General features: G+C 42.4%; 2 protein-coding genes across 6 annotated transcripts; one reads left to right on the top strand and one right to left on the bottom strand.

The window, feature by feature from the left end:
• Positions 1-59,488: 59,488 nt before the first annotated feature.
• Positions 59,489-86,203, top strand: LPA19 (photosystem II 11 kDa protein-like protein). Of its 4 annotated transcripts, none has more exons than XM_086528459.1 (3): positions 59,489-59,640; positions 59,737-60,257; positions 61,326-61,775. In XM_086528459.1, the coding sequence occupies exons 1-3, from the start codon at positions 59,592-59,594 to the stop codon at positions 61,461-61,463; spliced, it is 708 nt and encodes a 235-aa protein (XP_086384585.1). In that variant the 5' UTR covers positions 59,489-59,591; the 3' UTR covers positions 61,464-61,775. The 4 variants fall into 4 exon arrangements, with proteins under 4 accessions (XP_086384585.1, XP_086384584.1, XP_086384583.1 ...); XM_086528458.1 differs by adding an exon at positions 85,873-86,203 and having other exon boundaries at positions 59,528-60,257; positions 61,326-61,442; XM_086528457.1 differs by adding an exon at positions 61,832-61,881 and having other exon boundaries at positions 59,528-60,257; positions 61,326-61,442.
• A 2,689-nt stretch (positions 86,204-88,892) lies between these two features.
• Positions 88,893-102,705, bottom strand: LOC147442190 (uncharacterized). 2 transcript variants are annotated; one of them, XM_086528454.1, is made up of 5 exons: positions 102,426-102,705; positions 102,220-102,349; positions 90,324-90,368; positions 90,177-90,244; positions 88,893-89,238 (listed from the first exon to the last, which is right to left on the bottom strand). In XM_086528454.1, the coding sequence occupies exons 1-4, from the start codon at positions 102,688-102,690 to the stop codon at positions 90,187-90,189; spliced, it is 498 nt and encodes a 165-aa protein (XP_086384580.1). In that variant the 5' UTR covers positions 102,691-102,705; the 3' UTR covers positions 88,893-89,238; positions 90,177-90,186. The 2 variants fall into 2 exon arrangements, with proteins under 2 accessions (XP_086384580.1, XP_086384581.1); XM_086528455.1 differs by having other exon boundaries at positions 88,893-89,191.
• Between the last annotated feature and the right edge of the window lie 41,474 nt (positions 102,706-144,179).

Below are 144,179 nucleotides of genomic sequence, written 5' to 3'. Positions count from 1 at the left end.
CCCAGTATGATATCATAGTTATTCTCCTTGCCAAAATCGACAATAGCAAAAGTATGTTTGTATTCAATGCCGCAAGAAGTCACTACGACTTTCTCTAATAACCCCATAGGTTTCTCCATGTGTCCATTTGCTAATTGCAGTTTCAACCTAGTCTTCCTTATTGCTGGTTTCCCCCATTTTTTCCAGATTTCTTTTGTAGCAATGGCTACCCCAGCTCCGCTGTCTAGTATTGCCATCGTGTTCACTCCTTGGAATTCAACTGGTAAGGTTGTATTCCCCTCTTCACCTTCGCAATACTCTCCGACCTTGTTTAAGGGTACAGGCTTAGCGTTCTTTTGTGGTTTGCTCAGCTCTTGTATGCCCTCTTGCAGTCTCGATGTTGGGTCTTTTATCCCAAATTTCTCCAAGGATTTTCCTACAGTGGTCCACATATGTGGTCTTAGCCTCAAAAGCTCAGCTAGAGTGATAGTGCATGTCACTGGTGTTGACAAGATCTCTATCAATCCTTGCGAGTCCATGACTTTTTTTGATGAGATTCTTCGTGAGGGAAGTGCTCTAATCTCGGATTTTTCTTCATACTCTCCTAAGTATGAAGGTAAGGTATTCAGTGAATGAGGTTTTCTCTCCATTGTTCTAACAGAGCTCCCATCTCCCCAGTAAGATTGCAGATCCAAGTCCACTTGAGATCTTGCCTCAAATTCCACTATGGGAGGATTCCTTATGTCCTTTTCCCATTTTGTCTGATTAGCTTGGCAACTTAGCTCATTTGCAAAGTTTGCCTCTCTCACTTGTTTCCAAAATTCATTGTAATCCTCATCTCTTCCGTAAGACCTCTGTATGACTGGATGAAAACTCTCTATCTCCTGATCGGTTGTGTTCAATACTATGCGGTCATCCTTGTGTGTATCTTCAGACTTTTGTACACTGTGAGTCTTTTCAGCTACCCGTGAAATGATAGTCTCTTGCTGAATTGGGTTTTCCGTTCCACAATTCATTGTTTCTCTTGGTGGTTCTAATAAGGCTTGTGCAGTCTCGATCATTCTATAGCACATTTCAAGTCTCTGCTTTTCCAATTCCGCGTTTGGGTATGTCATCCACCTCTGTTCTTGTGTTTGGTTGTTCTTTAACCTAGCTTCGTAAACTCTCATCAGTGCGTCCAATGGTTCGTGTACTTTGTCGACTAGCATTGATCCCCCTGAGCTTAAGCTCATTGTTTCTTTGATACTCTTTTGTTTCGTTCTTTCCGGGCTCATCTCTCGTTTCCCGTTTTGACTCTCAAGTTTTTCTAATCTATCTTTAGTTCGCTTTAGTTCCTCGGCTAGAATAGGGTCTTCACGTTCTTTTCTCAACTTCATGCGTGCTTTTCTAGCTTTCCATGTGTTTCTCTGACTCCGCGGTCCTTGACTAACCACTTCAGTCGCTAACTTTCCATTCTCAGGTTCTCTAGTGGTTTTCTTAGCTTGAGCTCTAGTAACAACTTGCGTTGGTATCAGAGTTTCATTTTCAGACCCACTGCTGGTAGGAATAGTTTCTAGCATATTCAATGTCGTCTTTTGCACTTTGTTTGGATTCTTTGAACAATCCTCAATGAAGTGAGTAACCCCACACTCAGTGCAATAAGCGTTAATTCTAATGATTTCCGTATGTGGACAAACATTCATCAGATGGTCACCTCCACACTTGTAACAGGGTCCTAGTGCTGGTCTTGGTCCCACTTGATTCGTCCTTTGTGGATAGGATGGTCTTTGTCCTGTTAACCCTCCATGAGCTATGAACATCAATGTTCTTGCGTCCAAATTGTATCTCTCTTCATCAGAAGCACTTGTAACTGTTGGTATTCCAACATTCCCAATCATGCCCCATGGTTCTGGTTGTTTGGGTCCTTCTGGTGGGTAATACACAGTTGGAGACATGTGTGCACCAGATTCTTCATAATAGGCTTGAACAGGCACTAAGGCTTGTTCTTCCTGATTCTCTAAGGCTGGTGCATATCTAATGCCCACTGGTCTTGCTCCTGGTAAAGGTGGTTGTTGTCCCAATACCAGTTGCAGTCTTTCTATCCCCATAGGTCCTGGTACATTTCCCGTTGGGTATCGAGGTACTGGATGTACCTGAGGTGGTGCTAGTTGAGCAGGAGGTGCATACTGACGCTCCCTTACATACCCTTTGTTGTAATAGCACTCCTCTGTTGGATGGTTTGTCCATTTTTGTTCAATAGCACACCATTTCAGTGGTTTTGGCAATGGTTTTTGGTATGGTGCCATCCTTTTTAGAGCATCTTCTATCATTTGCTCTACATTTGGCATGGTTGTTGTTTGAACATTCTTTTTAGTGGTAGTCTCGCTCGCTATGGAGGAAGAGCTACTGGATGCAAAATCTGTATCCGCTGACACCTCTCCATAAACCGTACAGTTATCCACTAAGTACAATGCTGCTCTCGTTACTTGCTCGAAACTTGTACAAGCTTTCAAGTGCAAGTCCTTCTTGAGAGTGTCGTTTCTCAATCCTTCAATAAAGAGAACAGATAGTCTGTCATCTTGTGGTCGTTCACGTACTGGACATCTCTCAATGTATTGTTTGAAGCGAAGTGAAGCTTCCTTCACTTTTTCGTGTTCTCTATGTTTAAAAGCATATATTTGTGAGACCGTATTGTGCTTAATCCCTCGTTTTGAGAATTCCTCAGCAAACTCTCTTAGCAAATGGTCAATGTCATGGAATCCTCCTATGTTCAGTGGTTGAAACCATGTCAATGCCGTACCTTCTAGAGTAAGACCAAATCCCTCGTATTGTGTATGGAAATCTGTTATCTGCTCAGCTCTTAAGACTTGCTTAAAGAGTGACACATGTGCATACGGATCTCTTGAACCACCATACTTCTTTGGCATACTCTTGGCTACTTGAGATGGTCTCATACGTCTATTGTCTACTACCAATCTCATTGCTCCTGTGTCCCGGCTAAAGCTTTCTCTAGCATCATGGACTTCATGGGTTACCCTTGTCGGTTCCCCTACCCTGAGTCTACTACTAGGAGGTAAATGTGATGGTTTCGCTTCGAACCTTGGACCTGGAGTGGTATACGTGGGGATTGGAAGTGCACTACCTCGATTCGTATCCATTGACTCTCTGGAATGTAATGATCCCATTGGTCCTGGCTCCGAGTACTAAGGTTGACTGAAAGAGTCAGCAGCCTGAGTTCTTTGTCCTCCTGTCGTCATTGGGTTTTGCACTCCATTTGTTGGTGCTGGTCTTTGTGAGCTAGAAGTAACATAATACTGATGTAGTGGTCCCCCAAAGTATGTATATCCTTCTAATTCTTTCTTGCCCATTGTTGAGTATTGCCTCCCATACTTGTCGTAAGCGGCAATTTTCACTTCCGATCCCTCTATGTAGATAAAGACATAAAGTCTTTTTTGGTCTGTCAACTCTCCGGTGTAGGGTTCTTCACATCTATAATAGAGATCTTGCTCCCCATTATTATATTTGTATAGCCCCACATAGATGTTATCAGTGTTGATCCTTGTAGTTTCATTCTCTCTTCTTAACCTCGCATCAGGGAAGTTCATTATTGGTGCTTTCTCCTCGAGTTCTTCATCTACTTTGGCTTTGGTGCCCATCAATCCCCACTTGTCCACAATGTTAGGGTTTAGGACTACCAAGTACATGTACCCTCGTCATCTAGATATCTATCTCCGCTATAGCTCACAGGCACTAAGTCCTTGAACTCACTAGGTCTATCTTCTATCTTTACACAATAGCGGTCCATTCCATCTTTGTAGATCTTGGCACCTTGCTCATTGTCGTAATGATATTTTATGAACAATAGCTTCATTGTGGCGGAAGGGTTTGATGGTCCTGCTGCCATATTTTCTCTGTTGTTCAGGTTCAAGTGTTCCAAGTGTTCGGTGAAAATCTCGTAAGATCTCTCCGAAGAAGTATCAGAAACACTTCCTTCAAAGATCGGCTCTAATGGTTGCACCCAACTTTGGTTTACACTTCCCTCGGTTAATATGACACTTGCTTGTTCCCCTTGTTTTGGTTGGTTATTTTGGAGATTCCTGCCCGATCTCAAATTCATCAATTCCCCTAAAGGACTTTAACTTTTCCGTCTCGGCAATTTGTTTTCCAAAGTTTTTGTGGTCAGAATTGATCCAAACTGATTGATACTTGGTCAATTGTTTAATCTTGTCAGTTGGAAAACTTCTGTTTCATCAAGTGAGAATTTTGTTGCACTTATGCTGAAAAAGACATTATACGCGTATGATGTCTTTTTTCACAGATTTGACTATTCTTGGTTTTAAGCCTTCTCCAATGTTTATAATTGAGTTTCAAGTGTTTTTTTCAAGTTTGAATGTAAAAACAAGATCTGAATCCAAAATTTCCTATTCTTTGCGTTTCTTGGACTCCGACTTGTCTTTTTGGGTTTCTTTGAGTGTTAATGCTCTTGTTTTAAGTTGAAATTAGGGTATAATCCCCCTTTTGAACACTCTGGTAAAGTCAAAATTTCTGTTTTGGTCTCTGTTTGGTCATTTAGACATCATACGCGTATGATGTCTAAAGTTGCAGATTTCTAGTCTTTTGGCACAGAATCCTTCCTAAAGCTTTCTCAAGTGCTCAGCAGCTCCCAGATACACAGAAAATTTCTCTGACTTTTGTTTATTGCAAGTTTCACTACTAACTCGACGGTTTAGTGATCTATCATGCAATCAACCATACCAAGCAAATACTCCAATGATTACTAGCTCCAGATCAGGATCAAATGAAGTCCTACCTAAGCTATTCCTAATCATAAAATGGGTTTGGTAATTGTGATTTTAAAGAGATCCACTGTCACTCACGGACTAGCAAATTCTTCTTCTATCAACAACTACTCAACACCAACAAAACAACAAACAAATCTAAGCTAAACTAAAAATACTGCCAACACGGAAGACCCAGGAATACCCCACTTCCTAGTATCTCTCGAGATCTTCGGAGTCCACCACTCCTAGATCTTTTCTAACTAAAGTATACAAAGTAGTTTATATGACTCACCTCGTAGGATTAGTCTAAGGTCACATACTTAGGGCTCTCGTCCCCGGCAGCGGCGCCAAATGTTAAGGCGGTTACACCGCTAGCAGAAGCTAAATAGCGAGAACTCAACCAACAACAGAATTTGTCAGACGAGGACGGAGCTTGACCCGCAGGCGCATGGAAACAACTAGGTGGGTGTCAAATCACCTACTCGACCTTCTAATGACAATCACTACTAAGGAAATCAAATCTAAGTTCTAAAATACGCAAGTGACTGAAATCCGTACTACGAACGAATGCTATACGAAACAAGATCTAGAATCATTGAATCGATCTCAAACTCAAGGGGAAGTCTATACACTGGGTAAGAACAACACCCTAAAGACTTGAACTGCAAAATCAACCTATAACCACTCTGTGCGGTAAACGCTTATGAAGACAGGCCGAAAAATACAGGTGATCGAAACTTGACCCCGATGGTACTAATGTGTAGCTCTACTCGTTGTGGTTCTATAGATATGCTGCACGCTCCATTCCGACACACGAGTTGGAAGAAAACTCACACTGAAGCTCATAGGAACTTACCACACATAGAAGCCGATAGCGCACACTCTTGGTATCTGTGCGTAGCTCTCGCCGTTGCTAACACAATGGCGGTGTCGCTTCTCCAATGGCGGCTCCGTAGCTCACGTAGCAAGTAGATAAGACTCTCTCTCTCTCTCTCTCTCTCTCTCTCTCTCTCTCTCTCTCTCTCTCTCTCTCTCTCTCTCTCTCAGACACAGTCACGGAGCTCAAAAACTCACTTTGATTAATAAATCCCCCCTTAGGTTACAAAAACTTTGGCTTATATACCTCAGCCTTGGAGGTGAGAACATCTCTAACTAATTACATCAGCAAGTGAAATTACTTCGGGATTACAAGCTGGAAACTCAATTGAGTCCCGTTACTTAATGAATGGCTCAAATCAAAATTAATGTCGGAAAGACATTTATTACAATCAATGGTTACAAAATGATGAGTGTGAGCAAAAATGTGGGTGTGATCCTCTGCTGGCTCAACAGCTCTTGCTGTGGGAATCAACTTGAAATTGGACCCGCTCGCTCATATTTGCACTCTGGCATGCTTTACTTCATAGTGCTTGTTGCCACATTAATTGTTTTCCATGTTGATCAAGGTTTACAGTTATAGGCACATAATGGCTTCTACCTGGCCCATCTTGGAGTGCTTAGACACTCGAGCCCACTCCCCCCTTGGCATGCATCTACATGATTATGGACATCGAGGCCACAGGTCCAAAGGGCTGTTGGACGGAGCATGGTAACTTTGATAGATGAAGCATTCGAGCTATCGTCTCCTTAAGTATTTGAGGGGCTGGGGAAGGTGATGGAAGGAAGGCCAACGAAGGTCGTCTTTTAAGGCATTGCAAACTAGGAGGGCGATGGAAGGGAGGCAGAGGTGGGCAAGCAAAGGAGGAGGTACAAGAGGGGTAGTGTAGGTAGAGCCGTAGAGGGTGAAGGAATCTTAGGAAGTAATAGACACCTGCAATGTTTTTAGAGCCAGTAGTAGTTAGTATGGATTGTCGTATTCAAAATATAGGACTTGCTTTTTGTGTAGTTGTGTAGGTACTTAATTGACCTTTACAATGGGAGAGGTCTTCCTTGGGTACCAATGAGAGTGCACACTCAAACACAATAGAATCCTTCTTGTTTTTATGGATTAGATGAGTAGTGCAAAATCAAAACTCTAATACCAAAGTGAGATGAGTGGAAACTTCAAGCCTGATCCTGCTGTCCCTCAGCTTCCCCTTTAATTTACTCCAAGCTCGGTCACGTTGGTATCTCTCTCTCTCTCTCTCTCTCTCTCTCTCTCTCTCTCTCTCTCTCTCTCTCTCTCTCTCTCTCTCTCTCTCTCTCTCTCTCTCTCTCTCTCTCTCTCTCTCTCTCACACACACACACACACACACACACACACACACAACTAGTCCTTGAGCGCAAAACCTGGATAAAATCTCTAATTTCTCTAGGGGATCTCTAATTATAGGTCTTGAGTACAAAACTCAAATAGATCTCTAACTTCTCTAGGGATCTCTGTTTACTTACAGGTCTTGAGTTCAAAACTCGGATGATTGTTCCTATGATTGTTCCTATGGCTTTCGACCGTGCTCTATCAAGTGCTGCTCATGGCCTCCTCACTAACATGTGAATAGAATTTAGAATAATGAATGATGTTGGCATTTGCTATGACTTGATTTTGCAAGCAATTTGTAAAGAGGGAGAGAGAGAAGGAGAGAAGGAAGTCTAGCACTCACCATACATGTCCTGCATGAGTTAGATAGAGGGAAAGCAGGAGAGACAGAGTGAGTGAAGGGAGTATGTGTGGATTTGATCTTTGACTTGCAGAATTTCCTATAAATAGGGGATGACCATAAGGCTTTTAAGAGCTAAAAAAGAAGGTAAAACAAGATTGTTGCATACTAAGGTAATGATCTTGGGAAAATTTTTTAAAGTTTCCCTTCCTCCCTCTCTCTCTCTCTCTCTCTCTCTCTCTCTCTCTCTCTCTCTCTCTCTCTCTCTCTCAAAATAGTGAATCACGAAATCATTGATAACAATTTAGTTTAACAGTAGCCATGCTAGGAAGGCCCTAATTGTAGAGAATGGCTCTACATTAAGGCTGGGCTTGAGGAAGGAAGAGAGTGAGAGAGCCCAGCATATACTAGAGATAATCAAGGTCTTCTTTTTTGGTTGAAATTGCAGAGTTGTCTATCTTTGCATTGTTTTTTAGTATATATGATGGCCAAGAAAAGTGATGCTGGTGCTACTATCAAATGGATTAGTAGTTGTCCAACCGATCACATGACCGTTACCCTAACAAGACTCCTCTTCCTCAACTTGTCTTTGTGTCCTCATGGGACTCTTTCTTGGGGTCGATGGATCCTTCTTCTCTTCCTTAGTCTACCCATCTGCCTCTCCCTTTTCTTCTTGCCTTGATTATCAACTTCTAAGCAAAGATACAAAGGTTTTATAACTTTTAATGTGCTTCCTTGGTGGAATAACTTTGTAGAAGAGGAAAATCTTAAAGATGCAAGAATAAATAAAAGGTGATAGATTGGCTTGAAATTTGGTGATTTTGATGCCACCATTGCGTCTGGAGCATCCAAAAATTCTAGGAAGGACTCCTATCTTGCCTCCTTTGGACAGTCGAGGTGTTTCTCCCTCTCAAGGTGTTTCTTCCTCTCAAGATATCTCTCTTTCCTCCCTCTCAAGGTGTCTAGCACCCAAAAACCCTAGGAAGGAGTCCTCTCTTGCCTCCTTTGGACACCTAGGGTGTTCCTCCCTCTCCGGCTGTTTCTTTCTCTTAGGCTCCTTTCCTCCCTCTCAGGGTGTCTGAGAGGGAGGAAAGGAAGATACTAAGAGGATTCTCTCATCTCTAGTACAATAAATTCTCTAGCAATATTCAAAGTCTCTTATAATTTCTTGGCTTCTTGTGATCTTACCCTATACCATAATTATTCGCAAAACCTCTAGAATACATCAAGCAAACTATGAGCTTTCTATGCTTCTTCTCCATGTTTAGTGTGCATGTAAAACTTGATTCTTCCTTGGTAGTGGAAATTGTCCACACCTTAGACTGGCCAAATTGACAAGCTCCCATATTTCTTTATAAACCAGGAGTGTGATTGTAGAGAATTAAAAAAAGTGAATTCATGGAGCCTTTGATGCAAAATGATTGGAGTAAACTAGAAATCCAATATGTATATAAACTAAGATCAATAATTTTCATGGTGGCCTCCCTAGATGATAAAGGGTGCAATTTCCATTTAAAACATATATAAAGATGCACAATCTTCTCAATAATTCTACACAATGCATACACAGTGCACATGTGGACATTTGAGAGGGGAATATCCAAACTTTCTTAAAAGTTTGAATCTTTGGAGTGTCTGTCAAAGGCTTTATTTTAGCTAGCAAAATTCAACTCCTTCATTGTACCCATGTAACATATTGTTTGATGGATACAGGTGTATGCACACCAAACCCTATAAACACTTACTCTATTCTTTAAAGAAAGCCGTGTAATTCAACCTATGATGATTTGTAATTGTGATGTAATTTGACAATACCCTCTTAACCTCTCTGAGTCTACACACTTGTAAGTCGTTGGATGCCCGTGGGAAAGCTCTCTAAACTTTTAAGTCAAAACCCTTAGTTTGGACTAAAAGGGTTTTGACTAAAGAGATATCATTAGCTTGGAAGATTTGAAAACGTGCACTGTGGGAGCCTGTTGTTGCTACAAATTGTAATCCTCTTTTCTCCTGGATTGGTAATCAGAATTCATTTCCGAATAGCACAATGTGTTTCTTGTCTCTTGCTCTACAATCTAAGTGTAAATCATTTTCAATTCTGCCATGGTTCACGACGCTTTGCTTGTGAGCTAAATGCATTGATTTGGAGGTTAAAATGGTTGTCTTTTTATCTTTTGACCATGGATAAGTGTTTCTATGCTTAAGGAGGACCTTTCCGAGTACTTATGTTTGTTTTCTACGCATTTTTTGTGATGGATCGTGATTTATGTATCTTTCCAGATGGTGACAAAACTTGGTAGGATTGTGCCCTTAGGTGTTGTGATACCTCTCCTTAAGTTTCGTTGCATTCTGAATTCGTTTGGATGTCAAAAAGGCATGATGACCTAGAGCGGTGAGATTGGATGCATACTGATTGTCTAACTAGGGAGTGGTTGATTTGCTTTTGTCATAGGATGAGTAGCCCTCTGAGTTCCTTTTGGTGAGATTGACACTCTCCTTAAGTCTTCGTGCCCCGTCCCGAGTCGTTTCCTTGCATATTGACATTATGTTAGTACAAAAGAGCTATGCTGCAGACCTCCATCGCGGCGACCCGCTAACATTGGCACCACTGCCGAGGAAATGGATCCTTAGGTGTGAGTGACTCTGTGTACAAAAAAATCTCCCTTCAAAGCTTTTAACACCCATTCTACTTACACATAGACAGTGAAGCAGCTAGACATAGGGTTTAGTGCTTGGTAGAGACTCGAGTTCGAGACTATCCAGTGCTACTCCTTAAGAGCAAAGAAAGTTGTGAGTGAAGTACAAGATAGTATTTCATTCTTTGATTTTTCCATGCTTGGAAAGGACTGTTCCACCACACACTTTGTTGTTATTTTTGAAATTGTTAAGTTCATTTATGTTTGCAGATTTATTTCAGTTTATAGGAGTAGGTTAGGAAAAAAATTACACCACCATTTGGGGCCAAAAGGATCGAGGAAAAATTTGTCAAAACCCTAATTTTGGTGTTGAAGACCATAACTCTGAAAAGTTGAAGAATTGATGATTAGAGCTTCAAAACTGAACCAAACCCAGCAAAACCTTCAAAAAGGGGATAAAAACACTGGCTAAAAACAGAATGTGCAGGAAACTTCCAAATTGCCAGTCCAACACAGATAGCGATCATGTACCTTTTTGGCAAAATGTGCTAAAATTGTTTCCTTTGCTTAGAACGGGCTCTAATGCATCAGAACCTTGAGTTTGGTCAGAAATAGAGTGCTAGAAGATCACTAAAATCAAAGATTGGGGTGAGCAGAGCAAAAACTTCGAAATTGAAGAAAACAGGGAAAAACTAAACTTTTCCTTGTCCAAATTCAAAAAGGGATGAGAATTGGGATCAACTAGAAGCAGGGAACCAACAGAACCAAAGCTCATGTCCAGATGCTTCCAAACATGGATCGCGACTCATGTTCCTTATAGACATCTGACAATAAGATATGCCCAGTGTACTCCTGATTACTAGTTGGACAACTTTTCCAAAAGAAGCCATACACAAAAAGTGAAAAAACCTGACCAAAATACCAAAAAAGGAGTTGTTTGCAAAAAACCTCAAAACAAACACAAAATCTTTCTTTTGACTTGGAAAAGATTGATCAAATCCAAAAAGATTTGGGGAATAGCATCACCATACCTTGTGTCACCAGCTCACAAATGTATCAATCCAAAATCTTGCCAAACATGGATCGCGATCCATGTACCTTTTTGGAATTTTGAGCTGATAATGCGCAAGTAGAAAAGTGATAACAATTGAAGCACTTTCTCCCAAAGGACCCTTATCAGAAAAGTTCAAAAAGAGGGCAAAAGGGAGCAAAAATCAAATCAAGGGGGAAACCACTGAAACAAACCTTAAAACTGACTTTTGGCTGACCTAAAAAACTCTAAAACATTCAAAAACCATATAGCCAGCATCACTAGGCCACAGAAGCTCATGCAAAGTGACAAAAGTAATCTATCTTCCAATTCAGAGGTTCATTTCTAAAGACCTCTTAATACCATAAGACCTCTTTATCATGCTGAACCTGATGGTATCAACAAAAGTTCATTTGGCTTCCCAACATGGATCACGATCCATGTACCTCTGAGTCAAAACAAAAACAGAATTTTACCACACAAAGAGCTAGTCCACAGTATCCTGGTGGTTCTTTCAAAATTGAAACTGGACCTAAATTGTTGAGGTTGTGTGAGAAATTGTGTGCTACTAAAAAACCTAGCTAAATTTTGTCGATTAAAAGCAAGAACTAACAAGAACGTCTGTAAGCTCACAGCTATCAAGCAAATTTTTGACAGGTTACAGGTACTAGAGGATACTACCTAGCAAGCAAGATCAAACGGGAGATTCAAACTATTTAATGAGGTAACTCGGTTTGCATTTTGTATTACCAATTCTTCATGAATTTGTGATCAGGAAGATTGTACCAGAATAGGAATCACAGCATCTTTGACCAAGGGAGCAATCACTCGACGAAGAAAAGTGTGAATCAGAGACCATTGCCGCCTTTAGAACCCATTTTAGAGGAGATCTTCTTTGACACTTTGTCAGAGAAATCATACAGCCTCATGACTGAAGATTCTAACAAGTCAAACCCTAAGGGAATAGTTTCGATGGGGGCAGGTCCTTCTCAACCTGCATCTAATGTAAAATTGTTGTATTTGAAGTTTTAATTTGAAAATGTGCTTAAGGACAAAATCTATAAGGATGGATGGACCCCTGTGTTAAGTTGGAAAATACGCCGAGCGAGTTCAGAGACTTTGTAGATGTTGACCGACCGAGAGGGAATGATGTACCTAGTGGTTCATAACCCTTTTATTGTGGATAAATGGGGAATGACTGGCACCAAGGACAAGGTAGATAATGAGCTGGCCGATGAACCACCCAAAATGGAGAACCAAAACGCGGTACTTAGACGCACCAATGAGACAGAGTGCCTTAATATAGACAACATGTATGTGGGGCTTTATAAGTTCAATAATGGAGAACAAACACTCTATTACATATGTGACTAGTCCGCATCAAGGAATTGAATGATCAAAAAAACTTGTATGTTTACACGTACACGGAGGGGAGAAGTATTCAGCTGGTCATGATAGACAAGTATGGCCAAAAGTACTCTGCAATGGATCGTAAGGAATTAGAGAGATATACACATTTTGGAGGACCACTCCACCAATACTATGTAAATCCGAAAGAGGTAAAAACCATGACTACTCACACAAGACCTGAGACTGTACATGTGAGCCCCTTGAGAACCAGGTTGGAGGAGTCTTTTGGACATGAACGAGTCCCAAACACGGGGCCTTTAGGATCAACGATGTCTAGGGCTTCCATGAACACACATAGGGATAGTATTGTTCCTGATGTCACTTACACCACTAGAATCCCTCCGATTATTACACGAGATCGACTTGATGAACGTATAGCAGATAGGATATCACTGGTAGTACCAAGAGGAGATTATGAACCTAGAGAAGCCACACCAGGCAGACCAGGTGTTGTTAGAATGGTTGTAGAGGTTAGACGTATGCGACCATCTCAGGTGGAAAAATGTGTACCCAAAAAGTATAATGGATCCGGAGATCTGTATGCCCATGTTTTGATCTTCAAACAAGTGTTGAGAGCGGAACATGTAACTGATTTCCATACTCAATATGAAGGTTTGGGGGTTGACATTAGAAGGTACTGCTTTGACTTGGTTCCAACCATTAAACAGCTTGGAGTTCCCAAGTATTGAGCAACTTCTCTGAGAATTCGCTGGGGAATTCTCAAAGAGGGGGATCAAGCATAACATTGTCTCCCAAATCTATGCATTAAGACAAAAGGAGAAAGAGAAAGTGAAGGAAGCATCGCTTTGTTTCAAGCAGTACATAGAAAGATTCCCTGCTCGAGAACTACCTCAGGATGAAAGACTATCAATCCTTTTCATAGAAGGATTGAGAAATGACACGCTCAAAAAGGACTTGCACTTGAAGGCATGTGTAACTTTTGAGCAAGTCAAAAAAGAGACGTTGTATCTGGTAGATAACTGCAAGGCATATGGGGAGGTGACTGTAGACACAGATTAGGGGACGAGTAGCACCTCTTCAACCACTAGTGAGTCCATGACAAAATTGGGAGGGAAAAACCCAACTGTGCTGGACGTTGATCAAATGATCGAGAAAGTGATCAGAAGGATAAACCAAGGAAACAGGACGAACCCAAACACACAACACCCGCACACCCAAAAATGTGACACATGTAGAGAGATCATCCAACCCAGTGGTACAACCTTTAACAAAGGCCAGGAGTAAATGCACAACAAGTATTGAAGTGGTGTGCTACCAAACAAAAATGGACAAACCATGAAACTCACGAATGTTTCTATAGTCAAAACTATGTTAGAGAGAGACAATACGAACCACATGGAGGGCAGCAATTTCCACCCCCTCCAAGGTACCAAGTAGGGCCAAATAACGCAATCCTAGGACAGGAGAAAGCTCAACCTGTGTTGGGACATCAACCTCCCTTACCCCAAGAAAATAGGGCTATGGTAAGGATTTCTTAACCCATAGAACCACCTTCTTATCAGAGTATGGTCCAAGTAGTTTGAGGCGGTCCGGGGCGGGCAACAAGAAGAGCAGCCTCTAAATACCCTTCGAGGCTCCCGTGCTGCTCAATTGGGGCTGGGGCAAGCACAATCAGAGACAACAACAACCCACAGCCAGAAACCAAACAAGAAAAGGGGCACCACCTAGTTGTAGATGCGAACTAAGACACACGTGATATCTCCTTGTACTCAAACGCACAAAGAGAGGGGAATGCAAGATAGCCACACACACCAAACACAAACATTCACCACGCCAGAGAGAGGTAAAGAGCTCAAATCAACTTGAGCAACTCAGTCTTAGCCTTAAATACTAGATACACACAAAGCTTGATGAGAAATAGAGAGACAACACAAAACTTGACCTTGTTGCCAATACACAAATTGTCTTAGGGTCACGGGAGCCCTCTCACCGAGCACCCTCTTACAATTCACCTTTTAGGCAAACAATTCAACAAGCCCTCAAACCACCAAGCATGAAATGGCACAACAAACTTCAAGGACAATATACCTTCAACCACCTGATGAGCCAACTTATCAAGTCAATTTGGAGAGAAGAGTCGTAGTTGCATCTTATTTATGCACAAGAGTAGGCTACAAGTGTGGTGAAGAGTATGGCATACACTCCACTCCTCTAGATGTCATAACTAACTTCAAGCTTCTCCATGCACCTATGTGTAATGATGGAATAGAGCACTCACGATGCACACACTCTACACAACTAGGCTTGAAGAGTGGTGTGTTATGTGTTGAGAATGGTGTGGTGTAGTGTGATCATGTGATGATTTACAAGGGAGAGAAGGACTCTATTTATAGGTTTTAGAAGCCCCGATTAGGATTAGGCCTAATCAAGTTTATTTGAAGGAATAAAAGATTATGCATTTTTTATTTATTTTTTAATGAGGGTGGGTCTCTCTTGTCCTTTGAGTCACATGGATGTGGGCTCAAGGGAAGAGAATTATTGAGGATAATAAGAGAGAGGATTGAGTGAATAATTTGGGAGTGCCTACTCTAGTAAAGGGTGCATTTTACAATAAGGTTAGTGGTTAGTAGTTACTAATTATCACTACAAAATATTTACAAAATCATTCACCAAATGGTGAGATATATGATGAGAAAAGTTAGAGAAGGGATGAGCTTGTAAAGAGAGGTTGAAGTTTTGGAGAAGTTGACATTCACCTCTTTACAGGACCGGAAGAAGAAGCAGTCAGCATGGCGAAGTAGCGCGTGTCGATGAAGCTATGTTATCTTCAAACCTTGGAAAATTCATGATAAAAGCCTTCATTTGCAGAGGTTATCCTTGGATTTTTGCTGATTTTTGAAGTTCTTTACAAAGCTTAAGAGAGTATGGTAATATGGACATATATGTAGAGAGAAAGGGGGACACATAGGGTGTAGAAATGGAGGATGAAGGCTATGGAGGTGTGAGAGATGTGAAAATGGTGAAGAGGGTGAATTAGGACATGGGAGTTGCAGGTTTGGGAGTGGGAAGGAGAGGGAGGAGTGTGTGTGAAAGAGAAAAATGATAAAGTGGAAGAGGGAGTGTGGCTGCATAGCATGGGCAAACTGGGGTCCACCAATAAAATCATAGCTCACAGCTCGTAGCTCAAAAAAATATGAAAAAATTTGAGGTGAAAGTTCAGCTCACAAGCTACAACTTTTGTTTGTATCGCCTTTTCAAATTCGGGGAGCATGTGATCTTTAAAAATTCAGCAAAACCGACTGTTTTTTCCACTGCACAAGGTCCTTGTGAGGTCCTTCTTTGGATAATTCTTTTGAATACCTCCAAGAGTGAGCTCCCCATGGTGCATGCATGCATTCCACATACCCTTGACCTTATTTGGTAGGTCTATAATTGAAGATATTGTTGAGATCATGATGTAAGTGAATAGTACAACTAAAAAAATCAAATATTGAGGGGTCTAAAAAAAATATGTACATGTCAAATATAAATAATATAGGTGGAAAAAATATAAAGGGGTCAAAATAAATATCTCTCATTATAAGTCTACCATAAAAAGATGAATATTTTTTGTGGTCTAATTTATGAGAGTAATAGAGAATAGATGTAGGAAGGAAAAAATCACAATAGTGAAAAAATATACACATAAATAAAACTAGTTTTTTCTTTTTTTTTTTGGGATGGAGTTACATCAAAAATAAGAGAAGCTTGCATGAAATTATTTTTATATGGAATAAAGAGTATGCAAAATGGTAAGAAAAAATATGGTAATGGTGAGTCAATGTACATAGCATAAATAGCACACCATAGGTAGAAATATTTAAATAAATATCAAAATAATTATGAAAAATCCTTTTATTTAGGCCCTATATACAATGAAATATTTACACACAAATGGGCCATAATATATTTTATTTTTTTTATTTTATTTAGTTTTTTGGCTCAACTAGCCTAGTGACTAGCTAATTGAGGGTTTTTAAGAAAATATGGAGAAAGTCCCCTAACTCACACACGCCTATGTACAGTGAAATGGTAGGGATAACCAAAATGTTTGAGTGATTTGATAGGGTGAGGTAGCTTACTATGGCAATTATGGAAAGCCGAAAAACGGCTATCAGTAGTATCGGAAAGAATCAGACAATACTTACGAAAGGGGATTTGATGGAAATGCATATGCTCTAGAGGGACACAATCCATGGATAATTCTTGAAGAGATGCTCGAGCCCTCATACATAGCACAGCCAACTAAAAATCATTACTTGGTCGATGAGAATATGCTTATGTTCATGGAAAATCAGGGCTATAAACCTAGGGGATATCCTCCTAGAGTAAGACAGTCGATGGGGGCTCCACAAGCTTCTCCACCACCTGTAGGACCATGCTATGAATGTGGCGGTGATCATTGGGTGAGAATTTGTCCAAACAAAGGAGAACGAGTAAAACTTTTTGGATTCTGTGATGGATGTACGACCGACCATCTCATTCCACACTGTCAAAAAACCCTAACAACAAAGGGAAAGCAACCATGAACAAAATGGGAATTGTGCCAAGCTCAAGTGGATCAAAAATAGAACCGAACATTTTGATAAATGCGGTCACTAGAGCCCAAGCACATGAGGCAGCAAGGAACGTCCCAGCCAGCCAAACAGAGATAGAAAATTTGTCTGTCCGAACCCCTAGGAAATCCTGGAAGGCAAAACAAGACAAGATGAAAGCCAAAAGAGAAAAGAAAAAAATGGAATTGGAAACCAAATTACTGAAAATAGAGGAATAACTGCAAAGGGAAAGAGACCTTAACGGAAACAACGAGATAAAAAAACCATCGGATATACCATCGAGAGGATCTATCTTGATAGACAAGGTGTTCAAACCTTTGGATGCAATTCTAAAAGCTTACGAGGCAAGGCTAGAGCATAACCAAAACCAAGAGGATAGGTGGTTAACGTACCCTCATCCGGGCTATGAGAAAGAGAGGCTAAAGATGTGCAATGAGCTCATCTAAGCCGCTCAAGCTCTTATGGAACCATCAATTCCTACTGCTCCAAAAACTAAGGTATCAATCCAAGAAAAGATTCAAGAGTTAGAGGGGCATGGAATTGAAAAGAAAGACCGACCAGATTTTGTAGATGAAACATCATTAAATACAAGGGTGGCAGCCAATACAACAGATGGAATGTATTCTCAAGCACCACTGCCAATTCCGGAAGTAGAAGAACAATGGCCTTAGGAGCTATGGGAACAGATCAAGAATAGAAAATATGGAAGTGCTACACTTCTGTCAGCTCCCATCCCAGAGATTCACTTAGAGCATGAGCTCTACCCAAATGACATCAGATCACTGTATGGCAATGCAAGGACAGCGATATCGGAGGACAATAAACCTCATTCGTTGAAGACTTTACCTTTATTTATTGGGACCCATGAAAGTCGATCGAAGGTGAAGAAAGTACCATCTCAATGGAAAGCCAATCCTAAGATGATGGATACTAAAACTCTTCATGAGGTGATGTCATCCCCTATCCATTGTACACTAACTCTGTCAGAGTTACTGCACATTAGACCGCTTCTTTGGGATGAGCTCGGGAGAAATTTGGAAAAAATAGGGCTGGTAATTCGCCACCCAAGGCTTCTCCAAACACACTAAAGACACAACCCTCAAAACAAACTAAATTGAGCCAGTACCAGTGAACAAGGTAGGGGATTATTTTGAAGGTGAAGGAAATACTACCCTGTCGATGGAGTACAAAGAGGTTAAGTCAATAGCAATATTGGATAGCGAGGCTAGAATAGCCATAGCTACCAAAGCAATGTGGAAAAACCTGCTCTTTGAAAGACTAGAATGAAACTTCAATTGGCAGATGGGTATCTGGAAAGACCCATTGGCATCTTAGAGCAGATTGTTGATAACCTCTTGCCGAATTGCATATGAACACACTTTTGCTATTATGAATTTCGATGAGAGCAGCAATTTTGATATCATATTGGGTAGACCATTCATGCGTCAGCTCAAAATGGTGCAAGATTGGGGTTACGAGTATATCTATCTAAGGAACAAGGATGTCACTACAAAAACTAGTGTCGCAGATCATAGCTATAGAGATGTAGAACAAATCCTAGGAGAAGACTTGAACTCCACAACTGACCCAGAGGGGGAATACCGGCTTGGCTACAGAACAAAAGTCACCAGTGGACAGGAGAAGCTTTCAAAGATGGAAGTTTAAAAAGGGGAAATTGCATTCTTGATAGGACTGCACAAGACGAGGCATATATACCAGAGCCTCCTCTACGACAACACAGATATCGAGATAAACACAAAAACAACCGAGACAAGCACAACGAGGACTCAGCACCTCTATTAACTGACAAAACGGAGTACTTAAGGTCAGTAGAAGCGACGGACTGCCTCAAGGACGAGATATCAAAGAGATGCATGAAACATGACTCAACCAAAACAGAATCGAAAAAGACGAACACACAAAAACCAAAAAAGGAGAGCAATTCCAAGAAATCGATAAAGTTGTCCAAAATGGAGCTCAAAATCAAATACAATGAACTAAAATGAGCCTTGAAGGAAGTTTGGACAACAGAAATGGAAACTAACAAGAAATCGAATGATGATAAATTTGATGCACCTTCCCACTATAAAAAGTATACCATATAGGATAGGAAAATCGTGGTGCAGAAACCCAAACGAGATCCCAAAGAACCAGGAACTTCATATGATGGGCTTGAAAAATCCAAAGCGTCAACTTAGCAGAACAAGGCGAGGAGCCTAAACCAGCATACATTGCCACGGACCTTACTACAAAGAAGAGCAACTTCTAGTCGATACGCTCAGAAGATACAAATATGTCTTTGCATGGTCAAACAAAGATCTAAAGGGGATAGATCTTGATATCTGTCAGCACACGATACCCCTTAAGAGTGATGACAGACCACGCAGACAACGTCCTTACACGTACAATGAGACTTTTGCCAAGAAAATTAAGGAAGAGATAGACAAACTGAAGGATGTCGAGTTTATCTATGAGATTGAACACATTGATTGGGTGTCCCCTATTGTGGTGGTACCCAAAAAGAATGGCAAACTACGTGTCTGTGAACCTCAAACAGGTAAATGCAGCCACCATCAGGGATAACTATCCACTGCCAATAATAGATCACGTTATTGAGAGGGTAACAGGGAAAGAGGGTAACAGGGAAAGAGGCCTATAGTTTCTTGGATGGGTTCTTAGGATACAACCAGTTGACGATTAAAGTGGAAGATCAGCATAAGACAGCTTTTGTGGCAGAGTGGGGTGTATTTGCCTACAGGGTAATGCCTTTTGTCCTGACCAATGCCCCTGCTACATTTCAAAAACTAATGAGCCAAGCATTCAAAGAATATCTCAGACAATTTCTGGAGATTTACATGGATGATCTTTGTGTTTATTCTAATTGAAGAAGTGACCACATCACTCATCTAGGAAAAGTCTTTGAAAAGTGCAAAATGTATCGTATTTGCTTAAGCCCAAAAAAAACTTTCTTCATGGTAAGACAAGGTAAAAATTTGGGCCACATTGTGTCCAAAAACGGAATTTCAATTGATCAAGAGAAGGTACAAATAATTGTTGCACTACGAGACCAACGAAGATGAAAGAAGTGCAAGTATTTATGGGGCATTGCGGGTACTATAGGTGTTTCATATATATGTATGTTGTAATAGCTAAGTTGTTGTACGCCCTCATTGCTAAGTTTGAATAGACGGAGGGATGTGAGCAGGCTTTCCAAAAATTGAACCAGCAATTAATTTCTGCTCCAATTTTGCAAGCCCCTGACTGGAGCAAAATCTTTCATGTTCATGTGGATGCATCAGCCTATGCCATCGGGTGCATATTAGCCCACAGCCAGGAGAGAAGAAAATGGATTTTCCCATTTGCTACTCTAGTCGGCAGCTAAACAACGCAGAGAAAAATTATACCACTATGAAAAGAGAAGGTATGGGGATGATATATGCTGTCAAAAAATTTAGACACTACCTTCTAGCAAACAAATTTTTTTTCTTCGTGGATCACCTAGCATTGCTATATCTAGTAAACAAACCTTGCAAAACTGGAAGAATTGTTCGTAAAAAAGAGGATCACACACACAAGAGCAGGTCATCTTTCACGACTATTTCATGGGAAAAAGCACATGAGGGTGTCGATGATGATCTTCCCGATTCGTATCTGTTTAACATCGAAATGGTACCGAGATGAAGTGAAGAGGTCATTCCTCTACTCACAATTGGCTCATTACAGATGGAAAGACAACCATCAATTATACATCAAACACAAAATCTCCAGCTTTTAGCAGGATGATTGTACACATGGTACGGATGGGATATTGAGACTATGTGTACAACCGAAGAATCCACCTACTACCTCAAACAAGCTCATGTACATAATACGGGATTTCATAATGGAGAAACACAAACAGGCCAACGGCTAAAGAGACTGGGAGTCTACTGGCCAAACCTAGAACACAGTGTCCATACATATGTAAAATCCTCCAATAGCTGTACAAAACAACCTCCAATGGAACATGCCACCCTGTTTCGAGTAGTACAAGCACCCAAATGGAGTGCTCACATAGTTGAGTACTTAAAAAACAAGACCTTCCCAGAGGAATGGGGCAAAGCAAGAATAAAACTGTAGAAGAAGAGGCCAAACACTATTTACTCATTGCCAACCAACTGTATAGGCGGGGAAAGGACAAACAACGGTTGTGTGCTACAGAAAGCGAATATTACGTTATCTTAGATCAAGCACACTCAGGACATCCAATGGGACATTTCTCTGCTAATAAAATGGCAAAGCTCGTGCTACATTCACGCATATGGTGGCCAAACCTGTTTATGGATGCAGAGACATACGTCAAACGATGTGATGAATGTCAACGCACAAAACCACCCCTACGGAGAGATGAAACGCCACTAAGGCCAATGATGGGGGTACGTGCTTTTGCCAAATGGGGCATTGACTTCATTGGTCCCATCATATATCCAGGATACAGGATGCACACACAATACATCATAGTAGCAACAGACTACATGACAAAATGGGCGGAAGCAAAAGCTACCCAAAAAAATGATGCAAGAACTACAGCTCAGTTCCTTTTCGAACACGTCATTACGAGATATGGACTACCTATCGAAATAGTGAGAGATAGGGGAACACACTTTTTATACGACGTCATTTAAAGCCTTCTTGATGAATTCATGGTGGTCCATCGCAAATCAGCACCTTATCATCCGCAAGCTAATGGGCAAGCAGAGAGTACCAACAAAATCTTATGCACCGTACTCACCAAAATAGTTAGTGACTCAAGAAATGATTGGGATCAAAAGCTACACACAGCCTTATGGGCTTACAGACTAGCTTTTAAAACTTCCATCGGCACGACTCCCTTTAACCTGGTATTCGGGATTAATGCGATCCTACCATTGGAATTCCTAATCAAAACCTAAAAGTGGCAACACAATTAGGATGGATGGGCCATGAGCTATCGGAGAGACTAAACACCCTGGAGCAATTAGATGAAACCCGACTTAGAACGATAGCTGGGATATATGCTCAAAAAAACAAACGAAGGCTTTCCATGATCAACATGTGATCGGCAAGGAGTTCCAAAAAGGGGATTATGTTTTAATGTATACCCTCAAACAACACTCCAAAAAACTCAAAAAGCAAGGGATGAGGCCTTTTGTAATACATGATATATCACAAAGTGGTGCCATCAAGCTTGCAACATTAGCAGGAGAGGAGATGCCTAATTGGACGAGTGGCTGTAGATTAAAGAAATATCTTCTTCCGCTAACACCAGAAGAACTCTCAACACTACATACAACAGCTCAGTGCAATACATTCGGGAACAAGCACTGCAGGAAGCCAAATGATATTAAAGCGCAAGGAGCAAGCAAACTTTCGAAGTAAAGAGCAACAGAACAATGCTATCAATACTGCTTCGATAGCATCCATACAAACAGCAGTTACATGGTTAGGAGGAATGGATCTACGCATTAATTTACAACTTGTCAATGGCACCACCGAGCGAGCATTACTGGACATTGGGGCCAGAGCTAATGTTGGTTAACTACTCCACTTTTAGAAAAATCACACGGGGACCTCTAATGCCAAACACTTTGGGATTCAAGGTAGCAAACAAAGGCACTATGGACAATCTGGGCCACATAAATTTACCAATCACCATTGATGAAACAATTTATCCGCATCAGTTTCATGTGGTCGATGATCATCTTAACGAAGCAGTTATTTTGGGAGTGTCGTGGATGCGCACTTATCAAGCCACGCCAAACTGACAGGACAATACCTTACTACTCAAACAAGAAAACTAGTCTTTTGCCACGCCCTTCGTACAAACAGACCATGTCTGGGAACCTCTACCATCACCACATGCACCAGCTCAGCGATATTCCACAACAGTGGTCAAGAAAATATGGGCTAAAAAATCCATCATGCAAACCAATCCTAAGCAATTGTGGATACCAAAATGACAAAACAATACAAGTCCGCTTACATTGCCTACACAGAAATTAGACCTCACCAAATTGCCTACGGCTTTTGTCGGACAAATTAGGCCAATGGACCACCACCCTCGGGCACCCAACAAAGTCAAGTGGGTATGGAAACCAACACAAACTCACACCCATGCAACCTCTTCTCAGAAATCCACCAGCGAGCAAGTTCAGCGGCAACCAAAACATAAACCCCAAACAAAACAACCAGCAACATCACAACTCTTGCAGGTCATCGTCAAACACAGGGCGCTTCTTTTACAATTACTACTGTTCGGACCACCAGCTTCAATGTGACCTCGCCACCAGCAGCCATTGAACATATTGTTCAGCACCTCTCTCTTGCACAGCATTTTGTTCCCCATGCATATCCTCCATCAGCATCATAGAGCCGCATTATACGGCTATGCATAGACACATGCGTTGTTCCCATGCACTCTACCACATGTTCGTCTGGGACGACTCACTCTAGGAAGGGGGAAAACGCGACAGGATTATCATTTGTATATATTATTATTATCAACTTATTTCTTTTCTTTTTTCTTTCCTTTCTTCTTCTTTAAAACAATTTTTTCAGAGCCTTATAAACTCTTAGCCGGCATAATCATAAGCCATATCATCATCATCTAATACCAGGATAAAAATATGTATATAAGGGAGGTTACACTAATTTTGGCTAATTTATGGCCAATTAATAATGATTGTAAATAATTTTCTTTTACAAAAAAGCAAAAAACGATAGATAATCAACAAAAATTGATAAGTCAAGACAGGAAAGTCAGAATTGACTTTTGAAAGCAAACGCCAAAACTTCAAAGCAAGGACTTCGAACATGGAAAATATGAAAAGATTCGAGACAAGATGGATTTTGAGCCACCTTCTAAAGGATCAAAAATGCACATTGAACGCCATTTGTCAACCGAGCGTCAGAATGATGAACGGTTCGAACCGCAGGTGATATGAACAACAAGATAAGACCAATGGAGGTAAGTATAAATGGGGCATTTCGAGTAGACTAGGAACATATAGTCAAATGGGGCAACATAAGCTCATTTGCATTCAGAGAGAGAGAGAGAGAGAGAGAGAGAGAGAGAGAGAGAGAGAGAGAGAGAGAGAGAGAGAGAGAGAGAGAGAGAGAGAGAGAGAGACAGAAGCATATAGTTTCAGATTTGTTTTTCCCACTACGACCACCTCGGTGGATCTTACTACACTAGATTTGACAGGTATGATCATTAACCTTGCAAGAGCATGTTTGTATGCCCCATACTGCATCAACATTGTCAAAACAACAGATCAAAGCAGTACAAAGTCACAAAATCGGCAAACTAACAGGGCCAATGGGGAAGTCCAAAACCCATCAAAAATCAAAAATATTTCACCAGTAGGTCCCAAATAGCTGACAGAATCAGGCATGATAAAAACAGCAACAAAAGGTGGTGAAATATGGATCGCGATCGATGTTTCTCAAACCCTAAAATTAGAGAAAATTGTACAGGAGCACCCATAGATGGCCAGGAACAAACCCTAAAATTAGAGAAAATTGTACAGGAGCACCCATAGATGGCCAGGAACAAACTCCTATAACTGTATTTTCAAAATGCATCCCAACATGGATCGCGATCCATGTTCTTTGTTGCCAAAATTAGGGCAGAAGTGGCTCACTAGTTGGGCAATGCAAAAATAGTACTAGTGTTGCAAAAATGATCACAAAAAGTGCTCTTTAGATCATCAAATCCTCCTGGTTTGCTACCTTCAATCTGCAAATGGTCCTTTGGTCATTTTCAAAAGGAAAAAAGGTGGGATCCCAGAAAAAAACTCATGAGAGGTCAAATGTTGGGATGCCAGCAAGACTTATGAAGAAGGGCTAAAGACAGAGTTCTTGACAAGTTTTCAAATTGCTGCTAAAGCCAATTGGGAGACTTCACACTCTCCTCGGAGCCTATCAACAAGCAAATGTAACTTAAGGATGGTAGTAGGATCAAAAGTAAGCAAAGGATTACTTGCAAAATTGTGAAAATTGTAGGAATCAATTTGTCTTCTCAAATGGATTCAATTTCTGATGTAATTTGACAGGGAGCTAGGCAAAGCTATGAACTACAGACCTAAATTGTCGGGAATCAAGACAATGATAGATCTCAGGCAAAACATGTGTCCAAAAATGGTTGCAAGAAAGATATGGTCAAAACGGAAAAAACATGGCCATAAACTAGAAAATGGAGCAAATTGAGGAAAAACATGTCCAAATTTGAAAATATTTCACCACTGTACTAGGAAAACCTGTAGGAACATATGTTCAAAGGAGCTGTATCAAAATTCTTCCCAACATGAATCTCGATCCATGTACCTTTTTTGTCTAATCAAAGCAAAAACCATGCCATCTGACCGAGTATGTTCAAGAAAGCCAAGCCATGGAGTTTCAAGCCATTTGAATCCCAAAATCCACTTCAAAATGCTAAAAATCCAAAAATCTCTAAGTCTGTAAAAGATTTCCAAAATTAGCCCAAGTGTCAAACCCTTGATCCAAATCCCAAAATTTTTGGACCAAGGCATCATCTAGATGAACCCTACCAGATGGTATCATCAGATTTCCAGAATGTTGCCCAACATGGATCGCGATCCATGTTCCTCAAACCCTAAATCCAGAACAAATTGAACAGTAGCATCTCCATATGCCCAGGAACAATTTCTCCTAGTTGGAATTTCAAAATTCTTCCCAACATGGATCGCGATCCATGTTCCTTTTTGCCAAAATTCATATGTTACATTACATCCTTGTGCCTATAGTAATCCTAGATAAAGTGGTGAAATTTGGTCAAATTTGGGGTAGTTTTGACAAAGTTATGCTCATTTTTCATTTTATGATCAAGTTTACACTTTTCGACAGTTCTGATCAATGGCTAAACCTATTTTCAATGCTAAAATTGATTGTAGGATGCCTCGAAGGAAAGCAAAAAGGAGTGGAATGCGGCACCCTATGAGAACCGATATCTCCTCAAATGAGAAAGCTCACATCACCGAACAAGCACTTGAAGCAATTCCGGCTAACATCTTCATCGGAAGGTTTCAAGCAGAGACAGAGAAATAGTAAAGGCCACAATCTTTCCACGAGAAATGTGGACACTGCACCAAAAGCCAGAAGTGCAAGCAGGGGGCAGGTGCCTACAGTTAGACAGCTTCTTACGATTGCCTCCTTGGGGAATGGACTTCAGACGAGCTCACGAGCTCATAAGTTCAATTCAGTACAATGGGGAAGCACTCTGACCGACAAGGATGCGGCAATAGTCAAGGTAAAGATCATAGAAGAAATTATCAATGAAGCCCTCCACCTCCCGCAAGGGACGCACAATCTCTTGCAAAAGACAAAGATAATAGATAATGATAAATCCTTCCTGAAGCAACGAAGCCACAAGCTGACATATCAAAATTTGATATACTCAGGAACTGAATTGCCATTGCGCCTTATATCATAGCACTTCAAAGTGCAAAATCCGCCCAGATATACAGGACCATTGTTGCACATGGCCGTGGTACTGGCAATGGGCTTGGCAGAAGGAAGAGCGGTCAGTTGCGACTTCAGCAATTATCTTCTTGACAACATTGTCAAAGCAAACCTAAAGGGGAGCCAAAGAAGCAAAGCCTACATGAACGGGGGACCAATGCTTACGCATATTGCCTATCAGGCACTAGGGATGATCGATGATCTACCACCAGCCGAAGCGCAGATAGATTTGATCCACATATCTAAAAGAGAAGTAAGACCTGTGGGGCAGGACCTTGCACTAGGCCAAAACCAGAAGTTAAGTAGACGAGGCAAAGTGCACCTTTAAAAGATTTTGAAAGCAAAAAGACGGAGTCAGATGCTTGGAGTAGCCAGGAAGCGGGGTCCCAACAGAGAGACACTCCTTCGGAGTACCAGTCTTCGCAAAAGGAGCATGATAGCCAATATACTCTTGGATATACACGATTGAGAAAGAAAGTTGTGCACGTGGCAGAGGCTATTCCCATTACTCATGCCAGGAGGACAATGGAAGAAGCTCAGGCATTGAGGGAAAGGCTCCACCAACAAAAGCATGATGAGAAACAAACCCAAGGAACCGAAGCTAATGATGAGAAAGAGGAGAAAGAAACATTCCATTGCTATGTAGGCAAACAACTGCTTTAGAAAGGATCAAGCAGCAGAAGAGGCAGGAAGCTAAAGAAAAACGTGAGATTGCCAGCACCATGCGGCAGCGAATCCATAATGAACTCAAGTGAAAAATGGAGCAAAGGGAAAAAGAATCAAAAAACCCACGCGTCAATGATCTCTAATCATATGACGAATCTAATCGAAGCAAAAAAGAGGAAAGTAACTCGCAAGGGGAGCAACAACAAGATACACAAGATCAACAAGGTCAAGAGTTTGGTTCTCCCAAGGACATCGGGGCACCTCCAGAGACTGCGGTAAAAGGGAAAGAAAAAATTGAAGACTTGCCAGAGCAAGGAGTGGAGAAAAGGCAATTGGAACTAAAATCAGATCAAGAAATGGAGGCCACACAAACAAAGCCCACCACAACCTCTGCTGCTCTAGAAGATCCGAGACGGAGAGAAAATAAAACTGATGAGGCTGAACAATCGGATCACGGCCAAAAAAGCCAGCAAAGGCCAAGATCGCCTCGATCACAAGGTGCAATGGAGGAAGGAGCAAAAATAGTCAAGTCCTTTGACATTGATGCTCACTTAGAGCAGATCAAGCTGCACTTTCAATGTCAAAGGGCACTTTACAATCTATGCAAGCTGGAGTTGGAAGATACAAAGAAAGAAGCATCTAAGATGACAGCAGATTCCTTGCAGCTAAAGCAAAGAATAAAGGCATTAGAGAAGGCACAACTCCAGGCACAATTGGAGCTGCAAAGGAAACAAGAAAATGCAACCTACTATTACAAAGAGGTGCAACAATTTAACGAGGCGAACTCCGCACTGCAAGTCGAGCAGCAACGTCTCGAGGAGAAGCTAACCAAAGAAAGAGAACAAAATGAGAAGCTGCAAGGCTCGTATGTTGTGGTTAGCAGATCTCTAACTCAGCTCCTTGCCATACAAGAGACCCCCTCCTCCTCAACGACGACTGCAAGATCTGCCTCCTTGAATCAAGAGATTAAAGATTTGAAAGAAGCCCTGGCTCAAGAAAAATATGATAGACAGATCATGACAGCAGGACATAGGGCCCTACAACGGCCAAGGATAAATAAATCAAAGAATTAAGGAAGCAATTGGCTGAGGCAAGAGGGGACTTAGCGACTCTAAGAGCCAATCAGACAAAGCATCAGCAAGAAGGAGGATTTGAATTGTCCACGTCTGAGGCTCATCAAACAGACGTGCCCACTACCAGCACAAGAAAAGGAACTCGAGAATCTACAATCCAGCCACGACATCCACTTTGGAGTCGGCCAAGGACGAAATTCAGCGATGGATCTCAGAAGTAAACGATGCCTCGTACAAAGCTTATATGCAGTATGAACTGAAAGTGCTGGAATCGACTGCCCTCCTCATGATTACTCTAGATGAGGTGTTAAAGAATCTCGGGCATGAGATGATCACCCTACCACTGATGCGGCAAGAGGTTAGGTTATGGCAGCAAAAAATGCTCCCCGAACTTGAACCAAACAGCAGAGGGGATTATAGGGAGGTTCTTGTCACGGCACTTCAGATTCAAACAATCATTGATAATCAACCCCTCTGGCGAAAGAAATGGTTTGATCAAAGGCCAACAGATGAAACCTATTACAGGAACGCTCCCCAGCATCTTAGGATTGACCCAACTTACTGTCCCATCAACAGACGGCAATTTTGGGACAGCTTTTACACTTGGCAAAGCAAAAGGTCGGTGGTGCTAAACGACCCGGTAATCACAAAGCCACTCAATAACAACCCACCATATGAGCAGTTAATGGTTCAAACTCTCAAAGGGGTGATCAACATGATGAAGGAGATCTCGGATCTCGCCTATCAGATGCTTGTAAAGATTGCCAAGATGCTCATCACCTGCATTACAGCTTTCAATGATATAGAAGTAGCAGAGCATCCCTGGCAAATCTTTGTCGAAGGCACGAGAGGCATTTGCTGGAATATGAGACCAAAATCCCAAGCAGGAATGTCATCATGGGATTATATGCAAGTGTCATGTTCTTGCCCTCTCATTACATGCAGACCTTCAAAGAGGCGTTCATGATAGGCTTCTTTGAAGTAGACTCCTCCATATTCAATCCCATGACAAGAGATCTTCCAGCCCGTCACATCGCCTATCAAAGTACCCTCAGCAACAATCCTTTCCGAGAGCTGGCCACCAAAGTAGAGATTGAAGCAAGAGCTCAGAAGTTTAGAACCTCGCTGCAACGCTCGAGAGAAGACAATAGCCTACACTCAAAGACGGCTTGTACGAGGACGTGCAATGAATAGGAAGGGGGGAATGTTTGATGGATACAGGCGTATGCACACCAAACCTTGTAAACACTTACTAGATTTTTCAAAGAAAGCCGTGTAATTTAGCCTATGATGATTTGTAATTGTGATGTAATTTGACAATACCCTATCAACCTCTCTAAGTCTACACCCTTGTAAGTGGCCAGATGGTCGTGGGAAAGCTCCCTTAACTTTTAAGTCAAAACCCTTAGTTTGGACTAAAGAGATATCATTAGCTTGGAAGATTTGAAAACGTGCACTATGGGAGCCTCTTGCTGCTACAAATGTAATCCTCTTTTCTCCTGGACTGATAATTAAAATTCATTCCGAATAGCACATTGCATTCCTTGTCTCTTGCTCTACAATCTAAGTGTAATCATTTTCAATTCGGTTGTGGTTCGCAATGCTTTGCTTGTGAGCTGAATGCATTGATTTGGAGGTTAAAATGGTTGTTTTTTTATGTTTTGACCATGGATAAGTGTTTCTATGCTTAAGGAGGACCTTTCCAAGTACTTCTGTTTCAGTTTTCTGCACATTTTTTGTGATGATCGTGATTTATGCACCTTCCCAGATGGTGATAGAACTTGGTAGGATTGTGCCCTTAGGTGGTGTGATACCTCTCCTTAAGTTTCGTTGCATTCCGAATTTGTTTGGATGCCGAAAAGACATGATGACCTAGAGCGTTGAGATTGGACGCATACTCATTTCTAACTAGGAAGTGGTTGATTTGCTTTTGTTGTATAATGAGTAGCCCTTTGAGTTCACTTTGGTGAGATTTACACTCTCATTAAGTCTCCGTGCCCCATCCTGAGTCGCTTCCTTGCATATTGACATTATGTTAGTAAAAAAGAGTTATGTTGTAGACGTCCGTCGCGGCAACCAGCTAACACATATACAAGATTGGTTGCATTGGACACATTATACATACACTTTAGCTTCTTTGGATCTCCCTATGTCCCAGCTTGTTCCTATCAAATTCTCAATATCTAGCTCCTCCCCTGCCTGTTGGTTGGGCCTTGATTATTTTGGCTATATCAAATAAACATGTTTTTTCAAGTATGCAAGTGTGGGTGGAATGCCCATTTCAAAACATTAAAATCCTCACAGTCAACCCTCACATAACCCAACCACAAAATGGTTCTTTTTTTCCTGAACATTAAAATTCAAGTATAGAAGTGTTGGTGGAATGCCTGTTGGGCATCGATTATTTTAGATATATTAGGTATACCTATTATTCCAAGTATACATGTGTGGGTGGAATGCACAATACAAAACATTAAAATCGTCACAATCAACGCTAACATCACCCAACCATGAAATGGTTATTTTTTGATTGAGCATTAAAATTTTCAGGATCTTTTTAGCCTTGTTATACCTCTCGAGTATCAACAACTCTATTCATGAGGCTTGACATTCTATTCATGAGGGTAACTGAAACTCTATCAAGTTTCCTATCCTTTAGAGTTTTACTTTTCCTCTAACTTAATTACGAAAATTGCCTACCCATTCACCTCAGAATGTTGAGCATCACAGAATTTCATGATTGCTCTTTGAAAAATTTCTTATGTGAAAATACAGGTTATTGATAAAGTTAAATTCAAGCTCTTTCTTCTTACTAGGATATATGTCATTTGATGTGAAAAGGCTTCACAAGCATTGCCATGACCCTAGAATTAGTTATATGCCTTGCTTGCTTAACAAGAGATGGCTTTGGTAGCAAGGAGCCTTCCTCTTTTAAGTGATTCAAGTTTCTATTCATGACCTTGAATAGAGGTCTGCAACCTGTCCTACTGATTCCAACTTTGTCTGTAGTCCTTCGAATACCCTCCCTCCCCATAGGTAGAACTGCACAAGAATCGTTCAACAAGTTTTGCCTAGCCTTCTATGTTTCTTTTTTGAATAGTCTGGTTGATTTAGAAATTTGGTTTGAACGAAAACAAATAGTATAGCACTAGATTTTTTACTAGTCTAGTTTATTTAGGAGTCTAATTTGAACATAAACAAATAGTATAGCACCAGGATTTTTAACTAAATAGTATAGCCTCGACCTCTTTGCTTGAGAGTCAATAATTTTCAATTTTCTTTCTCTTTGTCCCCAGGCATGTTTTATTTCTCCTGGTCGTATTTAGTAGTGATTGCGAATTATTTATCTTCCCCTTGCTTTCTTCGAGCTGGTGGTTGAGAGAATCCTTTTAAGTGTTGCAGCCAATGATTTCCTAGCCTCTCTCCTACAAGATTTTTTGTATAGCCTAATAGCCCTTTAAATCCATCTCCTACACACACTCATCAATGATGAAGAACAATTGAAGAATGACATGGAGCTATTGATGATGGGTTCTATGGATACACTCCACCATTTGTCCATAAATCAATGTGCTTCATTCTCTTTGAGCTCATTGCTTGAATCACATAAGAAGAGGTTTCAACCACCCAATTTCTTTTTGAAAGGGGTGCATATTCATCTTCCAAATCAACATGAAGATGATAGATACCTCTCCTATTAGGATTATCTCTACAATAGCAAGGTCAAGGCTTGGATATGAAAAATAAGATGATGGGATTGGATATGGTAAAAAGGAAGGTGCGTGCCTGACAAGATTGGTGCAAGGTTGAGCCAAGAAGGAAAACCAATCCATTGGGAGGGAGAAATTTTTGTCCTTACTTGAAAGAGAGCCATTTTCAAGAGTTTTGAGAGTAACATCGTGTGTGAATGATAAAAAGGTAGATGTTTTTACTAAATTTTGGGATTTGAAATTTTCTATACATTCTTTAAAATGAAAAGCATTTTTCTCTCTACCATTTCTTATAAGGTGAAAAAATGACTCAAACTTTTCCTAATGTCTCTATTTGATATATAATAGTCGTGGTTTATTGGCATGCCTGTTGATGCTTTTTTACAACATTTTGGAGATTGATATTGGTTTTGTTACCCTTTGGGTTTGCTGCTTAACTCCTTATCATTGAAAGTGTAAGTACCTAGGTTGTGAATGAAAGTTTTTGAAACCTATGTGCCAAAGAAAATTTATCCCCCAAGAGTCAAAGAAAGATGTGACAATATTAAGGTACCTACTTGTTGGCAGCAAGCCATAGATATGATAATATTGAAGATAACTACTTGACAATAAGCCATTTGGGCTGGCATTCACTAGCACTTTTAGAATAGTATGTTGAAAATATTTAGAGGTAAGGCTATATATAGCAATTAGATATGCACTCGATCCATATGACATGAAGTAGCAAGAGTGAACCAAACTAATGAGAAAGAAGGACGTGATGCTATGCATAGCAAGTGAATACATGCGCCACAAAGCAACAAGAATGACCCAACAAGCAAGCATACAAAGAGTAGCCACCATTAAAGAACCTTTGGATTTTGATTCAGACATAGCAAGGAAGAAATTCAAGAGCATACTACAATTCACTATTGCAAGAAATCCACATGTGCACATGCATGCACATAACCAATCAAGAAGTGCACCTATGATTCTTGGTATCATTGTGAAGTTGTACTCTCTCTCTCTCTCTCTCTCTCTCTCTCTCTCTCTCTCTCTCTCTCTCTATATATATATATATATATATATATATATATATATATATATCATTGTATTCAATTACCATGCTCCACTAAAAAGTACATGAATTTATAAGAACTTATAACCCAATTTTATCGACCATGACTAGAATTATCTTACTATGGGATTAATGCATACAGAACAGAATTTTGAAATCTAAAGTGTCAAGTAGAGGGGTTTGATAGAAAGAGGTTTAGTTTTTCTCTACTTGGTTGTGATGACAAATTGCCATGAATGCATTTGAGTGAAGCGCGCATGTTTTGTATGATTTGTATCTCTTATTTTTAGGACACATAAAAACTTGAAACGTAGGAGGGCTAGATAGCAAAAGTTGAAACACTAATGACTTCAATACATAACCGGCAATGGAGTATATTTAGAAAATATAAATAAAGGCATAGTTGTAGACTTGGACCATGTCATAGATACTCAAGCTCTCTTAAGGCTCTCATGTAGATTTGTTATAAAAGTACCAATTAAAAAATTCCATGTTAGAGGAGATACAATCCACCTTGGTGTTAGGTTTTATGGCCATGTGACCGATTGCCCATCACTGACTGCTACTAACCCTAAGTGTACAGCTATACACTTGTGTGAGCCACTAACACCAAGTACAATGTGTATTGTGCCTTAGTGCATAAGATAGAGAAGAAAGAAAGGGGGCACACAATGTGTGTTGGCTCTCCCCCCTCCAACTTGTGTGTGTGGCTATGGTGTGTGTGTGTGTGTGAGTGTGTGCGCATATTCCTCTTCCTCTTCCGATGTGCTCCCAGCTCCTCTCCTTCATATGGTATTAGAGTAGTTTCATTCCCAAAATCACTTTCGCACGCGCGCACTTTCAAGAGTGCAAACAGGGTTCCAACAACGGCATTGGCAAATTCAGCATTTCGAGAGCGTTTCTAGAAATTTTCCTAAAGTTTACCCCCCTTTTGGAGCCATTCATGCCATCAGAATACTCATTCGAGCTAGTGTTCAGGAGCTGCATTTTTCAACCCTTTTGGTAGTTTGTGATATAGAGCTTCTATAGCCATTCCAAGTACCATTTTTGCAGTCTCTTCCATCTACGAGAGCCCACGGTTCATTCGGGAGTGTGTAGCCTCTTTCAGAGTGCCTCAAACACACACATAGAGTGGGAGTTTGACGGCATTGTCTTCTTCGACTACAGGTACAGGTACATGTACATAGAGCACCTTGGTTAGCCTCCTCTGTGCTTCTTGGCCTCAATCTCGGCTTCGGCTACGGCATCGACACCGACTCACAGGCTACAAGTTTCAGTGCTTCCGATATTGTGGTTCCAGTGGGAGCAGTTTTTATATGCATACATGCATATGTTGGCACTTTTGACAGTGTTTAAGCTCTCTTGAGAGCAGTTTGACTCCCCGTAGGGGTATTTCTTTGCATGCACATGCTTTTGGTGCTTGTTTGAGCATCGTGACAGACTTGTACATCTTTGTGGATACTGCCATTGTACGCTTTTGTGGAGCCATCTTTTGGCTAGTACGGCAGTCCCGACCATTTTTGAGACTTGGTCCGGATGATAGCCATTTCTAAGACTTGGCTATACGTTTTGCTGCATAACCTACGTTGTTGAGGGTCGATAGCGAGAGGTTTTCATTGAGATGGGGTATTCTCAAAATGTGGAGATACCTTCGGTGATACAGGTAGTTGGAGCATCCCTTACGAGGTCTCGTCATAGGACATGTATAGAGTGGTATAGGTGCTTTTGACGCAGAGTTGGCGGTCTATGGTCAATTTGACAGTATATGCACCTCAGTTGGTCTCTATACATTGTACTTTTGAGAGACATTTCCCTCTTTTATGCTTTGTGAGTGACATACTTGGTCATTTTGTCTCGTATTTTGGTTGACATAGTCCCAAATACAAAGGAGACTTTTGGTAGTTTTGTCACCATGTCTACTAGCAAAGACCATGACATTTATGACATAAAGAAGTTTGATGGCACTAATTTTCAGCTTTGGAAGAATCAAATGCATGATGTGCTCGTCGAAAAGAAGCAAAAGTTGCCTATTGCCTATGCGACTAGAACTAAAGATATGCACATGACTCACTTTCAATGGGAGGAGCTTGATGAGCTATGTAGGTCTACGATTAGACTGCACCTTGGTGAGTCGGTGTACTTTTCAGTGTTCGAATGCGAGACTGTTCATGCTTTATGAAAGAAATTTATGCGACACTTATGAAAAGGATACGTCTAGCAGTAAGGTTTTCCTGATGCAAAAACTTATCAACGTTTGTATGAAGGAGTTAGCTAGTGTTGCCAGCCATATCAATGATTTTGATCCTCTTTTTGCCCAGATTTGTGCACAGCGCATGACCATTGATGATGAGATGAAAGCAATCTTTTTGCTTTTTTCATTGCCACCCTCTTGGGATATCTTTTTCACAGCTATTAGTAACTCTACTCCTAATGGTATGCTAAAATACGATGATGTTACTAGTGTACTTTTGTCAAAGGAGATGCATCGGATGACCATGACTAGCTTGCATTATGGCGAAGCTCATTATGTGCAAAGGGATGATAAGCAACATAAGGGCCATTCTTCGCAACGTGAGTCCAAGAAAGAGTGCAATAGAGATGCATCAAAGGGTAGATCAAAGTCTCGTGGTCGCCGCAATGTTCAATGCCATTATTGTGATAATTTTGGTCACATAAAGAAGGATTGTTATGCTTAGAAGCGTGACAAAGAGAAGGGCAAAGGGAAAGGCAAAGATCATGATGATAAAGAGGAGAAACCAAAGAGTTCTGTTAAGATTGAAGAATTGAACATATGACAATGATGGGCAAAACATTAATATGTTGACTGAAAATAATGATGTCTTTTATGATGCACATGAAACTCTATCTTTGCAAAGTTCTATGCCATATGAACTCCTTGTTAGTGGTGAAGTATCCCATACATGGATTCTTCATTCGGGTGCTTCGTTGCATGTCACACCTCATAGGCATTGGTTTACTACATACGAGGAAACCATTGGATCTGTTACACTTGGTGACAATTACTCTTGTGACATTGTTGGCGTAGGTGATATTGCCATGGTTATGGAAAATGGGGTGAAGTTTATCATCCATAATGTGTGTCATGCTCCAACCTTGACATGCAATCTGATTTTGGTTGGAAGTCTTGATGACTTGGGTTACAAAGTCACTTTTCATCCAGCAATCTTGGCGTGTTGCAAAGGGTCATCTTATTATAGCCCATGGTTTTAAAGTTGGTTCACTTTATCCTCTCTATGTATCTGATAAAAATAGTGTTCTTTTCGTAACCGAACTGCCAACCATTGCTTTGTGGCATAGCCGGTTAGGACATATGCCAAAGAAGGGAATGGAGACACTCTCTCATTTGGGCTACTTACTGTCTTTGTCATTTTTGTTGGAATTAGGGTTGCAGAGAAACCCACACAGCTTGGAGAAGACGAAGGAAGCTCAAGGCAGACAATACAGAGTGTGTTACTTGGTATGCAATGGAAAGATTGATAGCCCTAGAGTGATGGGCGTTTATACAATGCTCGGGGGGAAAAACCTCCTAAAGAGGGAAAAAATGCCCTGGCGGTCCTAGTGTGTTCACACACATCACTACCACATGTATATGGTAACAAATCCCCCCTGGAGTGATGCGGTGAACAAGAGCTAGCACATGAGTAAAGGGAAGTTCCATGCCTTGAGGACATGATCAATCCACAAAGGGGAGTAAGCCCAAAGCTTTGCCGAAAGCTTCAAGCTTCTCATGAGACAATGCCTTTGTGAAAAGATCTGCAAGGTTGTCCTGTGTTGGCACATAAGCCAAGCTGATCTCTCCTGCTGAGAGTCTCTCCCTAACATAGTGGTAATGCACCTCAATGTGCTTTGTGCGAGCATGAAAAACTGGGTTCCTTGCAACTGCCAATGCACTCTGACTATCAGCTTAGATAGTGTTGGTAGTGTCTTGTCCAACACCCAAATCAGCCATAAGGCGTCTGAGCCATTACACTCAACCGTAGCTGTGAAGACTGCTCTATACTCAGCCCCACAACTTGAAGTGGCCACAGTAGGTTGCTTCTTGCTCAACCCTGATATACATGAACTACCAAGCATGAAACAAAAACCACTTGTGGACACTCGCGTGTTAAAACAACCAGCTCAATCTAAGTCCGAAAAAGCATGTAAGTTTGGCAGCAATGATCCCCCCTTGGGATAAAACAAGCGAAGATGTAAAGTGCCACTAAGGTAGCGAAAAATCCTCTTGACAGCCTGCCAATGCTTAGACGCTGGGCTATGCATAAATCTGTAGACCTGTGACACTGCAAATTGAATATCTGGCCTCGTGTTGCATACATAAATGAGGCAGCCAATAGCAGTTTGGTAAAGAGTGACATCAGCAGGATCGCCAGCATCATGTAGACTCAACTTCAAACCTGTTTCCATGGGAGTGGCAATAGGTTTGCAATCCTCAAGTCCAAACTTACATAGCAATGTCTCTATGTAACTTTTTCTGACACAGGGCAATACCACCATCACACTGCTTAAACTGTATACCCAAATAATGATGCAACAGCCCCAAATCTTTCATCTTGAAAGTAGCATTCAAATCAGCCTTAAATTTAGCAATATGTCTCTCATTTGGTCCAGTGATCAACAAATCATCGACATAAAGAACCACCATGAGAAGTACATCACCCTCACACTTTACATACAATGTGCTTTCTGTTGGACTGTTATGAAAGCCTCGTTTCACCAAATGAGTGTCAGCTTTCTCATACCAAGCACGAGGACATTGCTTCAACCCATACAAAGCCTTCTTACATCTGCACACTTTGTCCTCTTGTCCTTTTATGACAAAACCGCGAGGCTGCGTTACATAAACTTCCTCAAATATGTCACCATTCAAGAAAGCAGTAAAAATGTCTGATTGATGTACATCCCAACCAAAATGAGCTGCCAATGCACATAGAAAACGCACAGTAGTCATACGACAAGTGGGAGCAAAAGTCTCTTCATAATCTATGCCTTTTTGTTGTGCATAACCCTTTGCAATAAGTCGAGCCTTATGGCGATCGATCTCACCATCCAGCTTGCGTTTCAACTTGTAAACCCACTTCCTACCAATGGCCTTTTTGCTAGGAGGCAAATCACATAAAGTCCATGTGTCATTTTCTATAAGTGCATCATATTCTGATTGCATGGCATGCATCCAATCTTCTGAATTCTGTGCTTCATCAAAAGACAAAGACTCCTCAACATCATGTAAGCTAGACGCACAGCCAAAGCATAACAATTTGATGCATAAGATGCATGGCGAGAGCCTGAACGAGTACGACTAGACAAAGGTGCATCCAATTTACTATCACGCAAAGTGTGCACCAGCCATTTTGACATACCTCTAGCCTGCTCATTTTCAGTCCTTTCCTCATCAAGTACATCATGTACATCTGCATCTGTAATAGGCTGATTTGTAACATTTTCAGAAACCCCCATAGGTTGTACATTTGCCTCATTGGAAATTACATTCGTATTTCCACCACTGAAAAGAGGCAACAAAGTGTCATAAATGTCTAGTGAGCTTACATTACTGTCTCTAGTACATGACAACAACCTTTTCTTTCAGCACTATAACCAACAAAAATACATTTGACAGCCTTATCATCCAATTTTCTCTGCCGTGTTTGTGGCACCAGAGCATATGTCAAACAGCCAAAAACACGCATGTGCTCAATAGAAGGCTTTCTATCATGCCATGCTTCATATGGAGTAATAGACTGCAAAGCTGTCGTAGGACACCTGTTAAGTACATAAGTGCCACACATGATGGCCTCAAGCCAAAAAGAATGCGGAAAAGCTTGACTTTTGACCATACATCGTGCCATTTTCGTCAGTGACCTGTTTTTCCTCTCAGCAACACCATTTTGCTGAGGTGTATAAGGCACTGTACATTGGTGTTTTATCCCACGAGTAGCCAGAAATGCATTAAATTCATGAGACATATACTCCCCACCTGGATCGGAATGGAGGGTGCCCATAGTACATTTTGATACATTTTCAGCCATAGCCAGAAATTGTTTAAAGCACATAAAAACTTCGGACTTCGCTTTAAGCGGAAATACCCATGCATGCCTGGAGTAATCATCAACGAAAGTCACGAAGTAAAGGTAATTGCCCAAGGACGGAGTTTGCATGGGACCACAAATATCACTATGCACAAGCTGCAACCTGCATGTGGCCCAAACTGAACCATCCTTTGGAAACCTAGAACGTTGCATCTTACCCTAAATACAGCCTTCACAAACATGTTTGACAGGTGCTTCAAGAGGCGGCAAAGAAGCAACCATATCAGATTTCTGCAAACGTAGCAAACTAGCAAAATTCAGATGACCAAAATGTGCATGCCAAAGTTTTTCATCTGAAATAGCCCTTGAATCTGCAATAGCATTTGCAAAATTTTGTCCACACTTGTCATATAAATTGAGCTTATACATCCCACGGCACAAAAGCCCAGATGCAACAATTTCATCACCAAAACTGAGATCATGAATAGTACATCTGTCATCCGCAAATTTGACTACAAGTCCAAGTCTAGCAAGTGAGGATATAGACAAGTGATTCTTTTTTATCCCAGGTACATAAAGTGCATCAACAAGTGTGAAGGAACTGCCATTTGCAGCAGTAAGCAAAATCTTTCCAACTCCCTGAACCGGATAAGAGGCATTGTTGGCACAAGTGACTGAATTCCCATGAGGGACAGACTCGAGAGAGGTAAGCAATTCACGATGTGAGGTAATGTGCTTTGTAGCACCACTGTCAAAGTACCACACATGTGAATCTGCAGCAACTAACAAGCATGCATCATGGGCAGCAGGATTGTAAGTGCACTCTACACTAAAAGCCCATTCTGCATCAACATCAGCAACACAGTCTCCTTTCACAGAAGACTCAACAATGGCTGCATTTGTAGTGGAACCAGCATTTGCAGTGGAACCACCCTCTTTCTTCTTAGCCTCTTTGGCCTTCAACTTAGGACACGCCTTGATCAAGTGATCATTAGCTTTACAATAATGGCAACGCATCTTCTTTTTTCCCTTATCACCGGAATTTCCAAACGAATTGCTGCCAGCAGAAGCATTAGGACAGAATTTTTGCCACTCGCAGCAGAACCATAAGAAGTGGCCGCATTGTTGTTACCACCCTTTCTTTGAGAAGCAATAAAAGCCTATTCAATTGCACGTTGTCTAGTTCTGTTTTTTCTGGAAAGTGACTCTTGCAACAGCAATATGCATAATGCATCAAACTTGACAACTTCAGGATTTCCTTGGGTCATCAGTCTCCAAGTACTAGCAAAAGTCTGGTAAGGCATCAAGAACAGTCTACACAAGGGAGCTATCTGAAATGACTTCACTGCAGAAATAAGTTGCTCACTGATATCCTTGGCACCAGCAAGGAAAGTGTCCATATCATCTTCCTCATGCATAATCTTCGACTCCAGCTCTTTACGCAGGAAAGCAATTTTAGCCTCATTGCGGCTTGCATAAAGACCTACTAGAATATCCCAAGCTTGTTTTGCAAATTTTGTTGAACGAATGTGAGGAACAATGGTGCACTTCACAGATAACGCAATCAATGCATGAGCGTGCGCATCCTTTACATCCCAACGAGCTTGTTCTGTCGTAGACAAAACAACTCTAATAGCAGCAATCCTTGCAGCAAGACCTGCAACATCCTCAACATCGCCTACATCCTCAGAACCAGGACGTACATCAATGCCCTGCACAATGTTCTAGACGTCCTTTGACACAAGAACATGTTGCATCATATAAGCCCACATAGGGTAGTTGTCCCCATCCAACCTGTCCTCAGCAGCAAACATCTTGAACACATCTGTGTTGTTGTCAGCCATGGTAAATGCTGCACCTGATGTGAAAACTGGAGGAACGGAGTGAGAACAACACGTGCTATATAGCACAAACCGTAGAAGACTATGAGGCACCTGTTATGCAAAAAACGGCACTGACAGAAATTGTGTAGAAAATGACGAAATAGCTTGTGCAATACCGCCTGTAGTGGAAACGGAGGCCGAAATGAGCCCGAATCAAAAATCTCATCAATCTGAGCTCTTCGAGATCTCCCAAAATTTTTGTCGACCTACGAGCGCTTGCCAAAGCTCACTGAAATCAGAGAAAGTGAGCAGGCGTGTGCTGGAGCAACTGGCGACTAAGCCCGGGAGGACGCAACCTGCTCTGATACCAATTGTTGGAATTAGGGTTGCAGAGAAATGCACACAGCTTGGAGAAGACGAAGGAAGCTGAAGGCACACAATAGAGAGTGTGTTACTTAGTATTCAATGGAAAGATTGATAGCCCTAGAGTGATGGGCGTATATACAATGCTCGGGGGAAAAAACCTCCTAAAGAGGGAAAAAATGCCCCGGCGGTCCTAGTGTGTTCACACACATCACTGCCACATATATATGGTACAATTTTCTGATTTTCCCTTTTGTGAGCACTGTCAATATGGAAAGCAAACATCGAACACATCGTACACCTTTTTTTGACAAAGAAAGAAAACCCTTAGAGCTTGTGCACAGTGATTTATGTGGGCCTATGCCTTCTAAATCCCATGGTGGTGCATCGTATGATGTTACATTCATTGACGATGCAACACGGCATGTTTGGGTCTACACCATGAAGTCTAAAGATGAGACCTTTTCTTGCTTCAATAAGTTCTTACCTAGTGTTGAAACTCAGTTTGAACATAAGTTAAAAGCTTTGCACTCAGACAATGGTGGGGAATATGTCTCTAGAGAGTTTACGGACTTTTGTTCAAGTACGGGAATTAAGCGTGAGTTTACAACTTCTTATACCCCTGCACAAAATGGTGTTGCGAGACGAATGAATAAGACCATCCAAGAGCGGATTATGTCTATGCTATCACAGGCTAATTTACCGCAAGCGTTTTGGGCTGAAGCATTATACACATCCATGTACTTGATCAATAGATCACCACATTCTTCATTACAGTTTCGTTTACCTTTGAAGTTATGGTTAGCACATAAATAATCTTATGAAAATCTCCGCACATTTGGTTGTGAAGCTTATGCACATGTACCCAAGGAGTTGTGTGCCAAGCTAGATCCTAAGTCCAAGAAATGCATCTTCATTGGCTATGGTAGATGGTCAATTTGGCTACCATTTATGGGATCCAAAAAGTTGATCAGTGATCTATAGCAGTGATGTTGTCTTTAATGAGACTAAGATGCATAGGCAGCCAGTGAAAGAGGTTGAATTCCGAAAAGTGACATTTTTTAATGTATTTCCTCCTGTCCAGACTGCTCCCGAGCCTCTTACTACACAGGTTAGTACGAGTTCTGATCAGCCGCGGAGATTTCAAAGAGTCTCACATCCGCCATAACGTTTTGTTCCAGGCATGGAATTTGTTTTGTTGACAGATAGTGGTGAGCCTTCTTGTTACAAAGAGGCTATGCTAGCCAATGATAAGGTTCAATGGGAACATGCTGTGAAGAGGGAGCTGTCCAGTATTGCAAAGAACAAAGCATGGGAACTTGTTCCGTTGCCAAAGGTAGGAAAGCATTGCCTTGTAAATGGGTTTACAAGAAGAAGATTGACAATTACAAAGCTCGTTTAGTGGCCAAAGGTTTCAAGCAAGAATATGGTGTCGATTTTTAGGAAATCTTTTCTCCAGTGGTCAAGATGACCACACTAAGAATCCTGCTTCCTTTGGTTGCCATTGAAGATATGGAGCTTGATCAAATGGATGCCATTACAACTTTCTTACATGATCTCGAGGAGGGGATTTATATGCAGCAACCTGAAGGGTTTGTGCTAAAGGGCAAGGAACATTTGGTAGGTAAGCTTCAGAAAAGTCTCTATGACTTGAAGCAATCATCCAGAAAATGCTATCAAAAGTTTGATACATTCCCTAGGCTATAAGCGCAGTAATGAGGATCCATGTCTTTACATGAAAATAAAACCCCATGGAAAGCTTATTATGCTTATCCTTTATGTAGATGACATGCTTCTTGCTGGTCATTCCAAGAAGGACATTATTGACTTAAAAACCAAGCTGAAACGTCAATTTGACATGAAAGATTTGGGTGAAGCCAATCACATTTTGGGCATGCACATTACTCATGACCGTAAGAAGAGATTGTTGTACCTTTCTCAAAAGGAGTATGTGCACAAGGTTCTTAATCGTTGCAACATGAAAAGGAAAAGGCTTTGAGTACTTCATTGCCTGCATATTTGAAACTTAGCAAGAACAACTATCCCGAATCTGCTGAGGAAAAAGCTACGATGGCTAAGGTTCCTTATGCTTCAACTTGTGGTAGTCTCATGTATGCCATTGTGGCTACAAGACCTGATATTGCACATGCAGTGGGAGTTGTCAACAGATTTATGTCTAACCCTGGTAAAAAGCATTGGGATGTTGTCAAGTCAATTCTTAGATACTTGAGTGGCACTGCAGATAGACAATTATGCTATGGTTATGGAGAGTCATCCATTCATGGATTTGTAGATAGTGATTATGCAGGCTGTGTTGACAGTCGTAAATCAACAACAGGTTGGATTTACACATTTGTTGGTTTTGTTATTTCTTGGAGATACGTTCTTCAAGACTGTACATCCATTTACCACAGAGGCAGAGTATGTTGCATTGAGTGAGGCATGCAAAGAAGCTATTTGGCTTTCTCGTCTAGTGAAAAGTCTTGGATTGGAGCAGTGTACACCAGTTCTTCATTGTGACAGTCAAAGTGCTATTGCCTTGGCTAACAATCCAGTGTTCCATTCCAGAAAAAGAAACACATTGATTTGTGTTATCACTTCAGTCGTGCATGTCTGGCAAACAAGAGCCTTGATTTTAGTGAAGATTCCTACGTCAGAGAACACAGCAGATGCACTCACTAAAAGTCTCTCCAGCCATTAGTTTCAGCATTGTCGTGAGTTGATGGGCATTGGGTGAAGAGTGGTTCTCTTCCATTCTTATAGTCTTCCACATTGGCCATCAAGTGGGAGAATGTTAGGTTTAATGGCCATGTGGCCGACTGCCCATCACTAACTGCTACTAACCCTAAGTGTACAGCTATACACTTGTGTGATCCACTAACACTAAGTACAATGTGTATTATGCCTTAGTGCATAAGATAGAGAAGAAAGAAAGGGGGCGCACAATGTGTGTTGGCTCTCCCCCCTCCAACCTGTGTGTGTGTGTGTATTCCTCTTCCTCTTCCATTGTGCTCCCAGCTCCTCTCCTTCACTTGGGTAAACATGGAAATCGATCATATACTCTATTTACAACAGACATATAGGTGCTTTAATAATAATTGTACACGCCATTTGCATAGATATTTGAAGCCATTTCCAACTTGTCTTATAGCTAGCCACTCACTGATCTTCTAAAAAACAACACCATGCCATGTGACCATAATAGTCATATCAATTCTCAATGCACCATCAATAAAACTAATATCAAATAAAAAGTATTCGAAATCCATTACATAATATTCTATGCTTTTCCAAGGTCACTACATCTAGCATACATGTTGACAAAATCATTGTCAAGCGCGTCCACAACCCCTATTTTGCAATCCTCTTATGCTAACAACTTGCATAGTGAAAAATATACATTTTAGATGCAAGCACACATCATTACATTTTTTCCTTCACATTCTTTGAGAACCAAAGACAGCCTAGCATGTACATAATGTGGTCAAATGCTCTCAATGTGAAGATGTAGTTGATTGCATTTGGAATGAGTGTTGTGGATCCACACATTTAGACAAAAAGGTCATCAAGCTCCTTTTGTACCTAGCATCTAGTGCTATTTTTCAATAGCACAGAGAGAGAGAGAGAGAGAGAGAGAGAGAGAAGAAGAAGAAGAAGAAGAAGAAAGTATTGTTGGGGTTGGAAGCTATGGAGTATGCAGCCTTTGGGGATCCATGGCGTGCCGATGCAGCTGGACGAGAAAGAAAGAGAGAGAGAGATTCGATACACAGAGAAGCAACAAAAGAACACACTATTTTTTATTATTTTCTCATTACATGTATATATAGAACTTGAAGCTTCCCATGCAAAATTGAACTGCAACTGCTCTTGTAACTGCATGGCTATAAAAGCCGTTTCCCATGGGTGTCAACAATCTGGGCTTGAAACCCAACAATCCCCCCCTCAAGCCCGAACTAGACAGACTACTCTCATGATACCTCGAGTTTTTGGTGTACTCGTCAACCGTGAGTTTTAGGTTCTCTCACAACCAAGGGTTTTGGTGTCCCCATAACCTGGTGCTACTGTTAGGCTACCAACAAATGGAGTTTTTGGTTCACTTCCAAACCTTGGGTTTAAGGTGTACCCAATTACCTCATGAAAGTGCAACAAAAATGGGCTGAGAAGAAATACTTACATGATTGTCGTGGCATTGTCTATAACCCGTACAAATTTTTGACATGACAATAACCAACAACTAATAAGCTGAAAGAAGGCTTTAATTGAAAAAGGTAATTTTGTTGAGAACAGACAAGCCATAAGTCTATGACACTAAACAAAGAAAAAAATCTCTTTTTGAACTATGCATGTATTGATTGACCATCTCGTTATCGCAAACGTTTGTTCTCGATGCTGTTTAACCATTAGATCACCTTTTGCGAGATCAACTTGGACCATCGAATCAATCTCTGTTGTTATCACCTCTTGGCAAACCTTTTTGAAGCCACTAAGCACAAGACAAATTGCCATCATATGGCTGTTGTAAAATTGGAAGTTGATTTGTGCCAAATTTTGACATGCTCTCATAGGCATAGATGACTCCATTAGGCAAGAAGACCTTTGATGCTTGATGTGAGTACCAAGGGTGTGAACAAGCCTTTGATTAGGTTACAGAATCAAAACAAATGAAGGCCAATAGTGTCAAAAAGAAGTAAAATGGTGAGTTTTCTGAACGAGCAGACAGCACCGATAACGCAAGAGAGCAGAGCCGTTTGTAGAGCATGAATTGAGCGCGCATACAGTGTCGAGAGTTGCTTCTCAAGCCAGGGCGACTGCATTGATGGAGATTTTGCTCAGGTCTGTGCAGGTCAATGACGCTCAGAGGCTTGCAAGCGGCCAATCCCGCGATGCTTGTTGAAAACAAGTTGGCACTCCAAAGCTCTTGGCCCGCATGGGGCTTTGATACCACGTGTTGGGGTTGGAAGCTATGGAGGATGCAGCCTTTGGGGAGCCATGGCGTGCCGGTGCAGCAGGACAAGAAAGAAAGAAAGAGAGAGAGAGAGAGAGAGAGAGATTCGATACACAGAGAAGCAACAAAAGAACACGCTATTTTTTGATTATTTTCTCACTACATGTATATATAGAACTTGAAGCTTCCCATGCAAAACTAAACTGCAACTGCTCTTGTAACTGCATGGCTATAAAAGCCGTTTCCCATGGGTGTCAACAATCTAGGCTTGAAACCCAACAAGTATGACACAACTATGACGAGAAGATGATCCCTTATATAATCTTTGACTATATCCAATTAAAACCATAAAATCAATTCAATCCAAAAAATCTTAAGTGCACAAATGTGTATCTACTTGTGTAGTGGTTATCTAAGAGAAAGCTAGCACACCATCTATCCCAACCAGGTAATAGAGGCAATTTCAACTCCCTCCATGAGTTTGTTGGAAAGGATTCCATTTACCCATCATGAGTAGGAATCAACACCAATTGATAATTTTATGCAGTAGCCTCTTTGTAGTGTGGATCACCCCTTTATTTTCTTTTTAACTTCGTCACATGATACCCCTAGAGAACTAGTCCATAGGCATGGACTCGTCTCATAGAGGAAAGCTATCATAAATATTAAATCATGAGTAATGGGTAACAACCCAAACAATACGTCACCTATATCCAATAGTATGACAACTTAATCAATAGCTCATTATCTTTGATGTATAGCATTACAAGCCAATCATATCATCCAATCCAAACTAATTCATAGCTTTGCATTACTTGCAACATAATAACCATTTCATATAATCCAAATATGTCAATATCTCATCCTCCAAACTTATAGCAAAACAACCAATAGATACCTCAACATTTGTACTTGTGCATCATAACAAACAAACCATATCAACCATTACAAACCAATCAAGAACTTGTCTCCAACAATCTTATAAGATAGCAATAGAATTATATCAACTTTTGTTTTTTTAAATGCTCGTTTGAGATTGATTTGAATAAACTCAAAATATTACATGTAAACTTTGGCATATCCTTTGCATAGGGACATCCAACATATACGAAATAGTTAGTTCAATGAGCACAAAACCCCTAGAGGGATTTGAGACCATACACGTACCGTACTCCATTTGACCCTACACGTACCCTTACTCCATCTTACAAAATTGCCATATTTTTGTCAAGGACTTGTCTTCTTCCTCTCGGCAAGTTGCTTCCTCCTACTTGCCAGAAGCCATTCGCAAGTTTCTAGCACCAGATATGCATTCAACCCTCTGTTATTTTTCTAGAATAATTTCTCATTCTAGAGGCCCATATGGCTTTCAGGACTATAGCTCCGACTCTACAAATTTCTGTCCTCAAATCTTCAGCATCCAAGCATCTGGAGCCCAGCACCAGGTCTGGTAAAAAAAAAGGGGTGCCAAGCTGGCAAAACACCCATTTGCAAACTGCTCCAATGAATCTCTTGATCATTGGGCATGCCCATATGAGATGGAATATGGTCTCAGTTTTCTCGTTGCATCGGATGCAGGTTCCATCACCAAGACCCCTCACTTTGGCCTTGTCCGGTCGTGGCAGAAAACCAAAAAGCACTTTCCAAAGAAAAACTTTTTGCTCATCTGCGAATTAAGAGTCATATGTTCTCTAGCACGTAACTCCATTTGTTTCTACTCCATGTTTTGGACCAAATTTTCTTGAGATGCCCAACCCATTGCTTCGAGAAATCCAACTTCTCATAAATGCCCTTTGTCTAGGGAGAAAGAAAAGACTTCCACTTGACTGTCGTAGAGCACAGTGGAAGGAAGACGTGGGAAAGAAGATGCAAGAGTCTACCAACAAGGACCTCTTCTTGTAGGGATAGGCAATCGCCCTCTTCTAATTGTTTGAGAGACTACTATCCTCCCTCCCTATGGTTCCACAGGGAGGCCAGGGTGCCAAAACCTTTGTTGTTGAGTCGTCTTGCAATCTCAATCCAATGGAAATCAAGAACAAGACCTTGTACAGTGGGGCCCCATGGAGACCAGTGTAGAGTAGTGTTTTTCTAGTATCCAATCTCTTCATCCCAGATGAGTGTGGAGGTGCCTTTGCAACATTTGCCTATGAATTTACCACTGAAGTCCCCTAGATCTAACTGCACTCCTTTGGGAGGCAAGAGTCTATTTTGCATATTAAAATTCAACGACTTGCCCCTTTACATCTCAGATTTGCACTCATCACCATTTCCCTAGCCATACACATCCAACTCTCATCAGATTCGGCCAAAGTCCGAAACACAAAGGGCCTCACTATGAATGGAAGGGTCAATGATGCCCAAACCTCCCTAATTCTTCGGCTTGGAATGGACTCCCACTTACCTCATTGCCACGGCCTACTTCTGGTTACTCTGTTTCTCCATAGGAACTCCTTAATGGGCTTGAGGAATGCCTTCCAGTTCCTCTGAGATAATTGGAGGAAAGGAGAGACAAAGGTAATGTATGGTATCAGAAAGGTGTTAATGAGTCTTGCTCGACAATGAAATGGAACCAAGATAAATTCCATCTTTTCATCTTGTGTTTCAGCCTGTCCTGAAACCAATCAAAAACTTGTTTGAAGGTCGTCCCCTCCCCCATAGGAACTCCCAGATGCCTGAAAATATTACAATCCATCCAATGTAGTCAAAATTGTCATCTTTAGAGAGAGAGATTAATCTCGATTTCTCAATTCTACATTGGGAACCAGATGCTATTGCAAAAACTTGCACTAGTTCCAAAGCCTTCCTAACATTGTTCGGTTCAGCTTTCAAAAATAGTAAAGAGTCATCTGCAAACATCTTAATGAGTAGCTGCCTGCTATTTTGGATTTTCAATCCTTGAATATGTCCCCTAGCTATTGCTTGCTCCAACAAATTTATTAGAGGATGGGTGCATGCAACAAACCAAAGAGGGGCCAAGGGGCAACCTTGACGAATGGATCTTTTATCAAATGAGCCAACCAATCTTGAAGAGAAGCTCAGGCAAGCTACCTTCACCAAGTGTGAGTAATGTCCAACAAATACGTGGTTCGAAACCCAAGTAGCTCAATGTTTCTTGCACAAAGGACCATGTTATTCTATCATAAGCCTTACCCAGGTCAAGTTGAATCAATATACGTTCTTGCTTAGAGAACCTGGCATATTCCATTCCAACCATGGCTACCAGTATGTTGACATAGATTGATCTTCCCCTAATAAATCCATGTTGATGGGGGGAAACAACTTCTGCCAAGATAGGAGACATTCTTTTAGTAATCATTTTTTTAAAGCATTTGTACACCACAGTCAACATGGTGATTGATCACCACTACTTTAGCTAAGAGCAAGCAACCTGCTTAGGGATGGGTTTGATTAGTCCCTTCTTTACACTCGGCTCTAGCTTGCCATAGATGAATTCCTTGTTAACACTAGGTTGGTAATGGGACACTTTTATGTCCTGGGACACTTTTATGTCCTGTCAAGTGACCATTTTCCTTGAATTATGTCAAGAGTTTCAAAATGGATTTTGGGGTGCTATCTATCTAGAAAGTTGTCTCATGAGCTGAAAAAAACTCGACATTTTTTTGGAATATCAATTCCATCTTTAACCTTGTCCTTGCACAACATTTCACAAACTAAACTCTGTGAAAAAACGGGTCCTGTTTTTGGCTTTTTTCAACTTTTTGCAACTATACCACTCTAGAATTCATGTTTGTGAGGTCTATAATGCTAGAGAACTATCTTTAGTAGTCCTCAACATGTCCCTATGCTTCTAGGGAGAAATAAATGTTAAAGTTGTAAGTTATGACCAAATTACAAAAATTGTCAAATCCTGTTTTTTAGCCAATTTTAGCTCTTCTATGATTTTTTTGGTGGCTTTCATGATATCCAAATGCAGTTTTGATTTTCTATGTCGCTTATTGTAACATAAAGCTAATATTCCTTGAGTTTTGGGGCACCTAATACCCTATTTTGCATAGTAGACAACGATGATTGATTTTTTCAATTATAGAAGAAAACGAAACATTCTAGTATATCAAGTATAGCTTTTTCAATATTGTTAGTTTCTTGTGACAACTACATGCATTTTGTAGGTAGTAACCATATCTAGTCATAAGGATCAAATTTGGCTAGATATTGAATAGTTTCTATGGGATTCTACAACTCATAATGTTGAACCCAGATTTTTCATGTTTGTTGTATTTAGCACTTCATCTTTGTCCCCAAGATTCTCCTTGGTAAGAGATGTAATATTCTTTTGACATGCTCCATGGCTCCTTATGAACCTAAAGAACAATAGGGAACTAAGAAAACATGCATATATTATTTGTATTGAGCGTGGCTATAGAAACTTTGATGATAGGTTTGCAGAATGGTAAAAATTCAAATTTTTTGTACCTATTTCTTTTGGCAAAACAAAAAATAGTGAGTGAGAAGCAATCATATGTTCTGGTCACCAACCCATTTAAGTTAACCAGGGAATTTATCTCAAGTCCTACAAAAATCCCTAATCTTATTTTTATGCAACAAAATGTAAGAAATGACTGTTTTGATGAAAATGTACTGGTCCATCAACTTTGGAGGCTTGGTGTGACCAAAAGATGAGAAATTTTACAAGTTTCTTATTTTTTACATGTGTAGTAGGCCTTGAACTATAACCTCATGAAAGGATTTTACAAAATGAGTGGATCTACTATGGTTTTGGAGGTTTTTTTCAAAACCCTGGAAGGAACTTTTATGTCCTGTTAGGTTACCAACCTAGTGTTAATCATTGCAAAAATGGACGTCCCCAAGTCCTCCCGAGGTTCTATACAAATTTCAGGGGTGATTGTTGGAATTAGGGTTGCAGAGAAACGCACACAGCTTGGAGAAGACGAAGGAAGCTCAAGGCACACAATAGAGAGAGTGTTACTTAGTGTGCAATGGAAAGATAGATAGACCTAGAGTGATGGGCGTATATACAATGCACGACGGAAAAAACCTCCTGAAGAGGGAAAAATGCCCCGGCGGTCCTAGTGTGTTCACACATCACTACCACATGTATATGGTAACAAATCCCCCCTAGAGTGATGCGGTGAATGAGAGTTGGCACATGAGGAAAGGGAAGTGCCATGCCCTGAGGACATGATCAGTCCACAAAGGGGAGCAAGCCCAAAGCTTTGCGGAAAGCTTCGAGCTTCTCACAAGACAATGCCTTTGTGAAAAGATCTACAAGGTTGTCCTGTGTTGGCACATAACCCAAGTTGATCTCTCCTGCTAAGAACCTCTACCTGACATAGTGGTAATGCACCTCAATGTGCTTTGTGCGAGCATGAAAAATTGGGTTCCTTGCAACTGTCAATGCGCTCTGACTGTCAATGTAGATAGTGTTGGTAGTGTCTTGTCCAACACCCAAATCAGCCATAAGACATCTGATCCATACACACTCGATCATAGCTGTGAAGACTGCCCTGTACTCAACCTCACAACTCGAAGTGGCGACAATAGGTTGCTTCTTGCTCAACCATGATATACAGGAACTACCAAGCATGAAACAAAAACCACTTGTGGACACTCACGTGTCAAAACAACCAGCCCAATCTAAGTCCGAAAAAGCATGTAAGTCTGGCGGCAATGACCCCCCATTGGGATAAAACAAGCCAAGATGTAAAGTGCCACTAAGGTAGCAAAAAATCCTCTTGACAGCCTACCAATGCTTAGACCCTGGGCTATGCATAAATCTGTTGACCTGCGAGACTGCAAATTGAGTATCCGGCCTCATGTTGCATACATTAATGAGGCATCCAACAACAGTTTGGTAAAGAGTGACATCAGCAGGATCACAAGCATAGACCTTTTTCCATGGGAGTGGCAATAGGTTTGCAATCCTCAAGTCCAAACTTACATAGTAATGTCACTATGTAACTTTCCTGACACAAGGCAATACCACCATCACACTGCTTAAACTGTATACCCAAGTAATGATGCAACAGCCCCAAATCTTTCATCTTGAAAGTAGCATTCAAATCAGCCTTAAATTCAACAATATGTCTCTCAGTTGGTCCAGTGATCAGCAAATCATCTACATAAGAACCACAATGAGAAGTACATCATCCTTGTGCTTTACATACAATGTGCTTTCTGTTGGACTGTCAGGAAAAGCCTTGTTCGACCAAATGAGTGTCAGCTTTCTCATACCAAGCACGAGGAGATTGCTTCGACCCATACAAAGCCTTCTTACATCTTCACACTTTGTCCTCTTGTCCTTTCTTGACAAAACCGCGAGGTTGTGTTACATAAACTTCCTCAAATATGTCACCATTCAAGAAAGCAGTAACAATGTCTGATTGATGTACATCCCAACCAAAATGAGCTACCAATGCACATAGAAAACGCAGAGTAGTCATATGACAAGTGGGAGCAAAAGTCTCTTCATAATCTATGCCTTTTTGCTGTGCATAACCCTTTGCAACAAGTCGAGCCTTATGGCGATCGATCTCACCATCCGGCTTGCGTTTCAACTTGTAAACCCACTTCGTACCAATGGCCTTTTTGCCACGAGGCAAATCACATAAAGTCCATGTGTCATTTTCTATAAGTGCATCATATTATGATTGCATGGCATACATCCAATTTTTTGAATTTTGTGCTTCATCAAAAGACAGAGGTTCCTCAACAACATGTAAGATAGACACAGCCAAAGCATAACAATCTGATGCATAAGATGCATGTCGAGAGCCTGAACGAGTACGACTAGACAAAGGTGCATCCAATTTACTGTCACGCAATGTATGAACCAACCATTTTGGCATATCTCTAGCCTGCTCATTTCCAGCCCTTTCCTCATCAAGTACATCATGTACATCTGCATCGATAATAGGCTGATCTATAACATTTTCTGGAAACCCCATAGGCTGTACATTTGCCTCATTGGAATTTACATTCAAACTTCCACCACTAAAAAGAGGCAACAATGTGTGAGCTTACATTACTGTCTCTACTACATGACAGCAAGGGTTGAACAGAATCTTCCACAAGCACTACATTCTGTGAAACCAAAATACGCTTTGTTTGCGGATGATACAACCTGAAACCTTTGCTTTCAACACTATAACCAACAAAATACATTTGACAGCCTTATCATCCATTTTTTTGCGATGCACTTGTGGCACTAAACCATAAGCCAAACAGCCAAAAACACGCATGTGCTCAATAGATGGTTTCTATCATGCCATGCTTCATATGGAGTCATAGACTGCAACGCTTTTGTAGGACACCTGTTGAGTACATAAGTGGCACACATGACAACCTCGAGCCAAAACGGATGTGGTAAAGCTTGACTCTTGACCATACATCTTGCCATTTCCATCAGTGACCTGCTTTTCCTCTCAGAAACACCATTTTGTTGAGGCGTAAACGGCACTGTACATTGGTGTTTTATCCCACGACTATCCAGAAATGCATTAAATTCATGAGACATATACTCACCCCCTCGATCGGAACGGGTGCCCATAGTACATTTTGATACATTTTCAGCCATAGCCAGAAATTGTTTGAAGCACATAAAAACTTCGAACTTCGCTTTAAGCGGAAATACAAATGCATGTCTAGAGTAATCATCAATGAAAGTCACGAAGTATAGGTAATTGCCCAAGGACGGAGTTTGCATGGGCCCACAAACATCACTATGCACAAGCTGCAACTTGCATGTGGCCCTAACTGAACCATCCTTTTGAAACTTAGAACGCTGCATTTTACCCAAAATACAGCCTTCACAAACATGTTTGACAGGTGCTTCAAGAGGCGGCAAAGAAGCAACCATATCAGATTTCTGCAAACGCAACATACTGGCAAAATTCAGATGATCAAAACGTGCATGCCAAAGTTTTGCATCTAAAATAGCCCTTGAATCTGCAACTGCACTTGCAAAATTTTGTCCACACTTGTCATACAAAGTGAGCTTATATAGCCCACGACACAAGAGCCCAGATGCAACAATTTCATCATCAAAACTGAGATCATGAACTGTACATCTGTCATCCGCAAATTTGAGTACAAGTCCAAGTCTAGAAAATGCAGATAAAGACAAAAGATTCTTTTAATCCCATGTACATAAAGTGCATCAACAAGTGTGAAGGAACTGCCATTTGCAGTAGTAAGCACAATTTTTCCAACTCCCTGAACCGGATAAGAGGCATTGTTGCTACAAGTGACTGAATTCCCATGAGGGATAGACTTGCATAAAGACCAGCCAAAATATCCCAAGCCTGTTTTGTAGATTTTGCTGAACGAATGTGCGGAACAATGGTGTGCTTTACAGACAATGCAATCAATGCATGAGCCTACGTATCCTCTATATCCCAACGAGATTGTTTTGTCGTAGGCAAAACAACTCTAATAGCAGCAAGACCTGCAACATCCTCAACATCGCCTGCATCCTCAGAACTAGGACGTACATCAATGCCCTGCACAATATTCTAGACTCCCTTTGACACAAGAACATGTTGCATCATGTAAGCCTACATAGGGTAATTGTCCCCATCCAACCTGTTCTCAGTAGCAAACATCTTGAACACATCTGTGTTGTTGTCAGCCATGGTAAATGCTATGAAAACAGCCCGAAAAGAGGAGAAACGAAGCGAGAACAACACGTGCTATATAGCACAAACCGTAGAAGACTGTAAGGCACATGTTACGGAGAAATGGCATTTACAGAAACTTTGCACAAAATGACAAAATTGCATGTGTAGCACTGCCTGTAGTGGAAACGGAGGCCGAAATGAGCCGAATCAGAAATTTGAGCAGACTGAGCTCTAGAAACTCACCCAAAATATTTGTTGACCTGCAAACGCTCGCCAAAGCTCACTGAAATCGGAGAAAGTGAGACGGCGTGTGTTGGAGCAGCTGGCGACTAAGCCCGGGGAGGATGCAACCTGCTCTGATACCAATTGTTGGAATTAGGGTTGGAGAGAAATGCACACAGCTTGGAGAAGACGAAGGAAGCTCAAGGCACATGATAGAGAGAGTGTTACTTAGTGTGCAATGGAAAGATAGATAGCCCTAGAGTGATGGGTGTATATACAATGCCCCTGACGGTCCTAGTGTGTTCACACACATCAGTACCACATGTATATGGTAACAGTGATCCCATCCTAGCTTGGGGATTTTTCCTTGCCCAACTTCTTTAGCGCGAACCAACATTCTTCTAGTGTAAACGCTCTCTCCAAGTAGCCTGCTCTACTTTTGTCCACCAATCTCGGCATTGCTTCAAATAGTTTAGACCTGGTGTCTAGCGTTTCTCTCCTCTTGTTCATTGGTCAGGAGGGTTTTGTTTTGTAACATTTAATGGCCTAGAAACTTATGTGTAGCGGAAATTAGCATGAACATAGTGGGCATTTCATTAGAATAGATTCCTAATGAGAATTACAAGAGTGCTTGGGTGGAGAGAGCAACGAAAAGCATAACACCTAGTTAGATAGCATCAACAATACTTTCAAAAGAGAGAGAAATTAAGCTATTGACAACAGTTGAGGACCGAATTTGCATGGAGCCGGTCCCCCCTCCAAAAGGCTTTGTATTATGGTTTCTCCGATCAAGAGAGACATTGTACAATACAATTCTTTGTGTTCCTTCAAGACTAGCTAGTGCAATGAAGATGAAAGCTTCATGCACTAAGCAAAACACTTAGTAAACACAACTTTAATTATCCCCGTTCTCAGACCCAAGACCTCACACACCTTCGAAGATGGTGAGAGCTAGCAGGGTATGAGAGTAGATTGAGAGGAAGAAGGAGTATCTTACGAGAAAGATGTACATCTCCTCACATAATCACTCATATTAGCATAGCTTTAGCTTAGTAATTAGCTTGGTAGAGGAGATGAGCATGCATTGAAGCTTGGCTCTTGGTTGGATTTGCATCCACATGCCAAGAGGTGTGTTGATGTAGGCTTCTATCTCACAAGCTTGGAGTAGGTGATGAGCTCTCCATTAAAGCTTGGGAAGAGATAGTCTTCTCTTTCTTCACTCATGAGATTGTGTGAGTGTGTGTGTGATAATGCCTTGCAAAAATCAGCCCCCTCTCTCTCTTGGGCGAGCCCTCTTGCTAATTGCTCTTGCAGGCTCCCCATTGGACCTCCCCAAGTCAAGTCAATGGCTATTAAGCAGCATAAGTGATAGCCTTCTGACATGTGTCCCCCTTTCCCCTTTTGTGAGAGCTTTAGGTAATTTAATAATTAAACTAAACTCTCATTGGACCCCTTTGCCTCCTGGCCAATAGGAATCAGGTAAGCCATTGGGCTCCTGAATGCTCATTGGACCCCTTGGGAGACTGTCCAATAGTCTTCTAGGAGACTTAATTCTCATTGGTTCTTTTATTAAGTGTTTTTAAATTAATTAAACTAGACTTACTCTAGCCTAATTCTCATTGGTCCACCTCCAAGGCCATCCAATAGGAATTGGGCACACCTTGTGGGCATCTGGGCTAGGGAGCTGACATGTGTCCCTAATTCCCTTTGTGTAAAGGGAGCCTCTGTGTGTGTGTGTGTGACTTTATCTCTCATCCCCTAGAAGAAGGGCTCGCCCCCTCCCATGTAGGGATATGCAAAGACTTTTTAGTTACACACAAAGCATCCAATTTCCCCTAGGGTTGACCTTTGGACACAACCTTTGAATTTTGGAACCTTAGCATTTTGGAAGTCTTAATGGGCTGAACCTTAGGGTCGTTTTAGCCCATTGTTGTACATGGCTCTTTTGCAGATGGCCCCCCCTTTGGATCCCTATTTTCCCTCCTTTGGATCCCTACTGTGGCCGGTCTGCTAGCTTAACCAATATTCTAGCTTTTTCTCCCCTGGCACTTCCCCACATTAAATGATTAGTTTAATATGAGAAAATCATTTAGGAGAATTAGATATTGATTATTATGACATGTTTAATCCTCAACCATTCCATGTGCTCTTGTTCCGAAGCATTGCCTTGCACTATCTTTTCACTGATCTCTTCGAAATGAGAGGTAAGGACTGACACCTCGTGAGCTTTGTTCTTTTTCAGAGTTGGCCCAACCCTCTTAATTGCAATTTGAATTTTTTTGCAGAATTTTTTCCAAGGGCCCACTCTCTCTTTGGCAATGTCTAGAGAGAGCTCCCTAGATGCCCAAGACACCAGCACCTTGGAATGAAGAACCTTGAATAAGTTTGGAATGGTGATTAGCAGTTTCTTACTTCCCTATGGTTGGTATTGTCTTTCTGTTGTAAAATCCAACACTCCAAGAAGGGGGAAGTGATCCGAAAACCTTTCTTGTAGTACAAGGATTTTCATATGAAGAGAATTATATCAACTCTTAATCCAAAATTTACAAATCATAAGTTAATAAATCACTATCATCTCATCAAAACACTATGGTGGTACGGTACCATAGTACAATACAATCATAAATTTGCACTCATCACAATATACTAGACAACTTAATTGCTTTCAGAACATTGCACCTCCTTCAAGAGGAACTAACTTTTAGGAGACAAGAGTGCAATCGATGGCCTTTTCTTTTTTGTTTTGTTGGAGGAGTAGTGGGATACACATATAATAGACTTACATACTAATTGCACTAGAGAAAACTGAGTCATGATAGTTATAACATGCTTGGAATGCCCATTTTAGCTAGTTTGCTCCCTAGCTGGACATTCTACACTATGTAACAATGACACACACATGGCCATCCACCATACTGCTGGCATCGTTAAAAAAATTTCCATTGAAATTTGACTCCAAGGTTCCTCCCCCCCAACATGGAGGTGTGTCCCTAACCCTAAACCACCAATCTCATGCTTCATCCTCACTATTATGTGTTGTGTTAGTTAGGTGGTGTTTGCCTCGTGAATTCTCTCGCCCACTTTAACGCCTTGTGTAAGGCCACATGCCTTCAAGGTGAAAGCAATGGTGATTGCATCTACAGAAACGCGTTCCCTCCGTACAGCTTCACTACAGTTGGGAGGGGATTTTTCTGCGCTTTGTGTGCACATCATGAGAATGAGGCCTCTGTCACACACGTTGTTATGCCGTGGCACGTGTATAATGTGAAAATAAAAATATCTACCTCGCTCTTAATGTTTTTGATGTGTGGGGCCAAATGCTACAATGTACATAGTGTGATATATGCGAAAACGGATGCCATGGTTGCAGGCGTGTGCATACCTTGTCAGGCAGGCGAGGCCCATGATGTGGCACTGTTGCATGTTTTACCACATTAAAGCATGTCTAATTTGCTTTAGGAATGTACAAATGTCAAGTGTTTCGAAGTGGCACGCTCATTTTACCTACAAAGTTCAATGCGGGCAATCTTGGCCAAAAATAGCAGGTTTCACGGGTGTAAAAGATGTTTCCAAAGTGCTTACCAAGTGGGAAAATGAGGTTCAACCTGAAATTTGAGCCCAATGGGATTCTTCCACAAATTTTAGGGATTTTTCCCAGCTCGTTTGGGTATTTTACGAACAAAAAGGGGCATTTTTGGGCAAAAAATGGCCATAAAGTGGTAAAAATAGCCTAAAAATAGATCAAAATGCCACATTAACACGGTGCCGTCATTGCTCAAGTTGGGAAGGAAGTTTTAGAGCCAAGAATGAGCTCATTTGGGCATATAAGCAAGGAGAGACAACCATTCCAATACATGGTGCTAGTGCAGTCCCGTGCTGCTTCCACTACATGTTCGAAGCTGTGAGGCCTCCAATTAGGGTTCCCCCTCTTCAAATAACTACTTGGGCTTCTCCAATGAAGTTCTGAAGCTTCCATGAAATGGTCACGACGAAGAATCGAAGCGCCAATTTAGGGTTTTTAACAGGCCGAAAGAGCACTGCATCTGTGAAATTAAGAGCGAGGCTACACCTAATCTTCACACACAGAGTTTTGAGTTAATCTTAGTTCTTTTTCAAAGTGGACCATTCATGGTTGGAGTTTTGTTCTTTTTGAGTGTGTTTTTAGCTTCAAATCATCTACGCCTTGCTTGATTTTGCTACGAATCCTCACAGTCAGGGGCCTGGTGCTTTCCTAGCCGCACTGCGCACTTCTTGACAACGTCCGCCCGAACGTGTGTAAGACTGAAGTGGCGGAAAATGATTGATTGAACAATGTGTCCACTGCTCAGTGAAAACACCCAGAGCAACCCCCTCGCCCATTTGTGCTTCATGGCGGACATATTCAAAAGCAGCAGCGCGAAGTACGCTGATTGGGTAGAGCCGGCGACGACCCGCAAAAATGCAGGAAATAAACCAGCTGGACTGCGCTCATTTGATGAATGTTTACATTAATAAATAAAATATCAATGTCCGTCCCCCTTGTGTGACAGGGTGGCCGCCCATATCGACCAGAGAGAGAGAGAGAGAGAATCTTCCTAATGCCACAATCGTATACTCTGAGATAAGCTTAAACCACCGTGCCGATCAAACATCGTTTGTCCCCCGCTTCCATGATGGCAACAGTAATGGCTTCTGGATTTGGGTGCGCGGGAGCAACTGGTAAGTCCCTCTCCACGAAACGCTCGCGCGCGCAGAGAGAGAGAGAGAGAGAGAGTCTTCGTCTTAACGTTTTGACCTCTTGGATGAGCAGAGCAGTTGTGCGTCTTTGCAGCAGTAAAGATCTACCAAAGAGAAGACAGGATTTTCGGGTTTTGCATGTTCATTCCTTAGAGTCGTTTCCAAGGCAGGGTAATTGTGCAAAGCAGGGTAAATGGGAAATTTCTCGCAGAGAATGGCTTGCACTTGCTATTTGCGTTTCAGAAAATGTTTGTGCCGGAAGTTTTATGAGGAGAGCAGATGCAGCTCAAGAAGAAATGACGACCAGCGAAGCAAGTGCAAAAAGTGATGCAGGTAAACAAACTGATGCAGACGGGTACCTTGTTTCTCCGTTGAGTGGGTTGCTTACATTATTTGATACCAATGAGAAGACAAAATCCGGCAAACTTCTTCCCAAAAGCTACCTCAAAAGTGCACGCAATGTCGTCAAGAGCTTGAAGGAGTCACTCAAAGAGGAATCTAGTAAAGAAGTTGATGTGAGAAAGTCAGCTGACCAAGCAAAGGAGGCTATTCGTGACTACCTGCAAAATTGGAGGGGCCAAAAGGCCGTTGAATCAGAGGTTCCATCTTACTTTTACCAAACACTCTTGTGACTGTTATAGTGTGATTCAATATGCCTTGAGCTCATATTGACAACACTTGAGCTCATACATTACGCTCCTCTTAAGGTGTTGTCCTTGTTGTTAGGAACTTGTGTCATAGACGAAGCTCAAAGGTGAGTTTTTAGGTCTGGTCCTTGTTGGATATATTCACAACAATTGAGCTCATACATTACGCTCCTCTTAAGGTGTTGTCCTGTCCTTAGAGTACATGAACATTACGCTCCTCTTAAGGTGTTGTCCTTGTTGTTAGGAACTTGTGTCATAGATGAAGCTCAAAGGTGAGTTTTAAGGTCCGGTCCTTGTTGGATATATTCACAACAATTAAGCTCATACATTACGCTCCTCTTAAGGTGTTGTCCTTAGAGTACATGAACATGGTCACCATGAAACACGTTTCGGCAGTTTTGGACATGCGAAACAATTTGAGCCTTGAAATGTTTCACTGATATAGTGAGACACATGCTGTTTAAGATCTGGTCCTTGTTGGATATATTCACAACGCTTGAGCTTATGCATTATGCTCATCTTAAGGTGTTGTCCTTAGAAACATGGTCACCATCAAACACGTTTTTGCGGTTTTGGACATGCAAAATGTTTTGAGCTGGGAAACATTTGCTGATCAAGTGATAAGACTCACTTGACCACAAGTGACTATACTTTTTTTTGGGCCCTCATTTTCTAAGTATATAAATAGGTGCAGCTGTGCCCATTACGCTATCTAGCTAAGCCTCATTTATCTCATCGCTCTTTTTTTGTGTGTGTGCTTATGTATTTGCACTGAAAATATCATCTTTAGAGGGTCTTGCTACATGAAATTCTAAGTTAGAAGCTACGCTTTTCATGAAGAGGGACAAAAAATATTGTTGGTTCCCTGCGACAGTGTATGGTTTTTTTCATACTTAGACATGATATCTGGTTTCTTGATAGTTGTTATGTCATTGCAGTAAGTGTGCCTTGCTTTCGTTTTAGGGAGGTGTTCTTAAGCTCTTGCCTGATGTATGCTCAAACCATCTACGTTTTATGCAGGATTCATACAAGGCTTTGGAGGGTGCAATTAAAATTCTAGGAAGCTTTTATACAAAGCAAGGTCCACGTGCTCTTCTTCCTTCGGATGTAAAGTCTGAGATATTAAAAAGTCTAGAGGTAGCTGATTCAGCACTTTGAAACCGAACATCTTTTCTAGTCTTATTTTGGTGTAAAAGTATGTGTAGAAAGGATCAACTTATCCATGATAGAGAAGGGACTCATGAAGGCTATATTAGTCATGTAGGCTGTTCTCCTTTGCGCGGGCATGCGCACACACACACTGCACTTTCTTTTCTTCCACTTGCGCTTTAGCATGGGATGGTCAAGCTCTTAAGAGTCACCGATTTTTTGGTCAACAAAAGGCCTTAGTAAAGCATGAAATTCTCGGGAGCAATTGTGGTGGACTGTTGGATAAAGCTTGTCAATTAGTGCCACATGGCATACCTTTTTTCTTCCTTATTCTTGTGAGAGGGGCATTAACTAAGCATTGTCTTTTGTGTATGTAGGCACTATGAGACAATTGTTTTTTGAGAGAGAAATTGAGAATTTGGTCACACACTCTCTTTCTCATGACATCTCATCTTCATCCAATTATGTAGGCCATTATGATTTTCACCTTGTACATTTCTTCTGTTATTCTATATACATGAATCGTGGGCTTCTGCAATATGGAAATGTAATGTGCAACGGAAGTGATCTATGGTGATAATAACTGAGGATGAGTGCTTAGTGCGTACTCAAGGTTCCTTTTACTTCATGGGAGAGATGTGCAATAGGAGAGAGAGAGAGAGAGAGAGAGAGAGAGAGAGAGAGAGAGAGAGAGAGAGAGAGAGAGAGAGAGAGAGAATGATATTGTGAGTGAAGGTTTTTTGTGAGTGATAAGGAGAGAAAGAAGACTTAACACTAGATGGGGTCCCAAACCCCTCTAAGGGCCCCCCTCTCTATCGCTAGAGAGGTATTTGATTTAGATTGCACAAATGTTGATGCAATGGTCCTAGATGTTCAAATGCTTATGGGCTCTTGCTACTAATGCTTGGATTTGAGAGGCTAAGGGCCGGAAATAGAAAAAGCTAATGCTGATACAATGGTCCTAGATGTTGAAATGTTGAAGGGGTTTTGCTCGACATTTGGATTTGAGAGTTTCAGGTGCAGCGGAAGTGTTTTAAGGGTTTAGCTTGGATCTAAAACACAAGGTTACTTTTCACTCGAAAGAACTGAACTGAGAGAGAGAGAGAGAGAGAGAGAGAGAGAGAGAGAGAGAGAGACGACACCGCATGTCGGGTCCCAACCACCCTTAAGGGTCCCCTTGCTCTGTTTCTAGAGCAAGTACTTGCTTTATTACTTGCACAAAATGTTGATACAATGATGCTAAATGATGATTATTGCATACTAAGCTTTGGAAAAAGCTTCTCCTTTCCCATTTTCTTTCTTGGCGTGCCTTCTCAAAACGTAAGAGCACCCAATCATTCTCCTTCAATTTCAAGTCGCGACGATGGCGATCCGCTGTCTTCTCCTGTCGTTCTTGAGACTTCTGCAAAGTCTCGCGAACCTTGGCAAAAGCCGTATCTAAGTCTTGCGTATATTCATCCGCTTCAAAGATCTTATCTTTCATGCTTAGGAAGGGTGGAACCTTCGCAGCACCTTCAACAATCTCAAATGGCGCCTTTCCCGTCGAAGAGTGTATCGTGTTATTGTAGGCAAATTCCACCAAAGGTAGGTACTTTTCCCATTGAGTCTTCTGATCTGGGATATAAGACTTCAATGAATCTAGAACCACTGAATTTGCAATCTCAGATTGCCCAACAGTCTGCGGGTGGAACGATGATGAGAACTGCAACCGCGTGCCAATGTTCTCCCAAATTGCCTTCCTAAACAAACTCGTAAATTTGGGGTCTCTGTCTGAGACAATCGTCTCAGGCGTGCCATGTAATCTGAAGATCTGGGCCACAAACAGTCTCGCTAAGTGATCTGGCTTGATTGTCTTCTTCACTGGAATGCAATGAGCCTGTTTGCTAAATCTGTCAATAACAATCCAGATACCATCGTGACCACTCTGTGTTCTTGGGAGATCAAAAATGAAATCCATTGCAATACTTTCTTAGGGGCGGGTGGGTATGGCTAAAGGCTGTAACAATCCCTGTGCTTTATGCCTGTTAAACTTGACCTTCTGGCATACTAAGCAACTGCGCACAAACTCTTCTACATCCTTTTTGAGTCTCGGCCAAAAGAAGTATCTCTCTACCCCTTTCACGGCGGTAGCAATGCCGCGGTGACCCGTAAAAGGTGGACACTGGCGTTCAGTCATAACCTTTTCCCTCAACGGCTGTGTAACGCACAACATGGTTTTTCTCATAAAGTATCCTTCCCGAATGGAGTATCTCGCTATTGTCTCCCATCTCGTATCTGTGTGAAAACGTCTGCAAAATCTGTATCTGTGGCATACTTGGTCGACCATATCCTTGAAGCTTCTATGATGTATCGCGGAAATAGCCAGAACCAACGACTTCCGAGACAAAGTATTTGCCACCACATTCTTCTGTCCTTGCAGATGGACAATCTGGAAGTGAAACTGTGACAAGATGTTCGCTCACCGCATTTGCTTTTCCTAAAGCTGTTTCTGTGACAAGAAGTAGCGCAAACTTTGATGGTCTGTAAAGAGAGTAAAATCCGCTCCGAGTAGGTAATGCCGCCACTGAGTAAGAGTATGGATAACTGTCAAAAGCTATTTCTCATAAATCTGTGCTGTCATCTCCGGCCTTGAGAACAATCGGCTCTCGTAAGCAATGACATGGCCTTCTTGCATTAAGACCGCACCCAGACTACGACCACAAGCATCACAATATACTTCAAATGACTTTTGCAAGTCCGACAAAGTCAAAACTGGTCCTGTAGTCAATTTCTCTTTGAATGTCTGAAAGGCAGTCACCTCTGTGGATCCCCACGAGAAAGGGACTCCTTTCTGTGTCAAGATATGCAAAGTGGAAGCAACCTCTGCAAACTTTCGAATGAACCGCCTGTAGTACGAACACAGTCTCAAGAAGCTTCTAACTTCATGGACATTCTTCAAATCGGGCCAATCACGGATAGTCTCTATCTTGGCCGGATCCATTTGCACTCCTCCCGCTGAGACAATGTGTCCCAAAAAGTGTATCTCTAGTAGGAAAAATTCACTTTTCTTTGCATTAATCACTAACTTGTGATCTCGTAATGCCTGAAAGACCTGAAGCAGATGATCTCTGTGTTCTGCCTCATTCTTGGAGAAAACAATGATGTCGTCAGAGAAAGTGCCAACAAATAGTCTGTACTCTCTGTCCACCATCTGGTTAAATGTCGCAAGAACATTGGTTAAGCCAAAAGGTATCACTAAAAACTCAAATAACCCAAAAGTTGTCCTGTAGATGTCTCCCGGCGCGATTCTGATCTGATGATATCCACTCTTCAGATCAATCCTGCTAAAACACGAGGATCCTTGTAATCTGTTGAGTATATCGTCGATCCCAGGAATTGGAAATCTGTTCTTGATGGTGATTTTGTTGAGAGCTCTATAATCGATGCACATTCTCCAAGATCCGTCTTTCTTCAAAACCAACAACAGTGGAGAGCAATACGGTGAAGTACTAGGCTGGACAAGATCCTTTTCCAAGAGGTCTTTCACTTGGTTCATAATCTCGTCATTCTGTGCTCGGCTCACACGATAAGGTGGCCGGTTCGGTGGTGTGCTTCCAGGTATCAGATCAATGGTATGATCTTCAGGACGAGCAGGTGGTAACTTGCCTGGTAGGCCCTCTGAGAAGCAATCGGCGTGAGAGTGGAGAAAATCTTGGCGTTTTATCAAGTTTAGACATATTTGTCCTATCCTTATCGCTCAATTCTTTCATAAAGATCGAGTAAACAAATAGATTGGATTTCATTAATTTAGAAATGGCCGAAGCCGATACAATAGAGACAAACTCGTCCTTCAGTTTATATCAAGTACAATGGTTTTGCCCTTCTCTGTAGTCAATGTCGCTTTCCTCGTCCGATAATTGACCACGGCGTTGTTCTCGTGGTACCAAGGAATCCGTAAGAGAACATCACAACCCTCCAAAGGCATTATGAAAAATTCCTCATGTCCCAAATACCCCCGACAATGCAACCGAAGTTTGCCAATGACAGGTGTAATGGCTACGTCCCTGTTGGGTGCCGCTAGAACTGCCTCCGCAAGTGGTTCCATCTGATTGGGAGTGATCTCGAGTTGCGCCGCCAATTCCGGTGAAATGAAGTCGGCCTTGGCTCCTCCATCAAAGAAGATCAGGGCCTCTTGATCTTTCACTTTGCCCCAAGCTTGGCAAAGTTCTGTACTCTCGTCCATGTGTTGGGATAGCCACACAATCTGGAACCAGTCCTGTTTCATCTTGCCTTTTCTTCCACGTTCCTCAGCTGCTCTCGAACTCTCAGGCCTGTCGTCGTCCTTATCATTCTGTTCTTTCTTTGCCTTTTTAGGGCACTTCGCGGAGATATGTCCATGTTCCCTGCATCCAAAGCACTTCCCCTCCTTGATGAAGCGAGCTCGCTCCTTAGGAGTAAGCTTGGGTCGTGCATCCTTCTTCTCTGGGTTGCTCTTTCTCTTTCTACTTTCATTCCCAGAAGTCTGTTCGGCTCGTTGTGTCATGGCCTCATCGGTGAGGTAGGTCAGACTGCCAGAGTGAATGGCAAAGCCCCGCTTCACATGACTCATCAACTCGTGAATAGAAGCTGACTTCTGTTCCAAGCAGTGATCTCGGATCTTTGTAGGTAAACCCAAGGTGAACTGTTCAATCTGTTCTCTGAACGAGATCTTCTTGAATGAAGAGGCGGGTAGAAAAGAGCTCTAGAATCTCTCACAGTAAGCATTTACTGTATCTCTCTTGGTCATCCGAAGATGGTTCCAAGCAGCTCCTATATCGCCTTCATACTCTTGCGTCAACCAAGAAGAAATAAAAAGCTTCTTAAATTTCAGCCATTTAACTGGCGCAGTCTTGTTTAAAAGAAGCGTGGACCACCAAGTGTGAGCATTCCCCTTAGAGTAAGAGGCAACTCTCCGAATCTTGGAGTGCTCTGAGTAGCGTCCTCCCGCGAAAGCGATGTCAAACTGCTGTATAAAAGACAGCCTTCGAAGCATCTTGGTATCTTGAAAAAGTGTCAAATTTGATCGACTGTCCACCTTCCTTAAACTCTCGGACTTTCTTGCTTTTATCTTCCAGAAAGTCATACTGGTTGGCTTTATAAAAATTCTTCTTGTTCGCATAAAATTTTCCGTCATCGGAGTTTGAACTGTAGATGAGTCCTTTGTAGAACTGTCAGTCATTGGGCGAGATTTAGACTTCTTTGTCTTTTTCTTACCCTTTTTGAAGCGTTGGTTCTTGCTTTGCTTTTTGCCTTTTCTGTCTTCTTCGCTCGAATTTGAAGAGCTAGAAGAACTGTCAGAAGAAGAAGAAGAAGAAGAAGAAGAAGAAGAACTGGGTACTAATTCAAAGTGAACACGCTTCTTCTGTTTCTTTGCTTTGTCAAATGTTGACTGACGACCCAAATAACCCGGGAACTCAGTGCCTTTCTTCTGCTTTTTGCCTTGCTTTTTGGCTTTCTTTTGCGCGTCAAAAAGCTGAGCAATTCGTGCATCAACCACCTCTTCTAATTCCTTCCCTGATTATTGTTTGTGATCGGAAGGTTTCTTGAGAGCGGGTTTCGAGGGTGGTGTTGTGGTTCTTGCCACTGTGCTTTCAATTCCCTGAAAAGAAGTCTCGCTCATATATTTATAGCCAATTTTGGATCCTTCACAAAACTGAGCATCATCCTTGTTGCACCGCCGATCAATTGACGACGCTTCATCTCTCTTTGCTCCGCCTGAGTTGGCCGAGGCGGGACATACTCTGCCGAAATCTTCGTTGTGATCCCTGCCCGCATCTCCATATGCAGAGGGAGTCGGCTGATCCTTGCGTTAAGCCATAGGTGCTGCGGAAAAAAAATAAATTTAGGGATCGGATTTGCCGTAGAAGAGAAATCGGCCGTGCTCTGATACCACTGTAATAGATTTGGACACTCCAAGTCAAGAATCAATCACGACAACACCAAATAACCTCTTCAAAACAATTCACAGATCACAATAGACTTGCACGGGCTTGGCGGAGTTCCGTGCCTAGAGATATTGGCCCCAAAGACTAGCGCCCCTTTCGGTATTTCTTTATGTATTAATCAGATCAAAGTACAAGAGAGCGGTTAGGGTTTCACTCTCAGACTCTGCGTCCAGATGCTCTGCAGAGTAAGCCCAAAACCGCGTATTTAAAGTTTTTACAAGGGATGCCAAAAGCAGAGTCCCAAAAGCTTCCAGTCCAAAAGCAGAATCTCTCTCTCACAAGCTCTCTTGAGCTCTTAACAAAAATAAAGCAAAATCTCTCTCTCTCTCTCTCTCTCTCTCTCTCTCTCTCTCTCTCTCGCGCGCACACACACACACACACACACACACACACACACACACACACACACACACACACACACACACAGAGTTCGTGTGGAGAAAAGCAATCAAATTGCATCGTTGAAAGGCTGAAAATCAGCGCAATATCCGGGTTGCTTTTTCCGTACGGTGCCACGTCAGCATACCAGCGCTTTATCCGGAAATTCTGTCCTGCTGCCTAGGATTAGGGTTAGGGTTTAGGATAGGTTTTAGGTTAGGGTTAGGGTTAGGTTTTCTGACAGATTTTAGGGTTTGCAGGTTTTAGGGTTAGGGTTTGCAAAATTAGGGTTTTCAGCAGCAATCTCGCATGCTCTTGGGTAGACATGTCATCACTTTGTGACACCCCCTTCTGTCTGCCAAACCTCCAATCTAAGAAAATGACGAAGCAATCCAAGATCTGTTATCTCAAACGCCTTTGCCAAGGTTGCCATAATATTGCGGATGTGCATAGCTGGCTACTTGTAATCACAAGATCGTCCTGAGAGAGAAAGATGCCCCCCTCTGTCTGCCAAACCTCCAATCTAAGAAAATGACGAAGCAAGCCAAGATCTGTCATCTCAAACGCCTTTGCCAAGGTTGCCCTAATACTGCAGATGTGCACAACATGGCTACCTGTAATCACAAGATTGTCGGCGTAGAGGATAACAAGTGTCACTAATCCTCCCTCACAGTAAATGTACAAGTCTAGATCAACAAAAGATCATCGAAGGAGTGTCGTAGGAGAATGAATCAATTTTCTGGTACCACGCTTGAGGGGATTGCTTTAGGCCATAGAGGGTCTTGAGCAACCTACAAACCATGTCTGTGAAGTCTAGATCCTCGAACCCTTGAGGTTGATCCAATAAACCTCCTCCTCTAGATCACCGTTGAGAAATGCTGAAACAACATCCATTTGAAAAAACCGGCCACCGAAAAAAGGCAACAAGGGAAAAAACAATCCGTTTGGTCGCCATCCGTGCAGTCGGCGCAAAGGTCTCCTTGTAGTCTACATTGGTTTTTTGGGAAAAGCCTTTGGCAATTAGTCTTGCCTTGTGCTTATCCAAAGAACCATCAGATTTGTAGTTGGTCTTGTAGACCCATTTGACACCAATTACTTTCCGCTTGGCAGGCCGGGGAACCAACACCCAAGTGTTGTTCATCTTGATGGAATCAAATTCTCTCTGCATAGCCAGCTTCCACTTTGGTTGTGAAAGTGCCTCCTCAACTGTAAGAGGATTTGTGTCCTTGATCATTGTAGACATCAAAGCACAGTTAACCTGCAGTAAAGGCTCATCCACCTCAGCAAGTCGAAGTCGTTGAGATCGTCGTGTAGTACCTACCGGCTTCACGCCAATCGACTGGAAAGTCTAAAGTTGTTGAATCTCACAAAGTCTCCAATAGCCACTTTGGTAACTCGTCGGTCGTGTTCCTCAAGGGAGGAGCTACTGGCATAACTGGCGCTAACTCGACATTATGATGAGAACCACTGTCATATGCATCATCTGGAATAGGTGCATGCTTCTTCGAAGCGTGAGGGACAAGGGTAGAAGTGTGTGATTGCGTGTGTGCGAGAGAGAGAGAGAGAGAGAGAGAGAGAGAGAGAGAGAGAGAGAGAGAGAGAGAGAGAGAGAGAGAGAGAGAGAGAGAGAGAGAGAGAGAAATGCTAGATGTGGAAGAGGAGGCGATCAGCCCCCCCACTGACCATAGACAGAGAACACCAATGAATGGCTGTGTACAGATAATATATGGGTACCCCCCCTGGCTCCATATATAGGTGCCCAAGGAGGGGGTCGAGCAATGTTAGAAAGTGCTCCACGACCCAGCATAAAAGGAATATAAGATGGGCGCCCGGACAAAGGAATGCGACTGGTCGGCCCAAAATGTGGGTAGCCGGAGAGTGCAGCCTATATGCATATGCAAGCATGGGTGGCCAGCCCGGAGGCACACTAGCCGTACATGTATGCCCTAGACCTCGGAAGTAGCAGAGTGGTGTAAATCTAACACCCCCTCTCAACACCGGATGCTGAACAAACCGTATGAAGCCGAAGATCTGAGGCAAATGATGAAGATGTTTGCTGCAATGTCCATGAAGGACAATACTTTGGCGAACTCCGCGAGTGTAGCAACAATCCGGGGTGTCCTGATTGCCAAGAATCTCCATGGTGTGATGTTGTCACAAGCAGTGTAGTAAACTGTTGTACTTCGCCGATACAGGGTGAAGATACTGCGTGAAGGTCCCAAACTGAGTGTAAAAACAACTCCTTGTCGTAAAAGAAGTGCCAATAAACTTGCAGTGTCCTGTTCAATAGGATTTGTGGTGTCTATAGTCAAACTGTCTTGAGAAAATGGAGAAACCCAGGAACCATCATGAGAATGAGCGGAAGCCTGTCAATGCATGAACTTATAACCCAAGGTAGCCAGGTGGCTAAGCTGTGTAAAACTCCAGGAAGGTCAGATGTAGCAATCTACGCCATAAATGTCCTCCGAAACAAGGAAAGCCAGACTAAACAGTCTGCAATGTAGAAGCTATCGTAAGTTGCAACAGTCACCGAGAGATCGCATGGACCACCACCGGATGGTGTCCTGTCAGTAGGTAGGGTAATCCAAGATGAGGGGAAAAGCCAAACTCGACAATCTGCGTTGTGAAGGGCCTCTGAGAAGAAGTGTGGTCAGACCAAGCTATCTGCATCGTAATCATCTTGTATGAAGAAGGGAAGCCAGAATGAGCAGTCTACACTGTGAATAACCTCTGAGAAGAGGAAATGCCATACCAATTTGTCTGTGCCGTCTTGCATGTGTCTCCTGCCTCCAAAATAGAATCCTGCCAACACCCACCACCAAACCGCAACTTGGTGTGGCTCTCAATGTGAATCTGGGAGTGGCCTACTGCCCAGGTCAGGAGATAAGTCTGTTGTGAGGTTACCGAGGGTGAGTGTAAGCAAATCTGAAGGTAGCAATCCAATGATCAGGAGTGTAGAAGAGCAACTACACTACCATCCAAGCCAAGCTCCGAGTGACTCCGGATGTAGTTGCGTAATGATGCCTAATCTCCCGCATCTCGTGGGTAAACCCTCCAAGAGAGTCCAAAGGATGAAGTCCCACTCCAGTCTGTAGATCCAAGCAATGAACCTGTTCAAGAAGAGATCCAAGATCCTTTCCCTAAGTCCATGTAGATGCTCCTGTGTAAGCAAGTGATCTGACGTGTCAAGGTCAAGTGGTAAGTGCCTATCCACCCAAAATGGTGGTGTCCTCTTTGGGAATGTCGGAATCCCATATGCCATGAGCATGGCCATATCTCGTGTGAACTCCTCTGATGAGTGCATAGGTGTGTCAAAGCAAACCACAAAGTCACCACCTCCTCTGGAGTGCGCAACCGCCGAATGATGGCTGGAATGAATGGATCTCCCAAGGTTCATATGCCCATAGATGATCAAGCCGATGTCGAAGATACTGTGTACTGTAGCAGTCACTGAGGACTGCACGAACCACCACCGGATGGTGTCCTGGCAGGAGGTAACTTCATCCTCTGTGAAAAACACAAACCATGTGTCTGCTGTCCACCTAAAAACGCAACTGCAGGTGTGAAAACGCTGCTGTCCAGCGATTTTCAGTGTGCTCGTACTCTCCCGGTGAGGTCCGGAATGGTGCAGACGGTGTAGGGAGGGTGGGGAATCAACGTCACAACCATAGTTACCAGGAACGGGAAACTGGAACAGGGAAGACGGAACGGCAATTGCCACAAAATGCCATTCCGTGTTACGTGTACTCACGTTTGAAACACGGAACGAGGATTTGGAACGGGAACGGGGAACGGAGACCTGAAAACGGCTATTCCCTGTTACTATGGTCACAACCCCTGGTGGGCTGAAAACAGAGAAAAACTATAACAAATTGTTGGCGTGTCGACCTATTGAAGAACGGAGCTACCGACCGAGGGGCCTAAACCCTAGAAGGAGCAGAAGCAGCAACAGGTTTTCGAAAATTGCGTAGTTGTTGATGGCGTGGTAGATTTTCGAAAATCATGTTGGTTGATGACGTGGCATGTTGTACGGATTTCCGTGTTTTGCGTTGATTGCTGATGTGGCAGTTATACGGAATTCCGGATTTTACGTTGGCAGCTTTTGAGCATTGCTTTTTGGACCAGATGCTTTTGAGTTTGAAGGCTTTTCACTGTAATTGCTTTTTAGGCAAGGGCCTTTAAATATGAGGTTAGTGCTCATTCTCTGGCATGCTTCTTGGAGGTGCAGAGTCTAGAGTACCGGCTTGTACTGTGTTGATGCAATATAAAGAAATACTGAAAGGGGCGCCAAGGCTTGGGGCCAATACTCTCTGGGGTGGAATTCCGCCACTCCGTGTCGTGTATCGTCTCTCTCTTTCAGTTCAGTTGTTATTGAAGTGCTAAAAGTCTATTCAGTCGGTTCTTTTCTATTGGCACGTGGTGCTTGTCTTGTGACAGTGGTATCAGCGCATACCGGTCCTACAAAAGAGCAGACAAAGCTATTGGAATTTGATGTGAGGTATCTTCGCCCTCTCACCCGGACGTATTAGCCACTCCCACCCTTACTTCATTGCGCGCTCCCGTCTTCACCACTCATGTCTTATAGGGCATAAGCCATTAAGATCACTTGCAAGAGAAGGATCCAAGATTTGTTTCGAGCTGCTGTTTTTCTCAGAGACAGTACCATGCAGATGTCGATAGCTACCAAGCAGCATACTCCAAGTACTTGGCAAGCTTTCAAGAAAAATTTTGCCCGAAGTTATATGGTTTCTGACATCTTCCTTTGGAGTGCAACTTCTGGCAGAGTGGGGTATCTTGAAATGCTTACCATGGAAACCCTAGCAGATTATAACTTGAAATTTCTCGACATCTCCTAGTAGATGTCTCTTCACGAGCAGATGACCTTGGAGGTTTGGTGCGATCGCTATCTTGGGACTACCATCGCCGCCAAAGAAACACTGTCTGTCCAAGAACTTATGGACCATGTTGTGCTCGGCTACGACCTAGGGAATGAACCTAACCCTAATTTTTGGTGCAGATTCCAAGATGGAAAGTTAGTCGACTTTTTGAGCTCGACTGATGTCGAGATTGCTTTTTAAGTTTGAAATCTGTTTCAGAACTTGTTTGGTGATCCTATTGGTGATTTTACTCCCGGGTGGAGTAGTGAGAAATGATGTGTTGAGAATGCTTGTTCATACTCATGGCCCGGACCCTTGTGGTTATTTGCGGGGGGGGTATTGAATGATTGAAAAGTGTTGTTTTTACTCCTTGTGGTTATTTACGGGGGGAGTATTGTTCTTGTTTTTACTCATGGCCCAGACCTGTATGGTTATTTACGGGGGGAGTATTAAGAAGTCTGAGCAGTGGTTACTCTCAACACCTCCAAACGACGCAGGCTGCGTTCTGGGGGGCGTTTGGTTGTAAAAGGCCTCTATATCTCATGGCCCGGACCTTTTTAGGTTATTTGTGGGAGGAGTGATGAGGGAGTCGTTGAACAGCTCATGGCCCGGACGTGGATGGTTATTTGCGGGGGGCGGCTTTATGTTTCTATGTCTTGTAACATGCATATGTGAGCATTTCTGTTGCATTGTGATGTGCAAATTATTGAATATTTCTAATTGGATGAGATTGCTTGGTTATGTAATTTTAGTGCATCAAGACACCCGTGGAAGATCAGTACGGTCCGGGTGTGATGGCTAATTTTACTACGCCGGAATATCAAGAGTTCCGATTTGGACGAAAGGAGAAGCTAACTCCTTAATCAAAAGAGCCGAAAGGAGAAGCTAACTCCTGAACAAAAAAAGAGCAAACTGAATGTCCCTCGGAATGACCACATAAATTTTTGAGCTAACTTGAGTTGTTTTGCAGATATGCTGTAATCGCAGACGAATACTCTCTTTCAAGAAGGGGAGATGTAACAAACTGCTGACGTGTTGACCTACTGAAGAACAGAGCTACCGGCCAAGGGGCCTAAACCCTAGAAGGAGCAAAAGCAGCAACAAATTTGCAAAAATTACGTAGCTTCTGATGACGTGGCAGATTTTCGAAAATCATGCTGACTGATGACGTGGCAAATTTTCGAAAATCATGCTGGCTGATGACGTGGCATGTTGTACGGATTTCCGCGTTTTTGCGCTAACTGTTGACGTGGCGGCTGTACGGAATTCCAGATTTTACGCTGGCAGCTTTTGAGCATTACTTTTTGGACCTGATGCTTTTGAGTTTGAAGGCTTTTCACTGTAATTGCTTTTTAGGCCAAGGGCCTTTCAATATGAGGTTAGGGCTCATTCTCTGGCATGCTTCCTGGAGAAGGTGCAGAGTCTGGAGTACCGGCTTGCACTGTGTTGATGCAATATAAAGAAATACTGAAAGGGGCGCCAAGGCTTGGGGCCAATACTCTTTGGGGTGGAATTCCGCTACTCCGTGTCGCGTGTCGTCTCTCTCTTTCAGTTCAATTGTTATTGAAGTGCTAAAAGTCTGTTCAGTATGTTCTTTTCTATTGCCACGTGGTGCCTGTTGTGACAAAAACAGCAAGTGTATATGGCTGAAAACAGTAGATCTGAAGAGGATTCTCGCCGGCAAGGCACCAGGTGCCGAGTCGGTGGGGCAAAGATCTGAGTGGGTTGATGCTGGCGCTGCCCCCCTCTACTGAAAACGCAAGGGACAGCAAAAAACGCAACTGATCTGGAGGGGTTTTCCGCGACAAAAATGTCCAGAAATGGCTGGCGTTGGCAGCCAACTGGTGATCGCCAATGGAGGAAGCAAAAACGCAAGTGGAATTGGGGATTCTTGCGGCAGAAACCCTGCAGGAATCTTCGCTTTGTCTGGCAGAATGTTGATCGTTGGCTGATGTAAAAAACGCTGGCTGAAATCATCTTGGGAAGAGGAACCTCATGTTGAAATGTGCCTCGGATCATCGAGAGCCTGAAGCTTTGATACCATGTGAGAGTGCGCGTGTGCGGAAGAGAGAGAGAGAGAGAGAGAGAGAGAGAGAGAGAGAGAGAGAGAGAGAGAGAGAGTAGGCACAAACACTAGATGTGGAAGAGGAGGCGATCAGCCCCCCCACTGACCATAGACAAAAAACGCCAATGAATGGTTGTGTACAGATGGTATGTGGGTAGCCCCCTTGGTTCCATATATAGGTGCCCAAGGAGGGGGTGGAGCAGTGCCAGAAAATGCTCCATGACCCAACATAAAAGGAATATAGGATGGGCGCCCGGACAAAGGAAGGTAGCCCGCCGGCCCAGATGTGGGCGGCCGGACACTGCAGCCTATATGAATATGCAAGCATGGGTGGCCAGCCCGGAGGCACACTAGCCGTACACGTATGCCCTAGACCCGTGAAGCAGCAGAGTGGTGTAAATCTAACAAGAAGAGGGCTCATCAAGAGGCAAATTATAATCTGGGTCTCCAAGGATCAGCAAATCGGGGGTCGTCGTGGAAGACTTGTGAGCGGAAGCCCCCTTTGAAGGTAAAATCTCGTCGAAAACAACATTCTGATTGAGTACATCGCTTTGCTTTGGATCAAAGAGTCGATATCCCTTGGAAAGAGAGAAGAAGATGTCACAAGACGGGCACGGCGTGCCAATAGAAAGAAACAGACTGAACAGACTTTTAGCACTTCAATAACAACTGAACTGAATGAGAGAGACGACACGCGACACGGAGTGGCGGAATTCCACCCCAGAGAGTATTGGCCCCAAACCTTGGCACCCCTTTCGATATTTCTTTATATTGCATCAACACAGTACAAGCCGGTACTCCAAACTCTACACCTTCTCCAGGAAGCATGCTAGAGAATGAGCCCTAACCTCATATTTAAAGGCCCTAGCCCTCAAAAGTAGTTTTACATGAAAAGCCTTCAAACTCAAAAGCTTCTGGTCCAAAAGAAATGCCAAAAAGTTGCGAGCATAAATCAAGGAAATCCGTACAGCCTGCCACGTCATCAGCCAGCGCAAAATGCGGAAATCCGTATAGCATGCCACGTCATCAATCAGCATGATTTTCGAAAATCTGCCACGTCATCAGTACCTACGCAATTTCTGATGTGTGCGTGTGTGTGGGTCTTGCTTTCTTTCCTTTATGTCACTTGGGGCCCCATGCGACGGGGTCCCCATAAGTTGGTAGGACTTCTTCTTCTGTTACTTTTTCTTCTTAGGGTTTAGGCCCCTCGATCGGCATCTGTAAGTTGGCTCCATTCTTTAGGCTTTGACACGTCAGCAGTTTGTTACAAAAGAGATCCAAGATCCTCTTTCTAAGTCCATGTAGATGCTTCTGTGTAAGCAAGTGATCTGATGTGTCGAGGTCAAGGGGTAAGTGTCAGGTGTAGCGGAATGAATGTTTGCGCTTTGCTCAAGATGAGTGCTCCGAACTGTGCTCAAGGTTCCTTTTGTTCTTATGGAAGGGAGAGCCTTCCGTTCTTAATGAGAGACTGCTATGACCACAAACAAAGTGAATGGACACTGTGCATGCAAGTGTATGAGACTGAGAGATAGAGAGAGAAGAGAGATACGACACCAGAGACTGTTGTGAAACCCTCCTCCGAAGGCCCCACTCTTGTCGGCGAGAGTGGTCTACTTATGATTGCACAATCTGGTACAAATGGTATGCATGAGACTGATGCAAGTCTAGGCTATGTCGACGATGACGACGGTGATGACGAGTCGACCTAAGGGCTGAAATCTGCAATCTTTAGTCTGCAAACAGACTCACAAAAGTGCTAGATCACTTCTAAATCTAGACTGACGGGACTGATTGAACCCTTGTCGTGCTGTAGCTTGTCCACGGACACATAGGGTTGGATGTGTCACGTGACATCCCCTCCTTTTCAAAGTGAGGTACTGGTACTGAACTGTATGGCGTCGAGGGAGATCGCCAATAGCATCCTGAATCCTGGAAGGGACTCTTCGCCGGCCCACTCGGATGTGTGGGTCGTGCGGTACTTGAACTTCATAAAGGTCTGCAACGCATGCTTCTTTGGGCCGCGCCGAAAGCGACACAAAGTCTTTTGTGGCTTCTTCGATGCTTCAACTTCGTTGAGAGTCATGCTTCTTTCTTCTTCAAGAATCTCCCTAACTGAAAATTCCTGAAACCATTTCCAACACAAAACCATGAACATACCTATTCCATGTAAAATGAGTGGAAAAAATCGTCTTCCTCAAAGACTGTGCATGCAATGTAAATAAACAAATAGACGGAGTGTCAAACCGTTCATCACACACATGCAAACAATGAGATCGAATCTCTCTCTTATGATCTAGAGCAATCAACTGTGGCAATTCACAACGGAAATGCCCATGCTTGGTGCTCTTTCTACGACTGTGTCGTGCCAAGGAAGAGAAATGGAATGTGACTTCCTTGAATGCATACTTTTCAGCTTTTCATCAATAATCCGCATACATCCGTGCTCATTCATGAGTGAAACGTGCTCAACGTACAATATGTCATGCCTAGGAAAAGGGATCACATAAAGATGCTGACTAAAATACAGGAAACGATCACGAATGAAACACTCGATCAATGCGTGTGTACTAATCATTCGAACACATAATACTTCCTGTGAGGGTTCTTTGGACCTAGGCTCGAGAGCCAAGATCGGTTCTTCCTGATTGATCAAATCGTCCTGTGGGGGTTCTTTGGACCTTGACTTGAGAGCCAAGATCGGTTCTTTGTGATTGATCGAATCTGCAATGAGGTTAGCTTTGCTAGAAAAAGCATCCACTAACACATCATCCTTGTGAACAATCACGGCATCTTCATGCAACTCATCATGCTTGTGAGAAATCACATCTTGATCATGCAAATCATCATGCTTGTCATTATCATCCAAATCATCATGCAGATCATTGTCATTCAAATCATCATGCAAATCATTGGCATTCAAATCATCATCATGCTTATCATTATCATTCAAATCATGTGTGTCATGCTTGGGAGAAGAAGAGACTGAGAGAGTCTCCTTTCCCCAAATCTCTTGCATCTGCGCCTGAACTTGAGAAAAGAGTCGCCAGAACTCTTTGCTGTGTCGGTCGCTCTGTTCTTGTCTTTTATTGTTCGTGTGATCATATTCTGCTTGTCTGTCTTTGTTCACGCGATCATATTCTGCTTGTCTTTTGTTGTTCTCATGATCAAATTTTGCTTGTCTTTCTTTGGCTTCAAAGCGTGCTTGCTCGTGCTCACGCGCTATGACTGCCATTCTTTCTTGGTGTTCGCGCTTCATTTCTGCTTTTCTTTCTGCTCTTCTTGCTTCGCGTTCTAACTTCCTGTCCATAAATTTCTGCTCCAACTCCTCCATAGGAGTTAGTGCAATCCTTGACGTAGATGGGGAAGGGGGAGGGTCGGAAAAACCTCCTGGTGGGGAAAATTCTTCTTCGCCTCTGTCATGCTCACCACCTCTAAGCGAAGTATCCATTCCGCTTCGAGTGATGACCATTCTGAAGTCGTGGGTTCTTGTGGTCTTGGGTTCTGAAGTTCACGAGGAACTTGGGTTCTTGAGGGTCTTGGGGTTCTTGAGGTTCTTGAGGTTTTCTTTCGCTTGCAAACCGCGTTTGAGAAGGATCTTCGCTTCACCCGAGTTCTACTCTTTTCCGCGAGCGCATCCCTTGGCAGCCTTGCGCTCACACCAAGGTTGTTTTTTCCCACCTCACGTCGATTGGCCGGCCGCTAAGTGCACAGTCCGCTCTCAATGAGTGTAAAGAGACACAAGGGGAGGCTGGACAAGCCCTTCTTTCTTGGGTTTCCTGTCACTCTTCAAAAACACGATTAGGAATCGACACGTCCAAGCGAACTTGGGTTTGTTCGACCTCAACAAGAAAAAGAAAAAAATTTGTGGTTCTTGTGGTTCTTTCCTTGAGTGATACAGAACACTACCAAAGCTCTGATACCAATGTTAGGTGCAGCGGAATGAATGTTTGCGCTTTGCTCAAGACGAGTTCTCCGAACTGTGCTCAAGGTTCCTTTTGTTCTTATGGAAGGGAGAGCCTTCCGTTCTTAATGAGAGAATGCTATGATCACAAACAAAGTGAATGGACACTGTGCGTGCAAGTGTATGAGACTGAGAGATAGAGAGAGAAGAGAGATACGACACCAGAGACTGTTGTAAAACCCTCCTCCGAAGGCCCGACTCTCGTCGGTGAGAGTGGTCTACTTATGATTGCACAATCTGGTACAAATGGTATGCATGAGACTGATGCAAGTCTAGGCTATGTCGACAATGATGACAGTGATGACGAAGTTGACCTAAGGGCTGAAATCTGCAATCTTTTATCTGCCGTCCAAAAACGCTATGGGCTGAAATCTGCTAATCTTTGATCTGCTGAATTCTGACTCTATGTCGATGACGACGCGCTGAAAACACAGATGCTGAAATCTGCGTTTTCCGGGCTGAAACTGTAAACCTTGCGGAAACTAACCGTGCGGCAAGGATCTGCTGCGGGAAGGTGCGAGGTTCGGGACTTTATTTGCGGGTGCTAACTGCTGAAAACTGAAAACGCTGATGTTCCGCCGCTGTAGATCTGCAAAACGCCGGGGCTGATCTGCAAACCAAAAACGCTAGGGCTGAAATTCTGCTGCTGTCGCTGGTTGCTCTGCAAAATGAAAAACGCTAGGCTGATCTGAGGTTATGCTGTCGCCGCAATCTGCAAAGCAAATCGTTGGCTGATCTGGTGATGAAAACGCTAGGTATTGGCTCTGCTCCAAAAACGCTAGGTCTCTTGGGGGAGGTTCTGCTGAGAAGGTGCCTGTTGAGCGTCTCCTGCTGCCTCTTCTGCCATTTAGTGCTAGTCTAGGTTTGCTTATATACAAACTTACTCAATTTGCCTACCTACTTTCCAACAAAAGTCACTTAAAAATAATAAGTGGAAAATGTCAAAAATAGGGAAAATAGGCTAAATGCACTGGAAAATTCCCATGAAGGATTGTGATGGATTCTGATGGGAATGCTTATGATCATGCTGTGTGCAACCAGAGGATATGCATCTACACTAAGTGACTGGACATGCACGGTTTGCGAACAGACTCACAAAAGTGCTAGATCACTTCTAAATCTAGACTGACTGAACCCTTGTCGTGCTGTAGCTTGTCCACGGACACATAGGGTTGGATGTGTCACGTGACAGTAAGTATCTGTCCACTCAAGATGGTGGTGTCTTCTATGGGAATGTTGGATTTCCATATGCCATGAGCATGGCCATATTTCGTGTCAACTCCTCTGATGAGTGCATAGGTGTGTCCAAAACAAACCACAAGTCACCACCCCCTCTGGAGTGCGCAACCGCCGATGATGGCTGGAATGAATGGATCTCCCAAGGATCGTATGTCCGTAGATGATCAAGCCGATGTCGAAGATACCGTGTACTACAGCAGTCACTGAGAGACTGCATGGACCACCATCGGATGGTGTCCTAGCAAGAGGTAGCAACGTCCTCTCCATGAAATAGGAACCAAGTGTCTGATGTCCACCCAAAAACGCAACTGCGAGGTGATGAAAACGCTGCTGTCCAGCGATTTTCAGCGTGCTCGTAGGCTCCCAGCAGGGTCCGGAGCGGTGCAGAGGGTCTACGGAGGGTAACAACCCCAGGTAGGCTGAAAACAGAGAAAAAAACAGCATGTGTATATGGCTGACATCTGAGGGAAATGAAGAGGATTTGTCACCGGCAAAGCACCAGAGGCTGAGCTGGGTAGGAGGGGGCAAGATCCAAGATGGGTGTGGCCAAGTGCTGCCCTTCTCTTGTTGAAAACGCTGGTGTATCTGCCTGAAAACGCAGATGGCAAAGAAGGGTATCTCTGGCGATGAAAAGACTTGAGGAGGCCAGCACCGGGTGCCAGGAGGTTGATCGCCATGTGGAGCTGCAAAAACGCTGGTGGAGAGGAAAATCTCCGCAATGAAAACGCAGCATGTCCCATCGCTTGCCTGGCTGATACAAAACGCTGGCTGATCTTCTTGGGAGGGAGAACCTGATGCAAAAGGTGATGCGCCGGGTCCGAGACCATGGAAAGTTGAGCTCTGATACCATGTGAGTGCGCGTGTGCAAGAGAGAGAGAGAGAGAGAGAGAGAGAGACTAGACAACACAAAACGCTTTGTGTGGAAGAGGGGGCGATCAACCCCCCATGACTACCAGAGCAAGAAGACCCATACAATTATCAAATGATAATGAAATGGGTACCCGCCTGGCTCCATATATATGAGTGCCCAAGGTGGGCGTCCAACTCAACTGGGCGGCCAAACTCGAGCAGCCGGACAAGGTACAACCTATGCTATGGGTGGTCAGCCCGGAGACACTAGCCGTACAAGGAAGTGCCCTAGACCTGTGTGAAGCAGCAGAGTGGTGTAAATCTAATAGAACCGCTCCTCTTGGTCCAATATCATTGGAACAATCTCGTCCCAAGAGATAGTATTCAACCAACCACTCGTAATCAAGGAAGAATAGAAGTTGGTGTATCGAGGAGGCAATTGGGCCAAGAGCTGGATGGCCATGTCCTCTAAACTGATAAGCTTTCCCATATGAAGTATCTGTTGTGGAAGCTCCCGCATCTTGTTGATGTGATCCTGCATGGAATAGTGCTTCGCATCCAAGGTCCTCAACTGCACCTTGATGGCTATCCGCTTCATTGGAGAAACTCGATTATAAAGGGAAGAAAGCCGGTCCCAAATCAAGTTCGCATCTTTCATCAATCGTATATGGCTAACAATTGATGGTGTACTGTTGAGGATAATGAAAAACTAGATCCGAGCATTGACACGCTCCCATAACTTCGCTTCCGCCGGGTCTTTTGGCTTTTGAAAGTTGCTCGAGACAAAACCTCCAAGCTCTCTTTGCATCATGACGAAACAACATCACTAACTCGCACAATCACCGATCCGATTCAAGAGCACACCATGGCTCTGATACCATGTCAAAGGTGCGGCGGAAAAGGGTGAATCCGGTGATGAACTTGTATGCAACCACGAGCAAACCACCTCTCCGTACCGCGTAGCCAATAAATCTCGTATCTATCGCGATGGATCTCCTCGCCCTCAACGCCTAGCGCGTACCGCCCACCGAACGGGCACGGGAACACACCGCACACAATGGAACACCGAAGAGGGTGTCCAAACGGTGCGGAGGGGAAGCGCTAGCAGAGTGAGATGAGATCGCATGAGAAAAACGCCAGATGGAGAGATCGAAGTGGAGAGAGAAAACGCTAGAGAGGAGTGGTCGACACACCAAACGCTAGCAAGCAGAAACGCTAGAGAGAGAGAGAGAGAGAGAGAGAGAGAGAGAGAGAGAGAGAGAGAGAGAGAGACGTTGGATCTCTGCACTAAATAACATGCCAAAAGTATAAGAAGGGGGGGGGTTTGCCTATATAGGCAAAGTTAAGTTTGCCCTACCTCAGCTAGAAAACCCCACGATCCCATAAATGGCCTAAAATGCTAGTAAATAGACCTAGGACACATATTTAGTAGCAAAACTGTAGAAGGCTCAAGGCTTTGACTTCGGGAAACCCTAGGAATGGGGGTCCCGTCTCATGCCAAGCTACCGGGTGAGCAACACAATGAAGTGCACCACCGTGAACAAGTACATCTACCTCAAGTACGATCGGGCACAGCTACAAAACAACCCCCACTTACTAATTTGTTCTTGGGAGTTATTGGAGCTACCATCGGACAGGAATCTGAATTCTAACAAGACCTTTCTTGGCATGTCCCATAAGTCTCTGAATGGAGTCAGACTTCTGTTGCAAACAATAGCATCGAATCTCTTTTGGCAAACCATAGCAAAAGAGCTCAATCTGGTGCTTCAAAATGATGCTCTGAAACGAGGACATTCACAAATGGGTATCCCAAAACCTCTGGCAATACTCATTCAATGTGTCTTTCTTATTCATTCACAGATGATGCCAAGCTATGATGACATGTTCATATTCTTCCATTTTCCAAGCAAAAGTTTTACCCTCTTCTCAGGTGCTTCTCTGAGCAACAACAGAGTAGATGACCATGTCTGTGCATTTCCTTTCGAGTAAGATGCCACCCTTTGTACCTTGGAGTGTTCTAAGAAACGACCTTCTGAGAAGGCAACGTCAAACTGCTATATGAATTCAAGGGATTGATGGGTGTCTTGGTAGCTTGAAAACGTTGATTTCTTCTTCCAAGTGTGCTTCAAGCTTTTCATCAATCGGTTTGTCTTCTTTTCAAGAGCTTTCTCAAACTCTCTCTGTATGTACTGCTTTTTTGCTTCATTACCATCTTGAGTGGAGAGTCGACAACCCCTCGCCATCTCAAATGAATCTAATCAAGCGGATAATTCTTTTGGTGATTCATATATTTCGGGTCTTCGGAGTACTTGATCAACCTTTTCATAGCTACAATTGACGCTTGTACTCCACTCTATTGAGATTCCACGCCAGAAATTTGCCAAAGTCTTCGTTAATTTCTTATGTTCCCACGCTTGGATTCAACGTTTCTTCATCTCGCTGCAAACCAAAGGTGGGAGGAGTATCGTCTCGATTAGATTCTTCGCAAGAATCCATGTGTGTTGCAGAAAAAATCGGATCTTCTGTAGGAGAAGAATCGTTCCGAGCTCTAATACCACTGTTACAGGCTTAGACATTCCAAGCAAGAAATTAATAGCAACACGAGCGAAAACTGCAAAGTTATTGAGCTTGAATAGAGAGAGAGAGAGAGAGAGAGAGAGAGAGAGAGAGAGAGAGTAGATGAGACACGGCAGAGTTTTGAGCCAAGACGCACTGGCCTCCCTTTCGGTATTTTTTTTATTATTGCTTCGCAAAAGAGTCCCAAGGGTCCAACTCTCTCCGAGACTCTACGTCCAAGTGCCCTCTGAAAAGGCACCTATAAACTTACAAGGGATGCCCAAAAGTAGAGCCCCAAAAGCATACGATCCAAAAGCAGTTACACTCAAAAGCCTTGTGCAAAAATTGTCAAAATCCAGCAATGCAAATAGAGGAAATTTGTACAGTCTGCCACATCATCTCGTCAACGCAATTGATGGAAATTAGCAAGAGTGCCTCGATCGAGGTTCTTTAAGTTGGTAGAAATTTTAACCCCCTAGGCACCATGACCGCCTCTTTGGGTTCAATCCTTATCCTCTCAATGAGTTCCTTCCAGTTGGGCATGCCACGTCACCAACTTGTGACAATATGAGGTGAAATGTGGATCCAAAGCATTTCGTCTCATTTCACTAGTGAGGTGATACGAATGACGAGTATGGTGAGATTGAGTGCATCGAGAGATGTGGATGTGATGACTAAATAAGTCGTAATGATCATGATCCATATTTGAGATCTCGGCCATATTTGAGTTATACAAGTTGAGCTTGAGAGTCAGTTTATGTAGCTTCTGAGACAGCCACATTTGGATGCAATGAGGTGCACATCATGTTATGTGAGTGCTACATTGGATTATGCACTCTTTTATGAGGCTGTCACATATGTGTATCTCTATGGTTATACAAATGTGGATTGGGATTGTAAAATATTGGATGTATGATTACCATCGAGTTCATGTCTCACTTGGGAGTGTTGTAATTACAAGGCGAAGCAAGGAGCAACCCATGGTTCGTTTGTTGAGTACAAAGGATGAATACAAAGGTGTTGCAATGGTTGCGTGGCTAGAGATGTTTCTTGGAGAGTTACGTATACATGTTTAAGACATGTTATCATCTACTATGACAACCTTAGTAGCATACATTTGGTGCGGAATTTAGTGTTCCATGTGAGAATGAAGCACATTGAGGTGCACTATGACTTCATCAAAGATAGGGTCTTGGTTGGCGACATCCTTAGGTACACGAGTACAAATAAGCAGGTTGCAGACATCTTCAGAAAGGTCCTAGGAGCATAGAACTTGAGGTGATTTGGAGCTATGCTTGGAGTACAAGAGATGACATTGAGCGTGAGACTAATTATGCACAACAAATGGTGCGCTTGGAAGACTTCTCTCCTACATTTATATATGGCACAAGGATCATGGCTATTGGTACTACAATTGGACTTCTCTGACATGGTTTACCTATCGAGAGTGATGGTTGCTTATCTTGCCAACTCACTAGCTAGCGGTATCACATTGACCGTTGCATCTATTTCTTTTTACGTTGTATTTTCCATTTATGTTTTGTAGAACCTATCACTATTTTGGAGTAGTGAAGCCAGCATTAGTCAAACTAAATAACTTGATAAAGCCAACCTCAAAACCAGTGAGCCTTACCGATCAACCATGCTGAAAAATACCATAGGCAAACCATATCCCAACCAATGCCAGAGTAGGTCGAAAAATCGAGAACCATTGTGTATGCAAATTAGTTAGGATCATGTATGTAATGAGACGTAGGGATCGGATGTCTGAATCCATCCATGAGAAATTGAGTGCTAAGATATTTCTAGAAGCATCTAAGTGAGGCAACATCAATAAACCAGCCTATACCAAGTCAATCATTTGAGGCACATTAGCAACCTCTGTGTGTGTGTGTGTGTGAGAGAGAGAGAGAGATAGATTAAATTGTCGACCACGGAGGCGAGATATGACCTATGGGACCAAAGCAAAACATTACAAAAGGTTCCTTCCAAGTGAGGGGGTTGTTATGTACATCTCAGTTAAGGACTGAGGATCCAGCTAGGGATGAAAAACAGAAATTAAGATGAACAAAACCTAAGGAGAGGTAGGTGAGAGCAGAGCCTGTTTGGGACTTCGAAACTCTTGTATAATGGTTTTACCTCCTCGATAAACTACCCATTTTCCTGTTGTACGTGATTCTCGCATCTTTTGGGGTTCTGCTTTCTTCCGTTTGAGTTGGGTGGGTGTAAGATCTTTTGCAAACCAAACCAAATTTTAGTGTCCTTGAGAAGCCTCGATTGCTCGAAGAGAGAGAGAGAGAGAGAGAGAGAGAGAGGGAGAGAGAGGGCTTTGACTTCAAATAAGCACAACATTGAGTGAAGACTTCTATAAAAGCTTTTGAAGTACAACATCACAGGTCACACTAGTTTTTGCCAAAAAGCCTTTGAAGTATACTAAAGTAGCAATCTTAGTTCAACAAGATCAAGACACATTTGGATGTCTACGCACTCCTCTCATATCTATGATTTGAACCTAAAATGAATTTTGCAGTGAGGAATCAACCCAAGTTCTTGCTTCAACAACATGAACCTTAATTTGCCCTATATCAAGAAACTCGATATAATTTGTGTCTTTCAACATAACATGGACTTCATCTGCCGAGAGTCTAAAGTACGTAACTACTCAAGGTGAGCTCTCTTCACAAACATCAACCTATTATAAGCTCTAATCTAAGTAGTTCAAGATATGTCGAGAGCATTGGTCATACTCTAAATATGTTAAAATGTATTCACATCATCCTTTGGGGAGAGTTTTTGGCTGAAAATGGGTCCAAATGATATGTATATGAGATTCTTTGGATATAACTTTCTTTGATAATATTATGATCATGCTTTAATATCTTGGCTATGAGAGGCAAAAAGTATCACTAGCATATATTTCTAAAGCCTTGTCAAAAGTTGGATGGAAAAAGTAGTTTAGCACACTTTGCTCAGCAAAAATAATCACGTTTTAATTGTTTGCACTTATGCATGTCTCCAAAAGCTAGGCAAGTATGAGGTGGCTCCTATGTTGTTGGGATTCATGACACAAAGGCTTCATCTACTACTCTTAAAAGGGGGCACAAAACTCTCCATAAGCAAGTCCATTTTAAAGAAAAGTGTGATGACCCATTCTAACAAGCACCACCATGCACAAGAAGTTTTGGACAAATTCTCACAATATTTCCCACATTGTGACTTACCTCAACATCATGAGCTTCTATTCGGGAGGCGCCGCATACCTAGCTAGGTACGATTGGGGGCAGGGGACCGCTGGCCCGGTGGGGGGGCCGGCGGTCCCCTGCCCCCAATCGTACCTAGCTAGGTATGCGGCGCCTCTCGAGCAGAAGCTCATGATGTTATGCATTGTATGAAAAACACTGAGAAAGACTCCGTTTTCCTACATGAGAGAATTTCTAAATCTTCTTGTGATGGTAAGCAGCGGAACCCCTAGTAGGAGTATGCAATCGGTCTCCATGAGGATGATACCATTTGCTACCATGGGGGCACTCCCACTAGAGATGCTAACATTAGGAAATCCTCAATAGGCATATGTAATTGATCCCAATGAGCCTTATATTTTAGAAAAGGGAGATAGTAGCCTTGATTGCCAGACTACATAAATGTAGTTTGACATAGTTAAGGAGAAGAAAGATTAATTTGCTATTTGTTGGCATGCAAGAACACGCTAGTTGTACCTTTTTTGTGGGCTTTGGCAAAAGAAGATGAGGAAAGCCATGTTGGATGAATATTTCCATGTAACTCCTTCCCAAAATTTAAAGTGAAACTCGAATCGAGAATACAACTTTTTGGATTTCATTTTGAAGGCTCTTGGTTTCTTTTCTATGTTTGAGAAGAGCAAAAGATGTTGATGGTCAAACCATGTGTTTGTTTATGATGTAGACTATATTTCATGTGATGGTCTAGAGGGAAGGGGTAGCACATTGTGGAATAGTGAGGACACGATGCCCCTCCGGAAAGGGAGGGCGGGGAGGTAGTAGCTTATGGAGGGCAACAAGGTCTTTTGCACCAATCCACAAGTAGACTTCCTAATTACTTGGCTTTGGCTACTAGCAATGGCTCCTAATTTATTTATGCTCTCCCAAAAAAATGTGACATCCCCTTTCAAGGGGAACTACATTTATGTGCACTATATGACGCACAATACATACTCCACGAAGGTCTATTAAGAAGCATTCTATAAAGATCCCTCAAACTCAATTTTGCAAAGTTTGCCTTGATCTAAAAATCAAGAGAGTTATTGGGCATTTCATTCCATGTGCAATATGATAACCACGCACCGGTGCTGGATTTAATTGTCATCAAAGGATTAATGATGCGGTGCTACATTTCCTTTGGTACCATGATGTTGAACTAGTATGTACCAGTATGTTACAAAGAAACTAGTATTTCCACTTTGTGTGAACACCGCTTCAGGCAAACCTGTAGGGTTGCGTTTGCCTTCATGCAGGGTGCTACAATCTTTAAAAAAGAAAAGAAGATGCAAATCAAGGTAGATGGCCTTGAGGAAGCGATTATAGTCGCGCGAGGGGGGGGGGGGAGAGAGAGAGAGAGAGCGAGCGCAAGTGCTTCCTGTCTAGGGCATCATCTCTTGGAGTCCATGGCGAATGCGCAGATAAGCAAGTGGTAGCATGCAGAGCCGACGAGCAAGTAAGCCGGGCGCTGAAGTGGTTACAGGAGTAGCAATAGATTATTTGTTGGATTGGTGGGGTTCAAAACCAAAAAACCCTTTTGTAAGGGTAGTGAAGCATTCAGGGAATCTCAGAGACCATCTCAACAGTAATGAATAAAACAAAAGTAGAGCCAATTGAACTAGGAGATTGTTGGGGGTTGACATCATTTTGGAAGTTCCTCACACAATGATAGAAACTACCCTACCCTAAAGCCAACAATCGAACAGCTTGCTCAAGTGGATGGAGTGTAAGATATGTTGTCGTGAAAGTAATGTGCATGCCATATCTTTTTTCTTTCACCATTTTTGCTCTTGTATCAACTTACTCGGATTTGTATTCGCTCGGTGACTAGAAACCCCCCACAGCCTTTAGCGAATCAATCCATAAGAAATTCAATTTGTTTCACTTCAAAAACAAAATTCAAGTAATTTCAACTCTTTTTTTAGGTGCACACACCAACCTTTCAAAAGGCCAGCTATGATAGCATGATTCCAAGCATGGGTATTAAAAGAGCGACCGGAACTATAAAATACATACATATTTTAAAATTCTCAAGCCACCAACAGATCCACATCGAGATTGAATTCATTAAATCAAGGTACTGTCTTCAAAGAAATCAATTGTTGACACTTTTCTTACATTACATTTTAACTAAATTTTCTTAGGGTGTGCACTTAGCAAGCACACGTAGCAAATGATCATGACAAAGAAGAGCATACAACTCATATTACTACTTGATTGTGCGGACCTTTCATAATAGAAACATGGATTATCAACCAAGCATTATTTTACAGGCATTATTGACTGCTTCAATAAGATCGATGGAGGGCAAAACACAAATGACAATCCAAACAATTTTCCAAGACCAAAATCCGTGATTTTTTTAACAACTTTCACATTGCCCACTTTTGCAAGATTATACAATTTCTTGGCTTTGTTCCTGTAAGCTTGTACATGTTACATGTTATAATAATGTCATAATGTATGGAGAAAGCAAACAAGAAGCCATTAACTCAGACCACCTTGCTTCCGTGTTACCTTCAAAGCGAATTGTCTCTCAATACCATCACCACCCAACTTCTTGTTGTGTACGCCTCCACCATGCATACTGTATCCATGGGTACACTAGAACCAATGCTTTACAGAGCAGACATAAGGGATAAAATGTATATGAGCCATCCAACCTAGGCAGCATAACATTCATTTTAAAAACTTGTAGAAAAAGGGAGGGTCATACTGAAAAATAGATGAACTTTAGGATAAACATATATACATCGTCATGCTTCACAACTTTCTTTCATTAGTGCCATTTCATCAAAACGATCAGGAACCTCATGGTATCTCAAAATTATCTTTAGTATTTAAAGCAAACCCGATCATAGCAACTAATACATGCATATTTTACTTGGAGTATGGAACTTCCCATATTAAAATGTATAGTACGTCGCATCACGTTTTTCATTCTATTGTTTTTTGGCTCAAAATGTATTCTATTCTTATGTCTTTTGCTAGTTGATCAAGTGTGTTTTAGAGCTTCATGGTGCTTGTTTATGTATGTTATGGTTAAACATTGAAGTGTCATGGAGGAGTAGCATGATCCCGTTTCATTTGTCCTTCTAGAAGTATCATATTAAAAAAAGTTGACCCATTTTATTTTTGATTCTCCAAAATACGTTTAGTACACGTATTGTACGCCGCATATTAAACGTCCTCTCCCTTACCTTGGCTGCTATGAACCCAACTCCCTCATCTTAGAGAAACAACAAACAACCTCTTTCATGAAACAATAGAGCATTTAGGTCTCCACAATTTGGGAAAAATAAAAATCCTTTCAGAACATCTCAAATGCATAAGTGAAGGGTAACGGTCTCGTGACATAGAAAGTTGAGAGCCTTCTTACTCTCCATATAAATAGTAAGAAACAATAGAGCGATTAGGTCTTCACAATTTCAGAAAAATAAAAAACCTGCTGCAACATCAGTCAAGGGTGATAGTGATATGAAAAGCCTCATGAAATTGGAAACCATGCAGACAAATGTGCCATACATCCTCAACCCTGAAATGCTTTGCTCAATGATCTCCCATTCCCAAGCACACAAAAAAAAGAGAGAAGATAACAAACCTTTTCATAATCATGGTCCATCATCCCCATTGCCTATTATATTGCATATTTCAGAACATTCCACAAGGCTGCAAGCACATGGACATATGTAATACTGCACAGAAGAGCTTGGAAACCTACAAATTTAACATCCCAATAGAAACTCACCAATAGTTTCTGCTTCTGAACCCTTCCTTGAATACCACGAGAGGTCTGAAACCAACATCAAGAGCCCCCACCAAAAGTTACTTTAAAAGAGAGAAAATGTGATATTGCAAATGCCTGAGCAAGACGCATGAAAATCTCTTATACAATATTTTGAGACTATTTTCAACAAAAATCGGTAAAATCTGGCTGAATGTGGTCACAAAATTGAATAAATAAACACGGCAGCCTGTACTACCCCGTTCACGAGCATTTCTTCACATCGATCCACCTCACTTAGAGAGAGAGAGAGAGAGAGAGAGAGAGAGAGAGAGAGAGTTTTTGTGATATGATTCTTTCCATGTCCCCAATCGAAGCAGCAGTCCTGAGATGCAATCACTCTTCCTGCATTTCCACAGTTGAGGGCTCCATTCTGTATTCTGCCTTCTCGCAGGTTTCTCGCTGTTACTTCCTCAGATTCCCCTTTCGTTTTCCATTTTTACGTTGTTTTGTGTGTTTGACTGTTTGCTTGTGTGCGTGCCTAGGCGAGGGTTCTATTGAAAGTTGCTTTCGGGGGTAGGATTTATGACTGATGGGCTGAAATCTGAAGAAATGCTGGCTGAACTAAAAACGCTTGGAGAATTCGGTGAGGGAACGGGTGCGGGATGGTGTGGTACCGCAAGGCTAGGGCTGATCTGCTGGCAAAAACGCCAAGGGCTGAAAACGCTGATCTGGAGTCTGCAAAACGCTGACGCTTGCTTGCCAGGCACTATGCTCTTTGCTTGTCTTCTACCTTCTTCATGCGCCCAAGGGCCTGTGAGAGTGCACGTGTGCGGAAGAGAGAGAGAGAGAGAGAGAGAGAGAGAGAGAGAGAGAGAGAGAGAGAGAGAGAGTAGACACAACACAAAACGCTAGTGTGGAAGAGGGGGCGATCAACCCCCCATGACTACCATGAGTAGAAGACCCAATACACAATAACCAGATGATGGAAGTGGGTACCCCCTTGCCCCCATGAATAGGTGCCCAAGGGGAGGTAGGGCAATGCCAAATAAAATTTGTAACAAACTTGGACACTCCAAGTCAAGATTCTACCGCGACACTGCAGAGATTCACTTCAAAACAGTTCACAATTCACACTTGATTTGACACGGCCCGGCGGAGTTCCGTGGCTAGAGATATTGGCCCCAAAGACTGGCGCCCCTTTCAGTATTTCTTTTTGTATTAATGTGTGCTCAAAATACAGAGAGTGGAAGGGTTCTCACTCTCAGACTCTGCGTCCAGATGCTCTAAGAAGTGAAGCCTTGCCCACTAATTTATAGGTTACAAGGGATGCCCAAAAGCAGAGCTCCAAAATCAAAAGCTCTTAAGCTTTTCAAAATAAAGAAATTAATCCCCAAAAGCAGTTTTCCGTACATTGTCGGCGTAAAAAGCGGAAATCCATATGGCATGCCACGTCAGCACTGTCAATGTGAAATACGGTGCAATTTCTGGGACTGCCGTACAGCTGCCGCGTGTCCACTGCTGGCCAGATTTGGGGTGTCCGGGTCTGTTGCCCCACTGTATGAGTGTGTCCAGGGGCCATGCCACGTCACCCATTTGAGACATACCCCCTCTTGAAAGCATTGTTATCGCCCTCGATTACGCCTACAAAACAGACAGACTGTCTTAGCAGACACTGACTGTTAGTACTAACGCACTAGGAACAACACATCTAGCACATGTACCAATTGTCGACAATCACATCACAGAACATCACACGACATCACTTGACATCACATGACAAATCACATTCAAAAGTTATTCCAAATCTCAGACCATGATTAATTGGTGACGTATTTAGCAATCACATCTAGATCCAGTCGGGACCTCACACATGCCCGATTAACTAATCCTTATTGCAATCACTAATTCGTATTGCAATCATGTCTATAGAGATTTATCAGACCGAAATGCTGCAGTCATTTTGTCTATCAGTTCCTGCACTTAAACAAGTTAAGTACAAATCAGTATCATTTTCATTATCGGGAATTCCGAATCATAAAGTCATACAGCAGAATACTGTCACTCAGCAGTATCCCTGAAACCCAAAGGGACATCAGTGACTCTATATCAAATCCAAGTATCGGGACAGTCTGTCGACAAAGGAGTGGAGTGGCTCCCCTCTTGTGCATACCCGCTGCACTAGATTCGCCCATGCGGAAGTCGGGGTTCTATCGAAATAGACTATGCTAAACCGAATGCTTCAAGGTAAAGGTTCACAATCTGAGGAGTGTCTGCTAGGTCCTCCTCCTCCATTCACTTCGCATCCAATGTGGGATAGTTCTTGAATTTAACCAAGAACCGCCTTATCGCTTTACCTTTATCTCTTTCTATCTTTATGTGCTAGTATTTGTTCTGGAACGAGTATCTCCTTGCTTTCCTCCACTTCGGGTTGCTCATCTGGCTGCCCATCATCGGGCACCGCGCCTTTAGGAGGCTTCAAGAGACTCACATGAAAAGCATTGTGAATTCTCCAAGTATAGGGCAGCTTCAGTCTAAAGGAGATATCATTTATCTTTTCTTTTATCTCGAAAGGTCCATAGTATCTCATGCTAAGCTTTGGAAAAAGCCGCTCCTTTCCCTTTTTCTTTCTCAGGCGTGCCTTCTCAAAACGTAAGAGCACCCAATCGTTCTCCTGTAATTTCAAATCGTGACGGTGTCCTTTTTGTGTCTTTCTTGAGATTTCTCTAAAGCCTTGGCAAAAGCAGTGTCCAAGTCCCTTGTGTACTGGTCCGCTTTAAAAATCTTATCTTTCGTGCTTAAAAAGGGTGAAACCTTCGGAGCACCTTCAATAATCTCAAATGGTGCCTTCCTCGTCGAAGATTGAATCGTGTTATTGTAGGCAAATTCCACCACAGGTAAAAACCTTTCCGATTGAGTCTTTTGATCCGAAATGTAAGACATCAACAAATCCAGTACGATTGAATTTACAATCTCACATTGCCCATCTGTCTGCAGTTGGAAAGATGACGAGAACTGTAACCGTGTGCCAATGTTCTCCCAAATAGCCTTCCTAAAAAAACTCGTGAATCGGGGATCTCTGTCAGAGACAATTGTCTCACGCATGCCATGTAATCTGAATATCTGGGCAATGAACAATCTCGCTAAATGATCCGACTTGACTGTTTTCTTCACTGGAATGAAATGAGCTTGGTTGCTAAATCTGTCAAAATAAGTCCAGATACCATCGTGCCCACTCTGAGTCTTCGTGTTAGGTGCAGTGGAATGAATGTTTGCGCTTTGCTCTAGATGAGTGCTCCGAACTGTGCTCAAGGTTCCTTTTTGTTCTTATGGAAGGGCTCTCCCTTTCGTTCTTAATGAGAGAATGCTATGATCACAAACAAAGTGAATGGACACTGTGCGTGCAAGTGAATGAGACTGAGAGAGAGAGGGAGAGAGAGAAGAGAGATACGACACCAGAGACGTAAAACCCTCCTCCGAAGGCCCCACTCTAGTCGACGAGAGTGGTCTACTTATGATTGCACAATCTGGTACAATGGGACTGCATGTGACTGATGCAAGTCTAAGCTATGTCGGTGATGGCGAGACCGACCTAAGTGAATGAGACTGAGAGATAGAGAGAGAAGAGAGATGACACCAGAGACGACGTAAAACCCTCCTCCGAAGGCCCCACTCTCATCGGCGAGAGTGGTCTACTTATGATTGCACAATCTGGTACAATGGAACTGCATGTGACTGATGCAAGTGTAGGCTACGTCGATGACGACGACGGTGATGGCGAGACCGACTGAAGGGCTGAAATCTGCAATCTTTTATCTGCTGTCCAAAAACGCTATGGGCTGAAATCTGCTACAAGTCCAAAAACGTTGATTTTGGGGCTGTTTTCTGATGATCTTTGTCGCTGAAAATCTGCAGGTCTTAGGCTGAAAACTGATGTTTCTTGGGGCTAATCTGCTACTCTTTAGGGCTGAATCGGATGGTCTTTCTACTGCTGAAAATGGCGAAGGCTGAAGGCTGTAAAGGCTGAAATCTGCAAACGCTGGGATCTTCAAAAAAGCTAGCTGATGGGGTATGTATGGCGATGACCCCCTTGATGGAAAACGCCAAGGGTGCTGCAGTTCTAGGCGATGATGCTTGGAAACGCTAGGCTGAGGGAAGGTCCTTGCTTGGAGGAAAATCCACCAAGTGTCTTGCTTGAGAAGTTGTCTGCTGAGCTTGGCGCCTGTTGCCTCTTCTGCCAATTAGTGCTAGTCTAGGTTTGCTTATATAACTTACTCAATTTGCCCTACCTACTTTCCAACAAAAGTCACTAAAAAATAATAAGTGAAAATGTCAAAATAGGGAAAATAGGCTTAAATGCACTAGAAAATTCCCTCGAAGAATTTTGATGGATTCTGATGGGAATGCTTATGATCATGCTGTGTGCAACCACAGGATATGTATCTCCACTAAGTGCCTGGGCATGCATGGTCTGCGAACAGCAGACTCACAAAAGTGCCAAAACACTTCTAAATCTAGACTGACTGGACTGACTGAACCCTTGTCGTGCTGTAGCCTGTCCACGGACACATAGGGTTGGATGTGTCACGTGACACTTCGAGAGATCAAAAATGACATCCATGGCAATACTTTCCCATGGGCGGGTGGGAATGGGTAAAGGCTGTAACAATCCCTGTGCTTTATGCTTGTCAAACTTGACCTTTTGGCATACCAAGCAACTGCGTACAAAATCGTCCACGTCCTTCTTGAGTCTCGGCCAGAAGAAGTATCTCTCCACACCTTTCAAGGTGGTATCAATGCCGCGGTGACCCATAAATGGTGGACAGTGGCATTCGGTTAAAACCTTTTCCCTCAACGGTTGTGTAACGCACAACATCGTTTTCTTCATCAAGTAGCCATCCTGAATGGAATATCCCGCTACTTCCTCCCCATTCTGTATTCGATCGAATACATCTTCAAAATCTGGATTTGTGGCATACTGATCGACCATATCCTATGATGTATCGCGGAAATAGCCAAGACCAACGACTTCTAGGACAAAGCATCTACCACCAAGCTCTTCTGTCTGTCACAAAGTGATGATGTGAGAAACCCTAATTTTCGGAAATCACGGAGGCTGAAAAAAATAAAAATAAAAATATGAGCGACGCAAATTTTGCTTTTTCTCTACCTAATGAGAAATAGAGAGAGAATGCTTTGCTTTCAAGTTTTGACTCTCTGTGAGAGAGAGAGCAATTGTTTTTTATTTGAAGCTTTTGGGGCTCTGCTTTTGGGCATCCCTTGTAATCTTTAAATTAGTGGTGAGGGCCTCACTTCTCAGAGCATTTGGACGCAGAGTCTGAGAGTGAACCCCGAGCCACTCTCTTGTACTTTGATCTGATTAATATAAAAAGAAATACCAAAAGGGACGCCAGTCTTTGGGGCCAATATCTCTAGGCACGGAACTCCGCCGGGCCAGTGTAAATCTATTGTGATCTGTGACTTGTTTTGAAGTGGTTATTTGGTGCTGTCGCGGTTGATTCATGACTTGGAGTGTCCAAGTTTGTTACACTGTCCCTGCACATGGACAATCTGGAAGAGAAACTGTGACAAGATGTTCGCCCCCACCGCATCTGCTTTTCCGATAGCTGCTTCTATGACAAGAAGTAGCGTAAACTCTAGTGATCTGTGAAGACCGTAAAATCGGCTCCGAGTAGGTAATGTCGCCACTGAGTAAGAGCATGGATAACCGCCAAAAGCTCTTTCTCATATATCTGTGCTGTCAATTCCGGCCTTGCAAACAATCAGCTCTCATAGGCAATGACATGGCCTTCTTGCATTAAGACCGCACCCAGACTACGACCACAAGCATCACAATATACTTCTGCAAATCCGGCAAAGTTAAAATTGGTCTTGTAGTCAATTCTCTTTCAATGTCTGAAGGCAGTCACCTCTGTGGGTCCCCACGAGAAAGGGACTCCTTTCTGTGTCAAAATATGCAAAGGGGAAGCAACCTCTGCAAACTTTCTAATGAATCGCCAGTAGTAAGAACATAAGCCCAAGAAGCTTCTAACTTCATGGGCATTCTTCAAATCGGGCCAATCACATATAGTCTCAATCTTGGCCGGGTCCATCTGCACTCTTGCTGTTGAGACGATGTGTCCCAAAAAGGCAATCACCTCTGTGGGTCCCCACGAGAAAGGGACTCCTTTCTGTGTCAAAATATGCAAAGGGGAAGCTTCAAGCAACCTCTGCAAACTTTCTAATGAACCGCCGATAGTAAGAACATAAGCCCAAGAAGCTTCTAACTTCATGGACATTCTTCAAATCGGGCCAATCACATATAGTCTCAATCTTGGCCGGGTCTATCTCTACTCTTGCTGCTGAGACGATGTGTCCCAAAAAGTGAATCTCTGGTAAGAAAAATTCACTCTTCTTTGCATTGATCACCAACTTGTGATCGCGCAATGCTTGAAAGACCTGTAGCAGATGTTCTCTATGTTCTGCCTCATCCTTGGAGAAGACAATAATGTCATCAAAGAAAGTGCCAACAAAAGATCTGTACTCTCTGAAAATCCTGTCAATCATTCGGTTAAATGTCGTTGGAGCATTGGTAAGGCCAAAAGGCATCACCAAAAGTTCAAATAAACCAAAGATCATTCGAAAAGCTGTCTTGTAGACATCTCCCGACGCGATTCGGATCTTATGATATCCGCTCTTCAAATCGATCCCGTTGAAACGGATCTTATGAATATCATCGATCCTAGCAATCGAAAATCGGTTCTTGATGGTGATTTTGTTGAGAGCTCTATGATCAATGCACATTCTCCTAGATCCGTCTTTCTTCAAAACCAACAACACCGGAGAGCAGTAAGGTGAAGTACTCGGCTGGATAAAGTCTTCATACCCCGAATATTTGATCAAGTGGAAGCATCGTCCAAGCCACTTGAGAGTCAGTTAGATTGTTAAGGAATCGTTCCCCCGCTTTATAACCGAGGATATTGCTAAGGACAACAATTAAAAATAAGGGGGGAAGTGTTACGTTCCCAGACATCAGGATGGGCGCCTGCAATTATGTAAGGCAAGTGTGAACATGGCCCTTGGGTTATGAAGTCCTATACACAGGACTTGAGTCTCATTTGTGAGACATCTTGTGTGATCACCACACTTGGACTCTAGGCCCTTGGCAGCTCTGCCCGCACACTCGTATTGGTGTGGGTTCAGTGGTATGGGACACCGTCCTTGTGGTGAGGCTAGCCTACTTGGCTGCAGGCTCCCACGCTTGGGGGTGAGCCCATATTGGCTCTATGGCTGGGAGGTGAGCTTGACGTCCGCTCACTACATGTCTAGGTGTGAGTTTGGCTTGTGTCATGTCGTATGCAGGATGGGTCCGGCGAGGGACTAACACTTCCCTCTTCTTCTCTTACCATTATTCGAATTTTGTCTGGTCCTTGTTGTCAAAAGTTGATCAGTTGGATACGTAAGAGTACCCCAATGCATAACAAATCCTTGCTTAGCATGTCCCATCAGTTGTTGTATGGACTCAAACTTCTGCACTAAGCTGTAATCTCGTATCTCTTTGGGTAGACCACAATAAAATCGCTTGATGTATTCCTTTAAAGTGACCTTTTTAAAAGAAGAGGCCAGTAGGAAAGTATCCCAAAACCTCTGACAATAAGTATCCAAAGTCTCTTCCTTGTTCATCCAAACATGATTCCAAGTGGCCCGTGTGGTTGCCGAGCCGTACTTCCGTACTCGTCCGAGTATGGAAACATACGGAAAGTGATTCCGTACCCTGCAAAAAATTTGGGGCAAAAATTTTTCGCCTACAGTTTTTTGGCTGCGCGAGTTGAGTTGTTGACTCTGTTATGCAGGCATTGCAGCACATCGGTGAGCTGCGAGCTGCGAGCTGCGAATCAGTGGCCAGCCCATCCTCTCGCCCTCTCTTGCTCTCCTTCAGCTTCTCCCGTGCCCACAAGCTAGTCTCTAAGTTCTAATTTCCGAACTTTCTATGGTTTTGTGTTTGTGTATAAAGTTTAAAACATGGTGGTGTAGTATGTAGGCTTTTGAGCATCCTATGTAGTAGGCTATCTGACGTGTGGAATTTCCAGGTAGTCTCATCCGTACTTAATCCGTACCCATGTGCGTCCGACGTGTGGTTGACGTTCGTCCTCCTGAGTGAGCCAAGAGGAAGTGAAAAGTTGCTTAAACTGCAGCAACTTCGTCAATGCTTCCTTTCGTAACAAAAGAGTAGACCACGAGGGGTGTGCATTTCCTTTCAAATAGGATGCTTCCCTCCGGCGGACCTTGGAGTGCTCTGAATAGCGCCCTCCTGAATAAGCTATGTTAAACTGATAAATAAAAGCGAGACCTTATGGATATCTTGGAAGCTTGAAAAAGTATCAAACTTTAGTGCTTGTCCACCCTCCTTGAAATCTTTAGTTTCTTGCTCTTGTCCTCGAGAAATTCATATTAGTAGGCTCTGTAAAAATGTTTCCTCTTAGAATAAAACATCGGTTCATTAGAGTCTAAACTCTCAGAAGAGGATAAGTCTCCTCCGAACTATCTGAATATTTTTGGGATCTTCGTAGAATATGCTCTTCTTAGCCTTCCTCTTGTTCTTTCTATGTCTTTGGGTCTTTCTTCGTTTTTTGTCCTCATCAGTGGAATCAGAGGAGGAAGAGTTGTCAAAACTATCAAACGAGGATGAGGACGAACTCGACACACCCTCAAAGCGTACGCGTTTCTTTGTCTTTCGTGCATTCGCAAAAGTAGACTTGTGACCCAAGTAGTCAGGGTAATCTGCTCATCAACTGTGTTTCTTTGAATGCTTCTTGGTCTTCAGGAGTTGGTCGACTCGTCTTTCGACTACGTCGTCGAGTTCATCTTCAGTGTACACCCGCAAAACAAGTGCTTTCTTCAAAGCTGACTTCAAAGGTGAATCGATGGCCGTACGCAATCGAGAATGCATCTCATCAATCGGGTGCCTAGTCAAGAATTTCGCGTATTGATGATCTTTAGAATATTGGAGCATCAACCAAGCACAGGCATCAATATGTTTGTTGACGCTGTCTCTCCATTCGTTCATACTCCGTGGGCCGAGGTAGCCCGTACTCTCCTTCTGAATCAACAAAAGGTGATCATTGTCCATTTGAAGCTTTCGTGTTCTCACCTCACCTTGAGTTGTCAAGTGGGTTGTTCTGATCCGTGCAGGATTCTTCGACTGAATCCATGAGTGTCGCAGTAGAAGGGATTGGATTCTCCAATTCAATTGAGCTTTGATACCAATGTAACAGACTTGAACACCCCAAGTCGGGAATCTGGCACGACACATGAGAAATCGCTTAAAATCACTTCATTGACTTTATCAGAATTCAATAGAGAGACGACACGGCCCGGCGTAGTTTTGTGCCCAGAGGTATTGGCCCCAAAGTCTAGCGTCCCTTTCAGTATTTATTCCTATATTAATGCTTGAGCAAAGGACAAAGTCCGAGGGTCCTCTTTGCTCACTGCTCCCAGGCAAATCTGAGAGAAGAGAGACCCTAGTTACATATTTAAAGGCTCTTCTCAAAAGCAATTACATGAAAAGCTTCAGTCTCATCCAGGCCCAAAAGCTAGCGCTGCCCAACAGTCAGCGCAATTCACGGAAAAACCGTACACTGCCACGTCAGCAGTCAACGCGATTTGCGGGCTTGCCGTATAGCTACCACATCAGCATCCCTACGTGATCTCTCTTAGTTTATTATGTCTATATGTCCCCAAGGGTCCCATCGGACGGGTACCCTAAAAGTTGGAACAACTTATAATCTTTTAAAACTGTCAATTTTCGGGTGGACATGCCATGTCATCATTTTGTGACAGCGAGTACTGACTTATAGTTGAGAAGTGACTCCTAGGGTCACTTATATATGGGGTAAAAGCTGGATCAGGCAATCCAACCCACGATTCTAAAAATGATGCAAAAATATCACTTATTAATAAGTTGATGAACTACTAATAAGAGGTGATTCACATGCAGAGAAATACCTAGGATGGATACTAATGCAATTGTGTGGGAACGCTCCCCAATGCCTACACTTAGCACACATTGGCTATGCTTATGTGCAATTAGAGGGTATGCAACTACTCTAAAATGCTTGGACTCTTAAAGTGTTTGGACATGCGCGTCCTACGAACACGCATGTCCTACGAACAGGCTCACAAGGGTGCCATAATACTTCCTAAGTTGTCCTAAACCCTAGAGATAGGAGTTACATCTTGTCCACATGCACATAGGGTTAGATGTGCACGTGACAGAATATGGGAAGGGAGCAAACAGCCATCAGATACATATACAAACCATTTATGCAAAAAGGGTTTCGCCAGATAAAAACTTATCTAAAGGCCTTGTCTGCAAGTGCGGGCCCTACGAGTAGGTTCACAAAATTGCCGAACTAAATCCCCTAGGTTCTATAAACATTGTTTGGCTCTAGAAGTAGGCACATGCACACAAATCCAGTGTGCATGTGACAAGCTGACACTGTTCTCAAGACATTGGATGGCTCCTAGAGCAAATAAAGATGACTACGAATGATGTGGCATTGCAATTTCCTCACGATCAAAAGCTTGATGCCGGATTGGGAAAGCGCTTATGGAGGTAGTATAAGAGAACTATGACCTTATCGTAATGGTCAATTATGAGAGTGATTTGTCAAAGATTCCCAAGGATCAGAAGCTCTCGTCCAAGGAGTTGAAGAAGCTTAAACAGTATCATGGCTCTTGGGATCAGCTGAATGCTCGGATCCGTTTAATCCGGCATGCACTTGGAGACATTCAGATTATGAATAACGTTCAAGAGAAACTTGACAAGGTTTACAATTGGATGACGCTCACGAAGAGAGCTCCTCTTGAGGTGCAGTTGCCACGTTTGGATCCTCAAAAGGTCAAGAAAATGAAGGATTACATTTTGAAAAGGCAAAGAGTCGTTCAATATATGACTCAAAGTTTCATTGACATAGAAAGTAAAGGTCACTTCAATGCAAGGATGCTAAATGCCAGAAATAGCTGATGTTTCTTGGGCTTTCAAATTTCATCCAATGCATTATGTCACTAATAAAACGTGTTCTACCCTAAAGTTTTCACAATTTTGAAAGCTACAAGATTCCACTCTTTTCTAACACAAGCAAGGAGTATGTCATACCCATTTTGGAAAAAGGCTTAATAAGCCGAATCTCAGAAAATACTGGTCGCAAGTGGCGTAGCAGCCTGGAAATGCACGACGAGCACCCAGATGGCAGTGCGGCAGTCAAACAGGTGGGCGTGCGAGCAAGACGGCAGATAGACCAGCACGGGACGCGCAGGGAGACGAGCATGGGACGCGCATTTCAGTGTTGTGGGCAGAGCAGGAGAACCGCTTGCAAGATTTTTTTAATACATGAGTTGCCGTCTTGGAGCACCTAGAGATGGCTGCTTGGTTGGTTACGTAATACCATCAGAAGGTTATTTGATGGCGGTAATGGGTTGGAATCCACTGTCTCCTGTATTCCTTTTATGAGGATATGACAACAATCTCCTAAGTGGTAAGCAGAGCGGAATTTTGGCAGGTATCGAGGTAGTTTAATATCAAGCCTACCAGTATGTCGTACCCATTTAATATCTAAGCAAGGAGAACACCCAAAATTCGTTTAGATATCAATATAAAACCCAATCTAATCTTCTCTATTCAAATAATACTAGAATGCAAAAGACATTTTCTTCTTCTTCTTCCACCCCAACCAGCCAATTTCAATCTCCTCTCGAGCAACAGAAAGAGAAAAAATTGGCATCCCATCCTGATTCGTGAGGGCTCAATCCTCCACACCCATTGTGCATCGTTAACCTGTGACTACTTTACACTAGTTCCTGTCCCCACTACCTGCTTACATACACGCGTATTGCTTGTAAAAGATAGATAGAAGCTTACTTTCTCACATTAAGAGGGCCTTCACCAGGGGCACCGCCTCCACCGCGAATGCAGGTGCCCACACACTTGCGAGTACAAGACTCCGCCTTGGCAGAGTTGGGCTTTTGTATCCGCTGGGCTTTCTCAAAACCTGCAAATCTTTCATGTTCTCTCTCTCTCTCTCTCTCTCTCTCTCTCTCTCTCTCTCTCTCTCTCTCAGCACTCACCTGAAATGGTTGACGGTACGTTCTGCATGGTATCGAGAGCAGAGGGAGGAGGAATGTTGGAGGTGAGAGCAGAGGCAAGAAGGAAGGAGACGATGCCGCCATGAACAAGCGTGTGAGCATACATGACGACGTAAAGGTAGTCTACAAAGGGCGCCAAACGCCTTGCATGGACGACAATGCCATAGTGCCTGCAGCTCCCTCTATCCTTTCTGCTGTTGGCCTTCTGGATGAGTGCAATAAAATGAATGGGAGACCTTTGACACATGTCCGCCCGGACGTCTGTTCTGTTCTGCTTTTCTTTATGTCCTCCAATACACCCCTCAGCACTATCTCACACGGGCATGGGAGGATCAATGGCACACGCCTATTTCGGGGAGCGTGGGTATCGTGGGTTGTTGATCTTGCGGCGTGCCCTAAATTTACCAATTTGTCCAAGTTTACTTTGCTAACCCAAATTTACAATGCGGCGGGTTCATCATAGAAGAAACACATCTCCCAATGCTTTCAAGAAGCACACACAGGTGAGGTGGTTAAGGTGATAGGCTTGCAAACGTGATGTCCTGGGTTCGAATCTGAGGGAGAAGAGGAGGAGAGGGGAGGGGGATGCCTGATTTAACATTTTTTTTGCACCCGAGTTTATCTATTTTCTCGAATTTACAAAAAGCGGATCCGACTGCCAACTTGTATCCGATCCCCGAAATAAGCGTGGACCATTGATCCCCTCCTGCCCATGCCCGTGTGAGATAGTGAGGAGGCAAGACACTTCCCTCTGCACAAAGCCGAACACAACAGTCAGCCAATAATCTTTTGCCATATCAAGAGCACACTTGTTCGAGTGGAAAAGAGCCTGCTAAGCGTGTGCGTGTCATATGGTGAGCGGACATCAAATTTCTCCTTAGTAGTGAATGTCCACGGTTGTATAGAGCAATGCATGAAGCGAAGGGATGCAAGTTCAACTCAACCACAATCGTTTGCATCGCAAAAGATTATTGACCGACAGCCATGTCCATCTTCATGTTCAGTGAGGTATCTTGGGCCCTCTGCAGACATAAACAAAAGCAGAGGCGCAAACGAATATGGTTGAGTTTGAACTTGCACCCCTCGCTCCATGCGTTGTTGCCTATCTAGTCGTCGACATCACTACTAAGGAGAAAATTTGATCTTGAGGATGTGTGACACGGCACGCACATAACATGCTCTTTTTGGTAGGCATGTTCAGTGTAGAAGGTAGAATAGTCCGTTATGAAGTTGGTATAAAGAATAGGTTGTAGGCCACCTGAAGATGCAGATAGCATGGACTATGCTTCTGACCGAGTAGAGGTTTCGAACGAGCTTTAGAGGGAGCTTTTTTTGGATATTGCTTTACTAACCAAATCTAATGAGAAGGTTTCTCGAAAAGCTTGTTCCAAAAAGCTCGCTGCAAACACGGCTTTTTGAGCAAGCTTTTCTCCCCTCTTCCTCTCTCTCTCTCCCTCTTTCCCTCTCCCTTCTCTCTATCTCCTCTTTCTCACCCCCCTTCTGTCTCCCTTCTCTCTATCTCCTCTCTCTCTCTCTCTCTCTCTCTCTCTCTCTCTCTAAGTTGCCAGCTTTGCAATATGTATGTATTCCAACAAAAAACTTTACATAAAAATGTACAACTCAAGGTAACCATGCATTATCAAGGCATACAGACGTGGGGAAAAGCTCCAAAATGCACCTCTTTGCAATCTATTCACTTAAGTACATCATACTAGTATGCTTCCCTCTCTCGAGAAAAAATTATTTACAAGTGTGTATAATCTACCATAGCTAGCTAAAGCAAAGGGTTACTAGACAAAGCCCAATGGAATACCTCTCCTTAATCCACTTCTTCCATTTTTCTTCCTTCTGCTTCAACTTTCTCAGCTCCACCCATCTCCTCATTAGCTTCAACAAACGCTCAGGCATCATCCTCAATACTAAATTACAGCTTCAACATCCTGTAAATATGACTACCGAAGTTGTTGGGATCCTCGAGACTGAAACTAGATGTCAAAAGTGCACTCTCGTACAAAAGCAGAATTAGATCTTTTATAAATTTATCATTCTTGTCCGTGTTTGCTCTCCGTCATAAATCATCCATGATAGGATTCTCAGGATTGATCTCCATAGTTTTTTAAAACACACGAGTGAGACTCCCTCCATCTGGAGATGGAGGAGCCGTCTGCAGGGGGAAAAAGACTATCAGAGTATGAAAGCTCGTTGTTGTCATTTAAAATGTTGGTGTAATATGAGGGAGAGTAACATTCAAGAATACGACGGTCTCGTTCGCTCTTATCAAGAGGTCTCTACGTGACCATAAACTAGCATCCACAAAGGCATGTTGGGATTATCAAAGCTCAACGCAATTACTAATGCAAATTGACTTTAAAAGTTGAATTCAAGCGCCTACACATTTTGTTCCCTCCCCTCTTCTCGTAGATAGATTGTAAACATCAAATCTCTTTTGATGTCCCCTAACCACGTCGTACCCTTTGCAATTTACATTCTTGGTTTTTCTCAGGCCCCTCCATTCCCTTAACACAAACACCAATCATCACTTCGTGGAGGTCTTTAGGGATTGTGCCTATAAGTTGTTTTCTATTTAGTGGAATAAAAGTTTGTTATTTTTGTGTGTTTGAGCATAAATATAGTTTGTTCCAATTCCAGGACAATGACAGCAATAGGTGTAAAGTTTCATGACATTGGGAATCAACATGGCTTCTAAATGATGAAAGCTGGTCGATGGCAAGGTGACCACACACATCATGGAATGCACAAATTTTCTACGGAGATGGCAAGATAAGGAGGTCTCATTGCAAGGTAAAAATTCTTGAGATTTTAAGCAAGGTGCTTTGCTTCCACTACCATATGTCCACCTCATTGAGATTCTCACCTTTGCATTGAAATTTCTCAGACTTTGTTGGAATTAGGGTTGCAAGGAAACGTACACAGCTTGGAGAAGACGAAGGAAGCTCAAGGCACACAATAGAGAGTTTGTTACTTAGTGTGCAATGGAAAGATAGATAGCCTTAGAGTCATGGGCGTATATACAAGTCACGGGGGGAAAAACCTCCTAAAGAGGGAAAAAATGCCCCGGCGGTCCTAGTGTGTTCACTCACATCACTACCACATGTATATGGTAACAAATCCCCCCTGGAGTGATGCGGTGAATGAGAGCTGGCACATGAGTAAAGGGAAGTGCCATGCCCTCAGGACATGATCAGTCCACAAAGGGGAGTAAGCCCAAAGCTTTGCGGAAAGCTTCGAGCTTCTCACAGGACAATGCCTTTGTGAAAAGATCTGCAAGGCTGTCTTGTATTGGCACATAAGCCAAGTTGATCTCTCCTGATGAGAGGCTCTCCCTGACATAGTGGTAATGCACCTCAATGTGCTTTGTGCGAGCATGAAAAACTGGGTTCCTCGCAACTGCCAATGCGCTCTAAATGTCAATGTACACTGCCAGCACCCAAATCATCCATAAGGCGACTGAGCCATACACACTCAATTGTAGCTGTGAAGACTGCCCTGTACTCAGCCTCACAACTCGAAGTGGCCACAATAGGTTGCTTCTTGCTCAACCATGATATACATGAACTGCGAAGCATGAAACAAAAACCACTTGTGGACACTCACGTGTCAAAACAACCAACCAAATCTGAGTCCGAAAAAGTATGTAAGTCTGGCGGCAATGATCCCCCCTTGGGATAAAACAAGCCAAGATGTAAAGTGCCACTAAGATAGCGGAAAATCCTCTTGACAACTTGCCAATGCTTAGACCCTGGGCTATGCATAAATCTGTTGACCTATGAGATTGCAAACTGAATATCCGGCCTCGTGTTGCATACATAAATGAGGCATCCAACAACAGTTGGGTACAGAGTGACATCTGCAGGATCACTAGCATCATGAAGACTCAATTTCAAACCTGTTTCCATGGGAGTGGCAATAGATTTGCAATCCTCAAATCCAAACTTACATAGTAATTTCCCTATATTAATTTTCTGACACGAGGCAATACCACCATCAACTGTATACCCAAATAATGATGCAACAGCCCCAAATCTTTCATCTTGAAAGTAGCATTCAAATCAACCTAAATTCAGCAATATGTCTCTCATTTGGTCCAGTGATCAGCAAATCATCGACATAAAGAACCACAATGAGAAATACATCACCTTCACGCTTTACATACAATGTGCTTTCCGTTGGACTGTTACGAAAGCCTTGTTTGACCAAATGAGTGTCAGCTTTCTCATACTAAGCACGAGGAGATTGGTTCAACCCATACAAAGCCTTCTTACATCTACACACTTTGTCCTCTTGTCCTTTCTTGACAAAACCGCGAGGTTGCGTTACATAAACTTCCTCAAATATTTCACCGATCAAGAAAGCAGTAACAATGTCTAATTGATGTACATCCCAACCAAAATGAGCTGCCAATGCACATAGAAAATGCACAGTAGGCATACGACAAGTGGGAGCAAAAGTCTCTCCATAATCTATGCCTTTTTGCTGTGAATAACCCTTTGCAACAAGTCGAGCCTTATGGCGATCGATCTCACCATCCGGCTTGCGTTTCAACTTGTAAACCCACTTCGTACCAATGGCCTTTTTTCTAGGAGGCAAATCATTTTATATAAGTGCATCATATTCTGATTGCATGGCAGTCATCCAATTTTTTAAATTCTGTGCTTCATCAAAAGACAGAGGTTCCTCAACATCATGTAAGCTAGACACAGCCAAAGCATAACAATCTGATGCATAAGATGCATGGAGAGAGCTTAAACGAGTACGACTAGACAAAGGTGCATCCAATTTACTGTCACGCAATGTATGCACTAGCCATTTTGGCATACCTCTTACCTGCTCATTTTCAGCCCTTTCCTCATCAAGTACATAACGTACATCCGCATTAGTAATAGGCTGATCTGTAACATTTTTAGAAACCCCCATAGGCTGTACATTTTTCTCATTGGAATTTACATTCATATTTCCACCACTGAAAAGAGGCAACAAAGTGTCATAAATGTCATGTGAGCTTACATTGTTGTCTCTACTACATGACAGCAAGGGCTGAACAGATCTTCCACAAACGCTACATCCCGTGAAACCAAAATACGCTTTGTTTGCGGATGATACAACCTGTAACCTTTGCTTTCAACGTTATAACCAACAAAAATACATTTGACAGCCTTATCATCCAATTTTTTGTGTTGTGTTTCTGGCACCAAAGCATATGTCAAACAGCCAAAAACACGCATGTGCTCAATAGAAGGCTTTCTATCATATCATGCCTATGGAGTAATATACTACAAAGCTTTCGTAGGACACCAATTTAGTACATAAGTGGAACACATGATGGCCTCAAGCCAAAAAGAATGCGGCAAAGCTTGACTTTTGACCATACATCGGGCCATTTCCATAAGTGACCTGTTTTTTCTCTCATCAACACCATTTTGCTGAGGTTTATAAGGCACTGTACATTGGTGTTTTATCCCACGACTAGCCAAAAATGCATTAAATTCATGAGACATATACTCCCCCCCTCGATCAGAACGGAGGGTGCCCATAGTACATTTCGAGACATTCTCAGCCATAGCCAGAAATTGTTTGAAGCACATAAAAACTTCGGACTTCGCTTTAAGGGGAAATACCCATGCATGCCTAGAATAATCATCAATGAAAGTCACGAAGTAAAGGTAATTGCCCAAGGACGAAGTTTGCATGGGCCCACAAACATTACTATGCATTGATTCAAGGCGGCAAAGAAGCAACCATATCAGATTTTTGCAAACGCAGCAAACTGACAAAATTCAGATGACCAAAATGTGCATGCCAAAGTTTTGCATCTAAAATAGGCATTGTATCAGCAACTGCATTCGCAAAAATTTTTCCACACTTGTCATACAAAGTGAGCTTATACAGCCCACGACACAAAAGCCTAGATGCAACAATTTCATCACCAAAACTGAGATCATGAACTGTACATCTGTCATCCACAAATTTGACTACAAGTCCAAGTCTAGCAAGTGCAGACATAGACAAAAGATTCTTCTTGATCCCAGGTACATAAAGTGCATCAACAAGTGTGAAAGGACTGCCTGCAGTAGTAAACACAATCTTTCCAACTCCCTCAACCGGATAAGAGGCATTGTTGGCACAAGTGACTGAATTCCCATGAGGGACAGACTCGAGAGAGGTGAACAATTCACGATGTGAGGTAATGTGCTTTGTAGCACCACTATCGAAATACCACACATGTGAATCTGCAGCAACTGACATGCATGCATCATGAACATCGGGATTGTAAGTGCACTCTACACTAAAAGCCCATTCTGCATCAACATCAGCATCACAGTCTCCTTTCACAGACGACTCAACAATGGCTGCATTTGTAGTGGAACCAGCATTTGCAGTGGAATCACCCTCTTTCTTCTTAGCCTCTTTGGCCTTCAACTTAGAACACTGCTTGATCAAGTGATCATTAGCTTTACAATAATGGCAATGCATCTTCTTTTTGCCCTTATCACCAGAATTGCCAGACGAAGTGCTGCTAGCAGAAGCATTGGGAACAGAAGTTTTGCCACTCGTAGTAGAACCATAAGAAGTGGCTGCATTGCTGTTACCACCCTTTCTTTGAGAAGCAATAAAAGCCTATTCAACTGCACGCTGTCTAGTCCTGCTTTTTCTAGAAAGTGACTCTTGCAACAACAATGTGCATAATGCATCAAACTTGACAACTTCAAGATTTCCTTGGGTCATAAGTCTCCAAGTACTAGCAAAAGTCTGGTAAGAATCTGGTAAGGCATCAAGAACAGTCTGCACAAGGAAACTGTCTAAAATGACTTCACCTGCAGAAATAAGTTGCTTGTTGGTATCCTTGACACCAGCAAGGAAAGTGTCCATATCATCTTCCTCATGCATAATCTTCGACTCCAGCTCTTTATGCACCAAAGCAGTTTTAGTCTCATTGCGACTTGCATAAAGACCATCCAAAATATCCCAAGCCTATTTTGCATATTTTACTGAATGAATGTGAGGAACAATGGTGCGCTTCACAGCAACGCAATCAATGTATGAGCCTATGCATCCTTTACATCCCAATGAGATTGTTCTGCCATAGGCAAAACAACTCTAATAGCAGCAATCCTTGCAGCAAGACCTGCGACATCCTCAAGATCGCCTACATCCTCAGAACCAGGACATACATCAATGCCTTGCAGAATATTACAGACTCCCTTTGACACAAGAACATGTTGCATCATGTAAGCCCACATAGGGTAATTGTCCCCATCCAATCTTTCCTCATTAGCAAACATCTTGAACACATCTGTGTTGTTGTCAGCCATGGAAAATGCATGCACTTGATGTGAAAACTGCCCGAAATGAGGAGAAACTGAGTGAGACTAGCACGTGCTATATAGCACAACCCCCAGTAGATTGTATGGGACCTGTTATGTAGTATTTGCCACTAACAGAAATTATGCACAAAATGACAAAATTGCTTGCACAGACCTAACTGTAGTGGAAACGGAGGCTGAAATGAGCCCGAATAAAAAATCTTAGCAGACTAAGCTCTATGAGCTTGCCCAAAAATTTTGTCGACCTGCAGACGCTTGCCAAAGTTGAGTGAAATCGGAGAAAATGAGCAGGCGTGTGCTGGAGCTCCTAGCGACTAAGCCCAGGAGGACGCAACCTGATCTGATACCAATTGTTGGAATTAGGGTTGCAAGGAAACACACACAGCTTGGAGAAGATGAAGTGTAGACACCAGGATATTTTCATATTTTGTACCAAAACTAGGGTTCATTGGGATTTGCACCGGCATGTTAGGTGCATTAGCGTGTTAATGATTGCCATAATGGATGCATTAGTGTTAATGTTTGTTAGTTTTTATGACTGCTTGCTGATAAGTTCTTACTTAAGGAAGTTAATCATTTGATGGCTTGAGTTAGTTTTAGGGATCTTGTTGATAGCTATCTTAACGACTCTAAATTCAAGCTATGGCCATTAGGTATCTCAGTTTATGCTGTTAGTGACCGCAATGGTGTTGCGAGCTCGAGATTAGTCAGAATGGATTCTTTAAAATTTCTTATAGTTGCTTTATGATGTAAACAAATTCTTCTTTTTATGACCGATTTGGTAGGATAGATGAGTCATCCGATGCCTAGTCCAAGTGAAGTGCAATAGTGAGGTCTTGAATCCAATCTTAGCCAAAGTAGATCTTCGGAGTCTTGTGAGTTTTCCCTCACTTACGTTAAGGCATGTTAGTCGGTTTAAACAGTAGAATTCCAGTTAGATTTTGAGCTAGCTTTTGAGGAAAACGGAAAGTGTACACAAGTTTTAGTGTAAGTATCGGGCAAAGCTTTACATTTTGACTTAGAATCCGGGAGGGATCGTGAAGTTTAAGAGAGTAAGGAGAGAGAAGATGTGAGCTCGATGCTCATTGTCACAATAGAGATCTTTGAGGTTTCGGGGATTTTAACCCTTTTTCAAGGTGGGAGAGAGGTCTTAAAAGACCAATGCTTGACAATGTTAAAAAAAATATAGCAAAACAAAAACAAAATAACGGTTTTTGTCGGCCAGCTCTGAACGGTCATGCAGAGAGGAACTGCCATGAGCCTGGAGGAGAGCGGGGTGGCGTGCTTGATCAGGAGGGCATGATCAGGGTCGCCAACAGGAGTTACGAGGGGGAGAACCAGAGAACGCGAGTGAGGAGGAGGAGGGAGCCCAAGTGGGCAACCCTCTGTGTGGTACTCCTTGTGGAGAGGAAGGAGATGCTGTAAGCGAGGGTAGTCTTAGGGGCCGAGAAGGGCTGCACTGGGTGTGCAGAGCATAGGACGAGAGAGAGAGAGAGAGAGAGAGAGAGAGAGAGAGAGAGAGAGAGAGAGAGAGAGAGAGAGAGAGAGAGAGAGAGAGAGAGAGAGAGAGAGAGAGAGAGAGAGAGAGAGCGCTTGAGAAGGGCGTGGCCAGAGCGCCATAGGGAGAAGGTTGCCAGAGAGGGTCGCCTGCAGAGGTTGCGAGGCAGAGCCGAGAAGAGGGCTGTGCATGTGTGTGTTCCATTGGTGAGAAGGGAGAGCTGGCTGCAGGCCGGGTAGAGTCGCGAGTAGTTCGTATAGGGAGAGGAGCCATAGAGAGGGTCCGCAAGCAGTTGAGTGCAGTAGTTTAGGTGTGCAAAGCGTAGGACGAAAGAGAGGGAGATTGTCGCCAGTGGAGAGAGACGGGTTGAGAGCCGCCGAGCGAGAGAGAGAGCACTAGTAGGGTCGCAAGAAGAGCAAAGGGAAGTTGGGGAGGATAGCGAGTAGAGAGAGTTAGATTGCAGAGGTTTCACCTGTGTGTGTGTGTGTGTGTGTGTGTGTGTGTATACTTGCATGTAGGGAAAGCGCAGAGAGAGAACCAGGCTAAATCACAGAGAGAGAAGATACATCGTAGGGTAGATTGGTAGAGGTCGCAAGTAGTTGGAGGTGGGGTCGCCAGGGAGAGAAATGGGGAGTCGCGAGAGCAAGAAAGGTGGGAAGAGATACTTTTCTTGCCACAGGAAGAGCCTGAAGGGGGCGCTCCAGATAGGAAAGAGAGAGAAAGAGTAGAGCGCTGGTTTGCTTAGAGAGAGAAAGAAGGAGAGAGAGATTTCGGTTGCTTGATTGTGTGTGTATTGAACGGCTTGAGGAGGTCATCTGTGTGTAATCTTTGCTTGCATAATATAGCGCTACACACACAGTTAGAGAGAGATAGAAAATCAATACTTATATCATAAGCAAGAGAGAGAGGGATTTCCGGGTACTCAGAAAAGAAAAGAGAGATTGGGCCGAATCTGTGAGTGTGTAGGAATCATTAAAAGAGAGAGAACACTGTCCTAGTCTGTGTATGCCAATTTGCTTGAGAATGACTGTGAGTTTGTGTGTTACTCTTTGCCTTCATGAGCATGGCGCTGAAGTTTAGGAGAGAGAGAGAGAGAGAAAAAAATGAATTCTCTGTAGTAAATCCAGAGCAAGAGAAAGAGGGAAAAGGCAACTAGTTGCAGGACGCCAGAGAGAGAAAAAGGGACTGTGTGTAGTGAAATGGATAGAGAGTGAATACCTTGCTGAGCTAGTGAGAGAAAGAGAGTGAAATTTGGTAAACGAATTCAAAATCTTGCCGCGGAGTGACTCACTTTCAAGTGAGAGGAGCCGCTGCTCGAATTCGAACGTAGACGGAAAACAAAAAACCCGAAATCAAAAGTTAAAATTCACTGGTTAGTTTTTCTTGATTTCTAAACAAATTCATAAAACTAAAAAGAAGTATTGCTAGTTTCATTATTTGCATTGCTAGCTTCATAGTTGAGCACAAATCTGATTGTTTGAAGACGTATCTGTATTGAAATCATACTTGGAAATAAAATGCTGCATATTTTTGCATGGTTAGTGGCATTTGGGAAGAGAAATTGAATCATTGACAGTTTTTGGCATTTCAATAGAAATTTACATTTTACAAGATTATTCTCGTGTTTTTCATTGGAAAAATTTGCAAATCTATTCAATGATTCTAGTTGCAATGTTCAATAATTTGAAGTCCACTAAGTGATTGATTTGTTTTGTGAGTTTTGAAGTGTAGTGTTGAACTCTAGCGGTCAAGTAAATGTCTAAATGATTGCATGCTGATGATATTTTGGTTAAAAACTCCATTAAAAATGTATATGGGAACTCAGATTTTAACCATAAATAGCATATTCGGAGAGCATACATGAGTAATCTTGCATATTAGAGAGTTGGACTACGAAGCATAGTAAAGTAAGGAAAATACGAACGCATAATTAAAAAATAGCTAAAAGGAACTTGAAAGTCGCACATTTATGGCAAATTAGTGCACGTCTAGGTTAGTTAGGGGACCGTTGGGTTACTTGAACATTAATTAGAAGACTTGGAAGGAAACGTTCATTTGGTGCGTCCGCCGGGAGCCAGCTAGCTGTAGAGCTACGGGGCACCCCGGTGCATATATTTTGCATGCTGGTACGCAGGGTTTGGCCAATCAAGAAGAGGTAATGTCTGTGTAGTAACACTGAAAAGAGCGAGTCTTAGATTGACTTGGGATTATCTCAATATTATATGTACTTTTCACGCTTGTAACCTTGGACAAAATGACTTTAGCTAAAGTTGACATGGTGTGAGTAAAGCTCAAGATGCATCTTAGGTGATTTAGAGAATATTGCTTAGGCTGATTCTGTTTGGTCTAAAGGGACTAGAGCAATGGAGCAAGAGAATAGTGAAGGTTATAATGTGGGTAGTGTGATTAGAGATTGTTTGGCCAAAATATCCATATTAGAAATTGAAAAGAAACAAGCTTTGCTTGAAGTTAAACATAACCAAGACCTAGTGAGGTTAATTCAAAATTGTTATAGCGAGGATGTAATAGCGCTAAAAGAGGAAATAGCAGAGATGTGTCAAATTAATTATTAATCTTGAACGTAAGTCACATCTTGAACAAATAGCAACGTTGAGTGATGATGTTAAAGCAACGAGAGAGGAGCTTGGCAAGTGTAGAAAATTTGTATTAAGTGATCAGGTGATAAGTGGCCACAGGGGAGATGAGAGCATAATTCCATTAAGAGAAAAAGATAGTAATAACCATTGTGTCTATCAAATGGAAGAACCCAATACTTCATGTTCCTTAGAAGTCAGAAAAGAGCTAACTAAGGGAACAAGTGAGTTGAAAATTATCAAACCTAAATATCAACCGAAATGTAAGCACTGTGGTATAGCAGGCCATATTGCTAGATCGTGTGAAAAGAAGAAATTATCCCAACAAACAGTGGTGCAAGATAGGAGATAATATGCGTAGTGGATAGGGCATTATACAAGTAGGGCATTGTAGCTTTCTAGTGGAAAGTAGGTGTCTGTAGCATGTATACATGTTTGGAATCCATAGCATAATAGAAGAAAGTGGATAGGGTTTGACATACATGTCGAGAGCTGTAGATTTTTGGTAAAAGTAGGTTTCTGAACCTTATATAGATGCCTCTAACTAGGGCATTGAATACAAGTAGGATTCTGAAGCTTTTACTGAGAGTAGGCAACTGGACCATGTGTTGATATTTGTAGTCCATAGCATGTAGCACCTTTTGGCTTAGCCAATGCACCTGCACTATTCCGTCATATGTAGCGAGAGGCTTAAAAAAAAACAAAACCACACAAACACAAAAAAATTAAAAAGTTTCACAAAGTCCAAAAAGAATCATTTCTTTTATGCTTGATTTTCTGTTTTATTCAAACAAAACACTAAAAAATAAAAACAACAACAAAAATAAAACATATAAAACAAAAACCCATAAAAATTAGGAGTAGGATATCTACATTCCTTTAGGGGGAGTGTAGTCTAGTCTTTTTGCAGAACCGAGCAATTTTGCGAAGAAGTACCTGTTACAAATTGGAGCTGACTGTCAAAGCTATCTCTGGGGATGTAGCTCTAAAGTGGAGTATTTTCAAGCACATTAACCAGGTGGTTTACTTCTACTAATACTGTTTAGTTATTTAGCTTCCTTGGTTAACTCATTCAACGTCGTGCCCCTCTTCATATGTAAGTGCTTCTGGAGATCTGCATTCCTTAGTCCTTGGATGAATATAAGCATAAGTCTAGACTGAGTTGACAGTTCTTCCACAGGACAGAACTTAACATATCTTTTTAGTTGTAGGGCTGTCTTTCGCACCGATTCTCCGTCTTTCTGTTTGAATTTATGGATTTGTGAGACGGTATTATGAGCTATTCCCCTTTGTGAGAATTCCTCTATAAACTCGTCAAACACCTCCTCCATAGACTCAAAGTCTCTACGCTCCACAGAGTCAAACCAAGTAGCAGCGTCATCCTCTAGGGTTAGTCCAAACCTTGGAAATTGGGTAGGAAAGTCTAACACCTCTTCCGCTCTAATTACATGCACAAAGACTGCTACATGATCTCTCGGATCTCTGCTTCCCGTGTATTTCTTGTTTACCCATTTTTGCACTTGAGAAGGTCTAATTCTACGATGGTCTACAAATCTCATCATTGGATCTCCACGTCCCAATCTATATACCTCCTCTGGTCTTCTGTAGTAGGCTGGTTGCTCTCCCAATGGTGCTCTTAAGCCATAATTTCTAACAGTTCTTGCAAGAGATGGTTCATATCTTCGAACTCGTTCTAGGTGTGGTATCCCAGGCTCTGTTGTCCCTTGAGTTTTTGGCTTACTCTCTCCTTGATACCTTGAATAGAGTGGTGGTTCTTGTAAATCCCTTAGCCCTCGTGCGGCTTGATAACCATTTCGGTTTCGGTCTTGCTCTAATGTTGCACTTTGTCGAAGCCATGCTTGCAATGATGGCTGAGTTGCTGGGGTTTTGGTTGTTGAATGTCTGCAGTCTGGTGGAATGTGAGGTCGCGTCATATTCCTCTGAGAAGGGATTTGTCGACTTGCTAGGGGTGTAAGTGGCTCTTGGCACTTCATCGGGGGCATATGTTGATGCTCTTGGAACTGTTGCCTTTTCTACCTCCTCTGGGAGAATATGTTGTATTCCCGCCCGTACCTATCAACAAAAACTATATCCTTTCCCGTAGTAGTTTCATAAGAGAATAAGTAAGAACCTTGTCTTTGCTTAACTCGTTTGGGTATGGTTCTTTGCAACGAAAGTAAGAGACTATTCCCTCGCTCTCATGCTTGTAGATTCCCACGTTCTCATTATAAGTTGAAACCCTGGTTGTTTTCTTATCATACATAAAAATTGCTCCAGGTCGATCAATGTTTGGTGGCGGTTCTTGAGTTTTTGAAACCATTTTCCCTTTCGCCACATTATCTCCATATCTGTTATAACCTTCAGGGTTACTAACTATCAGATAGTGGTTCCCGTTTTCGTCTCGGAATCTATCTCCATCATCATAGACTCGAATTATCTCTAGTCTCTGAGCCGGCCTTTCTTCAATACAAATACACTTGCGTCCTCGATAATCATAATAGACTAGGGCTCCCCTCTAGTTTGTTCCTTCTAAGAAGATCACAGTGAACTTGGAATCATTCAAAGGATTTAGGGAGGTGCTTCCTCCTGGCATGGGTCCGTCATAGGTGAAATCTCCTGCTGTTGACTACCCATCATGAAGAAGGATTTGTCTGATGAAGTGTCAGTATCACTACCTTCCTCAATAATTGGTGCTAGTGGATCTAGCCTTGCTTGAGTTACACTCTCCTCGATGGACACTAAGCTACCTTGGTCACCTGCCACCTTTTGGTCTCTAAAAATGTATCTTCGTGACCTTAAATTCATCAAACTTATCAATGCAATTTATCACAAATCCAACCACTCACCTGGCAAAGGATCAGTCTCCGCACAACTTCTTGCTTTGCTGCTGAATATACCTGTATACAAGCGTTTAATTTCGGCAATCGAATCAAAGCATTTAACCACTAGAGGTGATCTTAGTAATGATTGGTATAACTGGAGAGTTAGCCTCAACCACTACTATATTTTATACACTGCTGATGTTCTGGATTAGGTCTGCTAATCTGGAACTATACTTCCCTCGAATGTTGGTCATTTTACGTGAAAAAGTCTGAATTCAGTTTTTGCTTCGTCAAATGGCCAAACAAGGTCCAAATTCACTTATGAAAGAAGTTCTGGAACCCTTAAGCCAAATGGAACCTCACTGTCTAAGCCCAGTCAAATTTTCTCTTCACTAAGCCCCATTAGACATCCTACGTGCAGGATGTCTCCTACTATGTTTTGCCTGGATTCTTGCACTATGAATTCCCCTTGATGTGCTGAGTCCACATCTGTTTTTACTTTTTGATTTGGACACCTATAAGCTGGTCAATGGATCAAAAATATGTTCCGACAGCCTGCTGCTAGTCTTGATCAGTCTAATCAACTCCAAATTGGACCAAAATTGACTAGGAGGCTTGCCTCAGGCTATACAACACCTTGCTATGCCCACAGTCAGTATCTGGCTATACCATACACGTAGGATGTCTTTTTGCTCAAAATGGCTTCAAATGTAAAGCACAGACTCCCCTTGAGGTGCTGATCACTTTGGTATGCTCAAAATTAAGTTTGGAGTGCAAAATCACACAGATGACATCCTACGTGTAGGATGTCTTTTTGGCCTGTTTGACCCTAGACTTGACCCACAGCTTCCCCTTGATGTCAGCAACCCAGTGGTATGCTTAGATTTTGGTTTGGATTTCAAAAGTCCCCAATTTTAGCCGTTCTAGCTTTTTTCAGTCAAAAGTACTAAAGTCTGCTTAGAACCCAATTTTCTCACCCAAATGAGATGAAACCTCTCTCAGTCACTCAATATATCATGCAGATCATGCTCATGCAGCCATCCTATGGTTTTGGTCTTAAAATAATGCTGTGGCACAATTTGGGTAGGATGTCTGGCAATTTCAGTCTATCTGGCCTTATCTTGTCAAGATATGGTCAAATTTCCACTTTCCAGGTGAAAATAGGGTAAAACCTACCTCCTGAACACACTAGTCAACTCAAAATTCCAAAATTCCCACTAGATTAGCCTCTAGACATCCTACGCGTAGGATGTCTCCTGGCTTAAAATTAAATTTTTTTCCTGACAAAAATGCTCCTCATGCTCTGCAGCTCTATCAGAAACACTCACAGTAACTTTTAGACTTCTCCTCAGCTTTCAAACACACTTTTGCGTCTTTTACAACCTTGTGATGAATCTAACAAGCAAGTATACATGCATGAAGTGCTCTAGATCCTGAATCATGATGTCCTACTTACTCTACTCCTACTCATCATATGAAATGGTGATAATGGTGTTTTGGTTGCTTCCTGGCCTCTCCGGACTCTCAAGCTCTCCTCTCACTATTTCTACCACTCCAACTCCTACTCTTCTAATACCTAAAACTATCTTAGTCTACCTAAATCTACGTAAGTCGAAGGGTCTAGGCCAGACACACGCTTCCTAGACTCCCTCTAAGACCTAGAGAGTCCTCCACCCTCTGGTCGTATCTAAATGAGACTCTTGGCAAGCCAAAGAATCCCTATCCTCAAGGACTAGTCTTGGTCACCTACCTAAGGTTTTCGTCCCTGGCAGCGGCGCCAATGTTGGACGGATACGCCGCGACGGACGTCAGCACAGCGAGAACTCACCTAACAAGATTTGTCAGCTAAGGACGAAGTTCGACCCGTACGCGTGTGGAAGCAAGCATAGGGTGTCAACGTACACTCGACCGACTCCTAACTAATTCTTATTGAGGTCTCTACCCAATGTCTAAGTCACAGCCTTTAGGAGTACATAAGAGGAAACTTCCTACAACGCTTTCTAGAGCCAAACACCCATCAAACAATCTCAAAACACCATAGAACTTGAAGGAGACCCTACTAACACCAATAGGTCGCTCTCCCTAACGTCTATGAACCAAAATCCCCACCCAAAACACCCGGTGCAAAATCACGTAGGATGTCTGGCCGAAATTTGCAAGTCTTTGTTTTTAAAATCTAAAGTGCCTAATGTGTAGCTCTACTCAATGTGAACGCGTGGATATGCTGCAATGCAAAATCGGACAACTATGCTTACCGAATCACCAGATGAAGCTCATAGATGGGGCTTGCAAAACCGGACCGTACACGTGCAATGTAGGTATCAGCGCGTAGCTCTCGTCGGGGGCAACACACTGCACTTCTCCGCACTCGATTTTGACCACCGGTGCGCACGTAGCGTCAAGATGAAGCTCTCACTCTCTTTCATACACAGTACGCTCACTCACAAACTTCAAAACTTTTTAAAATGACAAAAGGTTTTTTCATTAAGGTCAAAAAGTGGTATAAATACCTTACAATTCTCCAACCCTAAAGTTCCAAATTAAACATCTACTCAATCTAAATGTCAAAACTGGGATACAATCTGGAAACTTATGTAAGCCCCAATATTTACAAGGTGAAATGTCGGGTTTTCTCAAAAAATAAATAATTACAAAAAATGATGATCTGCTGAGCCGTCATTGTCCATAGGGTGTGTCCAGCTTCTAACAATGACTCCATATGAAGCTTGTCAAATGTATTTTTGTTGGTTATAGTGTTGAAAGCAAAGGTTACAAGTTGTATCATCCGCAAACAAAGCGTATCTTGGTTTCATGAGATGTTGTATTTGTGGAAGATTCTGTTCAACCCTTGCTGTCATGTACTAGAGATAGTAATGTAAGATCACATGACATTTATGACACTTTGTTGCCTCTTTTTAGTGATGGAAGTTTGAATGTAAATTTGAATGAGGCAAATGTACAACATATGGGGGTTTCAAAAAACGTTACAAATCAGCCTATTACTAATGCAGATGTACATGATGTACTTGATGAGGAAAGGGATGAGAATGAGCAGTCTAGAGGTATGCCAAAATTGTTATGACTGTACAGAACAATTTAAACATCCACCTCACAACATGGGTTTGGTAGACCCGAGTTGGGGATCCATTGGCACTGATATCTGCCTGGGTTGCTAACTACGTTAGTCATTTGGTTACTGAAAGATCTTGAGCAAAATGTTACTACCTGGTTCAAACTTCTTGTTACTACATGGTTTTTGGCAGTTGATGCTGGCCTTTTCACATTTTTGGTGGTAGGTGTATGAGTATAGCGTACGGTGGTAGCTGAGTCTATTCACCTTGTAAATTTAGTAACGAGAATTGCTTTTCAACACTTTTTCTCCTTGTTGAGTAGATGCATAAATTTTGCATTTAGTGTTAGTGCTTTACTTTGAACCTACACCAATGCTTTTTTAAAAAAAGAGCCTTAATCCTCATGTGAGGGTCTCGAATGAGATGGCAGTGGCCTGCACTTTTGAAAATTGATTCAAAGGAGATTGCTGTCCAATTTTTCCTAGAATTAAAAGATGAAAAACATTATCATAAATTAATGGCTCAGTCTTTAAATTTAATATTATATCTATGTTATGATGTTAGTTTTTGTTGTAGTTTTTGACAACAATAACAAGGGGAGGGAGTCATTGACACCTCTCTTCCCAAGTAATGCCAGTTTTGACAAGCTTGTGTTTCTTGGATGGTGACAAGTAAGAGATTCTTTTCTTGGGATTACAACAAAAACTGTAGCAGTAACAGAAGATCGTCCAATGTACCAAGTGGATTCTTCTCCATGTAGATGTAGTGAAAGCTCATCCCAAAGGGTGGGCACATAGAGATACAACACTAAGATATTTTATTGTAGTGAAAGATCAAATATTTGAATTAAATGATTGTTACCATATACATGTAGTAGTGATGTGTGTGAACACACTAGGACCGCCGGGGCATTTTTTCCCTCTTTAGGAGGTTTTTTCCTCCGTGCATTGTATATACGCCCATCACTGTAGGGCTATCAATATTTCCATTGCACACTAAGTAACACACTCTCTATTGTGTGCCTCGAGCTTCCTTCGTCTTCTCCAAGCTCTGTGTGTTTCTCTGCAACCCTAATTCCAACAATGATTGTATTATCCATTAGATACAGAATGCTGTATTGGTGTATATGAAATGATAATTGAGGTTGATGAAATCTTGCTTTAAAATATTGTTATTTAATATATTATTTAATACAATTGTCTAAGTATGGTTTACTTATGAGGGGATTTTCATACTTAAACACACACACACACACACACACACACACACACACTTATTGTGTGAAGTGCAAAGTGCAAGAACTCCATCTCCTTCTCCAAGCTTGTTGAGAAGTTGAGAGCCTACACCGACACTCTTGGCTATGGAATGCAAATCCAACCAAGAGCCATGCTCCAATGCTTAAGCTTTCCATCTTCTTCATCTTCATTACTATGGTATTATGCTATACTAAGTAAGAAGAGGGATGATAAGTGAGGAACTATTTCTTTCTCCTATGAATGTTTCTTCTTCCGCTTCCTATCCTCATTCCCCGCTAGCTCTCTCCACCTTTGAAGGTGTTTGAGGACTTGGGACTGAGGCCAGGGATGGTTGATGCATGAAGCTTTCCATCTTCATTGCATCACCTAGGTCACAAGGAACACAAAGATTGTATTGTACCAAGTCTCTCTTGATGTGAGAATCTATAATACAAAAGCCTATTGGAGGGGAGATAGGATCCACATAAATCCAGTCCTCACTGTTGTCAAGTTCTCTAACTCTCTCTCTCTCTCTCTCGCAAAAGTATTGTTCATGCCAAGTTAATTAAGTATAAATGCCAAGTTAATTAAGTATAATGGTTATGTTGCTACCACTAATTAAGTTCACCCTCTATGTTCTCAAAGTAGTCTCATGAAAATGATCACTCTAATTCTCTTAATTCTGTTATTCTCAAAGTTCATCAACCATTTCGATTACATTGGTATCAGAGCTATTGGTTTCTCTTTTCTTACTTAAGAAGAGAGGTCCTTAAGTTGTCCATGAAAGTTTGGATCTACTCATTGCAATAGGGTAAATGGGGCAAGGATCTATTATCTTGGTTGAGAAGGACTTCATTCGAGGTACACCATTGGGAACTATAGTCTTAATAATGGAGTCTCTCGGGGCTTGCCTTTGGCTTAACCATTATTGAGCTACAAGTAAGCTCAACAAGAACCATAATCAATCGAGCAATGTTAGACCCTCTCCACTAGTGTTTGCAATCAACAGTGTCTAAACCACGGGTGTGGCTGGTTGAGAACATATTTTCAACGATAAAGAAGAGTAGCGACTAAGGTTTTTGAGGGTACCAAAGCACAAAGTAAATCTATACATAAGTATAATTAGCATGGCTGACAATAACCAAGAGAGTAGAATGAACATTGATAACTTTGATTTTGCACATGAAGGTGCTAATGATGATGCCCCCATGTTTGTTAATTACCTTGTTACTAGGTTGCAGCAAGCTATGGGCAGCCCTGCTTTGCAAGCCAAAGTTACTCTAACAACTTCGTGCCTATGGGATTTCCCTTCCTCTCCAAGAGGAGAGAGAGCTTATGAGGCCTCTTGATGAGACACCCAAAAGAAGACTCTCTCCCATACAAGATGAGGAATCAAAAGAACAAGAAAGTAATGAATCCCTAAGTTCCTCTGAAGATGTGGCTCCACGAAGACGGCGGTCTAGATGCTCACCAACTCCTCCCAAGAGGAAACGGTCAACCCACAGTCCTTCTCCTTGTCACTCTAAAAGGGAAGAGAGGAAACAAAGGGCAAGAAAGAGGTCACCCTCTTCTCCTTCTTCTTCACCTTCCTCCTCTTCCGACAAAAGTAGCAGATATTCTCCTAGAGAATACAAGAGGGGAGGACATTGCAAATTTTATCCTGCATGGCGAAGGTCCTAAAAGCTTAAGAAGTTCAAGGAGGGAGGAAAGAGTATCTCTTTTCTCACCTATGATGGCACCTTTGGTGCCACCGACAAAGTATAGGCCTTCATCCAGCTATTTGATGCGGCCTTTGGAGACGAGGGCTTCATGGAGTCCCCCAAGCTACGCCATGTAGCTATGCAGTTCTAGAAATCTGCTTGTCAATGGTGGTCTAGTCTTTGTGGCAACTACGAAGCCCCATAGACATAGGAAACTCTACGAGTTTCCATCATGAAGCATTTCCTTGCAAACAAGCGATGCAAAGGACAAAGTGGTTACCAAATGGCGGAGTTTGAAGCTGTTCTCCAACAAGTCTATCCACAAATATGTGGAAAAGTTTTGGGATTTACATCTCAAGGCTACTGCCATTCATAAGATAGACTTCACCAAGTAAGAGCAACAATTTTGTGTTGGATTACCTAAAGAAATGGCTGAGTATGTCAACTCTCAATGACCTGGTTCTATTGTTGAAGTAATCCACCACACTATGGTTGCTTTGTGCATAAATTTCCAACAAGAGGGGCTAGAAGGAATGCCAGGCCCATGGAAAGCAAAGACAAAAGTGATGCAAAGGGAAAACACAACGCCCAAAATTCTTTCCCAAGGCAACTCCAACTCCAACAACAACAACAAGAATCGGTCCAAGGAGAAGGGAGTTTATAAAGGTTTAAAACAACTCTTTTTTGAAGATCTAGAAGCTTTTCAAAAGGACCACAAATGTTTTAATTGTGGGGAGTAAGAACATGGCTATCATTCTTGCCCCAAAAGAAATGCCCGCAATGAGACTCCTAGAGCTTCCACGATCGAAGCTTCAAAAGAGGATGTTCATTGCAAAGGATCACCTCTCTCTTATGCTTGGGGAAAGGTAAGGGAGCATGATGCCTTCATCTTGTTTGACCCTAACTCTACTCACAAATTCATATCAATGGAGTTGGCCACTAAGTTGGGCATTCAAGCTTTTGAGATGGGAGATACTGTAACTGCCAATGGAGCTTTCAAGGGACAAAAAGCCTATGTTACTCCCTTCATTGGGAAGTTGAGGCTTCATATCCAAAGCTACATCGACAAAGAAGACTTTTTTATTTCTCCTCTCCAACATGAGGATGTTATCCTAGGGGCACCATGGTTCAACCACATGGCTGCCAACATGCAGTTCTCTGAAAGGAGAATCTACTTCACCTACAAGGAAAAGAGCATGTATATAGATGCTAATGAGTTCGATCGTACTATACCACTTGTAAATTCTCTTGCTTTTGACAAATCAATGAAAAGCTCAGTTTTTGCGTACATGATTTTTTTCAAAGAGTCCCTAAAAGGTCCTACTGTTTCATTAAATGTAAATGGTAGGAATCAAGAAGAATTAGACTTGTCTAATTTTCTAAATGGATTCCAAGATGTGTTCATCGATGATATCCCTTTGGACTTACCTCCAAAACAAGGGGATGATGACCATTGAATTGAGATCCTACTAGGAAGCTCACCGCCTAACAAGCCTCCTTATCAAGTTTCCAAAGCTCAACAAGAGGAGATCATGAGGCAAGTATAAGAATTGGTAGACAAAGGGAAGGTGAGGCCTAGGTCTTCTCCCTTTTTTTCTCTAGTCCTTTTAATGAAAAAGAAAGATGGTACATATCGCATGTGTGTGGACTATTGAGCGCTAAACCATATCACTATCAAAAACAGATTTCCCATAACGTGAGTAGAAGATCTGTTTGATAAGCTATGAGGTTTGACCTACTTCAATAGGATTGACCTTAAAAGTGGCTATCATCAAATAAAGATAGTGAATAAAGATATCCTTAAGACCACATTCCGTACAATGTTTGGTATTTATGAATATCTAGTCATGCCTTTTGGCTTGACTAATGCACTGGCCACATTCAATCAATTGATCGAGAAAATAGTTAGACCCTACTGCAAATTCACTGGAGTGTTCTTTGATGATATCATCATCTACTCCAAGTTCTTGGAGGAGCACAAACAACATCTCTAGGTAATTTTTCAAGCTTTGAGGGAGAATAAGCCTTTTATCAATCAAAAGAAGAGTAATTACTTAGGTCATATTATCTCTCAATATGGTATCCGTATGGATCCATCAAAGTTGGAGGGAATAAAAGCATCCTTTAATCCAAGGAATCTACATGAGCTAAGAAGCTTTATTGGTATGTGTGCGTACTATAGACGCTTCATAGACAAATTCTCTCAAATAGCAGGACCATTACATGACTTAACAAAGAAGAACGTTAAGTACTTATGGACTGCAAAAGAGAAAAATGCTTTTGACAAGCTCAAAGAGAAGCTTACCTCCCAACCAGTCCTTATGCTTCTGGATCTCTCAAAGCCATTTTAGGTCCAATGTGATGCTTGTGGTGATTGCCTTGGAGCAGTTTTGCTTCAAGAAGGGCATGCCATAGCATATGAGAGCCAAAGGCTCAATGCCGATGAACGGGTCTTGGGCATATATGAAAAAAAGCTTTTAGCTCTTCTACATGACCTAGACACATGGAAGCACTATCTATTGGGGACTCCATTTATTTTGGGCACGGACAACCAAAGTCTCAAGTACTTCATGACGCAAACCAAGCTTTCCAACAAACAAATGAGGTGGAAAAATTTTCTTTCGCAATTTTATTTTCATATTGCTCACATTGCTGGTAAGCAGTGGCCAATGCACTTTCATGAGACGACCAAGAGTTAATGCAATGTCTATAACAACTCACAATGATCTATCTTCTATGATGTATGAGTATGCTACTAACCCCGACTTTAGAGACATAATGTTAGCCCTTGCATTGGGGAAGAAAGAAGAACCATTCACCTTACAGGATGGTTATCTTTGAAGGAGTACGAGCGGAAGTGCGACGCAAGAGAGAGTGCGAGAAGAAGAGCACAACGATATGGTGAACTCGCTCTACTGTAATGTGTAGAGCATAGTGAGTTCTTATTAGGTTTTAACAAAAGAATATGTGTACATACCTGGCGGCCCACCCACTTACCTGGGCGACCACATTGGGCTTTATACCCCAACAACCTCCCACTTAAAGTCCAATATGGTACTTTAAGTGTGAGAGAAGCTACTATACAAGCTAATATACAAGAGATGTAGAGAAGTGATGTACTACCCTACACCTAACTGCTTGCGAAAATGCGCAAAGCTCTCTGAGGGAAGTCCTTTTGTAAGTAGATCAGCAGGATTTTCTGTGGTGTGAACTTTGACAAGCTGAAGTTGCTTATCCTCGAGCATTTCCCTGATGAAATGATACTTCACATCCACATGCTTTGTCTTTGAGTGATAAACTGGATTGCAAGCCAATTGTATCGCACTTTGACTATCACAATATAACACAGACATCTCTTCTTTGATTCCCAAATTTGTTACTAGTCGATTAAGCCAAATTGATTCTTTGCATGCCTGTGATGCTGCAACATATTCAGCCTCTATAGTAGACTGAGTAACACAACCTTGTAATCTAGAACGCCATGATACTGCTCCACCAGCCAATGTAAAGACATACCCTGACGTAGACCTTTGGTTGTCTAAGTCACCTGCATAATCTGAGTCTGTAAAACCCTTTACACTTAGCTCCTGACTCCCATAGCATATACGCATACTCTTTGTAGCTTTCAGGTATCTCAATATTCCTTTCACTGCCTCCCAATGTTTCTTGCCTGGGTTTGACATGTATCGACTTACTACTCCCACTGCAAATGCAATGTCTGGGCGAGTAGCAATCATTGCATACATCAAACTACCCACTGCAGACGCATATGGAATCTTATCCATTTCAGCCTATTCTTCCTCAGACACAGGACAATCTTGTTTGCTAAGTTTCACATATGGTGGCAATGGAACACTCAATGCCTTTCCCTTCTCCATATTGAAACGTTGCAAAACCTTGTCAATATACTCTGTTTGAGATAACCAAATCAACTTCTTTGATCTGTCTCTCTCAATGCGCATACCAAGTATATGACTTGCCTCACCCATGTCTTTCATGTCAAACGATTTTGCCATCTTTGACTTCAAAGCTGAAATTTCTTCCAAGTGCTTGCCAGCAATCAACATGTCATCCACATACAAAATAAGGATCAGCCAACTGCCATCCTTAGCCTTCTTTGTATATAGACAGTGATCGAACTCACTACGTTTGTAGCCTTGAGAAAGCATAAACTTGTGGAATTTATGGTACCATGCCCTCGGTGATTGTTTTAAGCCATAAAGACTCTTTAACAACTGGCATACCCAATCTTCCTTGCCTTTCTCAACAAACCCTTCTGGCTGCTGCATGTAAATTTCCACATCTAAATCACCATGCAAGAACACTCTCTTGACATCCATTTGGTGCAACACCAAATCTAATATGGCAACCAATGCAAGAAAGCATCTCAATGTAGTCATCTTGACCACCGGAGAGAAGACTTCATCAAAGTCAATGCCATGTTCTTGCTTAAAGCCCTTGGCAACAAGCCTTGCTTTGTACTTTGGCTGACTATCATGAGCGGTGATCTAATACCTGTAAACCCATTTACAGGGTAGAGCCTTTTTGCCCTGTGGTAATTTAACTAGCTTCCATGTCTGGTTTTTATGCAGAGCTGTCATCTCTGACTGCATGGTCAATTGCCAATTCCCGGAGTCCTTCATTTGCACTGCTTCCTTGTAACATGAAGGCTCATTGCAATCAGTCAACATGACATAATTCATAGATGGAAAAAACCTATCAGGAGGTCGCGTGACATGTCCAGATCTACGCACAATAGGTGGCTCAGGCTCAGCCACAACCTATGGTTCCAATCTATCCTGTCCTTGATCCTCTTGAGCCTTGACATTTTGTCTTGCACGTGCAGGTCCATCTTCTTGGAAGACAACTCTTCTAATCTCCTTAACCCTCTCTGGTTTAGAATGATATTTGGATTCATTAAAGTGAACATCATTGCTGCGGACAACCTTTCTGGATTCGGGATCCCAAAGTCTGTACCCCATCTCACCAGAATTACCATAGCCTAGAAATATGCACTTTCTACTCTTTGGCTCAAGTTTGTTCCTAAATTCCTTTGGAATCTGAGTATATGCCTCACAACCAAAGACTCTGAGATGCTTGTATGAGGGCATTTTGCCTGACCATACCATCTCTGGCACTGAATCCTTCTATAAAACCTTGCTAGGAGATCTATTTACAAGATGAACAGCTGTTGATACAGCTTCAACCCAAAACCCATTTGGCAGCTGTGCATTAGACAACATACTTCTGACCTTCTCTTGTATGGTCCTATTCATCCTCTCAGCAACACCATTTTGAGGAGGATTGTAAGGAGCAGTAAGTTCACGTTTTATACCTTTTGACTCACAAAAGTCCTGAAAGGCCTTTGAAACATACTCTCCACCATTGTCAGTGCGTAAGCATTTAAGCTTCTTGCCACTCTGATTCTCCACAAGTGTCACAAACGTTTTGAAAAACACTAAACGCTTCATCCTTGTGCTTGAGAAAGTAAACCCATACTTTCCTCGAGTAATCATCTATAAATGTCATAAAGTAAGAAGCTCCCCCTAGAGATAGGTTAGGCATAGGTCCACACAATTCACTATGAACAAGTGCCAACTGTGTATCTCTTCTACTGCTTCTATGCTTATGTGGCTGCTGTGTTTGCTTACCATACAGACAATGTTCACAGAATTCAAAATCATTAAATGAAAAGCCAGGCAAATAACCAGAACGAGACAAGATTTCCATTCCCTTCTTGGACATATGTCCTAACCGGCTATGCCACAAAGAAACGTTTGGCTGCTCGGTTACATTGATTACATTTTTAGAGACATTTGATACATAAATCATGTAAATTCCTCTAGACTTTACTCCATGTGCTACTGTCATAGAACCCTTGGATATCTTCCACATGTTCTGTCCAAAAATGGTGACGTAGCCAGTATCATCAAGTAAACCTGTGCTGATCAAGCTCTTTGTGATTGCGGGAACATGCCTCACATTCTTCAGCGTGAAAGAAGAGCCATTCTGAAACTTCAATTGAACATCTCCAACACCTAAGATCTCACATGTCTGCCCATTGCCTAGCCGAACATGATCTTTAGTGGTCACATAAGAAGTAAACCACTCCTTGTTTGGAGACACATGAAGTGATGCCCCTGAGTCTATTATCCAGTCACTGAGTGCATTTCCATCAGATGCTGTAAGAAGAGCTGAGTCCATTGTATTCTTCAAGAAGTAGATGTCCCTTGACACTAGACTGTCATCCTCTGCAACAGTGTTTGTCACATTTATTTCTTAAATCTTCACTGAGGACTTGTTCTTCTCACCATGGTCTTCAGCTTTCTCTTTGCCTTTTTCTGCTTTCCATTCTCTGCAGTCTCTTTTCATGTGACCCTTCTTGCCACAATGGTAGAATTCTATGTCACTCTTGCCTTTAGCAAGAATTACTAAAAGCTGTGCGAAAAGTGTCCCAACTTTCCGGAGGTTCAAACCATCTGGAGGTGCAGAATTACTCAAAGCTGTGCGAAAAGTGTCCCAACTTTCCGGCAATGTGATCAACAGGAACATAGCTCTAACAGGTTCATCAAACTTGACACCTTGAGCTGACAACTGACTATAGATTGTGTTGAATTCATTCAGATGATTGGAGATAGGTGTCCCTTCTTTCATCTTCAAGTCAACAAGCTTCTTAAGCTAGTATACCTGTGAAGCTGCACTCTGCTTCTCATAAAGATCACTCAGCTTTAACCATGCTTGATAAGCCGACATCTCGTCTGCTACATTGAAGTAAACACTTTCTGCCAAAGTCAGCATAATGGTAGAAAGTGCCAATTCATCCATTTCGCTCCATTCATCTTCGTCCATATCTTCTGGTTTTATCCCCTTGAGATTTATAGGTTTTATCTGCTTCTTTTGTACCAACACGTGCCAAATCTGCTTCTTCCACAATGGGAAATTGGTTCCATCCAGCTTCTTGATATTGTAAAGAGCAGTGTCCTGTGATCCAGCCATAGCTACGCTTCACAGTGGTTTACTTTCCTGGGAAAAATTCGGCAGAGTTTCCCCTGTAAACTGACCTCTGAACCAATATCAACCTGTCAAATGAACCAAGAAAGCTTCAGATTCTGCATAAATTTTGGCAGAGTCTCCTTTGTAAAATGGCTCTGGTGTACTCAAAAAACAGACCAAAAAACAGCTCAAAAAACACTGTCTCTCTGACACTGTAAGCTGTGGGTAAACCTGTCCTGCACCTGTACTGTCTCTCACTGTCCTATAAGCATAAACTGCGACAATGCCTCAACGGCAGTAAAGCAAAGATGCAATCCCAACTGTCTAACTCACAGTCAATACATCCTAGCTGCCTATCTAAGGGTGCTCGAGGGATCGCTCCAAGACCTGTATCACCGAAAGGATCTCAACATTCGAGAATCCCCCAGCTCAATAAAACCTCACTCGACCCTCAACAAAGGCTGCAGTAAATCTGCCAGTACATAGACTTCCCACAAAGTCATACATCCACAAATTTCCCACTGTATGCTGTAACCGCTGCGGCGGTTGTTTGCTGCGTGACTCACAGCCAACAAACCCTCAACAGACATGCATCATCTCTGACAATACATCCCATGTGGAAGTACCTGCAATGTCAAGATGAAATATGGAATATCAAGCAGCAAACACAAGCTACCTGATGAACTAGTGGATGTCGCCTACAGTCTGTGTGTAAATGCGCCCGTGTCGTATGTGACACGCCTCCAAGAACTGTGAGCCGTCCTTCGATGTGTAGACAGCCACAAATCAACACTCTGGGAGTGTCGATATCCTCATCACCTGCAGTCGTAGGCCAAAAACCCCAAATTTGCAGAGTCGGATCTGCACCCGTCGAGACCACGTAGTCGAAAAAGGCCTGCGCAGACCTTTGTCGAAGCCGAACGGTGGCCGAGATGACCTCAGAATGAAATTCTGACAACACCAAGGCCTTCAGGATCTCCCACGAGATTTGGGGCCGTGTCTTCGCCTGTCAAATTTCACTCCAATCTGAGTTGGTGACTCTAGCCTCCTGCAGTGCTGCCGTGAGCCTCGATCTGAGCTCTGATACGAGTTGAAGGAGTACGAGCGGAAGTGCGACGCGAGAGAGAGTGCGAGAAGAAGAGCACGACGATATGGTGAACTCGCTCTACTGTAATGTGTAGAGCATAGTGAGTTCTTATTAGGTTTTAACAAAAGAATATGTGTACATACCTGGCGGCCCGCCCACTTACCTGGGCGACCACATTGGGCTTTATACCCCAACAATCTTCTCCATGGAAATTAGCTATGTGTTACCCACTCCCTTTGTGAATCCCATGCTCCTCCCTATGTGGGGCATAGAGGCATTCAATCTACTCTTCGAGGAGTAGAGACGTACTTCTATTGGCCTACCATGAAAGTAGACATTCAAGGTATGTTTCAAAATGTGTGATATGTCAAAAGATCAAGTATGATAGAGGGAAGAAACCTGGATTACTCCAGCCATTGCCGATCCCTAATTCACCATGGGAGAGTATATCCATGGATTTTATCTTTGGATTACCCAAGTCTATCCATGGGAATATGGAAATATGGACAATAGTTGACAGGTTTAGCAAGCAAGCACACTTTATTCCTGTCAAAAAGACTATTAAGGCACACCAAATGGCTACCCTCTTTATATCTCAAATTTTCAAACACCATGGATTGTGAACATCCATCGTGTCAGATAGAGATCTTAGAATGACCAATAATTTCTAGAAAGGTCTCTTTGAAATCTAGGTACAAGATTGAATTCTCTTTGGCCTATCATCCACAAACGGATGGCCAAAGTGAGATAGCCAATCTTATGATTCTTGATCTACTAAAGACTTATGTTACCGAAGTAGATCAACGCACACAATGGGAGAACTACTTACCCCTTGTAGAGTATGCATACAATGATACCGTCCATACTACTACGAGAAAGGCACCTTTTGAGATTGTAGAGGGAAGACCTAAAAGTTCCTTGCTACTTAAAGTACATGGGGAAGATCTTCGCTGCCGATGAGTATAGCCGTGACCTACAAGAATCTTTTCAAAAGATTAAGGAGGTTATATTCATCTCTCAATTAAGGCAAAAATCTACTACTGACAATCGTAGAAGGGCCTTAGCATTCAAAGAAAATGATTGGGTCTTACTCAAGTTTCTGAAGGCTCGATTAAGGCGAACGACACGCAAAAACCTACGGACCATCAAAAGTATTATGCTAAACTAGCAAAAATAACTATGGTCCTTTTCAAATTTAGAAGCCAATCAATGAGGATGGCTTATCAACTCAAGATGCCCAACCATTGGATCATACACAATGCTTTTCATGTGAGCCTACTTAAGCCCTACAAAAGGAGAGCCACCAAGTGAACCAATTATTGAAGACCCAGAAATCAAAGACCAACAAGAGGTGCTACAACCCGAAGCTATCCTTTGGCATAAAGACAAGGTACTACGACATGGTAAGATTATCCAATGATATCTTAGTAAGTTCAAAAATTATTCTTTGAAGATGCCAGATGGATGAAGGAATATAGCTTAAGGATAGTACGAACCTTGTCAATGCTACATTAGAGTAAGCAAATGTACATGTTTCTTTTAAATGATCAATGTTTTTGTCTTATAAGATCAATTCTCTTTTTATTGTGCACAAACTTAAATAATATGCATGCTTAGAATCATGTTTGTGATGACGACGTCTCTCAAACACCAAGTAGAATTTGTCACTCGTAGAATTTGCCACTCTACTTTGGGATAATGAAATGGACTAACGAGTAGATATGCTTGTGGCAACTACATCTCCCAAGCACCAAATGGATTAGTCATCCATATGGAATGATTTCACAGGGTAAAAAGGGATCCTTTACCCACTAAGAAACATCGACTAATGACTAAAAATTTATCTCTTCTACCTCATAGTCAAGGGCGACTATGATGTCAAGAGAGAGGTAATGTCATAAAATCTAATATCTAACCAGTCCCTATGATTTTCTCATATTAAATTGATCAATTAATGTGGGAGAATAAACCCCGGGGCAGTCACTTATCAAAAGACCCCTATATCACGTGCGTTCAAGAGGTAATTAATAATACCCCAATATACATACTATACTTACACTGTGAGCCTATTTAACAAACCCCCACCCCCCTCTGTATGTATACATTTTTATACATTTTGGTCTTTTAATAATCCTCTCCGGTTAACTCACGTGATATCATACACATTCTAAAAAGTGACCGCCCCAGGGAATAAACAAGAACAAGGGTAAGAATATAGACATGTGCTTATGGATCTATCAACACGGGGCCAAGGTGAAAAGGGGTCCAAATGAGAGATGGTCTGTCAAAGAGCAAGGCTAGCTAATGGAGCTTAAAGACCATAGGGTTAGCTTCATTAAAGACCTCCAAAGGTTAGTGTTAAAAAGTCCTTTGAACTTAGGCAAGCTAGGACTGTACTTGAGGTGGGAACTTGGCCCAAGCTTGAGGTGCTTGTCGTGCTTGCTGACTAAGGTGCTTGAGGTGCTTGTCATGCTTGCTGACTAAGGTGCTTGAGGTGCTTAATGACGAAGGTGCTAAGGTGCTCCATGAGTAAGCTGCTTAAGGGGTTCAAGGTGTTCCCAAAAGTCAACAAGATCCCTAATCAAGGGGAGGAGAGCCCTCATTGTAGGAGCTAGAGAGAGAACATACACACCCTCACACCAAGTCAAGCCTTTCCTAATGAAGCAACAGAGACACATGTCAAGTTCCTCTTCATGTTTCCTTCATGGTGTGCCTAAAGCCTATTGGTTGGCCTCTCAAGGGGTCCAATGATAATTTAGCTAATTTATTTTATTAGTTATGCATTTATCAAGTCCTCTCTCTCAAAGGGAAAAGAGGGACACTTGTCCTAAGGCTAGCATGGTTGCTTGATATGCATCCTGCATGTGATTGGCTAGGCTTGTAGGGGTGCAATCATCTTCTAGCATGAGCTACAAGGGGGGTCGAGCAAGGAAGCTAGGAGCTATCTTGCACACACACTCATTGTGTGAAGTGCAAAGTGCAAGAGCTCCATCTCCTTCTCCAAGCTTGTTGAGAAGTTGAGAGCCTACACCAACACTCTTGGCTATGGAATGCAAATTCAACCAAGAGCCATGCTCCAATGCTTAAGCTTGCTATCTTCTTCATCTTCATTACTATGCTATTATGCTATGCTAAGTAAGAAGAGGAATGTAAGTGAGGAACTAATTATTTCTCCTATGAATGTTTCTTATTCCTCTTCTCTATCCTCATTCCCCGCTAGCTCTCTCCACCTTTGAAGGTGTTTGAAGCCTTGGGACTGAGGCCGGGGATGGTTAATGCTTTTTACAAAGTTTGAAGCTTTCCATATTCATTGCATCACCTAGGTCACAAGGGACACAGATTGCATTGTACCAAGTTTCTTTTGATGGGAGAATCTATAATACAAAAGCCTATTGGAGGGGGGACCGGCTTCACATAAATCCAGTCCTCAACTAATGTCAAGTTCTCTAACTATCTCTCTCTTACAAAAGTATTGTTCATGCCATATTAGTTAAGCATAATGGTTATGTTGCTACCACTAATTAAGTTCACCCTCTCTGTTCTCAAAGTAGTCTCATAAAAATGCTCACTGTAATTTTTGTAATTCCGCTATTCTCAAAGTTTATAGGCCATTTCCATTACAAAAATGTGTGGAAGGCATGAGCACAATAAAAAAACCATTACCTACATGAGTTTTTTCTTAAACTCACATATAAGACACAACAAAGGATAAACAATCACCTAGGCATTTTTTTGGGATCAAAAATCATATCATTTGTGTAGTGGTTTTTGCACACTACACATATACAAGCTATAACTGTCAAAGTAAAGGCCGGGTTAGAATTAGAAGTGTGAAAGTGACCTACAAATTTCACATGTAATTTCCACAAATGCAATGTTGTATAATATAAATTGGGCTCATGAGGAGCTCCAAGTTGTAAGAACAAAGAAATTTGTGAATCCTAAGCGAATAATTTTGTGATTAAGTGCTCGCTAGTTTTGGGCTCTCAAAACAATGCTTATAAAACCCTAAGTATAAAAACCTTTGCAAGAGTTGAACTCACCTTTTGGAGAAAAAGTAAGCTTGGAGCTTGGCTATGGTGTCTCTCTCCGTCTTCTTCACCACTAACTTCTAGCTACATTTTAACTATGTTTATGTGGGTTGCTTGCATTCTATGCTTGAGCATGTGTGTGTTCCTTGAAATTTATGTTTGATCATGCTTTCTTTTCTTACTATACAAAGTTCCATGGCGACTCTTTCCATGGAGCTGTGAGATTTTGAGCAAGTAGGTCTGTACGCAAGTCTTTTCAATGGGTATCTCACAAGATACCACTTAGCAATCAAGTGCAAAACGTTTGGAGAGGGAAGGGGCTTTTGAGTGAAAAAAAGGGAGAGAAGGGTATGTGGGGGGAGAGAGAGAGAGAGAGAGAGAGAGAGAGAGAGATTCTTTTGGCGGTTCAAAAGGGTGGGTAGTTCAAAAGGGTTAAGGGGCCAATAAAAAACCACCCCCCTTTAGGAGGACTGTCGGGGCTAGTTTTTTTGTGCACTTTCGGACCCATTGTGAGACACAAATGGGTGAGAGTTGGGGTGGACAATGTAGCCAACTTGCAATCGTGGTCATTAGATCTTGGGTTCAAGCCTTGTTGGGACAATGGCTCTAAATGCCCCCCCATTCTGGTTTCCTATTTACACTCATTTTTTATACACATAAAAAATGTTGTGCGGGCGTTCTTCGCCTGTATAAATGCAACTTGATTCCAGATTTTTGCTACTGGTAGAGAGGATCTCGATCTTCATTTTGAGCGTTTAAGCACTCGATTCTGTTTAGTGTGCTTTCCGGAGTGTGTGTTTCCTCTTAGGTGGCCTTAAGTTGGCCCCTTTACCCTATTGTCATGCATAAAATTTCTCTTCGCAGTTTCTCTCTCTCGCTTTGTCTGTTGTGCTCATCTAGCGGCACAAGAGCAGGACTCCAAAAGCCCTTAGTGCTCGCAGATTTGCAACAATGCTGGCCATGAACCGCTCTCTCTCCCTCTTTCTCTTAGCGCATGAGCACGAGTTCAGTGGAAGCTTTGTTGCACCCGAGTGTCTACAGGCGGAGGGGCATAGAGTGTGGGCAAATGGGCGTAGAGGAGGTTTGTGACGCTGAGTACCAGGCACGGCAAGAGCTCTGATGAGGAAGCATCCAAAATATACGTGTGTGTGTGTGTGTGTGTGTGTGTGTGAGAGAGAGAGAGAGAGAGAGAGAGAGAGAGAGAGAGAGAGAGAGAGAGAGAGAGTGAGAGAGAGAGAGATCGCGTGGATGTCTAGTCTCTCTCTCATACTCTATTGGGCTCATGTAGCTGCCAAGAAACACTGGCAAAGCTAGTTGCACCAAGAGGGCGGAGGGTCTCTCGGACTCGATTAACGGGGCAATGGTATTGTAGAAGTCAGGTTGCCTTGTGCCTCCCTCTCTGTCTCAATTGGGGAGTTGTTCGGCTACAGGTTGTATGTAGAGCAGCTCGCTCCAGGGATCCATGTCTCTCTCTCTCTCTCTCTCTCTCTCTCTCTCCCCATTGCAGACTCGCCAGCGAGAAGGGATGGGGCGCAACTCACAAGCACAAAGAGTGGGCGTAGGTTGCGGGGCACCGCATGGAGGGAAGCAAAACGTGAGGAGCACATGACGGGGGTCGCACGGTGCGGAGGATGACGCCATGCCAAGCTGAACGGATCGAGGGGGGAAGATGCAGACAAAGTAGGGCAAGCGTTGTAGGGCCGCATGGAGCCAGCAGCAGGGGGGTTGATTGATTTCTCACTTGCTAGCTCTACCTCTGTCTCTCTCCACGCAGGATGCAAGGGGAGCGCAGAATGCAAGGAGCATATGACATCAGCCTGCGCCCTTTTTCCTTTGGAAAGGAGGGAATGGTGCAACGAATGTATCTAGATTCCATTTAATGAACTTGGACCGAGTAGAAGTCTGTGGTTGTGAGACCATATCTATGCATGTTTTTCTAGTTGGCTCCATGTGCATGCGTTCATGCATGTGTGTGCATGCATGTGCACTTGTTGAGAGAGATGAGTGTAGTAAAAATTGTAGGAAAATGCATATGCATGCATATATGTAGAATATAATTTGTTACTCTACCAATCTATTAAGTAATAGAAAAAGGTACCACTAAAGCTTACGATTCCAAAAGTAAGTCAAAATCAGGGGAAGAGAATTGTGTGGCCATGGTAGTATAACGTTCACACTCACTAATCAAATATGTTAATCTTGCAAACAAGAAAGCTAACCCTAACCTAGAGGGAGGAAGCTATCTACATGATCTTATTCGTTGATCTATGCTTATGTCTCTTTCACTAAGATTTTCTTAAACTTTATTTAATTTGATGCCTTTGTTGCTTTCTAGCTGGTTTGTGGTGGCACTTTATAGCCTATTATTTGTGGAAGTGGTCTCTACAAACTCTTTTGACCTAGAAATAAAATGTTATTGGTCCTAACAGCTTGCATTTTGGTAAGATAATCCTCTCTACATAGATATAGAAAATAACCCACCCAAACTTTCAAATGAAGCACAAAAACAAGAGAAACATCACACTAGGCAATACATTTTTAATTTTTAATTTTTTTTTTGGGTGTGTCTGTGTGCAAATAAGTGAAGTGTTAACAACTATTGACGACCACATGGCAACCGACGGAGGCCGGGAGCCATGGTGGGAGTCAGTACTATTATGGGAATAGTCATTAAATGACCATTCTAGGCCGTCAAGATCGCTGGGAGGGGACCCAAGTACAGAGACTCAAATTATCTGATACAGTGGTTTAGTTGCACAGCCTTGCACATTCCTTTTGTCTATGCTCGCAGGTCATTGTCCAGTGTCGAGTTGCCATACAATCATTGGCAGTGATGATTATTCTCAGCACTATCATTGGCAGTGATGATTATTCTGAGCACTGAGTTGTGATGCGATCATTGGCAGAGATGATTATTCGAAGCGTTGATTTGCCATGCAATCATTGGTAGTGATGATTGGTAATGATTGGAAGAGGTAGCGATCATTCCACATACTGAGTGGACACCTACTATTGGTCAACTTTGCCTCTCAGATTCTGGGTGATGAGCTATCGTTCATCCAACAGCCCTCCACACTGATTCTATCCAGTAATGGCAGTGGGATGGACGGCTAGGATGGCCTACCCCCCGACCAGCGACCTTGATGGAGTAGGATGAGGCGTTGTACAATTACTCTTCTACTCATGAGCACGTCTAGATTAATTACAATAGCTCAATGTTGTTAACGACAAGTTTTATAATCCATTTCTAGGTGTTGAACACTATCAATTCAAACATCCAAGGTGTCACCAGTTTCTTGTGTTGTGCATCTTCTCTCTCTCTCTCTCTCTCTCTCTCTCTCTCTCTCTCTCCATAGCAAGCAACTCAATGTTGACTCGACTCACCTCACGAATCCATATCCCCAGACACTAGTAAGTCGACTGCCAATGTGTTGAATTGCAACTTTAACACTAAAACAATGTTAAACCATTGATTTCATGAAATGATAACCCCAAGAATGAAGAATCTTAGCGCTCCAACCCTATATTACCTCTATCAAGGATCGAATTCGATCAAAATGTGCAAAAGGAGGTAGCATTTGACGCTTATCTCTACTAGATCAAAAAGCAAAGTTCAACTCGCTCTCTTACCAAATTGGAGCATACTCACAAAGAATGACTCACCATCATGAGCTACACGTAAAAACCCAAAGGTACCAACCAAAGTATCTCTCTTTACAAACTTAGGGATGCACTGCAAACCAATCTGTAGAGCCAAAGGCATTGGTGAATGCTTACAAATTAATCGATGGTGATGAAAATGATGGCTAGATGCTTATTGATTATATAGTGGTTTTACAAGAGTCAAAGAGATTTGTGGGTGTTACACTCACAAGCGTGCTAGAAGAATACATTTTTCCTAACCAAAGAAAATAAGGGAAAACTTGATATTCTCCCGGTTTTTAGGACAAAAGTTGAAGCTTTTACCGGTAATTACACTAAAACTTGTGAAAATTTCTCAGTTTTCTTCAAGGCAAGCTCAAAATCTAATCAGGATTTTAGGATTTCAACTGGTTAAAATACACTGGACCTCGGTATTTTTCTAAAATTGCTCACAAGCCATTGAGTGCAACAAATCAAGGAGGTCACAAAGATCTAAATCTAGTCAAATACAAGACAAACCTACACCAATAAAAGTAACTACAATAGTTGCTTCAAAGGCCCACAACAAAAGTTGAGTGCTCACAAGCCATTGAGTGCAACAAATCAAGGAGGTCACGAAGATCTAAATCTAGTCAAATACAAGACAAACCTACACCAATAAAAGTAACTACAATAGTTGCTTCAAAGGCCCACAACATCCCTTTACACATGCATACTCCAAAAATAGGTACCTAAGGATCTCCTCAATGCACAAGGCTATTACAAGAACTGCAAAGAGTTGGTTATCAACAAACCCAAGGCCAGTTTCATCAATATCAACATTGCAAGAATATCTTAACACTACAAGGCAAAATAGACCTATGAGAAGCAGCTCCACACCCATAAGAAGGTTGAAAATCCTCTCTAACTTGATAGATAGAGAAAATCAAGTGAACAAAGTTCACAATGCTAAGCAACCATCCACACAAACCATCAAGCTACGGTTTGATTACTTCAAGTTTTACTACATTGTAGGCTAAGAGATCTTTTCGCAAATGAAGAAATGTGTTTCTTCTTCTTCTTCTTCTTCTAGGGTTGTCTCTGAATTTGCATCCTCACTCTCCTGAGCAAGAGTCTCCAGGAGAAGTGAGCGGGAGTCTAACCTCGGAGGGGTCACTTGGGTGCTCAACTTGCATCACCTCTCCCCTCCCTATCTTGCTCAAAGTCGCCCTCATCTTTTGGATCTTGGGTGTCACAAACTAGTGATGTGGCTGTACACACACACACACACACACACACACACACACACACACACACACACACACACACACACACACACACACACACACACACACACACACACACACACACACACTCTTTCAACATGGACAACCCCCAGAAAATCCCTGGCAATGTTGACGTGGCGTTGCAGTGCAGCAGGCCTGAAACTTACGAAAATAATACCACGTGGCAGCTGTACGAACGCCCGCAAAATGCGGCGTGAATTGCGAAAGCTGAGCTGCTTTTCTGGCTACACAGCAAGGCTACGCAATGCTGAAACTGCTTTATTTTATTAAAAGCATAATAGACTCCTGCTTTATTTTACGCAAGGAGTTGAGAGAGAGAGAAAACTAAAGTTGCTTTATTTTTAAAACCTATCTTAGAGGCAGCTTTTTATGGACAGCTTTTCGGGCTCTGCTTTTGGCATCCCTTGTACTCTTTAAATACGTGAGCAGGCCTCTCACAACTCAGAGCATCTAGGTGCAGAGTCTGAGTGTGAGTGCCTACCCGCACTCTTGTACTTTGGACTCAGATTAATACAAAAAGAAATACCGAAAGGGGCGCCAGTCTTTGGGGCCACTAACTCTAGGCACGGAACTCCGCCGGGCCAGTGTCGAATCAATTGTGAACTGTGACCTGTTTTGAAGTGGTTATTCGTGCTGTCGCGCTAGATTCTCGACTTGGAGTGTCCAAGTCTGTTACAGTGGTATCAAAGCATGGCTGATTTCTCTTCTACGGAAAATCCGATCCCTAATTTTTTCCGCGGCACCTATGGCTTCAGGCAAAGATCAGTCGACTCCCTCTACATCCGGAGATGCGGGAAGGGATCACAACAAAGATTCAGGCAAGGAGTACGACCCACCTCGTCCTACTCAGGCGGAGCGTCAGGAGATGGAGCGTCGTCAATTGATCGGCGATGCAACAAAGATGATGCTCAATTTTGCGAAGGATCCAAAATTTGCAAAATATATGAGCGAGACCTCTTTCCAAGAGGTGTGACATGCAGTGGCAGAAAACCACAAAACCACCCCGAAAACCCACTCTCAAGAAACCTCCTACTCCCAAGAAGTATACAGACAAGGAATTAGAAGAGGTGGTTGATGCACGATTTGCTCAGCTTTTTGATGCGCAGAACGAAGCTAAAAAGCACGGCAAAAAGAAGAAGAAAGGCACTGACTTCCTGGGTTATTTGGGTTGTCAGTTGACTTTTGAAAGGCAAGAGAAACAGAAGTAGCATGTTCGATTTGAAGGAGAACCCAGTTCTTCTTCGTCTTCTTCTTCTTCTGACAGTTCTTCTAGCTCATCTGACTCGAGTGAAGAAGACTGAAAAGGCAAAAAGCGAAGCAAAAAGCAATGCTTCGGAAAGGGCAAGAAAAAGGCAAAGAAGTCTAAATCTCGCCCCATGGTTGACAGTTCTATAGAGGACTTGTCTAGTTCGGACTCGGATGATAGCAGCTTTTATGCAAAGAAGAAGAATTTTTACAAAGCCAACTAGTATGACTTTCTGGAAGACAAAAGCAAGAAAGTCCGAGAGTTTAAGGAAGGTGGACAATCAATTAAATTTGGCACTTTTTCTGGTTATAGAGATGCTTCGAAGGCTTTGTCTTTTGTACAGTAGCTTGACATTGCTTTCGCGAAAGGGAGTTACTCAGAGCACTCTAAGATTTGGAGAGCTGCCTCTTACTTCAAGGGGAATGCTCGAACTCGGTGGTCCATGCTTCTATTAAACAAGACTGTGCCAGTTTAATGGCTAAAATTCAAGAACCTTTTTATTTCTTCTTGGCTGACTCGAGAGTATGAACGTGATATATGAACTGCCTGGAACCATCTTCGGATGACCAAGAAGGATATAGTAGGACGCTTATTGCGAGAGATTCTAGAGCTCTTTTCTACCCGCCTCTTCATTCAAGAAGATCTCTTTCAAGGAACAGATTGAGTGGTTTACCTTGGGTCTTCCTACAGAGATCGAGATCACTGCTTGGAATAGAAGTTAGCTTCCATTCAAGAGTTGACGAGTCAAGCGAAACGGGGTTTTTCCATTCACTCTAGCAATTTGACCTACCCCACCGATGAGATCATGACACAAAGAGCCAAACCGACTTCGACAAATGAAAGTAGAAAGAGGAAGAGCAATCAGAAAAGAAAGATGCACGACCCAAGCTTACTCCTCAGGAGAGAGCTTGCTTCATCAAGGAAGGGAAGTGCTTTGGATGCGGGGAAACTGGATATATCTCCTCGAAGTGCCCTAAAAAGGCACAAAAAGAACAGAACAACAAGGATGACGAAAGGCATGAGAGTTCAAGAGTAGCTGAGGAACGTGGTAGAAAAGGTAAGATGAAAACAGGACTTGTTGCAGATTACGTGGATACCGATCCCAGCACGTTGGATGAGAGTACAGAACTTTGCCGAGCTTGGGGCAATGTGAAAGACCAAGAAGCCTTGATCTTCTTTGATGGAGGAGCCAAGGCTAACTTGATTTCACCGGAATTGGCGGTGCGGGTCGAGATCACTCCCAATCTGATGGGACCACTTGTGGAGGGAGTTCTAGCGGCACCTGGTAGGGATGTAGCCATTACACCTCTCATTGGCAAACTTCAATTGCATTGTCAGGGGTATTTGGGGCATGAATAATTTTACATAATGCCTTTGGAAGGTTGTGGTGTCCTCTTGGGAATTCCCTGGTACCACAAGAACAACACCGTGGTCGACTATCGGGTGAGGAAAGCGACATTGACAATAGATAAGGGTAGAACCATTGTACTCGATATAAAACCTAAGGGCGCGTTTGTCCCTATTGTATCGGCTTCAGCCATTTCTAAATTAATGAAATCCAGTCTGTTTGTTTACTTGATTTTTATGAAAGAGTTGAGTGATGAAGATAGGACAAATATGTTTGAACTTGAGAACGCCAAGATCTTCTCCACTCTCATACTGATTGCTTCTCAAAGGGCTTGCCAGGCGAGTTACCACCCGCTCGTCCTGAAGATCATACCATTGATCTGATACCTAGAAGCACACCACCGAACCGGCCACCTTATCATGTGAGCCGAGCCCAAAACGAAGAGATTATGAACAAAGTGAAAGACCTCTTGGAAAAGGGTCTTGTCCAGCCTAGTACTTCACCGTATTGCTCTCCACTGTTGTTGGTTTTGAAGAAAGACGGATCTTGGAGAATGTGCATTGATTATAGAGCTCTCAACAAAATTACAATCAAGAACAGATTTTCGATTCCTAGGATCGATGATATACTCAGCAGATTACAGGGATCCTCATGTTTTATCAGGATCAATTTGAAGAGTGGATATCATCAAATCCGAATTGCACCAAGAGACGTCTACAAGACAGCCTTTCAGACGACTTTTGGGTTATTTGAGTTTTTAGTGATGCCTTTTGGCTGAACCAATGCTCCACATTTAGCCGGATGATGGACAAGAGTTTTTGAGAGTACATGCTATTTCTTGGCACTTTCTTTGACGATATCATTGTTTTAAGGACAAGGCAGAACATAGAGATCATCTGCTTCAAGTATTTCAGGCATTATGAGATCACAAGTTAGTGATTGATGTGAAGAAAAGTGAATTTTTTCTTCCAAAGATACACTTTTTGGGACACATTGTTTCAGCAAGAGGAGTGCAGATGGATCCAGTCAAGATAGAGACTATCCGTGATTGGCCCGATTTGAAGAATATCCATGAAGCTAGAAGCTTTTTGGGATTTTGTTCGTACTACAGGCAGTTCATTCAAAAATTTGTAGAGGTTGCTTCCCCTTTGCATATCTTGACACAGAAAGGAGTGCCTTTCTCGTGGGGACCCACAGAGGTGACTGCCTTTCAGACTTTGAAAGAAAAATTGACTGCGGGGCCAATTTTGACTTTGCCGGACTTGCATAAGTCATTTGAAGTATATTGTGATGCTTGTGGTCGTAGTGTGGGTGCAGTCTTAATGCAAGAAGGCCATGTCATTGCTTACGAGAGCCAATTGTTCTCAAGGCCGGAATTAAAAGCACAGATTTATGTGAAAGAGCTTTTGGCGGTTATCCATGCTCTGCGGCACTACCTACTCGGAGCGGATTTTACTGTCTTTACAGACCATCAAAGTTTGCGCTACTTCTTGTCACAGAAGCAGTTGTCGAAAAAGTAGATGCGGTGGGCGAACATATTGTCATAGTTTCACTTCCAGATTGTCCATGTGCAGGGGCAGAAGAATTTGATGGCAGATGCTTTGTCTCGGAAGCCATTGGTTCTGGCTATTTCTGCGATACACCATAGGAGCTTCGAGGATAAGGTCGACCAGTATGCCACAGATACGGACTTTGCAGACATTTTCATACGGATACGGGATGGGAAGGCAATAGCGTGATATTCCATTCGGGATGGCTACTTGATGAGAAAAACCATGTTGTGCGTTACACAGCCGTTGAGGAAAAAGGTTATGACTGAATGCCACTGTCCACCATTTAT

This window comes from Adiantum capillus-veneris, chromosome 14 (genome assembly GCF_014529385.1).
Source record: "Adiantum capillus-veneris isolate H3 chromosome 14, ASM1452938v2, whole genome shotgun sequence".
Lineage (NCBI taxonomy): Eukaryota > Viridiplantae > Streptophyta > Polypodiopsida > Polypodiales > Pteridaceae > Adiantum > Adiantum capillus-veneris.
Note: the sequence above shows the minus strand (reverse complement) of the source record. Positions and strands in the feature narration are given on the sequence as shown.

What these genes read in the sequence shown, in the direction of transcription:
- LPA19 (XM_086528456.1), top strand. Translation starts at nt 59,592, where the DNA reads ATGATGGCAACAGTAATGGCTTCTGGATTTGGGTGCGCGGGAGCAACT. An exon ending in AAAAGGCCGTTGAATCAGAG is followed by an intron (nt 60,258 to 61,325) that starts GTTCCATCTTAC and finishes CGTTTTATGCAG; the next exon opens with GATTCATACAAGGCTTTGGA.
- LOC147442190 (XM_086528454.1), bottom strand. Translation starts at nt 102,690, where the DNA reads ATGTGTCAAAGGTCTCCCATTCATTTTATTGCACTCATCCAGAAGGCC. An exon ending in CGTACCGTCAACCATTTCAG is followed by an intron (nt 102,350 to 102,425) that starts GTGAGTGCTGAG and finishes AAAGATTTGCAG; the next exon opens with GTTTTGAGAAAGCCCAGCGG. An exon ending in TTCAGAAGCAGAAACTATTG is followed by an intron (nt 90,245 to 90,323) that starts GTGAGTTTCTAT and finishes ATGTGCTTGCAG; the next exon opens with CCTTGTGGAATGTTCTGAAA.